This window comes from Oryctolagus cuniculus, chromosome 17 (assembly GCF_051225735.1).
Source record: "Oryctolagus cuniculus isolate XC-2025 breed Fujian yellow rabbit chromosome 17, ASM5122573v1, whole genome shotgun sequence".
In the NCBI taxonomy this organism is placed as follows: Eukaryota; Metazoa; Chordata; class Mammalia; order Lagomorpha; family Leporidae; genus Oryctolagus; species Oryctolagus cuniculus.
In genome coordinates this window covers 58,336,471-58,480,649 of record NC_142883.1, presented here as the reverse complement: position 1 = coordinate 58,480,649, position 144,179 = coordinate 58,336,471, and the positions used below count along the sequence as shown (strand labels likewise).

Genomic DNA, 144,179 nt, shown 5'->3' with positions numbered 1-144,179 from the left:
CCCCACTTCTGGGCGTATATTGGAAAGAAATGAAACCAGCATACGAAAGAGATATTTTCATTCCCAAGTTCACTATAGCACTCTTCATGATAGCTGAGACATACAATCAACCTAGGTATTCACCCATAGGTAGATAAAGAAAACATGGTACACGCAGATAGTATTCATCCCTTAGAAGAATGAAATCTTGACCAAAATGGACGGAATTGGAGGTCTTATGCCAAGTGAAATAAGCCACCTACAGAAAGATAAATGCCATATGTTCTATTTCTTACGTGAAAGTTAAAAAAACCAAAGGAGTTGATCTGAACTTGAATTAGTGATTGCTAGAGGCTAGGAAGGGGGGAGGATGGATTGGGTAGTTGGTAGCAAGGCACAGTCAGTCGGAGGTAATGGGTCCTGGTGTTCCCAGCACAGCAGGATGACTGAGTTCACAAAAATAAATAAAGAACTGGAGGAGTGGAGCTGGCAGGTCCCAAACACAAAAAGATAAAAGAATGGAAGCCCTTCTTGCCTAAAATGATCAGTTTACACCGTGCTCATGTGTTGAACTATTACATGGTACCCCATAAAACATATAAATAGTACATGTTAATTCAAAACTTTAAAAAAATAAAATAAGCTCACAGAATTCACAATACAAAGAGTGAGCCCTGGCTGCAGACTGAGGACTTCCGGTTGATAATAACACATCAATATCAGTTCCTTCGTTTTTAACAACTTCCCACAGTAAAGCACAGGCTCACAATGGAAATACTGGGCCAAGGCAGGGAGTTGCAGGCTTAGGGTCTATGGAACTCTTTGTACTGCGTGTTCTATTTTTCTGTGAAACCACACTAGACAAGAAGGAGAAGCCAATTAGGGAAAAATCTAATACAGAAAAAGAGGGAAGGAGGTCAGAAACCTCACTCCACCTTTCCTTCCTTTTACTGGCATCCTTTAATATGTCCTCAAAGATCTCATTGGTCAGATCTGGGTCAATGCCAGCCACTGCGGAATGTGAGGAAGACAAGTACCTGCAGGATTAAGGATGGCTGGTGGGCCTGCCCCAGAGGGAGAGATGTAGTCTCCATGGTAAGACTCACCTAATAGTAATATTAGTTTGAAAGGTGGATTTGGGACTTCTGCTTTAAGTCAAAATCTGAATAGGAGTTTCCCACTGAGAACCTTTTGTTTTCTGAGCACAAGAACTATGAAAAACTGAATCTTAAAAAAAAAAAGAAAGAAAACTTATATAACATAATAGAATATCCCACAATGAATAAGACACATGGGACCAAGATGGAATTCCAACCTGCCACTGCTGTAGAAATATTTTCCTAGTCAGGGATAAATAAATTCATCCCCAAGGACTGGACTCCTCCACACACACACACACACACACACACACACACACAGTCTACTGCACAGTGCTGGAAGGTCTGTTCCAATCAGAAAAGTGAACCCCTGCCCCTCTCCACAAGAGAAAGGCAACCTGAGGTTCCACGGACTCAAAGTTCTGCTTCCACTTTTCCAGCCCTCTAGCATCTTTCCATTGTCACTTTGGAAGATGCTTCCCCACACGGGGACAGGACAGGGAACAGGGGGTAGGCCCCCATGTCCCCTGTACATTCAGGCCAGAAGGAGCAGAAAAAGGAAGAAGCAACGGAACAGAGAGCTGAGGGGAATCGCGGGTTTTTATTCACTCCATCTGGCAAGGCAAGGGCTACAGGTCCTCACTGGGCTGTTATATTACAATTCCAGAGAACTCTAACAATGAGCTGGAGAGCGAGAGGACCCAGGAGACATCCCCCCGTCTGATACATGGAATAGCAGTCCTGGGTAAGCATCTCTCCATTGGAGGAGGAGTCAGTTAAAGACGGGGAGTGAAAGTCTTCAGTTTTATAATAGGAGAAAGCGTTTGGACCTGTCCATCTTACTGGGTACAGTCAGCCTCCTACGTGGTTTGCTGCAGGACTGAATACATTTTAGAAATCACCTGATTCATGTTCTAAATAAATTAAAACAAAGACAAGTACAAACACTAGCCCAAAAGTTAAGATAATATATAACATAACAGACTTTGAAGAAAAATAAGGGAGAAATGGACAGGATAAGTGACAATTATGAAAAATCAAAATGTGCATTACCATTAGTAAATTATAAAATTAACATCAGCACTAGCACAAAGAACTTTCTCAGGGCAGAGCACAAGACAAAACAAAGAAACCAAAGACCAAAAAGCAAATAGTTTTAAAGATTTATTTATTTATTTGAAAGAGTTACAGAGAGAGAGAGATAGAGCCAGAGAGAGAGAGAGAGAGAGAGAGAGAGAAAGGTCTTCCCTCCACTGGTTCACTCCCCAAATGACGGCAATGGCCAGAGCTGAGCTGATTGGAAGCCAGCAGCCTGTAGCCTCCTCCAGGTCTCCCTTGCAGGTGCAGGGGCCCAAGGACTCGGGCCATCTTCTACTGCTTTCCCAGGCCACCGCAGAGAGCTGGATCGGAAAAGGCGCAGCCAGGACTTGAACCGGCGCCCATATAGGATGCCGGCACTGTAGGCTGGGGCTTTAACCCACTAAGCCACAGCACCAGCCCCCAAATAGTTTATAAAATAAGTTGCATTTCTGAACATGAGGCTGGCACTAAACAGACACCAGAAAAGGCCAAAATCTTCCTCTTCAAAAGTTTCCTTTGTCCCCCACGATGTCCTGTCTCTCAGAATAGACACTTCCCATCGGTGCCACGTTGCTCCATCGGCATCGACCCGTGGGTTCTGCTCCCTGAAGGGCTGGGGAATTTATCGGCTGTTGCCCTCGCTGTGAGCCATCACCCGACATCAGGGTACCCTTTCTCGGCAGATCGCCCCCTCCTCTTTCTCTCTCAGCCCCTCCCACACTTGTCTCCAGTCGGCAGCCCTGCTTACGTTAAACAGGCAAACACACGCAGGAAAGAACAGGAATGCGGTCTTGGAGCTCTCCTGATGAAAGCTCCCAATGAATTGTTACCTGTGGAATCCTTCGCTCTTGGTTCCTTGTGGTTATTACTCTACTGTGAGACCCACGAGCTCAAGGACTGTGTCTTTTACTTTATTCTTATCAACCAATCTCTAGCTCAGAGCATGGCTTGGTGCAGGTGCCCACTATACAGTGTGAAATGCTGAAGTGCTGACACTGGAGTACTGGTACTAGAGCAATAATAGGATGACTCCGAACAGACTACAGAGCCAAGAAACAGATCCCTACTCGTGACATTATTATCTGATGGGAGCGAGCCAAATTAGTCCATAATCCTTTCCAGAAGACAGCTGAGTAATGGGGAGAAAGAGCCGTCTCTGTTTGATGTCATATGTGGAAAAAAAAGTAAATGTTCAATTACATCATAGAATAGCTGGAAGAAAACATAGCTGAATATTTTATCATTATTAACTACAGCAGGCATTTCGAAGCGTAATTCCAAAGAATTTTTTTTTACAAAGAAAAATTTAGAAATGTATAAGAGACGGTTTAAAACTTTCTCATCTTTGCACCCTATTATTCTCGGTTTTAGAAATTTATTCTTAGGAAATTGTGGGAATTTGGTGCTAAAAACGTATACATGAAGATGTCCAATGCACTGGATTCAATGACAGCAAGGAATTAGGAATGATTTTAATGTAATGAATTCAAGACTTGGTTCAATAATTTTGATATACACAGGCAAAGCAGTACTACATAGGCATTTCACATTGAATCTTGAAGAATGTGAAATAAAGAAAAAATGTTCACAGGAAATATTAAATAAAGAAAATTTGCTCCAAACAAAAAACATAATCCTACTTTGTAAACTTCAAAATGTATAAAAAATGGAAAGAGGATACACTAAAACATTTTCCAAACTGTACATATTGAATATGCATTAGTTTTATCATCAGTAAACAGCAAAAGGTCTATTTTTTATTTTTTAAGATTTACTTATTTATTTGAAAGTTAGAGTTACACAGAGAGAAGGAGAGGCAGAGAGAGAGAGAGAGAGAGAGAGAGAGAGAGAGGTCTTCCATCAGCTGATTCACTCCCCAATTGGCTGCAGCAGCCAGGGCTGTGCCAATCAGAAGCCAGGAGCCAGGAGCTTCTTCCAGGTCTCCCATGTGTGTGCAGGGGCCCAAGAACCTGGACCATCTTCTATTGTTTTCCCAGGCCATAGCAGAGAGCAGGATCGGAAGTGGAGCAGCTCAGACTTGAACTGGTGCCCATACGGGATGCCGGCACTGCAGGAGGCAGCTTTACCCACTACGCCACAGCACTGGTCCCCCAAAAGGTTTTTTTTTAAAAGATTTTTATTTATTTATTTATTTGAAAGATAGTTACAAACAGTGAGAGGGAGAGACAGAGAGAAAGGTCTTCCATCCACTGGTTCACTCCCCAGGTGGCCACAACAGCTGGAGCTGCGCCCATCCGAAGCCAGGAGCCAGGTGCTTTTTCCCAGTCTCCCACGTGGGTGCAGGGGCCAAGTACTTGGGCCATCTTCTACTACCCTCCCAGGCCACAGCAGAGAGCTGGATTGGAAGAGGAGCTGCTGGGACTAGAACCGGCATCCATATGGGATGCTGGCGCCGCAGGTGGAGGATTAACCTACTGCGCCACGGTGCTGACCCCCGCATCCCTCCAAAAGGTTTTTTAAAAAAATCTAAATAGTGGGGCTGGCCTTGTGGCAGAATGGATTAAGTCAGCACTTCAGACACTGATGTCCCATGTCGGAGTGCTTGTTTGAGTTCCGGCTGCTCTGCTTCTGATCCAGCTCTTTGCTAACACACCTGAGAAGGAAGTGGAAAATGGCCCAAGTGCTTGGCCCTCTGCCAACCACACAGAGACAGCTGAATAGTTTCTTTCTTTCCTTTTTTTTTTTTTTTTTTTTTTTTTTGACAGGCAGAGTGGACAGTGAGAGAGAGAGACAGAGAGAAAGGTCTTCCTTTGCCGTTGGTTCACCCTCCAATGGCCACCACCGCCGGCGCTCTGCGGCCTGCGCACCGCGCTGATCCGATGGCAGCAGCCAGGTGCTTCTCCTGGTCTCCCATGGGGTGCAGGGCCCAAGCACTTGGGCCATCCTCCACTGCACTCCTGGGCCACAGCAGAGAGCTGGCCTGGAAGAGGGGCAACCGGGACAGAATCCGGCACCCCGACCGGGACTAGAACCCGGTGTGCCGGCACCGCAAGGCGGAGGATTAGCCTAGTGAGCCGCGGCGCCGGCTCTGAATAGTTTCAGTCTGGCTCAGACCTGACCATTGTGGCCACTTGGGGAGTGAACAAACAGATGAAAGAACTCTTTCTCCCTGTCTTTCTCTTTCTCTCTCTCCTATTTGCTCGGCATTTCAAATAAATAAATAAATGTTTTTAAAATATCTGAATATCGACAGAAATAATAGCTGAATATTAAACCATAGGGGCTGGCTCTGTGGCATAGCGGGAAAAGCCACTGCCTCCAGTGCTGGCATCCCATATGGGCACCGGTTTGAGACCCGGCTGCTCCTCTTCTGATCCAGCTCTCTGCTGTGGCCTGGGAAAACAATAGAAGATGGTCCAGGTTCTTGGGCCCCTGCACACACATGGGAGACCTGGAAGAAGCTCCTGGCTCCTGGCTTCTGATTGGCACAGTCCTGGCTGCTGCAGCCAATTGGGGAGTGAACCAGCTGATGGAAGACCTCTCTCTCTCTCTCTCTCTCTGCCTCTCCTTCTCTCTGTGTAACTCTTTCAAATAAATAAATAAATCTTTAAAAAATATTAAACCATAAAAGTAAGTTCTGAAGCATGCTTTTCATATTTTTCAAGTATATATTAGAATGTTTATTAAGAAATGTTTGTGAAAATTGAAAATTTCATAGATCTAAGAATATTCATAAATATGGCCTACCTTCATTGAGAATTCTACTTTAAAAGAAACACAAGTTGATTAGAAAATGATCAGGAGGTAGACATTTGGCCTAGGGGTGAACACCCCAAGTGGGCTTCCAGCCCCAATCCGTTCCCAATTCCAACTTCCTGCTAGTGTGCACCTGAGGGCTCAGGTGATGGCTCAAGTACTTAAGTCCCTCCCAGACTCTCTCTCTCTCTCTCTCTCTCTCTCATTCTGTCTCTGTACCTATCAACTAAATAAATAAAAAGAAAATTTTAAAAAATGAAATAGATACATCTATCAGGAAGCTACATTGAAACAAATATTATCTTTACCTACATCCCATGATGCCTGTGGTTGGCAAAGAAAGTATAACAAATACAGAATCCATGCATTTTCATTCATTTATTAAAAGCACCATTAAACATCTAATAAGTTGAAGATACTGTGCAGATACAGGGAGGTAAAAAATCAAAGCCCTCCAAGAGCTCCCTTGTTGGGATTTTTGAGGGTTGCTTGGAAATCGGCATCTGTTTATTATTTCATGTGAATAACTCCTCCATCCAACAGTCAGTTTTCTCCCTCTTACTTTTCCACTTTGTGCATCATTTCAATGTACTTATTTTCTAGAACAGCCACAAATGTTTGCTGGGCTCACTGGTTAAGAATGGCTGGCGGTTTGCAAAATATAAAGGGAAGAAACTGTAACCAGTTGCAGCCAGTCTGACGCCACTAAAAACCTCATGAATAAATAATGAGAGTGTCCTTGTCCTCTCTCTCTTTGGTGCAGGTCTGGAACCCTCAGGTAGGGGGACACTTGCAACTTTGCCTCTTTACCCGGCACTTTCTCCCAGGGTCAAGTGCAGCTGCTTCAGGCTACCATGACCTTGAGGCTCTGAGGAATTTCGTGTTTCAATAGAGTTCCCAAAAGAAACTCCCAAAAGACAGTGTTCCTCCTCCATGGAGATTGTTCTCCTGAACTTCATGTGGATCAGTTAGTTTCTCTTGCTGGCAGAACTACTCCACTCCCTTTTCTTAATTGCAACGAGTGCTGACAAAGCCTGGGGATTTTTTAATAATTCCAACGGATAGTACTCACTTCTGGGCCAAAGAGATCTGCTTGATTTGATATGAGAGGTGCAAGTCATGAAAATGACTCACCTGGGGCTGGCACTGTGGCATAGTGGGTTTTAAAGCCTGCAGTACGAGCATCCCATATGGGCACCGGTTCGAGACCCAGCTGCTCCACTTCTGATCCAGCTCTCTGCTATGGTCTGAGAGAGCAGTAGAGGATGGCCCAGGTCTTTGGGCCCCTGCATCCACGTGGGAGACTCAAAAGAAGCTCCTGGCTCCTTGCTTCAGATTGGCACAACTGGCCGTATGGCCAATTGGGGAGTGAACCAGTGGATGGAAGACCTCTGTTTCTCTTTCTCTCTGTCTCTGTCTCTCTCTCTGCCTCTCCTTCTCTCTCTGTGTGTGTAACTCTGACTTTCAAATAAATAAATAAATCTTCTAAAAAACTAAAATAAAATGATTCCCCCATTCTAGAACTGATGTTCTACGTTGCTACTTTGCTTTGCAGGGTATTACCATACTCAGGAAGCCAGCAAGGTAAGGAGCTCAAGTCACATCTTCACTGCCATTTTCAATAGGAGTCAGGAACTGAAGACGTTTTCTCCAGGCCACGGAACATCATAAATGCCAGAGATAGTAAGAGAATCCAGGTCTGTGGCTCTCCCAGAGTGTGATACGGTGTAGATTTAGGTTCAGCCCTTGGCTGGGCAGCTCTGCCCTGAGCATCTCCCAGGGATGAGATCTGATCTAGACACTGGGGATCCAACAGTGGCTAACCGGGACACGCCCCTTGCCGTGCGGAGCTCGAATTCCAGTGCAGACCAACAAAAATGAAAGCAAGCAAAAGTGTAAGGCAACTGGCAGAGAAGGCTGCATGAACAGAACATGGAAAGGAAGGCTGGATTGCGCTAGTATCTGTCTTCAGCAGCCGAGAACTCTTCAAGGAGGTGGCATGTGAGGGCTACACCATGTGACCAGGAGCATGAGCCGTGTGTAGAGCTGGAGGAAGAATATTCCAAGCAAAAGGGACAGCACATGAGAAGGTCCTGGGGCAGGAACAAGCTTAGCAAATTCCTGGGACAATGCAAAATGACCAGTGTTAAGTGGGGGTAGGCGAAGGCAAACAAGGACTGTTGATTATTATGTAAAGGAAGCTGGAAATGTAGGTGAGATCTCACAGGTTTTAGCAAAGGATTTGGACTTCATTCTAAGTGCAAATGGAAGCCATAGAAAAATGTGATGCAGGAACTAGATGAACAATTTTTAAAGATCTGTCTGTGTGAAGAATAGAATAAATTCTAGTCAAACAAGAGCGGAGACATAAAGCCCAAGTATGCGGCAACTGCACCTGAGTGATATGTAAGGGATATGGTACTTGGATCAGAGGGGGAGTATGGGGAGGGAAGAAATGAATTGATTTGGGCTGCATTTTGGAAGTAGAGCTAACTAGAATGTCCAAAGAATTAGACAGTAATGGAAAGAGGCAAGGAAGAAAAGAAATAAAGAAAGAAAGCTTAACTCCCGGGCACTTGGCCCCAGTAATCCATGATCTGTTTATCATCTATTAATCTATCTGCTCATTCAAGCATGTATTGAGTGCCTACTATACACCTTACTAAGTACTGTGCAGGATTTAATCCACCCCAAAAAACATGATCCATGCCATCACACAGCTTGTAGACGTGTAAGGAGCCCAGAACAAGGGAGCTGTAATACAATGCGGTGGACTCTATGAGATTTCAGGGGTCTTAGGAGGAAGGAGTGACATAGTCAAGGAGGCAGCTAAGCAAGGAGAAGCTGGGGTTTCCAGCCCCTCCAGCACCACCCACACTACCCCTCTCCACTGTCTGTGCAGCAAAATACTGCAGCTTTTGTGAAACCACCACTTAGAACCAGTGTCAAGTGCCAACGTTTTGATCCAAAGGCTTAAGCTTCCTCCTGCAACCCTAGCAATCCCTATGAGCACTTGATAGGGCTCCAGCTGCTCCACAGCCAATCCAGCACCTTGCTGATGTGCCTGGGAAAGCAGAAGAAGATGGCCCAAGTTGTCACCCATATGTGAGACAAGGATGGAGTTCCAGGCTCCTGGCTTCAGTCTGGCCCAGTTCCTGCCGTAGTGGACATTTGGGGAGTCAGCCAGCAGATAGAAGCTCTCTCTGTGTCTGTATCTTTCTCCCTCTGTCTGTCACTTTGCCTTTTGAATAAATAAATAAATAAATGTGTCTTTTAAAAAAAGATAAATCAATTTTAGTGCAAAAAAATGCATGCACAGCTTTTTCATAGAATGCATTTTCCATGAACTTTTTGAAGCCCCCCTCACAAAATCTTCATGATATGCTAAGTAATTCGCTGTTGAGGGTATGGGGTGGTGTGTTTTCACTAAAATAGAAACTGTCTTGCCAAGAAGAGTTAGCAAGTTTTATGCTAACAAGTGTAGTGTGAGTTGGAAGCTCAGAGAGAGGTGTCTAAGCTGCTGCTATAGGGACTTGGGACATGCTAGTCATTGCAGTTCCATCAGTCACTGCAGGGAGCATGAGACAGCAAGAGAAGAGAGCTCAGGACCCAGGCCTGGGGAATCCCAACATGAAACCCACATGAAGCATCTGGAGAAGAGATCCAGGCCCTCCTCAGGAATAACTGCCAAGGCCCCTGAAATACACACACACAGCTAGTTTTAGTTGTTGCAATGCAGAAATGGATTACTCTATAAAACTTGAATGAAGGAGCTGTGCAGAAGGAGTGAAGAGGGTGTGCACCTCCCACCCCAGGTTACTGGAAATGACAGGTGTGTTGTCTAGGAAAGGGAGACAGCATGGGTGGTGTAGTGACGGGCTGGAAGGCACTGAGAGTCCTGGGAAAAAGAAGGTGGACAAAGAACAGAGAGGATAGGAATAGAGGCAGGGCTTGGGCTTATGGGCAGAGGAGTCCAGAGCTGTTCAGGCTGCAGAGGTGACCCTTGGCAAGCCTCAGAAACCCAGCATCAATCCCCAACCCCAAGAAACTCAACAACAAAACAATGAATCCAGTTAAGAAATGGGCAAAGAGCATGAACAGGCATTTTTCAAAAGCTGAAAACAAGACTCTTGGTCAGCATAGGAGGCAGGATTTTAGGCATCAAAGAGGAGATGCTCAGCACAGGTGCATTTAAAAATCTTACAGGAGAGGCAAGAAGGGGCTGAGGCTTGAGACTCATTAAGAGCTCAAGGCAGATTTCAGGACAATCTTGTTTGCTTTGCTTTAAGTTGACCCTGAAATATTATCTGACTTACACCCTTCAGGGTCCCATGTTCCCTCCCACAGTCCTCCCAGGTGTTCAGAGCACTTCCTACCCCTTTATTCTTCTGAGGGAATTGCAGCTCCCTGGATGACTGTGCTCCCCTAGCATAGGCTGGGAATGGCTACACCCCCTCTCAGGAGCCCTGGACCCCTCCTGATTGGTGAACTAAGATCAGAGCAGCCAGGCTGTCAGCAGACCATGCCTTCCAGAGCCACAAACTATGCCCCAGGGCAGGACACCCAGCCTCTGGGCTTGCTGCTCACAGTCCTAAAAACTCAGTCCTTTATGGAAGAATCAACCCCATTGTTCACAGAACACTTTGAAGATGAGGACAAGACAGAATTCTCATAATAGGGGTGCCAAGTTAAACCAATTAGTAAGGTGCAAATGACCTTTGCAATGGAAAAAACGTCACTTCTTCTTATCTCAGAACTTTCTCAATTTCTAAATTTCCTACAAACTCACTTTGAATGTTTTCCATGGAGTGTCATCGTCAACTTCCAAGTTGTCTGTCATTGCTTTAGTAGGAGGCATTTTCTGATCCAAATAAAGTGTCTCAACAAAGAACAGCAGAAACACACACACACAGACACACACACACACCAGATGGCTTTGTTGTGTGTGTGTTTAAGGCCAATCAAGTAGACACAATTTCTCTACTGGCTTTTGGAAGGGAAATTGAAAGCAAAATGACAATACCATGAATCATATGCTATCAATTTGCTGTTTGTCATTTTCTGATCTTTTCGAGCTCCTAGACCAGGGATTCTGCCCTACATTTGCACGTTGGACACCTGCAAATGTGACTTCTTTCATCGTTGGCCGGTTGAAGTGGGATGGGGATGCTGCTTGCCATGTGGCTGTGAAGTTGCCTAATCAGCAAGTTTCCACCACAAACAGAACTCTGGAATCCTGCCCCAGGTGTGTAGGATGAGACTGTAGCCACCCCTTGGGCCCACAATGGCATCTTTTGTTGAATATTTCAGAAATAATAAAGAGTGCATGCAAAGTTACTGATACATTTTTCTTTCTTGTTGTTGCTTTCACATCATCATGATGGGTCAAAACCCCATATTTGCTATATGGAGACCCCCCCAAAAAATAAGCATCCTTAGAGGAAGCCATCCCCAAATTATAGCTCTATGGTAGAACATTTAAGAAGTTAATAGGGTGGTTTTGGTTATGTGAGAAGAACCCTGAAGATTCATGGAGATTCATGCCACATAGCAATTTTTGATCTCTGAGACAAAAATGTGAATCACACAGGTTCAAAGTCAGATTAACTCCAGGGAAGGATCTGATGGCACCTGGCTCAGGACCCAGCACCTCGTCTCCTTCATCTGGGTTGGGTTCTAGTGGTCAACAAGTACTTAGTGATTTCTGGGATGTTAAAAATAAATTGGGGCCTGGTGTTGTGGTGCAGTGGGTTAAGCCACCACCTGCAACATCAGCATCCCATGTGAGCACCAGTTTGAGTCCTAGCTGCTCCATTTCCAATCCAGCTCCCTGCTAATGCACCTGGGAATGCAGCAGACGATGGCTCAAGTGTTTCAATCCCTGCACCCAAAAGGGAGACCCAGATGGAGTTTCTGGCTCCTGTCTTTGGCCTGGCTCAACTCGGGCTGTTATGGCCATTTGGGGAGTGACCAACAGATGGAAAATCTCTGTCTCTCTCTCTTTCTCTCTCTCTCTTTCTCTCTCTCCTGCTCTCTCTGTAATGTTACCTTTCAAATAAGTAAATATTTCAAAACTAAAGGCAAGCTGGATCTCAAAAAACCTTATAAGGAACCGTACTTCTGGTAACCAATGTGAAGAAAATGAGAATAAAAAGGCATACATCAGCTTTAGTAAAACTCAACTGACAGAATGTATATTCCACAGTGATGTTCAGTCACAGTCATCAAATTTTTGGCATAGATCTTTTTTGAGTATGAAGAGTCTCTTGCAATTCCTACTAGGATAGTTCAAAAGGCTTATGGGAAATGGAATTAGAAGATAAGTTTATTTTAGTGCCAAAAAATGTTGAAATCCAAACAAATGAGTGGTCTTCAAAAAGTTCATGGAAAATTTGTGCTGTGGGGAAAAAAAATGATGTGTGGGTGTCAAAATGTTTTGCTCCATATAAACTTATCTTTTAATTTCCTTCCCCATGAACTTTCTGAAGCACCCTCATATTTGTAAATTTTTTTTGCATTTTGCAAACATTTTTTAACCTTTATTTAGTAAATATAAATCTGCAAAGTACAGCTTATGGATTACAATGGCTTTCCCCCCCCCCCATAACTTCCCTCCCACCCACAACCCTCCCAACTCCCGCTCCCTCTCCCATTCCATTCACATCAAGATTCATTTTCAATTATCTTTATACATATAAGATCAATTTAGTATATATTAAGTAAAGATTTCAACAGTTTGCACCCACACAGAACATAAAGTGTAAAATACTGTTTGAGTACTAGTTATAGCATTAATTCACATTTAACAACACATTAAGGACAGAGACCTTTTTTTAAAGATTTATTTTTTAATCTGCTTTGAAAGGTGGAATGATAGAGAGAGGATGAGACAGACAAGAAAGAGATCTTCCATCTGTTGGTTCACTCACCAAGTGGCCACAATGGCCAAACTAAGCCAGGCCTAAACCAGGAGCCAGGAGTTTCATTCTTGGCACAGGGGTGGCAGGGGTCCAGCTACTTGGAACATCTTCTGCTGCTTTCCCAGGTGCACTAGCAGAGAGCTCAATCCCCTCGGTGGAACAGCCGGAACTGGATCAGGTGCTCTTATGGGACTTGGGCACAGCTTAGCCTTCTGTGTGACAACACCGAAGAGCTGAGGTAGACGGATAGAAAGCAAGCCAGGTGTTGCGTGTTGCCTACACAGGTACGTTCCCTACTCCCTTAGAGTTAACTGGGGCTCTAACTTCAGAAAAGGAGATGTGAGTGGATGTAGACATTTATAAATTTGAAAGGCAGAGTTCCAGAAAGAGAGAGAGAGAGAGAGAGTTTTTCCATCTGCCAGTTCACTCCCCCAAATGGCCACAACGGCTGGAGCTGGGCCAATCCAACACCAGGAGCCAAATGCCTCCTCTGGGTCTCCCATGTGGGTGCAGAGGCCCAAGCACTTGGGCCATCTTCTGTTGCTTTCACAGAGGCATTAGCACGGAGCTGATTCGGAAGTGGAGCAGCCAGGACTCAAACCAGGGCCCATGTGGGATCCCAGCACCGCAGGCGGCAACTTTATCCATTACTCCACAGCATTGACCCCGAGCTGAGACATTTGCAGGTCTGTTTACCTTGGCTTCTCCCAAACATTGTTTTCGGTGAAGACCCTGGTGCAGGGGCAGAGCTGGGAATTGGGAGCAGCTGGAATCATGGGAGCTCTCCAACTCACACTGTGCTGTCTGTGGCTCAGGAATAAACTCTTGCCTGTTAATACCTTGAGCTTTTAAGGCTTACTTATTGATGCAGCAGCAACTGTACCCATCCTTCCTAAAAAAAAAAATGCCTACTACAGATGGAAGCAATCAAAAATAAGCAGCAAAACTACTTTCTTACAAATATGATGTTGGTAGGAAAAATGATATTCAGAGACTCAAATCTAATATGTATAAATATGTCTATGTTTTCAGATGCATTTACATATGGACTTGTATATTTCATTGACTTGTTGAGAGATGACAGGATTGCAATTCTGTGTCAGAGAGGAACCGCTGAAAAATTAAGCCAGCAGAAATGACCTGGACCTTGTCACACCTCTAATAAAATCATTCCTCACCCACAGGGTAAAGCCTAATTCCTTAGCACAATGAATACATTGCATCTGTTCATTTGATCGCCATCTCATTTCTAGAAGGAACTGATAAACACAGCTGCAGTGGGGACTATCAGAGAGAAATGGCAGGCAGACCTCTTTCTGACCCACAAGGAAGACTGCAGCTGCTTTACGGGAGGTTTTTAGATCAGACGAAGGTGATTGGACAGCCGTGCAACGAGGCACAGTGCGAGCTGTAATTGACATCGGTTCTAGAAACGAAGGCAGCACATGGTCGCTGGAGGATGATGAAGCGGAACACTGGCTCTGATGCCACCGTGGCCACTGACAGTTTTCCTCCTCTGTAAAATGGGAATAATAATGGGACCAAGGCCAGCAGAGAGATAAGGCATGGAAAGCATCTAGAAGACAGCGTGCATTCCATGGCACTCAATAAATTGCAGTTATGATTGCTTTATTTACTTTGTTATTTATTGGCCTTTAAAAAGGCAAAACTGAAAGTAAATTGGAAAGATCAACAAAGATGCAGCTGACAAAACAGTGTTTAATTGGGGCCACTGGGGACAGGGAGGGCACACACTGCGGGGGCTGGCAGCAGCAACTGAGCAGACTCTGGGTTGGGATGGGATGATCTTTAGGGCAGAGTAGATTTAAGATAAGATGGCAGGGAGACCAGCTGGCTGCTGCAAAGGCTTTGAGCAATTAGGAGAAGAGGGTGCATGGGTTAGAGGGAGCTTCAAAAACAATGCAGCCACCGGTGGGGCGAGATGCCTGCTCTTATTAATAACACTGGGTGATTTCTTTTGCCAGAGAAGCAGGACTTGTCCTGTACTGAGGAGGCATCCTTGTAGGACTCAGAACAGCAGGTGCAATGAAGAATTTGCTGCAATGGGCAGGCTCTGTGGATGAGAGGAGGGACGAGGCAGAAAGCCTGCAAAACCCAACATGGAAATGCTGAAGACTTTGAAGAGGAGAGAGGCACTGGGCAAGAATGGACGGGTAGGTGGGAGAACAAATGACAATGAAGAGAGGATACAGGGGACAAAGGGAAAAAAGACCCCAAGGTTGCTTTGGGTACCTGGCTTGGTGGTGATCGCAGTCGGTCCCCCTGTGCCTCCCTGCACACAGCAAGTGCATGCAGACAGAACACCAGACACAAGGCTCACCCCTCTCCCCTTGCAGGGCTGGTCCCTGCCCAAGCTCCCACCCTCACTCCAACCTCCAAAACAGCCGGAGACTTTATTTCCTTCCTTGGGACCCATCCCTGAGGCAGTGTGCTGGGCCCCTCCTCTGGGCCTGTCATTCCCAGACAATAAGACAAATCTCAAAACTGACCCTTCCAGGGACCCCTTCCCCCAGGCCTGCTCTCTGCTAGGTAATAGGGAGCCAATCTAATCAAGGTAGTTCTCTAAATGCATTAATGATGCTGGTGGGTTCATGCATTCTCTCTCATGGAGCTTATTTGCATGCTAATTGGTCATTCAGAGATCAGCACTCACCCCAAAGACCCTGGGGCCTCTCGATGCCTCTAATCTCCTTCCCATCTTTATTGTTCTCTCTCTGCTGGAGTCAGTTTCTTCATTTGTTAAAAAAGTACATTATGAGGGCCAGCCCTGTGGTGAAGTAAGTTAATCCTGCAGCGCCTAGGCACCAATTCCAGTCCCCGCTGCTCCTCTTCCAGTCCAGCTCTCTGCTGTGGCCTGGGAAAGCAGTGGAAGGTGGCCCAAGTCCTTGGGCCCTGCACCCGCATGGGAAACCTGGCTCCTGGCTTCAGATCAGCCTAGGTCTGTCCGTTGTGGTCATTTGGGGAGTGAACCAGCGGATGGAAGATTTTTCTCTCTGTTTCTCCCTCTCTCTATAACTCTACTTCTCAAATAAGTAAACGAATAAAATTTAAAGTACAATTATGCCTAAAGATCCATTCACATCTTAAACTGGAGCACTCAGCTCTCCAAGATGAGACGACATCATGGCCAGGCTCTCCTTCCTGTGTGGAATTTGAAGCCCTGACTTACAGAAATGTGTCTGTTGTGTCTGTTCCAGTCCAGGCCACCTGCACAGCCAGCTGCAGGCCCCAAAGTGCAATGACAATGACATGGTGTTTAAACCTGACCTAGGAGCCACCAGCAGACACTGTTGAGCCTGGCCAGACATCTGGAGAACAGAGCCTGCACGATTTTGGTTGTACAACCCCGAAGCCCCAGGGAGAATGTCAAGTAGAAAGTCATAAAATGTTTGAACGTTCGAGGTTGATAATCTTGGGCAATTTTCTAAATACATATTGTTTTATCTTGAGGAGAGCCAGAACTCAAACCAGTGCCCATGTAGGATGCTGGTGTTGCAGGTAGAGGCTTAACCCACTATGCCAGCCCCAAGTATATATTGTTGAGTGAAAAAAAGCAAGAAACAGAGTTGCATATAATATGCATCAATTTTATAAAATTCAAAAATAGGCAAAGCTAAACATAAGTGGTTACAAATATTAAAAGCAGTAGCAGAGGATTAATTAGGTCAAATTGAGGACTATATTTACTTTTTGGTTTGATGCCAATCTTAAAGACAAACTAATCTTTTTTTCCTCACCATTAATGATGCTAGTAGCTTTAAACTTTTCTCAGTTTCCATTATCATGTTAAGTTTCTTTCTAATATAATTTTCAAAGTTTTTTTTAGCATGAGTGGGTTTTACATTTATAAAATGCTTTTTTGCATAGACTGAGTTGATTGCGAGATTTTTTTCCTTATTCTGTTACTGTAGTGAAATACACTGATTTCTTTTTGAATGTTAAATCACTCATGTATTCTTGAAGGATAAAGCCTGCTATGTCCCGAAGCATTGTCATTTTTACTCATTCCAAAATTAAGTTAGCTAATATTTTGTTACAGTTATCAGAGCCAATGTTCAGAAGAGATTTTAGCTGGTGCTGGCACTGTGGCTTAGTGGGTAAAGCTGCCGCCTGCAGTACCACCGTCCCATGTGGGTGCTGGTTCAAGTCCTGGCTGCTCCACTTCTCATCTAGCCCTCTGCTATGGCCTGGGAAAGCAGAAGAAGATGGCCCAAGTGCTTGGGAACCTGCATCTGCATGGGAGACCTGGAAGAAGCTCCTGGCTCCTGGCTTTGGATCAGCGCAGCTCCAGCCGATGCGGCCAATTGGGGAGTGAACCAGCAAATGGAAGACCTCTCTCACTCTCTCTCTCTCTCTCTACCTCTCTGTGTGTAACTCTGACTTTCAAACAAATAAGTACATCTTAAAAAAAAGAGAGAGAGAGAGGGATACTAGCCTGCATTTGTTTAGTTTTTTAATGTCTTCATTTTGGTGGCTTCGTATTGTTAAGCAGTTTATAAAGAATTGCTTTTATTATTCCTTTAACTGTCTGATAAAATTTATTAATGAAGCTACCTTCCACGAAGTCATTTTAGAAGAAAGATTATTAGTAGTAACTTCTTCACATATTTTTAACTGTTTACGTGTTTCTATTTCTTTCATTGTCAGTTCTAGAATTTGGGGCTTCAGGGAATTTTTTCATGGCATCCAAGTTGTAAAACTGAATGACATAAATTTGTTCACATTGTTGTACATTATCTTTGTCATATCTGTAGCATCTACATTGATACTCCTCTCTATTCCTTATTTGTAATTGGTGTTTTCTTGTCATTTATTTTCATCAGTGTACTTGCAGAGTATCAATTTATTGGTTGTATAACTAGAGACTTTTCAATTTATTGACCTTTCAAAGAATCAATATTTGATATCACTGATTTTTTTTGAACATTTTATTTATTTATTTGAGAGGGAGAGACAGAGAGAAAGGTCTTCTTTTCATTGGTTCACTCCCCAAATGGCTGCAACGGCTGGAGCTGAGCCAATCTGAAGCCAGGAGCCAGGAGCTTCTTCTCAGTCTCCCACGTGGGTGCAGGGGCCCAAGGACTGGAGCCATCTTTCACTGCTTTTCCCAGGCCACTAGCAGGGAGCTGGATGGGAAGTGGAGCAGCCGGGACTCAAATAGGCACCTTTATGGGATGCTGGCGCCACAGGCGGAGGATTAACCTACTGAGCCATGGCGCTGGCCTCAACTGATTTTTCTTTATCCTGTGCCCATTCTATATTTTATTGGCTTCTGATCTTGCCTTTATTATTTCCTTCATTTCATTTATTTTGAATTTAGTCCACTCTTTCTTCTAGTGTTTCTTTAAGTCTTATTTGTTTAAACATATTTATTTGTAAATTAGAGCAACAGAAAGAGACAAACAGGCAGATCTTCCCTTCTTGTTCACCCTCCAAATGCCTGTTAGCAGCCAGGACTGAGCCAGGCTAAAGCCAGGAGTGAAGAACTACCTCTAAGTCTCCCACAGGGGGGCAGGCACCCAAATACTTGAGCTGTGATCTGCTACCTCCCAAGGTGAGCATTAGCAGAAAACTGGGTTGGAAGCAGGGGTGGGACTTGATTCCAGACACTGAAGTGGGGTGCAGGTGTCTCAAGATGTAATTTAACCAACTCTTCCACACAGCCACACCCTTTCATGCTTTAAGATGGAATCAAAGACAATTAATGCTAAATCATTCTCCTTTCCTAATGTAAACATTTAGAGCGGTACGTTTCCCTAACAGCTGTACCTCTCAAATTTCACTCTGTTGTATTTTCCTTCATCTTTCAATCTGAAATAGTTCCTGTATGACTTTTTAATTCATGGGTTATTTGGAATCATATATCTTATTTTCTAAATGAGAATTGTCCTATTATCTTTCTGCTTTTGATTTCTTATCCAATTCCATTGTAGTCAGTGAACGTATTTCATATAATCCAACCAACTCTTTTATGTTTATTGAATCTTGCCTTTGGTCCAGTATGTGGTCTATCCCGGGGATTGTTCCATATCCCGTATCCACTGGAAAACATCATGTATTCCACATTGGTTTGGTGTAGCTCTATAAATATCAATTAGGTTAAATCAAATTATAGAACTGTTCAATCTATATTCTTTCTTATTATATATCACCATCTGCTGTTCTGTCAATTTTGAAAAGAGAATTCTTAAAATTTCCAACTATCATTTGCTTATTTTTCACTTAAGTTCTCATTTTAATCACGGATGCTTTCTAAGGTGAATGATTGCATGGATTCTGTTGAAGTATGTCTCTTGAAAGTATGTAAATGAGTCTATAGTTGTACAGTTTTGAAGGAATTTTATCTCCAGGAACATTGACAATGATACATTTTAATTTTGAAAAGCAAAGAATGTTGGCCTTCCTTTCCAAACATTAGTAGCTCTGAGGCAGGAGCTGCCAACAGACTTCATTAGCACAAAGAGGTAATAGACTAAGACTGGGTATACACTTGACCGAAACAACAATCAATGATATACATCTATGTCCAGTATGAACTGTCACGAGCTATGGAATCTACCGTTGGACTGAAAATGACATATCTATAAAATTAAACAAGTACTCCGTCCAGGCTAGATGAATCAAATCAAAATATGTAGCCATGGCATGAAAACCCAGTCAGGAGGCCAGCAAGGGAGTTTGTTCTATTTAATTTGAGACAGCACTTAACTACTTTTGTGAATGAGATGGCCGCTTTGGAGGAATTTCAGACTCTTCATTTTTCAAACTATAAATTTATCTTAAGATGTTGAGCTACATTCAGGGGTGAACAGACCACCAATTGTAAATTCTGTTTTAACTCTCCCGTAGACACCACTGACAGACTCTCACGTAATTATTTCAAAAATATTACTGGGGTGAAGGTCATGTACACTACAGAGAGCAGTAATTTATTCTTCCCCCGTGGCCAGATTAGATTACTGTAGCACTCATCCCCCAGATCCTCCTACAAACCATCCAAGGAGCGTGCACAGATGATGTTCCCACGAGCTATGACCTTGTCCAAATGCCGTCCTATGTTGTGCAAGATACTGATAGCAAAATTGGTGAGATAATTCTGAGCAAAGGAGACCATTACAGTGAACAAACTTCAGAGACTGAACCTAGGAGAATGCCTTTATCAGTCTTAATTGCACAGGAAGCTGAAAAGCCAAGTCATTGGGCGGGGAGAGAAAGGGAGGAATTCATAAAAACCACCCTGAATCTTGAATGGCCCCAAAGAGGGACTATCTTAGAAGGGCACGTGCAGACTCAGCTGAGCAGTCAGAGTAACATCTACACTCTCCATCTATAGTACGTGGAGTCCTGTGCAGATCTACTTACACAATCAAGTGCAGTCTGACTTCTTATTTTATATTATTAAAGATCTACTGGGGCTGGCGCTGTGGAGTGGATGGTAAAGCCTCCACCTACAGTGCCAGCATCCCTATGGACTCTGGTTCGAGTCCCGGCTGTTCCACCTCCGATCCAGCTCTCTGCTATGGCCTGGGAAAGCAGTGGAAGATGGCCCAAGTAGAAGACCTGGAGGAAGCTTCTGGCTCCTAGCTTTGGATCAGTGCAGCTCCAGCCATTATGGCCATCTGGGGAGTGAACCAGCGGATGGAAGATCTCCCTCTCTCTCTCTCTCTCTCTCTCTCTCTCTCTGTCTCTCTGCCATTCTCTCTCTATGTAACTTTGATTTTCAAATAAGTAAAATAAATATTAAAAAAAAGATCTACTGATTTATTTGACAGTCAGAGTTATGGAGGCGGGGGGAGTGGGAGTTGGGGGAAAGACAGAGAGACAGAGAAAATCCCATCTTCTGATTCATTCCCAAATGGCAGCAAGGGCCAGGGCTGGGCCAAGCCAGAGCCAGGAGCCAGGAGCCAGGAACTTCTTCTGGGTCTCCCACACGGGTGGCAGGGGGACAAGCACTTGGGCCATCTTCTGCTGCTTTCCCAGGCACATTAGGAGGGAGCTGGATTGGAAGCGGAGCAGCCAGGACTCGAACCAGCTCCCATATAGGATGCTTGCTCCGCAGGTGACAGCTTTATCTACTGCACCACAATGGCGACTCCCGACTTCTTATTCTGCTGTTCTCTAAAGTAAGCAGAAATCTCCTGGTGGGTGTCTCAGGACACCAAATCTGCCTAAAACTTGATCCAGAATCTTTTGGCTCATAACTCCTGTGTTAGAAAAAGAATGCTATCCATCAGAAATTTTGAAGACACATCAACTAGAAATAGGAGAGGAAGTGACTATGAAAAGCTTTCAGGGGTTGAATAGAAATCTTGGTCCAGGGGTCCTTGGCCCCAGAAATTAAAATCTCAATCTCAAATGAACTTAACTCCACTAACTTAACTCAATCTACTTTTCCCATTTAAGTAATTCAGAGGAAGTTCCAATGTGTGCCAAAGTAAGACTACATGTACATGATATCGCAATAGCCCACTAAAAAAAAGTATCTGCCAATTAACAAGAAGCTTAGATGCTACATCAGCAAATAACAATTTGGCCCTTTTCCTTTTTAACTAATTGATCTGTTGAACAGTCTCCAGAAGGAAGACTATGTAGTGGAAATAGTGCAAAGTTAAAATTCAATCTGAATCAACTTCCACGTGATAGAGAGCTTGAATCTTCTGTTTCATTTCCCAAATACCTGAAACAGCCAGAAACCTGGAATTCAATCCAGGTCTTCCATGTAGGTGGCAGAAACCGCGCACTTGGGCCTTCACCTGCCTCCCAGGGTGTGCATTAGCAAGAACCTGGAATTGGAAGTGGAGCCAGGATTCAAAACCAATCACGGTGCTATGGAATACAAACCTCGTAAGTGTCATGTTAACCACTACACAAAAAGACCCCCTTCAATTTCCCCTTTTAATTCCCTGCAATCCATACTCCATATAGCCATGAGACCGATCACTTTAAATCACAAATTAGATCTATTTACTTATTTGAAAGTCAGAGTTCTAGACAGAGAGAGACAGAGAGAGACAGAGAGAGACAGAGAGAGAGAGAGAGAGAGAGAGACAGAGAGAAGGAAATCTTCCATCTGCTGGTTCACTCCTCAAATGGCCACGATGGCCAGGCCAAAGCCAGGAACTCCTGATGAATCTCCCACATGGGTAGCAGCAGTCCAGGCACTTAGGCCATCTTCTGCTGCTTTCCCAGTCCATTAGCAGAGAGCTCAATCAGAACTGGAACAGCCGAGATATGAATGAGTACCCATATGGGAAGCTGGCATTGCTGGCGGGGGTTGGGAGGCTGCCCTGGCTTAACACCACGTCACCTCCCCCACCCCTGCCCACTGTTCTCAAAATCTTAGCTTTCTTCTTAGGTTCTGTCCATTATTTGAATATGCACCGTGTTCACACCAGCTGGTTTCACTTGTGTGGGAATGCACTTCCTACACTATTTAAACAACTATGTCCTTCTCATCACCAAGTCTCAACTCAAATGTCTCCTTTTTAAAGAGAAAATTCTAGAAGTAACACCCCATGGCATTCTATGACTGTCTTGTCATCTTAATGCTGCCTTTGTCTGACATCTTACTTTATGTACTTGTTTTCTTCTGTGCTGCTGTCACTCACCATAGATCTCAAGTTCATGAGGGCAGAAACCTGGTCCTTCCATCCATCCCCTGAACCTAGAGTAATACCTACCATTCAATAGCCGCTCAATTAGCATGTGTTGATTGCACGAATAAAATGGCATTTTGATTTTATTCTCAACTTTGTCACAAACTATCTGAGTCTGATCACATCTGTTTTTTTTAATCTGTAAATGAGGAGAAAATAACCTGTCCTGGGACCGATAGTCATCTCCCCTTACCGCTTGTGCCTCCCCAAAATAGATCAAGAAGTGAGGGAAAGAAGTTGCTTTAAAAAATCATATTTTAAGAATAGTACGTGATGACTGAGTTGCAGATAGAACTCCTGGAACAAACAGGACTGCTTCTAGTGAGTTGTAATTGATTCAAATGTATTTACATATCTGAATAAATTCTAATCAACAGCATAGTTGGTTAGACTTAAACACAAAGCAAAACAAGAGAGCTGGAGGCATGTGCTGGCATTTCCAATGCCACACACAGCAATCAGATGCCTTTAACCAGCTGATTCACTGACTTCCTCAGTTTGGGCTCCATGTTGGGCAAGAATCCTTCTGATTATAACTTGGTCTGGATAGATTCGGTTTTGCCTAAAGGGAGAGAATGTGCTGATCGCGCACACACTGAGTTTTCCATTGTGACAATGGTCTGTCCTTGCAAATTACTAGATTTGTATTCGGGTGTTTTTCTGGGTCTTGTGTGCTTTGGGGTTCCAATGAGTCAGCCCTCCCGCCCCAGTACCCCATCATCTCCAATCACTCAGAGAATCCAGTGTTTGGAGCTTGCAGAGGAGGATCCTGGGCCTTGGTCACCTAGTTTAAGGATGGCTTGGCCTCCCTGGGGTAAGAACAGCAACTCATTTCTAAGGTGCATGCTAGGTAGCCCAAGCACCTGCTGAGGGCACCAGCTAAGAGAGTATTCACAAAAGAAAAAACAAACACCAAAACGTTGAAGTAATTTGATCTTTCAAAATATGCTCAAAATACGGAAAAACTCACAGCATTGTTGGAATTGCTTCCAACTGTGTGCGCAGAAGAATAGGCCCAAAGACTGGATTCATCCCCAGGAGCAAGGTCTTGGTGGGACCCTCAGGGAGCTCGGCAGCCTTTATGACTACAGAGGAGGAAAGTGACTCTGAGCTGCTTAAGCCCACCCAGAGCCGGGACAAGGACCTACTGAGGGGCAGGGCAGCCCTCAGAGCCCAGAAGAGCCAGCTTCCCAGAGCCCTTTCAGCTTCCACTCTTCAGCCAACTTTCTCCAAGGTTGGAGAACCAGGGCAGCCACCTAGCATTTAGTGAGTTGGGAAAAGCACAAGGGGATGAATCAAAGATTGAACTCCGTGGGGCTCCAGTACAGACTGTAGCAATGGAAAAAATTGCATTTGCCCTCTGCTGCTCCCTAGCCCCAGACCACAATATCAGCCTTGCTTGGGGAGCAATCAGCGTTCGGCATACAATGTCTTGTACATTTTCAGGACACAATGCAACTACACAGAAGGTAATGCAACTACACAGAAGGGGGCCTGATTTCAGTCTCCTGAGCTGCTTTCAGAACAACCTAAATGCCCCCATTATTTAGAGCCCTGCAGGGAACTGCCTGAAGGCAGAGTGATTAGTGATTGATCCAATTAAAGCAGAAATTCAATCAATGAAGCAGTGCTCCAAGTATGCAAAAGTGCTGATGAGAATGATGTGAGCAGGAAAGGCTTGGGAGAAAGGGAATGCAAGAGAAAACACAGCCCCAGTTAAACAAGTGGGAGAAGCACCCCTTTTCCTGCACTGTCCAGGATGCAGGCTGAGGATCTGGGGGCTCAGCCCAGTTCTAGTTGATCTTGGGTAGTGAAAACTGGCCGGCGCCGCGGCTCACTAGGCTAATCCTCCGCCTTGCGGCACCAGCACACGGGGTTCTAGTCCCAGTCGGGGCGCTGGATTCTGTCCCGGTTGCCCCTCTTCCAGGCCAGCTCTCTGCTATGGCCAAGGAGTGCAGTGGAGGATGGCCCAGGTCCTTGGGCCCTGCACCCGCATTGGAGACCAAGATAAGTACCTGGCTCCTGCCTTCGGATCAGCGCGGTGCACCGGCTGCAGTGCACTGGCCACGGTGGCCATTGGAGGGTGAACCAACGGCAAAAGGAAGACCTTTCTCTCTGTCTCTCTCTCACTGTCCACTCTGCTTGTCAAAAAAAAAAAAAAAAGAAAGAAAAGAAAGCTGTTTATTAATTGAGTGAACAGTATCAATGGAATTGAACTAAGAAATGAACGCATTGTTATTTATTCAAGAAAATGCCAATGACCTCTTGAATAAAAGGAAAATTTCATATCTGGATCGGTGGCTGATCTTTTAGGAAGATTTCTCTTAAATGATTTACAGACGTAGAAATCACAAAGAAACGTAACCTAGATCTTTTCTCTTCCACCAATCTTGTGAGGCCCTTGCCTTCAGAGTGGCAAGTCAGGTTGAGTGCAGAAGGCAAGCCCAGTGCAGCTGGCAATGCCCCTTTTTAGTCCCAGGCTCTTAAAAGAGACCATAAACACCACCTGTAGAATCTGTTGTTCCTTAGATCTCCATACTGGGTGATCAAGTCACCAGGACAACCTCCCAAGCTCCCAAGAAAGAGAAGGAGACTCCTTTGAGACACACCCTGGAGGATGAAGCTGATTAATAAACTCCATGAGTGTGTGTGTGTGTGTGTGTGTGTACAATCATCACTGTTTGTAAGTGTATTTCCTTCTCAAGTCAAATGCTAGCTATCTATGAGAAATATAGGCTACAAGTGTAGACCATATCAAAATAAATACTTTATTTGATGGGCAAAAAAACTTTTTTTTGCTTGATGTTGAACCTAAGAGGATTAATCACTTCAGACTCGTATTATTGCAAGTCTCCTTTAGATCCTTTATATCACCGGGGTGCAATGATGGGTTTTTATTTCTGTCTTCCCTTAGTGAATGTCTTGGAAGAAGAGATCCTGTCTGATTTATCTTTGCCTTATCAGGCCCAATAGTGCTGTGTACCTGTAGAGGGCAGCAATGAGTGTAAAACTAAGTGCCCGGAAAATAGGGAGGGAAATGAATGAATGAATGAATGAAGGGTGCATAGCTAATTGTGTGTATGAAGGAATGAGGGATGTAGTGAGCTTGTGCGTGTGATCCTTCTGCACATGGAAAACAGCACTGGGGACAGCGGGCGAGGAGTGGGGAGAGAGGATGTGTTACTGCACTTTGCATCTCATCTCCTCTGCCCACTTAGTTCATCTCATCTCCTCTGCCCACTTAGAAAGAAAGTCCTGTGTGGTGCACTTAACAGGGCTGCTCTCTGCTGAGGCAAGGCAGTGGGAGGGTAGCCAGAAAGGCTCTTACAGCAAGATGGTGAAGCTTGTTGTGCAAATGCAAGCCAGCACTCAGCAAGTTAAACAAACAAATAAGGAATCCTAGGCTCGTGTCCAGGCAGCACAAAGCAAAATACTAATCTGGCAACTGGCCACCTGATAACAATAGAAGTTTGAGAGTCAAGTTCACAGCTCAGAGCAACATTAAAATCCAGGACATTTACATACATCTGCATAAGGCTCATGGAAGCACCTCTACATTCATTTTTTTTAAAGATATCATCAGCTTACAAACTGAAAACTTGGCTTTTTTATTTATTTATTTAAGATCAATGAATTTATTTGAAAGACAGAATAGTGGGGGGGGGGGGATCTTCCATCTATTGGTTCACTCCCCAAATAGTTGCAATGGCTGGAGCTGGGCCAGGCCAAAGTCAGGATTCCAGAACTCTATCCAGATCTCCCGTGGGAATGGAGCCATTCCCATGTGCTGTCTTCCCAGGCACATTAGCAGGAAGTTAGATTGGAAGCTGAGCAAGTAAGACGCCAACAGGCACTCCAAAATGGGCTGCCAGCATCATAAGTAGAGATTTAACCTGCACTACAATGCTGGCCCCTTATTTATTTGTTTGAAAGGCAAATTGGTAGATAAAGGAGGAAGAGAGAGAGAGAGAGAGAGAGTCCCTAAATGCTCCAATAGCCAGGGCAGAGCCAGGCTAAAGCCAGGAGCCTGGAACTCCATCCAGGTCTCTCACGTGTGTGGCAGGAGCCCAAGTACTTAGGCCATTATCCACTGCCTCCCAGGTGGGTTGTGGGAATCTGGATCAGAAGTAGAGGCAGGACCTAATCCCAGGCACTCTGTCACGGAACATGGATGTCCTGAGTGGTGGCTGAGCCCACTGCCCTGCAGTGCTTGTCACTGTGTTTCATGTTGAGCTTTGAGATGCACACTCAGCCTTTTTGAAGTCCTACCCTGTCCCCTACCATATTTTTACAGAAGATGAAGTGGTTGCTCTTTGACTGAGAAGCACCGACTACGAGAACCACCTGCCTATCCGGGCCATGTCCACTCTAGCAGGGGGCTCACAAAAGAACAGCATGTGAGAGTCCACAGTCTGTCCTCGGGCCATACCCAGAACGTAAATCGTTTTGGCTCAGAAAATTTTCAGGCTCTTGCAAGAACAAAATCGGAACATTGCAAGACCATCTGTCTCTGGCACTCCTTTGCTTCCTAGAATTCTTTGCCATTTCTAGGAATGTAGTTACTATCTCTCAATTTGTTGTTGTTTTCTTCTAACTTGCAATGAGAAATCTATTAACATTAATGCATTTTGACAAATTTTTCTTTTGTAAAAGAAAATTATTTTATTGATTTATTTAATATTTTCTTTAAAGGAAAAGATAAACAGAGATTCCCATCTGCTAGTCTACTCCTCAGGTGTCCACAACAGCCCATAGTGGGTCACGGGTTGTCTGTGCTGGGATAATGGATCTCACTCAAGCTCTGACAGGTGAACACTTCCCTACACTGTCTTCCCAGAGCTCATAGGTAACACTGCTTATTCTGCTTAGTTCCTGCCTCTCGCGCCATCTCCAGGTCATCTCTGTCTGTGTGGGTAAGGGGTTAAGTTGCAGACACAACATCCCTTCGCTCACTCAGAGAGCCATTCCGCTTTCCCTCTGTGACTGGTTCACCTCTGGAGTATTCTCATAACAACACAACTCAGCAACAACCCACACAGCCATACATCAAGAAATGACCATACCCGAAACTGAACAGGCAGTTCTATATAACCACACAAAATATGCTGTAGGGATGGGTGTCTCGTGGAGCAGTTAAAACGCTGCTTGGAATGTTCACTTCACATATGGAGCATCCCTGGGTTCCAATCTTGGCTCCGCTCTGATTCCAGCTTCCTGCTAATGCACACCTTGGAAGGCTGTAGGTGTGGAGACCTGGACTGAGTTTCTGGCTCCTGGCTTCCGCTTAGCCCAGATCTGCTGGCTGTAGAAATCATTTGGGGAGTGGATGGAAAAATTTCTCTCTCTTTCTCACTCTCTCTCTCTCTCTCTCTACCTACCAAATAAATTTAGTAGAAAACAAACAATAAAATAAAATATGCTATAAAAACATACCCGATGATGTTGAAGAGTCCTTTTAAAGAAAAAACAGCATTTAATACACAGCCTGGCATCTACCTATAACTCATATATTTAGACAGGTGAGCTTGAGAGGAAGTATATCAAATATAGCATAAAGAAAAAAAAAACGAGGTATAACAGTGACTATCTCTGCTCTCGAGATTCTGGATCACTGGTATTGATTTGTTTATATTTTTCCGATTTTTTTTTTTTTTTTTGACAGGCAGAGTGGACAGTCAGAGAGAGAGACAGAGAGAAAGGTCTTCCTTTTTCCATTGGTTCAACCCCCAATAGCCCCCGTGGCCGGCGCACCGCGCTGATCCGAAGCCAGGAGCCAGGTGCTTCTCCTGGTCTCCCATGTGGGTGTAGGGCCCAAGCACTTGGGCCATCCTCCACTGCACTCCCGGGCCACAGCAGAGAGCTGGCCTGGAAGAGGAGCAACCGGGACAGAATCCAGCGCCCCGACCAGGACTAGAACCCGGTGTGCCAGCGCCGCTAGGCGGAGGATTAGCCTATTGAGCCGCAGCGCAGGCCCCGAATTTTTCTAAATTGTCACAACGGACTCCTCTTCCCGTAGCCATGAGAGGAAGAAGGATCAGCGTTGCACTAAAACAAGAGATCAGAACCCCGGGGCTGTAGCAGCGGCTTCGCGGGGTTTGCTGGAGCCCAGGTGCACTGTCAGCGCGAGGTTCCTCTTCTTAGGAACATCACTGTTATTACGGCGCTAATCACAGTGTGCACGGCTCCTTCCTCTGTGCTAATCACCCCCCGCACCTGGGAGACGGATCTGGGCTGGGGAGACGAGGGATCCCGGGGAGACAGACAGTTTGGACCGAGTTCAGAGACGAGCTCGCCGAATGATCAAGGAGGTGGAGAAGATGGGTGCTGGCGAGGACATGAAAGGATCTCCATTTTTATAGCTGCGCTGAGCAGGGACTGGGGCTGTGGGGACTTGAAAACAGACCCAAAATATATGACTATCATGAAAAGGACGAGTGAGGAGGGGGCCACAGAGAGCCCGCCCCCACCTCCACCCCGCTTCCTCCCCGGGGTTATCGGATGCTCCCCTGGCCGGAAGCACGGAGCGTGAACATCAAGGGGTCTCCCGTGCACCCAGCCCCGAGGAGGCCCAGAGCCACGTTATCGGGAAACCCTCCAGCTTTAGGGAACATGTGAGCCTTCCAGATCACATTCCTCAAGGTGAGGAGAGGCTGTTCTGGGAAGCAGCCCAGACGCAGAAGGCATCCATCAATCAGAGGCAGGCGAAGCACTTGGGCAGCCGAGGGGCGGAGGCTCCAGCAGGCTGGGAGAGTTGCCCAGCTCCGCTGCCTTGACCCAGGGACAGGGCTATTTATTTCTCTTTCTCACACCCACTCATTCACCAGGATTCCCTCAGAGGCTGCTGTGGCCAGGTTTTACGTTAAGCGCAGCCAAGGAAGTGTAGCTAAACAAAAGATTTGCTCTTTGCCCCGAAGGAGCTTACACGAGAAACGTGAGGTCAAAAAGATGACCTTGCTGAGGTGTTGCTGGCAAAACTCTGGCACCTCCTGGAACACTCAGGGGCCCAGAGCTGGACGCGTGTGAGGAAACAGGGCAGCCCCAGCCGGGGACGGGTGGAGTCCGTTCCACAGCGCTCGTGTGGAGCTGACCAAGTTGAAGTGCGCTCTATGTTCCATGCTCACAGCAAGCAGCCGTCACCAGCCCCCAAGGAGGAGGAGCTGAACGCCGGCTCTAGAGGTGGCGAGCCAGTCGATTGCTTTACCAGAATGTTCCCTGAACAGAATTCTGGTGCTGAGGGTTGTGTGCAAAGGGATTGATAGGAAGCAAGGGAGCTCCCCCGAGATCTTGCTACCAGGGATGGACAAACGACACTGAGCGCTCGAATGGAGTGTGGCAAAGAATGCCGAGAGGGGGAGCAGGGAGAGAGCCCAGCATCGAACCCACAAATGGTTCCAGCGCTGGCCTGCTTTAGTTGGTGCCAGGTTCTAGAATTACTAGTCAATAAGGATTGATTCTGGGGGGTGGCGCTGTGGCGTAGCGGGTAAAGCCGCTGCCTGCAGTGCCAGCATCCCATATGGGCGCCGGTTCTAGTCCCTGCTGCTCCACTTCCCATCCAGCTCTCTGCTATGGCCTGGAAAAGCAGTAGAAGATGGCCCAAGTGCTTGGGCCCCTGCACCCGCTTGGGAGACCTGGGAGAAGCTCCTGGCTCCTGGCTTTGGATCAGCACAGTTCCGGCTGTTGCAGCCATCTGGGGAATGAACCAGCGGATGAAAGACCTCTCTCTCTCTCTCTCTCTCTCTCTCTCTCTCTCTCTGCCTCTCCTCTGTCTGTGTAACTCTGCCTTTCAAATAAATAAATATTTTTTCAAAAAAAACAGTCTGTGTCTCGAAAATGCCCATCAGGTGATTCTGTTGTGTGGCGAGCGCTAGGTCTCCAACAACGGGCATTAGAATCACCTGGAAGACTTGTTAAAACACAGATGATAGGTCTCCCAGCCCGAGTGTCTGAGCCGGTAAACCTGGGAATGGACCTGGGAGTGTGAACTTCCAACAAAGACCCAGAGAAACATCTGAATTAAAAATCAGGTAATAAAGAAAGTCAGAAGTCATAATATCGCAAGAGAAGACCCCATAATTGCACCCACGGGTAACCCAAAAGTACCTGTCTTTCTCTTTACCCACTAGGTCATCTTCCTTGTGTCAGTGAACTATGGCTCTGTGACAAATCACTGGGACACTCAGTGACCTGCAGCAACAATGTATGCTCTGAGATCTGTGCACTGGTAGGCACTGGCTGAATGGGAGAGCTCTCAACACCAGTCCACACATCTCTCCACCTCCCCCTCAGACCAGAGTAAACCGGGGTGTTCTCTCCTGTGTCAGGGACAGAAACACAAAAACTCCAGGGGAAGTATGCGAGGTCATCTTGTGCACAAATGTAAACACAGCACATCATGGCTTGTGACTCATTTTGGGGGCTAAATCCAGTCATGTTTTCAAGGGCAGAACCAACTGTCAGGTCAAAAGCAAAGCATATGATAGGAGAGCAGCGGAGAACTTGGCTATGACACAGTCTACCACAGTCCCATAAGATGCCTTGCATTTTAACTTTAATTGGAAGGTTACTCTCCTTTTCCACCACCTCCTGTTAAAATCCTGTTTGTTCATTGGTCATGTTGAGCATCCTAGTCATCTGCAAACCCTATGCACTCGTGTTAAAACCCTGATTCCTGGCCGGCGCCGCGGCTCACTAGGCTAATCCTCCGCCTAGCGGCGCCGGCACACCGGGTTCTAGTCCCGGTCGGGGCGCCGGATTCTGTCCCGGTTGCCCCTCTTCCAGGCCAGCTCTCTGCTGTGGCCAGGGAGTGCGGTGGAGGATGGCCCAGGTGCTTGGGCCCTGCACCCCATGGGAGACCAGGAAAAGCACCTGGCTCCTGGCTCCTGCCATCGGATCAGCGCGGTGCGCCGGCCGCAGCGGCCATTGGAGGGTGAACCAAAGGCAAAGGAAGACCTTTCTCTCTGTCTCTCTCTCTCACTGTCCACTCTGCCTGTCAAAAAAAAAAAAAAAAAAAAAAAAAAAAAAAAAACAACCCTGATTCCTGATAAATCACTCGTTGGAAATCTGCTTAACATTTTTCTTTTTCTTCTCCTTCCAAAGATGTTAAGCAATTTTCTTTTCTAAAAAAGAAATATTTATTTGAAAGTCAGAATTACAGAGAGAGAGAGGGAGAAGCAAAGAGAGAGAGAGAGATGTCTTTCATCCACTGGTTCACTCCCCAAATGATCGCAATGGCCAGGGCTAGGCCAGGTCCAAGCCAGAAGCCAGGAGCTTTATTTAGGTCTCCCACACTGGTGCAGGGGCCCAAAGACTTGGGCCATCTTTCCCTGCTTTCCTAGGTGCATTAACAGGGAGCTGGGTTGGAAGCGGAGTAGCTGGGTCTTGAACCAGTGTCCATATGGGATAACTGTGGAACAAGTAGAGGCTTAACCTGCTAGGCCACAACACCGGCCCCAACAATTTTCTATTTGCCTTGCACACAAATAGATGAGTACATCAACATACATGAAAATAATTATATACTGAAAGTGCTATAGAGGAAAATGTGCCATGTAAAGATAAATGATCCTTTTCTTTTCTGCCATGTCATTTTTTTTCTATTTCTAAATTACACTGCAAGGAGAGTTGACTCTCTGGGAGGCTATGGCAAAGGCCAGAAGAGACTCAGGTTTCTGGGCCCAAGGTCTCTCCTGTCTCATCACCACCTGCTAGCTACGAAGACAACTTTAGGGCTCCAAGAGATGTCTGTGAACTTGGGAAAATGCACAGTTACAATGGGGAAACGAAAGTGATTCTTTTAAGCAGAGCTGCCTCTTCTGCCAGCCAAGACTTCCTGCTTTGAGAGGCCCAACGCTATTTTAGTCATTCATTGATTCACTCACTTATTCACACAGTAGACAAATGTTTTTGTCATAAAAAAAAATTTAGTGAGCACACGCATTCCTCCTCCCATCCCCAGATTTTTATGGAGCACTATTGCAAGGCTGGCTTTCTTCTCAAAACTGGAGGAAAAGCAATGAACAAGACAGAATAACATCTCTGTTCTCAGGCAGCTCACAGGCTGGTAGGGGAGATGGAAATTAAACAAATAAATAGGAAAACTGGAAAGTATATTCAAAATAATTTAGGTGTTAAGAGAGCAAGAAGGGGAAGTAGAGGGAAAAAAAATGGAGGAAGCTTTGGGGATGTACTGATGCTTTAGGTCAAGTGGGTGAGACAAGTTCATTGGCAGGATGACTTCTGAAACCAGAAGGACAAAAGAATGAGCTCCTGGGCCTTGAGGTTGGGCCTGCCAGTGAGCAGGGCCCTGAATGGGGTTCCAGGAAAAGAGGCTCCAACACTTGACCCAAAAAATACTTGAGGGAATAAATGAATCTCAAGGAAAATAGCAAGAAGAAAGTAGTAAGTGTAAAATAATAAATAAGGAAATAATAAATGGAAATTTATTATTAATAAATAATAAGTGGAAACCATTTTCCAAAATCCAAGAGCTGATTCTCCAAGGAGACTAATAAAATAGAAAAGTCTCATAAAAAAAAAAAGCCAAGGGAGTAAATTCCACTCCCTTAATTAAAAAGGGATGTACAACACACAGACACAAAGGAGGCTGGAAATATTGAATGCACCATGTTAAAACCCTCTACTCATTCTTTTGAAGTCTGAATAAAATGGTTTTCTATAGCGAAGTAGGTTTTTGAAACTGGTTACCAAAGAGCAAAACAGAAGAAAAAAATTTAAAATACTATCCCCCCAACTTCTCCAAATACAGACCAGGACAAGGAAACACGCAGGTAGTTTACTCAATGGTATGGCAGTTTAATTAACAGCATTATCTGAAGTGTAAGGATAGCATTATACCAAAATAAATAAGCACCCATCAAAAACCGAGAGGAATATTTTCAGCATATGAGAGAAAAATGAATTGTCTGTTCCATTGTCCCTGACTCCATGTGGTATGACTTAAGATTTTTCAATTTTATAATGGTGTGAGAACATACTCGCTACTCTGTTTTTTTACTTTTACTTTTTTTTTTAAGATTTATTCATTTCTTTGAAAGTCAGAGTTACACAGAGAGAGAAGGAGAGGCAGAGAGAGAGAGAGAGAGAGAGAGGTCTTCCATCTGCTGGTTCACTCCCCAGTTGGCCACAACGACCTGAAGTCAGGAGCCAGGAGCTTCTTCCAGGTCTCCCACGTGGGTACAAGGGCCCAAGGACTTGGGCCATCTTCCACTGCTTTCCCAGGCATAGCAGAGAGAAGATGGATCAGAAGTGGAGCAGCCAGGACTAGAACTGGCGTCCATATGGGATGCCGGCACTGCAGGTGGCAGCTTCACCAGCTATGCCACAGCACTGGCCCCTGTTTTTTCACTTTCAGCACAGGATTTATAAGTTACATGAGATCTTTAACACTTCATTATAAAATAGGTTTCTATTAAATGATTTTGCCCAACCGTAGGCCAAAGTAAGGATTCTGGGCAATTAAAGCACATCCAATATATTGGTCCATTGGCTGGGTTTAGTAAATGAATTTTCAGCTTACATTATTTTCTTTTTTTTTTTTAATTTTATTTATTTGGCAGGCAGAGTTAGACGGTAAGAAAGAGAGAGAGAGAGAGAAAGGTCTTCCTTCCGTTGGTTCACGCCCCAAATGGCTGCTATGGCCCGCACTGTGCCGATCCGAAGCCAGGAGCCAGGTGCTTCCTCCTGGTCTCCCATGCGGGTGCAGGGGCCCAAGCACCTGGGCCATCCTCCACTACCTTCCCGGGCCACAGCAGAGAGCTGGACTGGAAGAGGAGCAACCGGGACTAGAACCCGGCCCATATGGGATGCCTGTGCTACAGTCGGAGCATTAACCAAGTGAGCCACGGCGCCGGCCCCTCAGCTTACATTATTTTAAACTCATGAGGGCCTATTGGGATGCGGCGCCGTTTAAAGTCTGTAATCATCCGTAAGAACACAGACACAAATTAATAACTAGGAAATCCATCTTTTAAAAATGCATCTCACCATTGACAAATAAGTCAAGAGCATGTATAGAAATGACAATATTTTAATATTCAAATATTCAAATTTGTGAATAATCAAGTAAAACAAAGAGCTATTACTTTGGATCTGAGTTAGAACTGCTCATTAAAATATACAGAGTTGAAATAACGAAACGTTGCTATCTTGCTGGTGGACATACAGAATGCCTTCATCTTTCTGATCCACACCCAGACTCGTACGGTTTTATACACCCTGATCCAGTGATTCCACTTTTGCAAGTGCATCAGAAGGGAAAACATCGGCTGGGCACAACGATTTAGGACCAAGGATATTTGCTGGTAAGAACATCGTTTGTGATAGCAAAAAGAAAAAAAAAATACCTTACCGTGATTATGATATAAACATGTAATTCTGCCATCAAATAATATCTTGTTCAAGAATAATACCTGTTACAAAAAAAGGAAGTCACAAACCAGCGTGCCCAGCACACTTTCATTTTGTAATTTTCACAAGGACAAGGGAGAAAATAAAGAGAGAGACTGGAGATAAATATCCAACATTTATAAAACCATTAATCATATTTCTCCATATGGTAAAGTTATGAGAATTTTTTCTCCTTTCTTCTCCTTTCTTCAACATTTCCCCCACAAAGAACACGTGTTACTTTTGTAATTGAAAGAATAACAGTTGAGGGTTTTTTTTTTTCAGACTTTAGACCAGTGTACAATACAGGAAATAGCTGAGTTTCAGCACCTCAAATTAAGAGCTTTCCAGTGTTACATTCTGTTCAGAAGAGTCCAGAAAGTTTTCTTTTCTGTTATTCATCGGGGGTCAGCGATGGGGGAAAAAAAAAAACCTTCCAAGGCCAAGGTCTCGTCCACTTTCAGCTTTCGTTTGATTTAAGAGCTCTCCTCCTTCATTCTTGTACCTCCCCCATGTTTTTAACAAGATCTGGGAATTATAAAATAAAACAAGTGCTAAATACAATACAAGCCTTTCTTTCTTACTTGCCTGGGTTCTATGTAGTCTTTTGGCGAAACCCAAATCCAATCAGCTATCAAATGCTTTCATTAATAAGATTGTCTTACTGGGGCCTACCGAGTATGGCAATTCAAACTAAATTTAATTTAGGATATCTCCCAATCTGTAAGAAAACGGTGGCCTCAAAGATTTACTTTAGTAATTATCCAGAAAGCCTCCTGAAGCTGAAACTCACAGGGAAATAGGGGCCAGTGTCTCTTGCCTCACTGTCCCACAGGCTTTCCCCAGGGAAGCAAAACCAGAAGAAACTGGAAAAAAAAAAAAAAGAAAAAAATGGAAAAAAAAATGGTTACAGTGCTAGAAAATTAAGACTAGAAGGAAATAAATTATAATTATTTAATCCCAAAAAGAGAAGGTGGATCTCAATGCCACGATTCAATACTTACAATGTTATGATGAAGGAAAAAAGCAAAAGAGATTTTTATTTCCACTTTTTTTTTTTTGAAAGGCAGACATGGGGCTCATGCTGTGGAGTAATGGGTAAGGCCACCACCTGCAGTGCTGGCATCCCATATGGGTACCGGTTCAAGTCCTGGCTACTCCACTTCTGATCCAGCTCTCTGCTGTGGCCTGGGAAAGCAGTGGAAGATGGCCCAAGTCCTTGGGCCCCTGTACCCAAGTGGGAGACCTGGAAGAAACTCCTGGCTCCTGGCTTCAGATCCGTCCAGCTCTGGCCATTGAGGCCATTTGGTGAGTGAACCAGCAGATGGAAGACCTCTCTCTGTCTCTCACTGTCTGTAACTCTACCTTTTAAATAAATAAACAAAATCTTAAAATCTAAGAAAGAAAGAAAGAAAAAAAGAAAGAAAGAAAGAAAGAAACCAGCAGAAAGACTGATTTTCCATCCTCTGATTCACTCCCGCAGTAGCAAGGCCTGAGCCAGGCCAAAGGCAGGAGGCTAGAATGCAGTCTAGCTCTCCCATGTGGGTGGCCGGGATCCAAGGACTTGAACCACCACTTGCTCCTCCCAAAGTGCATTCTGGCAGAAAGTTGGAATCAGAAGATGGAACCAGGACTTGAACCCACACACTCATATATGGGAAGCAGACATCCTAAGCAGCATGTTAACTGTGCCAAATGCATACAAACCCATACAAACAGGATTTTAAGAGATAAACCTTTCTGGAAGTGTAAAGTTTATGGGATAATAGAATAGGCTGTTAAAGAATGCATTCCTTTCTTGTTTTTGAAGATTTATTTTATTTGTTTGAAAGGTAGATTTATAAAGAGAGAAGAAGAGATAGAGAGAGAGAGAGAGAGAGAGAGAGAGAGAGCGCTACCCTCTGGTTCACTCCCCAAATGGTTGCAATAGTTAAGGCTGGGCTAGGCTGAAGCCAGGAGCCAGGAGCCAGGAACCAGGAGCTCTAGCTGAGTCTTCCACGTGGGGGACAGGGGCCCAAGGACTAGGGCCATCCTCTGCTGTTTTCGCAAGCCATTAACAGAGAGCTGGGTGGGAAGTGGAGCAGCTGGGATTCAAACCAATGCTCATACAGGGTGCAGGCAGCGACTTAACCTGCTAAGCCACAGTGCCGGCCCCAGCATTTCCTTCTTCTCAGAATTCTAGACATAAGACAGGGGAGAATATGCCGAGGGTCATTTCTGATAGTGGAAAAGAAGTCTCCAAAGACCTGGGCCAGAAATCTTGCTTGTTTGCAACAAATCACCAGCGTTATAGCCATCCAGGATGCGCACCACCCACCACCATGCTCCCTTGATGAGTTTAGTTGTGCTGAGTGGGCTGGGGCTTTTGGGTAGACAGGTGCATATTCAGGGGTCTCAAAAAGCCAGGAGGCCACAAAAATGTTGATCAGTTTTGCAGATGTCGTGGGATCAGTAAGAACCCTTCAACCACTTTTCCAGGGTGTTGAGATCTGTGAGCATCCAACTGTGGCTTACCCCTTAGAATACTTTCCTCTAAATTGTTTATGCTTGTTTATCCTTTAAAAAGAAACACACACACACACACACACACACACACAAGCTTGATGTCTCTGGGTCCATTTACATTTAGCTCATTGGATGGGCCTGGGAGCCTGTTCAGCATCCAAGATGCCTTGTGGGATTCCAAGGAAGCTGCTGGTCTCTGGGGAGATGCTTTTGGTTAGCATGAAACAGAAGCCAAATTGCACAGCCATTGGTTCAGCTCTGTTAGGAAACTCAAGTTGGCTTCCAGCTCCACAAGCCCTCAGTGGGCACCCAGATTGTTAAACTCCATTTGCGTTTGGGTACCCATGCATTCTTCTGTTGTCTGGACTGAAACCAACAGGTGTGTTTGATCGTGGACGTCTGTGTTGGAAGTGATGTCAAGAGTGCCATTGGGCCTGCTGGTTAAGACACTGATTGTGACACCCACATCCTGAATCAGAGTACCTGAGTTCGGTACCTGGCTCCACTCCTGTCTCCTGCTGCTTCCTACCGATGCAGGCTTATGGGGAGCACCAGTGATGGCGGAAGCAGCTGGGTCCCTGCCACCCACATGAGAGACCTGGATTGAGTTCCTGGCACCAGCTTTCCTTGAGCCCTCCCCAGTAACCCCGGCCTGGAGTTGCTGTGGGCATCTGGATGTGAATCTTTCTGTCTTTCAAAGAAATAAATTAATATTTTTTAAAAAGTGAAGGAGGGGCTGGTGCTGTGTGTGGTACATACGGTGGCTTAAGCCTCTGCCTGCGACTCCAGCTCCCCATCTTGCAGCACCAGTTCCAGTCTTACTGCTCTGCTTCTGATCCAGCTCCCTGCTGATAAGGCACCTGGGAAAGCAGCAGAGGATGGCCCGAGTGCTTGGGCCCCTGCACCCATGTGGGAGATCAGGATGCAGTTTGGAGCTCCTGGCTTTGGTCTGGCCCAACCTCAGCTGTTTGTGTCTCTGTACCTCTCAAATAAATAAAGAGAAAGTAGATGTCAGATAAATGGCTTTGCTAAATGAATATGCAAAAGTAATTAGTTCAGAATCTCAGCTTGGATAAGCCCTCATCTCTTGATGATCTTTCTTAATTTGTATCTAAGGTGAAGCTCAATGGCCTAAATGTTTAGCTCTAGAAAATCTCATTCAACACTTTTCAAAAAATGTATTTATTTGAAAGACAGAGTGATGACACAGAGAGAGAAAGTGTGTGTGCAGTGTTGGGGTGGGGAGATTGATCTCCTATCCACTGACTAACTCCCCAAATGGTTGCAACAGCCAGAGCTGAGCCAGGCCAAAGCCAGGATCCAGGAGCTTTATCTGGGTCTCCCACGTAGGTGTCAGGGCCCAAGCACTTGGGCCATCATCTGCTGCTTTCACAAAGAAATTAACAGGGAGCTGGATCAGAAGTGGAACAGCCAAGACTTGAACTGGTGCCCTTATGGGATGTGGGTGCTGCAGGCAGTGGCTTAACACCGGCCCCAGTCATTCAATACTCATGCTTTTGCTCCTGTTTTGCGTACTACACTGTACTGGTCAGAAGGTTCCCGAAACAGATACAATAAACAACCGATGCAGCCTTAAAAAGCAGAGTTTGTAGGTGTGAAGTAATTAGCATGTAATTGAATATGCATTACATGGCACAGATGTTCAATGGTGATGGGGATTCATGGAGAGACAGGGATCTGGTTAAACAGAAGGTGCCGGTGCCGAGGAGGCCTTGTGAGTACGAGGAGGGAGGGAGAGGGAGAGAGGGAGAGAGGGGGTTGCAGGTGCACATGGCGGGTCTATAGTCAGGATGAAGCCTATAGTGGTTTCAGTGGCATGGAGGGGTCTCCTATTTGGAAGCAGTGGGAAGTACGAGAAGAAAAGCTATTGGAGGAAGGCCTAACCAGCCAGGCAAATGCATTTATCCTTGATCCAGGCAGCCCTAGAGCACTCCAGAGTGGGGAAGGCAGCATCGAACAAACTGATTCTGGAGGCAGAGTGTGTGATGAACTGGAGAGGGACTAGATGAAGGTGAGGGGGCCCAGCTATGCAGCAAGTGCAAAAGGAGGGGTTCGCAGGCTCATGGAAGGTTTGCATCTCAAATAACCCCTGGCATGTCCACATTGGTTACACTTTGAGGGAAGCCATAGGAAACTATTGTGCTGCTGCTGAGTCACAGTTGGACATTAGCAATTTCATTTGTGTCAACCTATTCACTGTAAAGTGCAGGTGTAGACAGCCTTCAGGTAGGACTTGATCCAGCGGCTCAATGACGCCACTTAGATCCCAATTTCTCCATCTCTTCCCTCTTTTGCTTTTTACCATGCAATTTTCCCCCAAAGGCTGTCTCTTCTCTCATAAGGAGAGCAACAAATTGCACCTCCTTTGGAAAAACAAAATAGAAACTGTCCAAGAAATAGCAACCCACAGCCCAGGAAGCAAAATGGGAGAAAACCACCTCCCTGGCCAAGACAGAGGTCCCCTCTCACCTGCCTCCTATCCTTGAGGAGGTTGGAGTGCAATGGTGTTTAGAAATGGGCAGAGGCGTTTAGGCATTTTGCACACCAGTTAAGACAATTTGAGATGCCCACATCCTATATCAGAGTGCCTGGATTGATTGAGTCCCCAGCTCTGGCTCTGGTTCCTGACTCACCCTGCTGCTGTTCACCCTAGTAGGTAGTGGGGATGGTCCAATCCGTTTGGTCCCTGTCACCCATGTGGGAGAGTCGGATTGACCTCAGCCTGGCCCAGCTCTGGCTCTTGCAGACATTTGGTGAGTGAAATAGTAGATAAGAGATTCTCTGGCCGGCGCCGCGGCTCACTAGGCTAATCTTCCGCCTTGCGGCGCCGGCACACGGGTTCTAGTCCCGGTCGGGGCGTCGGATTCTGTCCCGGTTGCCCCTCTTCCAGGCCAGCTCTCTGCTGTGGCCAGGGAGTGCAGTGGAGGATGGCCCAAGTACTTGGGCCCTGCACCCCATGGAAGACCAGGATAAGCACCTGGCTCCTGCCATCGGATCAGCGCGGGGCGCCGGCCGCAGCGCGCCGGCCGTGGCGGCCATTGGAGGGTGAACCAACGGCAAAGGAAGACCTTTCTCTCTGTCTCTCTCTCTCACTGTCCACTCTGCCTGTCAAAAAAAAAAAAAAAAAAAAAAAAGGAGAGGTTCTCTGGGGCTGGCTGTTGTGGCGTAGCAGGTAAAGCCATACCCTACAGTGCCAGCATCCCATATGGGCGCTTGTTGGAGTCCTGGCTGCTCCACTTCCGATCCAGCTCCCTGCTAATGATTCTGGAAAGACAACAAAGGATGGTCCAAGTCCTTGGGCCCCTGCACCCATGTCGGAGACCAGGAAGAAGCTCCTGGCTCCTGGCTTCGGATAGGCCAACCTCAGGCCATTGTGGTCAGTTGGGGAGTGAACCAGTGGATGGAAGATCTCTGTCTATCCTTCTCTCTCTCTGTAACTCTGCCTTCAAATAAACAAATAAGTCTTTAAAAAGAGAGAGAGATTCTGTCTCTTCATTCAGTAATAAAATAAAATAAATAAAAATTTTTAAAAATAGAGATATAGACACATACAAGAGTACTTCAATGAGTTCATGGAAAAATAAAATTAAGATTATGTTGGTGTAAAAAAGTTAAAATCCATGCGTAGGCTTTATCATCACACACATTTTCCATGGGGTTTTGAAGACCCCTTGCACATGTATCAATTTTTCACTGACATAAGGAACAAGCTGTTAAGATCACCAGAAAGCTCTGGTAATTGGGTTATCATCAAAAATGGGTCAAACAGCCGGCGCCGCGGCTCACTAGGCTAATCCTCCACCTAGTGGCGCCAGCATACCGGGTTCTAGTCCCGGTCGGGGCACCGGATTCTGTCCCGGTTGCCCCTCTTCCAGGCCTGCTCTCTGCTGTGGCCAGGGAGTGCAGTGGAGGATGGCCCAAGAGCTTGGGCCCTGCACCCCATGGGAGACCAGGAGAAGCACCTGGCTCCTGCCATCGGATCAGCGCGGTGCGCCGGCTGCAGCATGCTGCCCACGGCGGCCACTGGAGGGTGAACCAACGGCGAAGGAAGACCTTTCTCTCTGTCTCTCTCTCTCACTGTCCACTCTGCCTGTCAAAAAAAAAAAAAAAAAAAAAATTGGGCAAACAAAACTGCCCCTAGGATTGCAGCTGTTACTGACAAGGGTAGAAGATACTGTGTCTTTTCACCAATATCCATTTGTGCTGGGTGATATTTGCATAACAGTCTGACAGCACTAAAACCACTCAGTACCATCAGACCACCTTCTCACGTTGTACCCAATCCTTCAGGGTTCATTCTCTGCTCTGAGTTGATTATTTCTGCCTTAATTCATCTCCAGATACTTCATCCCATAGACACTCAGCAGCAGTCTGGCCCTTAAATAAGGCAGCCTCCAAAACGCATCCCCATTGGCGCGGCAAGGCATTTTCTAGATCATTCTGTGCCATCTGCCAACTTAAAGATTTCATGGTGCCTGTGTGCCATTTATTTGGGGGAGGAAAAAATAAAAAACATGGCTAATCAAGACCAGTGCCCATAGCAGTCTCTAGGGGGGCAGCCTTGATTTGTCCACCTGCTGGCCATCAAAGCTGATCTCAGTGACTTATAGCCCGCCCTCTCTGGTGCTGCATTTAGTTCTCCTGCATGCCTTCGCACCTGGATGTGTTGCAAATTCTGCTTTTGTGCAGTCAGTGTAAAAGAAGACAGGTGTTTGCATCATAAAAGAGCCTATGACCTCAGGAGGGAATTGGTAGCCTCCCACCACCCTCCCCCTTCCCCCTCTTTTTTTTTTTTTCTGATTTCTTCAAATGCGTCTGTCCCACCAGGCACCCTATGCTCCACCAGGGGGACAGCTGCCTGAGCAGGACCAAAGAAAGCCGTCAGCCGAATGCTTATTTTATGATGACTCAACAGCTCAGCAATAAATAATAAAAGAAAAAAAGAAGTCAACTTTAGCCATTCTTTCCAAATGTGCTCCAGTTTGTGATTCCTTTGCACTGTTTTCCTGTGAATGTATAGATCCCAAGGCAGGCTTTTCCTCCAAACGCCCCAAGAGCAATTAGAGAGTAAAGAGGGTTGACAGATGCTGGTAATACGCAAACCAGCCGTGCAAATGCTGATCTACCCAGATGTGTGGGTGAGGGGGAGCAGTTAGCATCTGCAAGACTGAGCAGATTAGGATCTAAAATTGGGAGGGGGAGGAGGAAGAAGATGGGGGAGGAACTCTGAGCTTAGCAAATTTCCACCTGGATCACTCAGCATTTGCTAACATCAAGAGAGAGTGTGCCTTGCTCAGAAAAAGAACGCCTTCTTTGTGACGTCATTCCAAACATTATCAGAGGCAGGGCTTTATCCGGGACGGTGCCACTATCATTTCACATAAACGATGGCCTTGAACTTGCATCACCCTAAGACGCAGCCTGGCCCAGATGCAGGTTGAGCATCCTTAATTGGAAAATCCAAAACGTGAACTGCTCCAAATCTTTAAACCTTCTGAGCACCAACATGTTGCCACAGTGGAAAATTCCATACCATGAAACTTTGTTTCAGCCACAAAATTATTTAAAATATGGCATAAAATAACCTTCGGTCTATATACATAAGGCATATAGACTCAAGTCTCATCCCCACCCTATGTCATCATGTTATGCAAATTTTCCAAAATTCCAAATCTGAAACACATCTTGTTCCCAAGCATTTCAGATAAGATACTCAACTTGCATATTAATTAATTTACTTATTATTAATACTGATGGAAACACTGAAAAGGAAAGTATTCATATTCTAGTAACAAAAAGAGGCAAAATAACACAAATATAGCATCTTCCATCTGCTACATAGACTACCTTTTCTTCTTCATGATAGCATTCAATGCCAGGCAGGATATGCTGTAAATTGGTGCAGCTTTTGAGAAATGACTTGGCAATACAAATCAAGAGCTTTAGAAGTAATGCCTTTGGGGGTGGGTGTTTGGCACAATGGTTAAGCCACTGCTTAGGACTCCCATATCCTGCATTGGAGCGCTATGTTAGAGTCCCAGCTCTGTTCTCCATTCCAGCTTCCTGCCAATGCACACGCTGGGAGGCAGCAGATGATGGCTCAAATAGGTTCATCTCTGCCACCCATGTGGGAGACCCAAATTGAGTTCCAGGCTCCTGAATTCAGCCTGGCCCAACCCTAGCTATTCCAGGCTAGGGAATGAACCAATGGTTGGAAGATCTCTCTTTTTCTCTCTATCTTTCAAATAATAAGCATTTTTAAAAACTTAGAGATTGGCATTATGGTGTAATGGGTTAAGCGAACTCTTGCAAGATACAACTGATGGAACTGAAAACCCTTGAGGAGCTAGGAGCTGATACAACACTTCCCCTGCCTAAACAAGCATAGGTTCCCTAAGCCTTGGACCAGAAACTGGTCTGTTGTACTGGTTTCTACTAACTGTGAAGACTCCTGGAGGCATGGCACAGTCCTGACAGAGCCATGCTGTCCCTCCCACTCCTTCTTCCCCTGGGACCAGCACTGTGGTGCAGTAGGTTAAGCCTCTGCCTGCAGCGCTAGGATCCTATATGGGCACTGGTTCAAATCCCAGCTGCTCCACTTCTAATCCAGCTCCATGTTAATGGTCTGGGAAAGCAGTGGAAGATGACCCAATAGAGATACAAGAGAAGATCATTAGGACGAAGCTACTGCTAAATTTAGCCTACAGGGGCTGGCACTGTGGCACAGTAGGCTCCAACTGCTGCAGACATTTGGAGAGTGAACCCGTGGATAGAATACCTCTCTCTCTCTGTATCTCCCTCTCTCTGTCTACAATTTTACTTTTCAAATAAATAAACAAAATCTTAAAAAAAATTTTAGCCTACAAAAAGATGTGTACTGATAGAGGTTATCTCAAAAATGAGGTCAAATATGACAATATGGTATCTTCCCTCTTTTTAACGTTTACCTTAAAAATCGGTAGAGAGGAGTGGATGCTCAATCCAGCAGTTAATATGCCCACATCCCCTATTAGACTACGTGGGTTTGATGCCCAGCTCCAGCCCCTGACCCCAGCTTCACTCGAAAAGCTTTGGGCATTGGAGCATTTCAGTTCCGATGTTCAGATTACCAATGCTCAACTCATCAAAAGCCAAAGAAGGCTGCCTTTTACTCAGTCCCTCCCCGTCCCAGACAGGGTTCGGATGTGATGTGCGCCGCAGGATCTCCCAAGAAAGTGAGACCCGACTCCAGTTCATCCTAAGGGTTAGGATGGCCCATGAGCCACTGCTGCTTATAGCAACAGTCCCATTCCCTCAACAGACAGCTCCTTTCCCAGTGTGAATTCGCTCTGAGTTTCTCCTGTTGCCTCTGCAGCCTGCTCACTGCGGCGCAACCACACCAAGCACAAGTTTATTTGCATCCCAAGTGTCAATCATAGGTGCATTTAAATCCCTTCCCACACCTACCCCACTTTACCCCCAAGTTCCTGGGCTGCAAGAAAAGGCTTTCAACACCCAGACGCAAACCATGAATAACACAAAAATAATCTCCCCTACACCAGCCGGCCCTTTCAGCCCATTGTATGAGGCTGTTTCTTCATTCCTTGAATGGAAATTTGAGCCTTCCTTTGATATACCCAGTCATCTTCAGATGATCAAAAAACCTCCCTGTTCATCTCTGATCACGAAACACAGCCCGCATCTCTGTAATTCAGCATCCCAGGTATGCATAGTCATTGAAAGTCTGAATTCTACTGAAAGGTGCGTTTTTCCCCTCCTCCTCTCTAAGACCGTGCAAGCCCTTAAAGGCAGAAGGTAGTCCCTCTCTCTTAATTCCTTCCATCCACTGGGCCGTGTCTGCTCTTCCAAGCTTGAAGCAAGCAGAGGAATGGGAGACAATTGGTGATGGAGGCTCTTTCTTCCTGGCATGAGTTCATCTGCCATCACTTTCCTCTCACCATAGCAGGTGTCTAATCGAGCCTCTTTGTCCCCTCATGTTGTTCTTTGCCTGTTCATCGGGTACATCCTCAAGCAGCCCAGGTTCGCCTGGTGCAGGTAAATGCACACCATTCAGATGGTCCCTGAATGGATAAGTGAAGACCTGTCCAGCCTCCTTCTAATGAGACTCTCTCCTCTCTGAGTGGGGCCCCTAGTACCCAGGACTCAATCTGGCAGGGACCTTATTCCAAGTTCACAGCGCCTGCAAGGTAGGTGGCGATGTTGCCATCTTACAAACTAGGAAGCCAGAATCCAAGAAAACCCAGAGGAGCTGTTACTGAGCACCCACTGTGTGCAAAGCACTAAGATTTGTATAAGCATTGATTCACTGCTGATTCTTGGGGACAAGGCAATTGTTGGATCCATTTTAAAAGAAGAGTCTTAAAACGGTTTGGCCAGCATCCATCCAAGGCTTCCAACTCTTGAAGCAAGACTGCCAGTGTGGTCTACTTTATTTCCTGGTTTAGTGAAAAGAACAAATCACCCCTGCTGGGGCCTACCTGGTGGTGGTGCCCCAAGTTAAGCTGTTGCTTGTGACACTGGCATCCCATATCAAAGCACCCATTCAAGTCTATCTTGCTCTCTTTTCTTTTTTTTTTTTTTTTATTTATTTGACAGGTAGAGTTATAGACAGTGAGAGAGAGAGAGAGAGAGAGAGAGAGAGAGAGAAAGGTCTTCCTTCTGTTGGTTCACCCCCCAAATAGCCGCTACAGCCGGCACTATGCCGATCCGAAGCCAGGAGCCAGGTGCTTCTTCCTGGTCTCCCATGCGGGTGCAGGGACCCAAGGACTTGGGCCATCCTCCACTGCCTTCCCAGGCAACAGCAGAGAGCTGGACTAGAAGAGGAGCAATCAGGAATAGAACCCAGTGCCCATATGGGATGCTGATGCTGCAGGCAGAAGATAAACCAAGTGAGCCATGGCGCTGGCCCTGCTCTGTTTCCAATCCAGTTTCCTGCTAATGTGCCTGAAGGGAGCAGAAGATGGTGCAGGTGCTTGGGCCTCTGCCACCCATAGACAGGATGCAGGTCCTGGTTCCTGGTATCAGACTGGCCCAGCCCCAGCTGTTGGCAGCCATTTTGGCGAGTGAACCAGAGGTTGGAAAAATCTCTGTTTGTCTCTCTGTCTCTCTGCTTTCAATAAAACCAAACAAAATCTTTTAGAGAAATCACCTCCTCCTTACTAAAGACAAAAAGAGATGTCAGTCAAAGATGATAAAGCCATTAGAAGTATTTTTATATATAATTAGCCAATTTATTGCAGGAGAATCAAGCCAACAAAACTGAAATCCTCAAGAAACTGGAAAATATTTATCCCAACCAAAATTATTGGTCATTAGGATTTCTAGGAGATTTTTCAGTTAATCGTCCTGGTACTTTTTATAATAAATTTGGCCTTCATGCTGACTACACAGTGCAAGTCAAACTTTAATTGTCCTTAAACAGAGGCAGCAGTGATGTGGCCAAAGATGTTCAAACCCAAATCCTCGCCTCCAAGTCACAGGATCTGGGAGCCCCGGTCACTCCAGGCTCCAGGGAGGCAGGAGGTTTGCCTCCTTCACCTGTGTGTTTCCAGGGCCTCGCCAGAGCCTGGCTTATGCAAAGCCACTTCAAAATGTTTTTGGAGGGGTCAGCATTGTGGCACAGGGGGTTAAGCCACTGCTTCCTGTTCTGTTGTCCCCTATCATCGTCCCACTTCCAGTGCTGGCTTCTCTGCTTCCAACCCAGCTCCCTGCTAACGCGCCTAGGAGGACAGCAGATGATGGCCCAAGTACGTGGGTCCCTGCCTCTCGTATGGGAGACCAGGATGGAGTTATGGCCTCCTGGCTTCCACTGGGCCCAGACTCTGCAGCTGTGGCCATTGGAGGAGTGAACTGGCTGATGGAGCCCAGTTGTTTAGTCAAACACCAGTCCATGAAATGAACGTTTGAAGAAAGCTGATAACAACTCCATAGGGTGGTGGGCTGTGTCCAGTCAGTTGCAGGCCCAAAGAGCAAAGACGCAAGAATGCAGCGTCAACTCTTCCCTGGGTCTCCAGTGTCCCCACATGTCCCATACTCAATCACTCTATGTGCACAGGAGTACCCCTTGTTCCAAGGCTTCACTTTCCCTGGTTTCTGTTACCCATAGTCAACTGTGGGTCAACGATAGTAAGTGGGATATTCTAGAAATAAGCAGTTTCAAATGGAATACTTTTCTCCAGAGAGTGATGGGATATCCCTGAGCCCCCCAGAATATGCACCATCCTCTGTCCAGTGCCTCCATGCTGTATTCCCCACCTGACTGTTAGTGCCTCAGTAGATGTCCTGGTTCTCAGACGCACTGTGTTGGTATCACAGTGCCTGTGTTTTCTTAATAATGGCTCCAAAGGGTGAAAGTATTGGTGCTGGCAATTTCACTGTGGCATATTAATACACTTATTCTATGTTGTTAGTAGTTGTTGTAGTTAATGTCTTACTGAGCTTAGTTTGTAAATTCCACTCCATTGTTCTATATGCATATAGGAAAACAGCGTGTGTGTGTGTGTGTGTGTGTGTGTGTGTAGTTCTGTACTTTGTACCAGTTCAGGCATCCAGCAGGGATCTTGGATGAGATAAGAGAGGATAGAAGTATCCAAAGATCACATCAGATCTATTTCTCTAGAGAAGTCTGATTAATGCACGCAGTGACTCCACGTGAGAATCAGTGACCTAGAACAGTGTGTAGGCATGATAGCCAGTCAGTAAATACTCACGGACAGATGAGTGCCTGTTAGGTCAGTTGTCCCTAGATTGTGTCAATTGAAGTGGATTCTGGGAGGCCAGTTCTCTGGGATACCCAGCCCCAAGGAAACCAGGAGACAAGCTAATGTTCAGGGTGGAGTTGGTGACCGGGTTAAGAGGCTTTGTCCAAACACCAAACTCAGCCACTGTTGGTCAGCAAAGCTAAAAAATAGCGAAGGGATTGGCAGGGTCTTTCAGATGGGAAGATGCAAGCATCAATAGGAAATCCAACAGGAGCTCTTTGAAAGACAGAGTAAATGGGATTCTGTTCCCTGCCATTTTCAGAATCAAATGGGACATAGATAGGGTACAGGGAGTGATAGCCATCTATGTGACTTGTGTTTGAAATGCTGGTCTCTAGAGATGAGCATTGAGTTGTAAGAATGGATGACGAGAGACCCTCTCAGAGTCTGCTCATTCAGGGGACCCAACAGCCAACTCCTTTTCCAAATACCCCATGGGCACCACCAAAGGGAAGCCTGGACCAGCTGAGAATAAGAGCAAAGGGTTATCTGTAGGTTTGAGTCCTTAAAGAAGCAGTGGTGGACAGATGACAAGGACACCTCACAAGTGTATAGCCCGATGAGGCTCAGAGCCACTTCCCTGTCTGGGACATCTGAGACAGAGAAGGAAGAAGAAAGTGGTAGCCTGGGGCATCACTGAAGAAGGCACCTGCCACCTGCATCTTTCCAGGGCCAGCTGGAAGGGCACACACCCAGCTCACAGGACACACAAAGAGAGATGCACAGGCAGGTGCGCTGTCACCACACACCGCCCCTTGCTGCCTGGGGCTGCTCAGACAAGGCTGCACCAGTGACTGGCTACAGCAAAAGCCACTCACTCCTCTACAGAATCTAAGCCCAGCATGGCCCACTGTCATTTTACTTGTGCCTGGCCATTCTGAACCAGACCCCAAACACTCTCTGATAAAATCCATCTCAACTGCCAGAAGTAGACAGACATAGATACCGCATGCCATCTCCAACCCCCAAATTACCAGGAGAATGAGAAGACAAAAATCAGTACAGCAGCATCCCCTGATCCGCAAGAGATGCATTCCAAGGTCCATAGTGAATGCTGATGTCACAGGCAGCACAGAACCCTACACACTGCGTTTCCTCCTATCCGTACATTCCTACGGTAAATTAGACACAGTAAGAGATTAACAACTATGACTCACAGTAAAATAAAATGCTTCTAACTGCACACTGTAGTGATAATTATTTAAAACATGAGCTAGTGTTATTTATTTCTGGAATATTCTATTTCAGAGTTTTGGACCTCGATTGCAGAAAGGATGATTGTATTTGGAAAGAAGTCAAAGCAAGCTGAGAGGGTGTGCACATGTCCTTCCAATGATGCGGACTGACTTCTAGGGAAAAAAAAATTCAGTGTCCTTTCTGACTCTCAGATTAGGGGAGTAAGGTGCTGATCACTCAGAATGTACAGGAAAACTCTCACCAGGTCAAAATGCAGAGCCGACACAGAGAAAGGTATCGGATGTCTGCGGCTCCACAGTCTCACATTCCAGTTCCTCCTTGACAGTCTAGAGAAGATGGACCAGTCCCCGCTGGGAGAACAGAACACATGGAAACAAGACAAAGGAGGAAGGAGAAAACGTGCCGCTGGGTTCAGGGCCACGTGGGACTTCCTCCCAGTGTGCATCGGAAAAGCTCATCTTCCAAAATGGGACCAAAATGCCTCCCTGTTTTTGCCATGTCTAATCACCTGTGGGCTGCCTTGCAATGTGAAGGAGAATCTAGAAGATTCTAAAGAATGTTCATTTTTAGAGCGAGAGGATTTTTCAATTTGTTTGGCTTTGGCCCCTTATTTCACCTGTAATTAATATTTTTTTCTTTGAATTGCCAAGAAAAGAGAAACATCACCATTCTCCCAAAGCTCAGAAGTTTGAGATGAATGAAAGCTATTTTGAAATCATGTTATTCGTTGAAATGGATGATTGTGCATAAATCTTTACTTATACAGAGAAACAGGGAGAAGTAGCAAGAGGCAACACATTCCATCCCCAAAATGGGTCCAGGACATTGAGAAAAAAAAAACAACTTAGCGCATTATTAATATTCTATTTAGAACACGATAGGGAACCCACAAAGGCCTCCAGGTACTCCTAGTACCTGATCTGCATTCTGTCTTGTTGAACTAAGGACTCTTTCTTTTTCCCAATGTGTACCCGATTACCAAGAAAGGGAGCCAGCACCAGACCATAATGGTTTAACGCACTGCGTAGAGAGAAAAGGCCTAAAGAAAAAGCAGATGGCAACTCTGTTTGCAGGAGCCGTATAATTTCATGGTGCATTTTCTCTTCATGGCTTCGCTGAAATTCAACCCTGGGGCCAATTCTTCCTGGCAGTCGGGATGGACTCAGCAGTCAGGGAGGAAGAAGCAAGGATGGCGTAAGGCTTCAGAAAGATTAAGCCCCTGGGGTCTCTGATTCCGGATAAGCGTCCACTCTCCTGCCTCAGCCAGACCCCTCCCAAGCTTCTGCCCAACTGAAGTCCTTGGTGATGATCCCAGCTCCAAGTGTGGCTGGTCCACAAGGCAGCTTCCTTCCATGGCACCCCCATTCAGATTCTTCAGCGGCTGGGGCTGGCTCGCCTTTGTAGCGGGGTTGCGCAAGTCAGAGCTGGGGGTCCCACAGACGATGCCCTTTAGGGCAGCACTTGGTTATTAAGAACAGCAGGGACTGAGTGTGAATAGATTCCTGAGAGGAGTCTGCCCACAGGCAGCTACTATCATACACAGCAGATAGAACCCGGAAAATAGGTGAACAAGATCCTTGGAGCAAAAGTCTTCAAAGCGTGGTCCATATCAGCCCCACCTGGCAACTTGTTATCAATGGGAATTCCTAGGCTCCACTGGAACTCATGAGTCAGAAATTCTAGTGGGGGTGAGAGAGGGAAAGTAGGGCACAGCAGTGCATGGTGGGGTGTTTTTAAGATCTTATTTATTTATTTGAAAGTCAGAGTCACAGTGTGAGAAGGAGAAACAGAGAGAGAGAGAGAGAGAGATCTTCCATTCACTGGTTCACTCCCGAAATGGCCACAACTAACAGTACTAGCCAGGCTAAAGCCGGGAGCCAGGAGCTTCTTCCAGGTCTCCCATGTATGCAGCAGGGTCCCAAGCACTTGGGCCATCTTCCACGGCCTTCGCAGGTGCATTAGCAGGTAGCTGGATCAGAAGTGGACAGGAACTGGTGCCCATAGGGAACACACCTTCCTAAGAGGAAACAGGCAGATCCACACTTCAGAACACACTCAATGATTCACAAGGAGGAGAACAATATGAGGCTTCAGGTAACTTGCCCCTCTTTCTCTGAAACCAACGTATTCCACAAAACAGAAACTTTTTTTTTGTAATTTCAATAAGATTTGAGAGAATATTGCATTACTGCAATATTAAGAATAATCTAGTCATCAAAAGAAAGAGGGGTAAAAGGCTAAAGATAGTGTTGGGAAAATTGGATCTCTGCATGCAGAAGTATGAAACAAGATCCCTACCTTATACCCTATACAAAAATCATCTCACAATGGACAGGGTTCTAAACCTAAGACATGAAGCCATCACATTACTAGATGGAAAGATAGGGTAAACCATGCAAGACATTGGCCCAGGCAAAGATTTCTTGGATAAGACCCCAGAGGTGCAGGCAATCAAAGCAAAAATAGACAAATAAGGTTATATCAACTCAGAAGCTTCTGCACAGCCAATAGACAAATGGCAGAATGGAGAAAATATTTGAAAACTATACATCTGATAAAGGATTAATACTTAAAATATATAAGGAGCTCAAAAAACTCAACAACAAAATGAACAATCCAGTTAAGAAATGGGCATATGATATGAACAGGCATTTTTAAAGAAAGAAATGCAAATGACCAACAGCCATGTCAACAGATGCTCAGGATCACTCGCCCGTCAGGGAAATGCAAATAAAAATCTCAATGAGGTTTCACCTCACCTCAGTTAGAATGGCTATGATCCAAAATTCAAAAAATAACAATTGCTGGTGAGGGTGTAAAGAAGGTATCCTAATCCACTGTTGGTGGGTATGTGAACTAGTACAACTGTTATGAAAGAAAGGTTGGAGATTCCTCAAAAATATGAAAATAGATCTACCATATGACCCAGCCATCCCATTCCTGGGAATTTACCCAAAGAAATGAAATCAGCATATGAAAGAGTTACCTGTACCCCCATGTTTATAGTATCTCAATTCACAATAGCTGAGTTATGGAAGCAACCTAGATGTCCATCAACTGATAAGAGGAAAAAGAAAATGTTGTGTACATACCTGATGGAACACTACCCAGCCATTAAAAAAAGAATGAAACCCTGTGTTTTGCAACAAAATGGATATAACTGGAGACCATTATGCATAGTGAGACAAAGTAGACATAAAAAAGACAAATACTATATGTTTTTTCTCATTTGGATTAGCTAATACAGATAGTACCAAAAAGTAATGCATATGTATGAAATAGAAAAAAAGGGAGAAGTTGTGATATTAAAAAAACAAACTTATTAGCATTTCAAGATGAATTTAAAAACCTAAGAGTGGATTGTAAATTTAAACACATACATATATACACACGCACACACACAAGCCTCATGTGCTCAACACCCAACTTAGCAAGTTACCAAAACAGTACAGACAGCCTCTGCATGTCCCTGCCCAAGCACTTCCATCCACTTTTCTCCAGGTTTAACCATCTGGTTACCGTCATACATTGTGATCGTCCAATAACTAAACACTGTGGCAGCAGGAAATAAATCATATACTCTAGAAACTCCAGAAATAAGTGCCAAGAAAACGAACAATGCCTTGTTGCAGTGTTTTCATGTTTTATAGAAACATCGAAGTCATTCCCCAAAACTTTAAAAGATGCTCCTTGGCCAGCTAAAACTTAGGACAGGCATGCTAGGATTTTGCTATCTCCGAAACTTGAGACCATTTCATGATGCTTAGTATATCTAATAAGCCACAATATTCACTGTGAAAAAAAATGTGATCAAACTTCACACTCGTTTCTTTAAAAAAATTTTTTATCTGATTTATTTATTTATTTGAAAGTCAGAATTATACAGAGAGAGGCAGAGAGGTCTTCCATGTGCTGGTTCACTCCCCAGTTGGCCACAAGGGCTGAAGCTGCGCCGATCTGAAGCCAGGAGCCAGGAGCTTCTTCCAGCTATACGGGCGCAGGGGCCCACGCACTTGGGCCATCTTCCACTGCTTTCCCAGGCCATAGCAGAGAGCTGGATCAGAAGTGGAACACCTGGGATTCGAACCAGCGCCTATATGAGATACCGGCACTGCAGGTGATGGCTTAACCTGCTACGCCACAGCACCTTCTCCCCCTCACTCCCCTCACTAGGACTTTAATCCACATCTTTCGTCGGGACTTCTCAGTCACCTGTTTCCAGCTTTCCAAGGTACTGCCTTTTTCCAAAATGACCTCTCTCTGGAATTATAAGGTACTTCTTTGACCTTTGGATTTTCCCTATACTCAAGATCTTCCCACTTCCAACTGCAGGATTTTTGAGACTATCCGCTTTCCAATTTTCCAACTCTTAAAACTTTCCAAGGTAAAAACGTTTAAGGCCCAGACCCAAAGCATTGTGTAACTATTAGGTAATCTGTAATGTTAGGAGCTGGTGTGTACTCTCTCAGATCAGCTATGGAACATATTTGAATGCAGTATCCAAGTAGTTTTTTGTAAATGTTATTGGGAACTACCATACAGCACACGTCCTATCATTTACTCTCTTGAGCCTCTTGAAATTCTCATGGCTCCCACAGGCCTCATTTACCTCCATTATAAACCACAACTCTTGCCTTCTTTGTGATCTTCCAGTTGTCCTAACTTGGCTGGGAGATGGCTGTAGGGAGAGCTCTATGCTGGCTTCTGTGTCTGTCCCACAATATGCCTGACCATCAAGGCCCACCCTGATTACTCTGTTCCAAAACGTGGAGTCACCTACTCCCCCAGGGGCCTTTACTAGGATATCCCAGCACAGGGTCCTCGTTTGTGTACGTGGCTGTTCCACCTGAGCACTGAGAAAGATGCTGCTCCTGGACCTCCGTTAGGATCCAGACAGAAACCGCCATTCTCTTCCACAGGGGCACCACTCCTGTTGATGTCCCGTTATCACCAAGCATCCTACATTCTAATTAAATCTTGCTCTGAATTTGTTTTGACGTTCACGCATGTTCAGCGACCATTTTATATCCAATTGAATACGCCTTGTATTTAAGCTATAGTATCATTTACATTTTAACAACCTTAAGTTCTAAAAAAAATGTGGAGGTGTTTCCATTTGTAAGCCTTCATCTAAACTACAAGTATTCCCTTCTTTTCCATACCATTTTGTGTCTCAGTCATCATCACTCTGAAACTTATATGGTTGGCAGAAAAACAGCAACAAAATTACCCAACAAAAGAGGAAATAATAAAGATAAATGCAGAAATTAATATCATAGAAAACAAAAACATTAATTTAATTAATAATTGATTGTATCAACTAATTATAATTAAAATTAATTTATATAATTATATAACTATAATAATTAATTGTACTCTTATAATTATAATCATGTGGTTAGAATTAAATGATATTAATTAATATAATAGAAAGCAAAGCTGCTTCAATGAAACTAAGGTCTGATTGCTTGAGAAGACCCATAATGCTTTGAGAAGTCCCATCAAGAAGACAATGAGAGAAGACAGACTCAAATAACTTTGGTAATATGGATAAGAACATCTTACAGATGGTGTTTAAAATGATAATTCTAATTCATGGTGAAAGGCACAGACTTTGTGGAGCCCAAATGCTGGTTCATGTCTTGGCTTTGTTTTTTTTGCTGTATCTCCTTAACAAGTCACCTAAACCCTGGTTGCCCCCTACCCTTTATGGGAAAGGGGGCAGGTATTTTAATACCAACTTCATGGAGTTGTAGCAAGGATTAGATGAGTTAGTTTGTGCAAATCCCCCAAACTGCACCTCTCAAAACTACTCTCTTAGGAATTAGCAACTCTGGTTTCCCAGTTTCCAAAGGGTTCTTGACTTCTTTGTTTCTCTCACAACCCACATCCAAGCCGCAAGCAAATCTGATCTTCTCTACTTGCAAAAGTATCCACTGTGTGACTACTGCTCACTGCCTCCATTGCTAGGATTCTACTTCAAGCCACCCCTCAACCTGATCTAGACCATGATAATCAATGTAATTAGTTAATTAGTCAATTAACTGCAGTAATCTATCAAAATCCAAGTTGTCCCCCTTACTTCATCCCTTACTTTGGGACATTCTAGTGTCTGTGGGGCAGTTCAAGGGAACCTTTTGAAATGTGTATCGGGTAATTTCAGTCCCTGGTTCTAATGGCTCTGTATCTGCCTAAAAATACCAACGAGGCGTTGTGTAAACGCAGGCAGAGCTTTATCTGATTTTCCTCTGACTTACTACTCTGCCCTCTGCATCCATTCCATTCCAATCATTCTTATATCCTATCTATTCCCTGACATCCCAGGCTGGAATCTGCCTGGGGCTCATGACATCTGCTCTTCCATCTTCCTGTCCTGCTACTCCCTCCAAATAAATGTTTGGCTACCTCTCTCATTGGCCTCAGCTCTTCTTAAAATGTTGCCTTGGTAAGCCTCTCCTAACAGCCATGATAAAATTTTTCAGCAAACTAGAAACAGGAACTTTCTCAACCTCATCAAGGGCATTGGCAAAAGCTTATAGCTCACATTATATTTGGTGGTGAAAGACTAAACATTTCCCCACAAAACTGAGAACAAAACATAGATGCACACTCACCTCCCATTCAACTCCTGACTGCAAGTCCTAGCCAAGTAAATCAAGAAAAATAAGGCCGGCGCAGTGGCTCACTAGACTAATCCTCCACCTAGCAGCGCCGGCACACCGGGTTCTAGTCCCGGTCAGGGCACCGGATTCTGTCCCGGTTGCCCTTCTTCCAGGCCAGTTCTCTGCTGTGGCCCGGGAGTGCAGTGGAGGATGGCCCAAGTGCTTGGGCCCTGCACCCCATGGGAGACCAGGAGAAGTACCTGGCTCCTGCCATCGGATCAGCGCAGTGCACCGGCTGCGGCGGCCAGTGAACCAGCGGCAAAAGAAGACCTTTCTCTCTGTCTCTCTCTCTCTCACTGTCCACTCTGCCTGTCAAAAAATAAATAATAAATAAATAAGTGAAATGCATACAATTCATAGGGGGAAAATTATACTATATTTATTTGCAGATATGATTATCTGTGTAGAAAATTCAAGGAGCTGCCTTAGGAAGAAATCTCCTAAATCTAGTAAGAGAGTTTATAAAAATGTTACAGGATACAAGGTAGATACACTAATATCAATCATGTTTCTGTGTATTTATAATAAACCATTGGAAACTGAAACTGTAAAATTGTGCCATGTATAATAGCGACTTCTAAAATGAATTACTTATGTTTAAATTTAACAAAACATAGATAAGAGCTATATATCCATGTATATATGTATCATTGCAAAATACTGATGAAAGCAAAAGGAGCTAAAAAAAAAAAAAATAGAAACTCACGTCATATTCATGCTGTAAGTCCCAGCAAGTTCACGTTTGAACTATTCAACCGAGCAATGATATCAGTTCTCCCCCAACTGATTTTTGGATGTGATGCAGTTCACATCAAAATCTCAGCAGATTATTTGTAGCTATAGACACCCTGAATCTAGAATGTATAGGGGAAAGCGAAGCAAATAGAACAGACAATAGAAGTTTGGCCAAGAAAAATAAAAGTGGATGAGTGACAGTTTCTGGATTAAAAATATATTGGAAAGTAATTAAGACGAGGAGGTATTGATAAAGCAACAGACACAATGATCAATGAGACAAAGAGAAACCCAAGAAATAATCTCAGACAAATTTTGCCCACTGATTTTTGCCAGTGATAGAAAGATTATGGAGAAAGGATAGCCTTGGTCAACAAATGATGTTGGGACAGGTGGAAACGCATATTCAAAAATAAAAGAGTTGTGATCTAAACCTTATATCTTACACTAAACCTTAACCTATGTCGCTCCCCGTCTTCGTGGGGGAACGACACAAGACCCTGCGCTGTTCTTCTGTCTGCTCGGCCCTCCCCGGGTTTGCTGCTGGTTCTTCCCGGGTTGGCTACTATCCCTTCCACCTCCGTGGAAGGGCAGTTCCCCCTGGCCGCATTCCCCACTTCCGCAGGGGAGCGGCACACCGCCGGCCGGTTCTCTCGGGGGCTGCACGGGTTCCCTTAGATGTTCCCCATAGATGTTCCTGATGCATGCCGTCTCTCTCCTCCTTTATAGTCCTCCTCCGCGAATCCCAACTCGGCTGCCCACACGCCGAGTACGCTGCTCTCCAATCAGGAGCAAGTCCTACAGTTAATTGGTTGAACTGGAGGCAGCTGTGCGGAAGCTGTTTACTTCTCTCCCAGCGCCATATTGTGGGAGAGCAGATGCATAGAATAAGTCCTAATTCGAGTAACTTAGTCTAGTCCGGATTGCTCCCCACAACCTAAATGATTCAGACCTGTAAATATAAAATATAAAACTTGTAAAAGAAAAATAGGATAAGATCTTTGTTATCTGAGTTGGGCAAAGAGTTCTTAAAATGACACTGAGAGCATGACCCATAAAAGAAAAAGTGGTAAATCAAATGTCATCAAAATTCAAAATTTTTGCTCTGGAGAAGATGTTAAGAAAATGAACTACGGACTAGAAGAAATGTTTTCAAAGCACATATTCCACAAAAGACTTGTATTCAAAATACACCAGTAAGAAGACACTCTAATTTGAAAATGGCCAAAAGACAGTTCATCAAAAAGAATATAGGGAGGAACTGGTGTTATGGCGCAGCAGGTTAAGCCACTGTGGTTCTGGCAGCCCACACTGGAGCGCTGTTTCTATTCCCAGCTGCTCTACTTCTGATCCAGATTCCTGCTACTGATGTGCCTGGGAAGCAGCAGAAGATGGCCCAAGTACTTGAGCTGCTCCCACCCACCTGGGAAAACATGATGGAGTTCCTGGTTCCTGCCCTTGGCATGGTCTAGACCCAACTGTTGTGGCCATTTAGAGAGTGAACCAGTGAATGAAACTCTCTCTCTCTCTCTCTCTCTCTCTCTCTCTTCCCCTCTCTCTGTCTCTCTCAAACAAATAAAATAAGCCTTTCTGGAAAAGGATACACTGAAAGCAATAAGCACATGAAAACTGTTCAACACCTGTAGCTGTTATGGAGTTACAATGTGATGCTACCTCATACCTGCTAGATTGACTAAAACAAAAATCAAGGACGATATCAAGTGTCGGTGAGGAAACAGAACAACTGGAACTCTCACACATTGCTAGAGAAAATATAAAATGGTACAGCCACTGCAGAACATGGTTTGGCAGTTTCTGTAGATGGTAGGCATATACTTATTCTGTGATCCAGAAACTCTACATCCCAAGTATTGACTACAGACTGAGAGAAATAAAACTGTAAGTTCACACAAAACCCTATGTGTGTGTGTTTGCACCAGCTTGATTCACATTTGTCAAACCTGGAGATGATAAATGAGCAGGTGAATGGTGGCACACCTGAATAGAAACTCTATTCCACATAGAGAGGAGCACAAGGTGATTCTTTCAATAATACTGATGCATCTCAAAGGCTCTGTGCTAAGTGAAAGAAGCCAGTCTCCAGTGGTTACATCCTGCACAATTCCATGTGTGTGATGGGTCGATGGTGGCCAGGGTTTAGAGGGAATCGACAGCGTGAGTGAGTATTTGGGAACAGCGTTGTCTGGTCTATTGACTGTGGAGAGGCTCACACAGACTTTATTTCAAAACTCCCAATTTTTGCGTAAATTCATTTAAAAGTGAAATTTTAAAAGGAGGGAGGAGTGGAGACCAGGTGGTCCTGACAAACATCCAGAACTCAGAAAATTCTCAAGTTACACAAACTTTTATATGAAGCAGGTGGGAAACGTAAAAGATTCCCAACCCATTCTGTGACGTGAACCTAGCCTTCATACAAAACTCAAAAAAAGATGGTGGAAAACCCAGAGCCGTGAGCTCATACCATTTTTCAACATAGATACAATTCATAATCAAATGCAAGCTGAATGACCCTAGTAGACTATTTACAACAATATATCAGAAACAATTTGAGTTGACTCTAGAAATTCAGGAATGTTTCATCACAGAAAAGTGCTATTCACAATACATATGAGTAGACTGATGAGTATAGTCAATAGAATTGTTTCCAAAGATGCCAAATCAAGCTTAATAAAATTAGACATTATTTGTCGAAGGGAGCTTGTTAGAAATCTACCATAAACACGAGCTATAATCATCATGGATAATATTCTGCATTGTCCTGCAGGTCCCAGACAGGGCTATCAGGCTGTGAAAAGGCAGAAATATGGAAAACTGTCAGATGAAGCTGCCTTTAACATCAAGCTGGCACAACTAGGATGGCTGAGATTGTAAGAGATGAACTGTGTTGGGAACTGGCTAGATGCCTGTGTAAGGAACTCTTTTGGGGATGCTGGAAATGTCGCCCTGAGCACTGAAGAAAACTCAAGTCCAGGGTGGCTAGGAAGCTTTCCAGACCCTACAGAAGACTTGTTGGTAAGACAAGAACTAAAGCCTAAAACCAGAAGCCACAATCAACACGTCATTTTTCCTCAAACTCAAATGGCATGGAAGTTTCACTTCTAGCTATCTCTTAATCTCATTCTCTTTGTGTGTTATCAAGTGGTTCATCAGAGTTTCCCTGGAGTAAGTAATTCAAATAACTCTTATCTGAACATCAATATAAATGAAATTATACAGCACACCCTGCTTAACATTCCAGGTTTAAAAAAGAGATCCATCTGCCAATAACCCTCTTGTCCTACCTACTCCAAAAGCACCAGATTCATCCTTTCTCTTGCCTTTAAAAGGCTTCCTTCAGTACAACCGACTTCTTCAAGGTCACTTCCAACACATAGCTTGCAGCAAAGACTTGCACCCTAAAATATACTTTATGACTTCAACAAAACCATGCCACAGTTATTTAAATTCCTTAACTGTTATTTATTCTAGAATGTGTTTGGACTTAACTTGGTGATTTTCCTAAGCTCTTGAAACCTAGCAGGAAAGTAGTTTTAATGTGAAATGGAAGGCACATGGATGTGACTGAATAGCACTTTGATGTGGTTCCAAACAGGTGATCTGAGAAAAAAAAATGCATTTCTCTTATGTCAAGTTTTTCTTTTGAGGGACCAAAATATGATTTTAGGAAGTAGGGGAGTGGGACAATAATGATGTCTTTGAGAAGTTATCAAAGAAAGTGCCAGAAAGGAAGAGGAGGAAGAAGAGGAGTGAGAGGTGAAGGAGGAAGAGAAGGAGAAGAAGAGAAGAAGGGGTGAGCAGGAGGGAGGAAACGGGGACAGACAGGGGGAAAGGGGATGGGAAAGGACAGGAGGGGGAGGGGACAGAGGCCAGCATAGCAGAAATCATTCTATTCTTTTCTTTCATTCTGGTTGGTGGCCAGCCAAGAATCAAACAAAAGGCAGTATCTTTTTATCAATCAAATATCAGGATGGACATCCTCATTGTATCCAAGTCCTTTGTACATGGTACTAAAAATAATTATTCAGCTGTTCAATCAGAATTGTTCTCTCTCTCTCTCTGAATCACTAAACTCTCTGGCAAGTGCAATACAGGCTGGGGACAGTGAGAAAGAAGAAACCATAAAGCAAAGCCTCCCAGAAGAGGAAAAGTATGAACTGTCTTGGGAAAAAAAAAAGTTAACAATGAAAGGGAATTCCAAGTGGAAGGAACCAGCAAAGGCATGGAGGTAAGCTGGAGATGGTAGACTCAAGGTCAAGTGCAGGGAGTTGACGTGAACACTAGGTGGAAGGGGCAATGTTTTGAGATTCAGCAATACAAGTAGGCTGTGCATTGCTCTAAGCAAAGTATTCTCTTCCTTCAGGCCAATTATTCAAAATGCATGGATTTTCCTGGAAAAAAAAAATGCTACAAATCACATACTTACATTCAGAAATGGTAAAAATTGTAGAGTCCAGAATCAAAGAGAGAGTACATCCAGCCACTCAGCTCCTGGAGGGACCTAGAATGGACTGATGCCCCAAGGAAAGGAGCTTGGATTCCCTGCAGAGCTGAGGCGCAGTCCAAAGTAGGAGCATGGACAGAATTCCCTCAACCCTGCAAAGCAAAAGAGAGCAATCAACACAGACTCTCCCTGAAGTGAGCCATATCCCATGTCTTGGATGGAAATAAACTAGGAGAAATCAGAACCCTGAACTCTTGAATGTCTGGGCTGAGATCTGAAGTCCCATTAGATGCTGTGGAACCAAGCCCAGCGTGGAAAGTCTTAAAAACAGGTGTGGACCTAGAGAAGTTCTCTTTCACTGTCTCCCTCTTTCTCACTAACTCTGCCTTTCAGATAAATAAAATATTTTAAAAGAAAATTAATGTAAATAGAGTTTATTTATACAATAAAATCAGAGACTCATATTTGATAGGTGGAAAAAACAGGTATTATGTGGTTTATAGGCGACAACTCATTTCTATTTTAAAAACTATCCTGAAGTTCTTTTTTTTGGACAGGCAGAGTGGACAGTGAGAGAGGGAGACAGAGAGAAAGGTCTTCCTTTACCATTGGTTCACCCTCCAATGGCCACTGTGGCCGGCGCGCTGCAGCCGGCGCATCGCGCTGACCCCAAGCCAGGAGCCAGGTGCTTCTCCTGGTCTCCCATGCGGGTGCAGGGCCCAAGCACTTGGGCCATCCTCCACTGCACTCCCAGGCCACAGCAGAGAGCTGGCCTGGAAGAGGGGCAACCGGGACAGAATCCAGTGCCCTGACCAGGACTAGAACCCAGTGTGCCGGTGCCGCAAGGCGGAGGATTAGCCTATTGAGCCACGGCGCCGGCCTATCCTGAAGTTCTAAAATGAAAGAGTGGGAGGATATAACAGGCAAGTAAAAATAAGTGCAACAAAGCAAACTGTACTGCCAGTAGCAAAAGAGGGAAAAAAAAGATGAAAAAGAAAATTAGTATAGCAGTCATAACATCAAAGAGAAAGTAAACTAAAAACACTGAGAAGTATGACAGCACAACAGAAGGCCCATGGAAAATGGAATTAAAATGTTTATTTTGGTGTAAAAAAATTGAAATCCATTCATCGTCCCTTAGAATACTCATTTTCCATGAACTTTTTGAGAAACCCTCCTATAGAAAAGAAAATAAAAGTCATGTTTATAATGATCACTGCTATATTTTAATACTTTTTGCAACATTGGAATTCTATTGAATATTTTATATTTTTTCCTTTTATTTATTAACTACTAGTATTTCGTCATTTCTAGACACTCTTCAATACCATGATGTCTATTGCTTTCCATCTCCTGGAGGGTCTATTATTTGCTTGTTGTTGCTGGGTGTTCAGCTCCTTTCTAATTGTGTGCTAATAAAAATAACACTGTAATTCACACTGTCTTGGAAAAAACCTCTGTGTCGTGTTCTGCATGGTTTCACATCAGTCTTGAGCAGACACAGGTATAGGGAGTTAAATACCCAGAAGTGGAAAATGACTTCTTGGGCATCTTCAGGTTAATCAGGGTGATGAATGGCACAAAGGGATGAGACATGTTTAGAGAGGGGACAAATTTAATTGAACAAGTGCTCCTCTTAATGAGGGTAATACCCCGGAGGAATAGGAAGGGGTCATCTCCGCCCTTCTTCCCCAACAGCGCATGACTGATTGCTCTGGCTCAGCTGGCCAGCCATGAACTCAGCAGACAGGGAGAGCGAGAGACTCAAGCCCTATCCTCATACTGCCCAGGCAGTTCTAAAGGCAGCACTAAACCGAAAGAACAATGCAGAACACCAGGCTACCCAGTGGGGCTCCGGTCAAGTTCACTAAGGCTTTTCAGACCTCTGTGTGTTTTTCACTTCTCAAAATCAATCAAGGGTAGATATTGTTTAAATCACTGGATTGTCAGTAGTATCGACTAACAAGTATTGAATACTAACCATCTGAAATAGTTATTATGTATTTGTATTCTCTTGAAGCACTCTTTCTGTTTAAATGTCTCTGGGATTATTACTGATTCTCAAATGGCTGATCTCTACCTAGTCTTTGGCCCTACCAAGTCTAGTTGATCAATCTAAATTCTTCCAAATGTGTCCTTACTCCTTTGCCTTTCCTGAAAATAGTAACTCCCATGGCCCACTTGATATCTTGAGCTACTCCAGGAAACATGGAGCACTACCAGGATTTAAAGATATAGATTTTTACTACAGCTAATTCTGATGGCAATGACATTTACTGCGAATCAAGCCCTGTCCACAACAGCTTCCCCATAAAACGCCCTCTAAAATGCATTCCATGCACTCACAAAGCTTCCTGCCAGAAACGGGCAGCTCTGGGCACAATGTGGAGGAGACATTCACACACGATGAAGAAAAATGAACCCACTGAAACTTGATCCCATCATCCCCCGCCTTGACTCATTGGGCACTGATCAAAATTGGCAAGCAGATGTTGGGAAACCTCAAGGAAGTGGTAATATGCCAATAAAGTTCAGTAAGCTAAAGCAGATCAGTGACCAGCCAGACATAACTAGGAGAAGTCTAAGGCTTGATCTCAAACCTTGGCAACATAGAGGTAAAGCCAAAGATAAGAAACAATGGGGCTGGCTCTGTGGCGTAGCTGGTAAAAGCCTCCATCTGCAGTGCTGGCATCCCATATTGGTACCGATTTGAGTCCCAGCCACTCCATTTCTGATCCAGCTCTCTGCTGTGGCCTGGGAAAGCAGTGGAAGATGGCCCAAGTCCTTGGGCCCCTGTACCCACTTAGGATACCTGGAAGAAGCTCCTGGCTCCTGGCTTCAGATCAGCCCAACTCTGGTTGTCACAGCCATTTGGGGAGTGAACCGGCTGAAGGAAGACCTCTCTCTCTCTCTCTCTCTCTCTCTCTCTCTGCCTCTGCCTCTCTAACTTTCCCTCTCAAATAAATAAATAAATCTTTTAAAAAAAGAAGAAGAAGAAAGAAAGAAACAATGAAAGGAACAGGTATTGTTGCACAGTGGGTTAAGCTACCACTGTATTCCTGCATCTGGTTCAAGTCGTGCGTGCTTCGCTTCGGATCCTGTTCACTGCTAATGCACCCGGGAAAGCAGAAAATGATGGCTCAAGTGTTTGGGTCCCTGCCACCCACATGGAAACTCAGATGGAGTTCCTGGCTCCTGGCTTCAGCACCTGGCCCAGGCCCGGCTGTTGTGGCCACTTGGTGAGTGAACCAGTGAATGGAAGATCTCTCTCTCTCTCTCTCTCTCTCTCTCTCTCTTACTTTCTGTCACACTACCTTTCAAATAAATAAAAAAGCAAGTCTTTGTTTAAAAAATAAAGAGATAGCAAATTCAGAATTATGTGCTAATTCTTACGATGTAAACAGATTAAGGAATCAGACGGGGAGTGGAATCACTACTATGGTTTAGATACAACTTGAATGTGTTCTGCAAAAGTTCATGTGCTGGGAGCTTTGTGTCCACATCAAGAGATGACGGAACATGAAGAAGTGAGGCCCAGGGCATGGCGGAGCTGCCTTCAGAAGGGATTAAGGGAGTTCTTGACAGAGTGGGTTGTTATCAAGTGAGTCCACCCCACACACTTGGCCTCATCTGTCTACACTTGTTTCCCTCCCTCCTCCTCTGCCCTGCTGTGGTGCAGCCAAAGGGCTTGGACAGATGGGGCTGCCCAGTCTTGGACTCTTCAGCCTCCAAACCTGAATTAAATAAACTTCTTCTTTATAAAATACCCCCGGGTCAGGTATTTCATGATGGCAACACAAAGTGGACTCATAGGAGAAGTTTGAGGAGCTCAGGATGTGTGCACGGAGAACAGAGGGGAGAAAAGCGATGGAGAGAATTCGGCCCCTCGTTGGGCACCAAATCACAGAAATCACAGTGAGCTGGCGGAGTTGTGCACCAGGGCCTCTGGGGAGCCCCCCAACTGTAGCTGCCGTGTGGTGGGACTGTCACTGCGTATTTGCAAGTCTGTCTAAGGACAGGAGCCCTTAGATCAGGACCTCTGGCGCCCCCACTTCTGTAGCAGGAGGACCTCGCACAGAGGATGAGCCAAGAGGAACGCAAGGAAAAAGTCAGCAAGAGACTCTGGGCATTCAGATGAATCAGACAAGCTACTGGTTGGAGGATTTGGAAAACCAGTAAAGCCAAAGAAAGGAAGATTCTAGTGCTGAGTTTATTTGCTTGCCAGTCAAGAGGCTGCAGTGCCCCAGGGACGAGTTTAGCAACTCCCCTTGAATGTGCCTGTGAGGGCTGATCCAGGCATGGTGGGACGTGGGGAAGTCCTCCTTGATTGATGACCTAGGAAATCGACATCTCCCTTGGGAGCGATCATTTCTGCCAATGACAGGTCCTGGGGGCAGTTCACCCAAAGTCCAGGGTGCACTGAGGAATGCTCAAGCAGTCTGAGGGTCGCACTGAACTCAAGTCCTCATAAGCAAAATCGAGATTTGTTTGAACACCAACAAGCAATGTAGACGACAGCAAATTGTTGGGAAAGGGAGTGAATGATGAAGGTTGCATTCTGGAAACATGACGAGCCTGATTACTGCTGTTGCCCAATGCATCCCTTCCGTTGTAATTCAGATCATCCTTTGAGTGCTGTGACAAAATACCATAAGCTGGGTGGCTTCTAAACAATAGAACTCGATTACTCAGAGTTCTTCTAAAGGGTAAAATCTGAGATGAAGGTGTGGCAGAGGAGGTGAGAGTGCTCTTCTTGGCTCATAGGTGGCGTCCTCGAGCCCTGTCCTCCTGTGTTGGGGTCTCTTTTATAAGGACACTAATTCCAGCTGTGAGGGCTCCATCCTCATGACCTGATCACCTCCCAGAGATAGACCTCATAGGACAGGTGTTTGGCTGAGTAAATTAGACACTCGGGGTCCAGAACCAAGTGTCTGGATTCTATGCCTGGCTCTGGCTCCCCATTCCAGCTTCCTGATCATGCAAACTGTGGGAGGCAGCAGGTGATGTTTAAGCAGTTGGACCCCTGCCACCCGTGTGGGACACCTGGATGGAGTTCCAAGGTCCTAGCTCCATCCTGTCAAGTCCTAGCCATTATAGGCATTTGGGGAGTGAACCAGAGAATGGGATCTCTCTCTCTCTCTCTGTCTCTCTCTCTTTCCCAGTGTGTGTGTGTATCTGACCCTCTCATATTATATTAAAAATTGGTTTAAAATATCCACTTCCTAATACTATCACTTTGGGATTAGAATTTCAATATATGAATGTGGGAAGGGGGGCATAAACATCCAGTCCATTGTACCTCTTATGATGCTGTTGTCAACTTCAGGAATAACTTTTTAAGATTTATTTATTTATTTATAATTTATTTCCAAAGCAAACTAAGAGAGAGAGAGAGAGAGAGAGAGAGAGAGAGAGAGAAATGCAGAAAAAGAGACATCTTCCATCTACTGCTTCACTCCCCAAATGGTTACAACAGTCAGGGCTAGGCCAGGCCAAAGCCAGGAGCCTGAAATTCCATCCTGGCCCTCCATTTGTACAGGGGCCCAAGGATTTGGGCCATCTTCCTACTGCCTTGCCAGGAGCACCGGCAGGGAGTTGAATCAGAAGCAGAGTAGCAAGGACTCTGTCTCAGTAGGTGCAATACAACACCAACCCCTCAAGCATGGGCATTGGTTTCCTTTACCCAATCTCCATCCCTTGGTGAAACTCATTATTCCTGGATCCAGGACTAGAAGTAAAATGAACTCCATTCGGCATCTGCAGTGTTCCAGAATTCCACCGTGGAAGCTGGAGACATCACCCCACATCTAGCATCCACCCACTGCTCTCGTGCATGCAGGACAAGTGAGGCTGGGGGCCTGGTTAGTCTGGTAGGGGGTCCCGGGAGCTGAGGCAAGTCCAGATGAGGGCCGAGAGGAGCGGGTGTGGCTGCATCATCTGGGGGAGGTGGGCTGAGACACATCTCATGTTGCAGCATTGTAGAGCAGAAGGGACACACAGAGTAGCTGTGCAGAGGCACCGGCCACACCTAGGCACTCAAGGGCAAGCTTGGTGAGACCCTGCTGGCGTGTGCAAAGGCATCAGTGGCAAGCGCCTGGGCTCCACAATGCCCTGGTGGGCTCCAATTTCACACACACACACACACACACACACACAAAACCCTGATGTAGGTGCCTCTGTGTCTTTAGCCCAAACACTTCTTCAAAGAAACCTTTCTAGTTCTTCTTGCAGCTTCCTAAGATTCTGGTGCATGGGTTCACAAATCTGGATCCTTGCTGCCTATCAGTTATGTTTTATTAGAAAGCTTCTTTCTCCCACAGTCGGAAACCAAAGGAGGTTTGAGGTCAAGGCCATGTTGCACAACATCAAAACCTGCAGCTAACGCCTTCTCCCAAACCTTCCCTCAAATCTCAGGAGAATGGGAACTTCCTGTCCTGAGCCTGGATCTGTGGCTTCCTTCAGAGCTGGTCCCTGTGTTTGCATGCAATGCGTGCTCTCCTGGAGCAGCCCTGGCGCACGTCGTTGAGCCTCTGCTGGGGACATTTGCTCTCGGAAGAGCCTGCCTTCTTTCAAAGGACTCATGTGCCCTTCCTAGTGTTGGATCCAAACCAGGAACACAGACTTATAAACAGATCTCCAGCAAGCCAGACAAGGGCTTTCTTTGCATAGGAGATAAAAACGGCAAGATGGTTTTTTTTCTACATCAGTCCTGACTTGGAGTCAGCTCTGCTACAGTGGGCATGGGAGAAGCTTGGCTGCACCCAGATCTGGAGGGATGTGCCTGCCTCCATGAGCACGTAAGGGACCAGCCCTGTCACCTGCTACCCCAAACAGAACTGAACAGAACTGTGAAAGTTGTACACACCATGCTTGCCTACCGTGTGTGGCCATTTGGAGCCCAATCACTGTTTTCTTTACCAACTTGATCAAAGTTTAAAATACATGCAATGAAATACACCCATTTAAAAATTTTACCTATGTGACTAGCGCTGTGGCGTAGTGGGCTAAGCCTCCAGCTGCAGTGCCGGCATCCCATATCGACACTGATTCTAGTCCCAGCTGCTCCTCTTCCGATCCAGCTCTCTGCTGTGGCCTGGGAAAACAGTAGAAGATGGCCCAAGTCCTTGGGCCCCTGTACCTGTGTGGGAGACCCGGAAGAAGCTCCTGGCTCCTGACTTCGGATCAGCACAGCTCCAGCTATTGTGGCCAACTGGGGAGTGAACCAGCAGATGGAAGACTCTCTCTCTCTCTCTGCCTTTCTTTCTGTGTGTATGTGTGTGTGTGTTTGTGTGTGTAACTCTGAATTTCAAATAAATATTTTAATAATATAAATAAAAATAAAATAAAATTTTATTTCTTCATTTATTTTATTTGAGAGCAAAGAGAGAGAGAGAGAGAGAGAGAGAACAGAGATCTTCTGTTGGTTCACTCCCCAAATGCCCACAATGGCCAAGGCTGGGCCAGGCTACCATCAGGAGCCAAAACTCCAAGTCTCCCACTTGGGTGGCAGTGACCTGAGTACTTGAGGGATCACCAGCTACCTTCCTGTGTGTGCGTGAACAGGAGGTGGGAACCAGGACCAGAGTCAGGACTCGCACCAGGCACTGTGTCCAGCGTGAGACGTGACACCCCAACCAGCTTCCTAACTGCTGGACCAAACGTCCCCTCAGAAATATTCCTATGTCTGGTGTCCAGTTGGATGCACCTGTCTTACCACCACCATAATCAAGATACAGAACAGTCCCATGATCCCAGGTAGCTTCTCATTTGTGCCCCTTGGCAGCCTGCCTCCAACCCTGGTTCTAGTCTTTTCTAGAATTCCATGCAATGTCACCGTAACAATGTGGACTCTTGCAATTGGCTTCCTTGAGGGCCTAAGGACCAGAGTCCAAATCTTTGCCCCATAAGTAGCTGTGTGGTTTAGGGAAGCGACTCAGGGATGCTAGGTATCAGTAGCTGACCTTGATAGTAAGGAAAAATGTCTGGAGTATCTTGCAGATTTTTTTTCTGTCCTAGAGACAGTGAGTATAATCTCCGTGTCCTCATTTAGAAGACAGACAGATCCCTGGGGCTTAAAGAAACGCGCTCTCATAGGACGTCAAGACAGAAAGGGCATCTCATCTGCCCTCCTGCATAGATTCAGAGGCCAAAGGTTTGCATCACACGAGCGTTCCGTGGCATGGATGCAGCTAAGTCCCAGGGTTCCTGACTTCCGCATAACCATTCAAATAAGAATTTGATAAATCTGCTTGTATTCTGTTGTAGCCTTCAGAGGAACAAGAGCTGGGGTCACACGATTTGTCATTTCACCCACATTCATTTGCACCCCAGGTATTCGTGTAGTCAACCCAGGGAGGGTTATAAATAAGAAGCAACTGGAGGGGTGCTGAGCCCAGGCGTCTGTCTGGCAGCTGCCCCGCCTCCATGTTGCAGGTGCCTTTCCATTAAGAGAGAAACCCAGCAGCCTGGGCCCAGGCAGCCTGTTGACAGAGCTGTGCCTGCTATAAACATTGCCACACAAATTACATTTGCACTCTAGTCTCTAGAATGAGTTCTGTAAACTGACAAGTACTTTAGGGGCCAGGGTATATTCCTCCGTAATTACAGCATGCTGTTCCCATGGGCGTTAATGTTTATAGAAGGCTAGTTAACCTTGCACAGGCTCTGGGACCACAGGGCTGTGTGTGCCATTCAGCTGCACAGCCGAAGAACGCATTTCCATGCTTGCAACATGTGCACTAAGGCAGCGGGGACAATCGTGGCTTGTTCTCTGGGGCCAGGGCAAGGCTCCCGGACCCGGCTCGCATGGCCTGGGGTCCCCTTGATTGCTCGACCAAGTCCTAGAGCTGCACATTTCCCCAACAACTCTGATTTAATGGGCTGTGATTATGAGTCTTACACTGCGCCTCTGTGGTGTTACTTGAGCAAACCGTGTAGCTACACATGCGTTTGTGACTTTTCAAGACCCCCTAGGAAAGAAGGGGGCCATTGTAAACCTTTGAAACACAACCCAGACACGCTGAGAGCCTTGGCGATTGTTTCAAGTCATCTGAAACTGCTTTCCATCATGCACTCCAGGGGCTGCAGAGACGGGAAAGACATGGTGTCTTTGTTCCTGAAGTTTACAATCTGTACTCTTTCGATAGGCAAGGCAGGCATGCATGAAAAATCCGGTAAAATGCAAGAGGGCGTGTGCTAAATCGCGGCTGGAGGGGTGCAGAGGTGGCTCTGTTAGAGACCCAGAAGTGGGCGAGATTGCTGTGTCCCGGCCCAAGAGAGGAGAATGAGGAAGGAGAGGGGAATTGAAACAGCCCTCAGTGGATGTTGGGGTTTGGACAGAGAGCCGATCGGAAGGTGGGAATGTGTAAGGTTCACTCAGATCAGAGTGAAGCAGACTGGAGCTTGGAAGCCCAGCGTGGAAAGCCTGGGTTATCCCCAAATCATGAAGCTCCCTGAAAGACACAGAGCCTCCTCCCCCAGGGGAGAAGTGTGCAGGAAACCATAGGAGGAGCAATGAAAGACCCCAGTGCCATTCAGTGTCCTCCTCACTGGGAATAAAACCCCGCATCCTAACAATGGCCGCACGAGACTCTCCCCCTACTCTGTACTAGGGGGAGAGTACTTGTTCATGTTCCTTCGCTAATGGCTCAATTCAGAGTTGCAACAGCCTCTCGCTTGGTCTCTAATCTTTCCCAGGTTCATCATTCTCAAGAGGCTCTTGCCCTCTGTGCATGAGTCTTTACCTACATGCATGTCTCTGTGGGTGTGCATATATATCCATCTAGTTATTTGGATTGTTAAGCTGGAGAGTTAAACTCTGAGATTTGATTATAGGGATCATTTAACAAATTCTTATAATGAAAATGACTTTCTCTCTCTTTTTTTTTTTTAAAGATTTATATTATTTATTTGAAAGACAGAGTTACAGAGAGAGGTAGAGAGAGAGAGAGAGGTCTTCTACCCGCTGGTGCACTCCTCAATTGGCCGCAATGGTCGGAGCTGCGTCGATCCAAAGTTGGGAGCCAGGAGCTTCTTCCGGGTCTCCCACATGGGTACAGGGGCCCAAGGACTTGAGCCATCTTCTACTGTTTTCCCAGGCCATAGCAGAGAGCTGGATTGAAAGAGGAGCAGCTGGGACTAAAACCGGTGCCCATATGGGATGCCGGTGCTTTAGGCCAGGGTTTTAACCTACTGTGCCCAGCGCTGGCCCCCAAAAATGACTTTTTTTTTTTTTTGACAGGCAGAGTGGACAGTGAAAGAGAGAGAGAGAGAGAGAGAGAGAAAGGTCTTCCTTTTCCGTTGGTTCACCCTCCAATGGCCACTGTGGCCGGCGCGCTGCAGCCGGCGCACTGCGCTGACCCAAAGCCAGGATCCAGGTGCTTCTCCTGGTCTCCCATGAGGGGGCAGGGTCCAAGGACTTGGGCCATCCTCCACTGCACTCCCAGGCCACAGGCAGAGAGCTGGACTGGAAGAGGGGCAACCGGGACAGAATCTGGCGCCCATATGGGATGCCTGCACCGCAGGCAGAGGATTACCAAGTGAGCCACAGCGCCAGCCCCGGCCACATCTGTCAGTAATGCAAAAGATGGACTCCTGTTTCCAAGTCTGTCCCTTAACACCATGATGTTCTGCCTTTCATCTCATTAAATGAGCTATTGTATTGATGAATAAACAGTATTCTACAAACACGCTCGCCCCTGTGGTTCAAATTCAAAGATTCCACAGGTCCACAAAGTCTTTTGCATAGTGGCCACTCAATAACAGACGTTGAATGATAAATGCACACAAAAAATGAAATGTCTTTTTGCAAAAAGAGGCTCTGTGTTTCAAGCAACACTACCAAGATTCTGGTACCTGAGAACATTTATCATGAGAGTTGGTCCATTTGATTTTCTACTTTGTGCTGTACATTGGGCACAAAAGAGAGACACATCCCTTCCACTGTTTCTCTTCACTCTCCTAACATCAGAGGTGCCACGTGCTTGGGAAAGAATATCTTGGTTCTCTGATAGTATGCATCTGGTCTTATCCCAAGTTATTAACTCTTTTCAAGTAAAGAAAAGTTTTCTGTCTTGGAGAACAATCCTTGTAGCACACTCTTCATCTATACCACTGGATACTTCAACACACCACCTCTGACAGCTCACACCCATGAGTTGTCCCACCTGTGGGTGCTCTTACTTGTGAATTCTGAGGTGAGGAAGATATAGAGGGTTGACATGGGATGTTCACTGATTGCTTGCACCAGGCACTGGGTTAGACTCTGAGAATGCACAGATGCCTAAGGCATGACCTGTATCCTCTAAGCTTGCTGCTGCCGCCTCTGTTTTGAAAGGCTCCAATTGGTAAACGGCTAAACCATCCTTTTAGGGGGAGTTTCATTTAGGGAAAGGTTCCCAAAGTAAACCTGATCAGAACTGCCTAATCTGGAAGTTGGAAAGCTAATCAGAAAGCTACAGTACACATCCAAGAGAAGACGAGAGTCTGGGCAAATGGTGCTTGTGGAAGTGAGAAGTGAGTATAAGTGACAGACATGAGACAATGGCTAGTGATTCTCCTGTAACCCAAAATCCTTAAATGAGTATTTAATATCACGTTGTCCTGTGAAAGAGCTGCACCAAGAACCAAGCGTTACCAGGCACAAACCTGACTGGTGCGTTGCAGATGATCAAAGGAACACTTCAAGTATGAGGTTCTATTAAAGGAATATCTGGACTTACATGACTTGACTATATTAACAGTTGTGTCTTTTAAAAGTTCTGGCTCCAATAACAGTTATGTTTCAAATAGAGATAACTGCTCACGGCTAGACCAAGGAGGCAATTCAAAATGTGGGAAGTCATCAATCCTGTCCTGCCCTAATCATTGGAAAACACTTCCTAAATAATGGCTACTTCATCAGCTGCTCGAAGGACAAGGTCACACCAGCTCGCTCTACTAGGATGCAATACCAAACACCACTTCACAAATGTGCATCCACGCCTTTAGTGGGGTCTCCAGCTTAGATCAACTTTCCTTACTCTTCCTTGGATATAAATCAGCTTCAGTAGATATTTCCTTTGTGCTGAAAGAATGGGATGAAGCACTTACAAAAAGAAATGAGGGCCGGCGCCGCGGCTCAATAGGCTAATCCTCCGCCTAGCGGCGCCGGCACACCGGGTTCTAGTCCCGGTCGGGGCGCCGGATTCTGTCCTGGTTGCCCCTCTTCCAGGCCAGCCCTCTGCTGTGGCCAGGGAGTGCAGTGGAGGATGGCCCAGGTGCTTGGGCCCTGCACCCCATGGGAGACCAGGAAAAGCACCTGGCTCTTGGCTCCTGCCATCGGATCAGCGCGGTGCGCCGGCCGCAGCGCGCCGGCCGCGGCGGCCATTGGAGGGTGAACCAACGGCAAAGGAAGACCTTTCTCTCTGTCTCTCTCTCTCACTGTCCACTCTGCCTGTCAAAAAAAAAAAAAAAAAAAAAAAAAAAATGAAACAATTCTGGGGAGATGAGCTCTGCCCTCGAAGAGGTCAGGGAACAAGAACTCTTATTCAAGATGTCCAGGAATTGCTCAGTGGTATTTTCCATGGGTAAAACTTAGGTGGGTAAATGTAAGTCATGGACATTTTCATATGCAAATGAGTACCCTGAAAATGTCTGATAGGTACTTCTGCATTGCCATATTGATACAAAATAGTGATAATCAGGAGTGGGTATTTAGCCTAATGGTTAAGATGCCCGTGACCCACCTCTGAGTGCTTGGGTACAGTATATGGCTCCAGCTCCTGACTCCAGGTTCCTGCTAATACAGACCCTGGCAGGGCTACAGTGATGGCTCAAGTAGTTGGTTTCCTGCCACCCAGATGGGAGATCTGGGTTGAGTTTCCCAGTCCTGGGTCTGCCCCCAGCTATTGTGGGCATTTGTGAGCCAGTGGCTAGGAATGCACTCTGTCTGCCTCTCAGATACATACATATATACATACATACATAAGACCACTGGTGAGATCACAGGATTTTCATCCTAATGCTCAAGAATAGTTTTACTCCAAGTACAGCATTGGATTTATTCTTGGAAAAACACATGAATCTACCTTGAAGAAAGCATTGCCAATAAGATCCCCAGATTTTATGAGCAAACCATTCCATTCCTCAGCCCTACAGTTTCACACCTTCACGGGCTCACTAAACAGCAACAAAAACACCAAGGATTTGATGGGAAAATGGTGCTAAGTCTCATGTTGTTTCAGGAATTTCCCAATATGCACTAAATTAACTTTTGGGCCATATGAGGCCGAGTGGTAGGAAATCGTTCCATTGGACACAGATGGCAGTCCTAATGTTCCCAACAGCTGCTGCACACACACGAAATCAGATTGGGATTAACACTTACCTTCGGCGTGGTCACACCCGGATGGGATGGCTTCTCTGTAATATACACCGAGCTCAGCTTTTGTCTCCCAAACCACATGACCTTACAGGGTCTTGGGAACATTTGATCCAGGAAATCTGAACTTGGGCAGAAATCATAAAGCATCAGGTACATGTTAAGCAGGAATTTATCTGCTTTTTGTCTGAAGCGGCCTTGCAGCCTTCATGCTTTTGTGCGACTCTGAGTGAAATATTTATAGGCAAGCTGCTTTCTAGGGCAGAGTTACAGACCTATGCAGGTTTGGTGTGAAATGCCTCTGCCCATTGACCACCTGCTGAAGCCTAAATTCCAAGTGCAACCAGACCCGAGATCCTTTGTGTCTCCGTGAGCTTCAGCACTGATATCAGGGTGGTTAGCAAAGTAGAAACAAAGACCCTCCAAAGACCCCTTTTCTTTTGCCTTCCTTGGGGGAGGCTGCCATTTTTCAAATTCAGAAATTCTCTTTAATATTCTTTTCAGAGCCGTGAAAATAGTTCACATAGAACTACCACTGAATCCTCAGGTTTTCAGAAATAACCAAAGGTCATTCAGAGCTAAACCTGATGATTTAGGAAAGGGATCAAGCTGGGTGTTATCAATAAATGTCAAAATGAGGTGTGACTTTTAATTAGTAAGGGGAATTTTCTTTTATGGCTTATACATATGGTCTTAAGGCAATTCCAAAACCTTTTTTTTTTTTTTTTTTTTTTGTAGAATGTCAACATTGTAGCCATTGGAATACTTAAATTCTAGAATGTTTGTCTAAAAATAATCTTTTATTACCTAGTCTTGTGCTTTATATGTGCCCCTAAGAAAGGCAAAGTTATAGGAAGATAGCAAGAAACCCTTCACTTTGGTGTTAACCAGAAAGAACGGAGCAAATCAGAATTCCTGATGTCTGAATCTGATACCCTTGGATTCTCAAGATTACTAGTCAGCGACCTGTGTTTCCTCATGCTTTTCTGTCTTACCAAGGATCTACTAACCAGCTGTACATACCGTCTATCGTTCATTTTCACGTTCTCAAAGTTCATGGTTCATCTGTTGCAGAAAGACCGGAAGTTCAGTTACTTAAACCCAACAGAAGTTTCTCTCTCTCTCATTCCTCTCAAGTGTAAGCAGTGCAAGGCTGGAATGGTGATTGCAGACTTTTGGAGACCTGAGACTCCTCAGTCACTTTGTCTTCTTTCTTACGTGGCTTCCGTCTTGTCTGCCAAGATGGCTTCCCCAGCACCAGCCAACATGTCAACACGTAAACAAGAAACTCAGTTTTCTTTCAAGGATAGACTTCGCCTACATGACTTCATCACTTCTCTCTGGATTCCTCTGGCCAGAGGGTAGCTGCAAGCAAGGTTGGGAACCATAGTTTAACTCCTATGCATGGGTCCAGCTAGCACATGCAGCCCTGTTTCCTGTGAGAAGGAAAGAACGGACATTGGGGAAAAGAAGCAGACTCTGACGCAAAACATCCTCGAACAAAAATTCATTGACCATGTTCCACGATTTCAGTGATGCCTTGATGAATGAGAGGGAGGAGCAGTGTTTACCTGAGGCATAGGAGGGGCAGTCAAAGACACCAGTGACGAGGTGACAAAGAAGAGGTGACTGGGGCACGTGGCTAAGGCAAGAAGTGAAGGGGGCAGTCAGGATGAGTTAGTGGAATCTAAGCATTCCTCCAGAAATCCCAAAACTAGTTGGATGAAACTTGGGATTATTTGTTAAAATGGGTGGTCTGTTGCTCTTTAAATATTAAAGGAGAAAATACCGCCCCCCCCCCAAAAAAAAACTGCAAAACACAAAGACATTGAGGTTTAAGCTAGTTATGCTCTTACTCCCAGTTCTGAAACACCAGCCTCTTATTCATCAGGCAGAAGCCTATCCTGACATGTCTGTTTTCTAACAAATGGCAACAGACCAGGGAGGGATCATGGTTAAGGGAGAGAATAATTTAAGAGCATGTGGGATTACCAGGAAACAAGTTGGAGGGAACCATTAAACTCCCTGTTAGTACGTACTTGGCAAATGCTATCCAGTTAGCACTCTAATTACTCCACAAAGAGAGAGCATTTAATAAGCTTAAGATCAAGAAATTCCACATCTGGCCCCATCACCACATTATGTGGATTGATGTCTCTGGCCCAGGAAATACCACATGGCCATGAGGCAAAATTTCTCTCCTCTGGCATCAGTATCTTAATACTTTTGAGACTATTACCCTCATTGTTAAGATTCTCCACGTACAATTGTACCCAGATGCTCATAAAATTAGGCTGACATTCATCTTCTGTGGGTATGAGGGCTCTTCAAAATGTTTGTGGAAAAATGGAATTAAAAGATAAGCTTATTTTGGTGCAAAAAATGTTTGAAATGTATGCATACCTTTTTCATAATACATAATTTCCATGAATATTGTGAAGATCCCTCTTAGGCAAGAATTTTTAAAATTGTGGTACCAGAGTAAACATTTTAATTCTATTTTCCATGAATTTTTGAAGTCCCCTCATATGTGCCCGTAATCAATATAATATATGTTTCAGAGCATAAAAAAGAATGGTGGATGTCATATTATTTGGCATACAAATAGTTATAAACATTGCCTTCACTGAATTATAACATCTACTTGCTGATTGACCCTTATCTATCACTTTATGTTCATTATCATATGACACTGAACCTGGTATTATGTGATATTAATAGCACTGTTTTAAAAAGATCGTATATATGTGTATGTATTTTAAATCAGCAAATGAAGTAGATAATGCAAAGCGTTAAACATTGTTAAAACTCAAATGTAAAACTACTTCTAGGAGCACACACACAAAAAGAAGAAATGTCTCACTGTGCCCCCCACATGTGTATAGCTATTCCTAATAAAATGCTTTTCATAAAAAAAAACCCTCTGAGAAAAAGACAGTAATATAAAAATAGAAATCATGAGAGCTAGTCTTTGTTTATACTCTTGAACAAACAAAGTAAAAGATGTCACAGAATCATAAATCAAAATTGGTGAGAAAATATGTAAAATCTTTTTTTTTTTCAAAAACTGTTGAAAAGTCAACTCCTGCATGGATCTTCCAGAGAATCATGATTAAAAACTGAATTTTGTGAAACACCTATCAGTAGCCAAATGGTGGAAGAACATGAAATACAGTTCATGGTATCCCAGGTGCTGGAGAAACAAAAACAATAGAAAAAAGAGGAGGAAGAAAAGGAGAGAAAACGCTACCACTGTTGGGGAAGACAGAGTGCCATCAGACAATCGGTGGAGCAGAAATGTTTGGAAATTCTTAAATGATACAAAGCAGATGAGTTAGATTTATCACACATAAACAAATAACAACCAAAAGAGGAGACCGCAGCTCGGATTACACGAGGGAGCCTTCTTCAGGGGGAGAAGCTGTTCCAAGGGTGAGGAGAGTCCGGGGCCAATGATCACAAAAAGCGAGAGAAGAATTGAGCTATTAGAGGGGGTTTGCTTTCACAGCTGCATTTGGGGCAAATTTCCTCCTTCCTGCTCTGTACTGATCACAAGGCAGCAATGGTTAAGTGTGACAGGGACAGGAAAACAGCAAAGAGCCCCCAAATGCAGTAGACCAAGAAGACAAGGAGAATCCCCATACCCTGAAGACAAGTCACCAGGACCCCTCCTGGAAATACAAAGGAAAACCCACCCCTCTCCCACCCACAGAAGTAGCCCCCAGCAAGCAGGAATATGCAAATGAAGAGTCTTAGAAAAGTTCATGAAAACTGTGCAAAGATTACAAAACATTTCATGCCAAAATAAACCATTTTCCCGTTACTTTTTGAAATACCCTGATATAACGGATTGAATCAATAATCAAAAGGAGCTACTCCTACTAAAGACGTCCAGGCCCAGACCACTTCAATGGTGAATACTACCAAACATTTAAAGGAGAATTAATCCATTTGTTCACAAAATCATCCAATAAATAGAAGTTGAAAGAGTATTTTCAACTCATTCCAGGAGGCTAGTATTATTACCTTGATACCAAAACTCAATAAAAATATCACATGAAAATAGAATCACAAATCAATAACCTTTATGAATATAAATATAAAAATCGTCAACAAAATCTTAGCAAACCAAAACCAGCAACATATAAAAATGATTATATACCATGACCATGTGGGATTTATCCTAGGAATGCAAAGTTAGTCTACCATCTAAAAATCATATTGATGTAACATACCATATCATAATAATAAAAAACAAAAACCACATCTCAATAGATACAGAAAGGAATATTTCACACAATCCAAAATCCTTTCATAATAAAAATAGAGGAAAAATATTCCTAGCAATGGATGGGACCATTCTCAATCAGATAAAATGTGTCTATGAGAAACCAGCAGCTAATATTATACTCAATCACAAAATACTGGATGTTTCCCTCTAAAATCAGAATACTGTGAGAAATTTTCCTCTGTCCAGATCTATTGAACACTGTCCTGGCGATTCTAATTAGGGCAAGTTTACAGGAAAATTAAACTTAAAGGCACCCAGTTGGAAAGGAGGAAGTAAACTATTTTTTTGCAGACAACATGATCATGCAATAGAAAACCCAAGAAATCCATTTAAAAAGGTATAAGAACTAATAACTTCAGAAAAATTTCAGGATATAAGATCATTATATAAAAATCAACTACATTTCTACATATTTGCTATTCGCATACCAAAAGTGAAATGAAGAAAAAAAGTTCCACTGAAAATTGCATTAGGAAGAATGAAATGCTTAAGAGTGAGTTTACTCAAATAAATCTAAAATCTATGCTTTAACACCACACTGCACTGTTGTGAGAAATTAAACATCCAAAAAAAATAATAGAAAGACATTTGTGTTCACGGAATGGAGAATGAATATTGTTAGGATGACCATATGCCCCAAATTGATCTCAGATTCAATACAACCCCTTTCATTTCAGCTTTCTAGATGATTATCTTTGTAGAAATTGACAAGCTGATCCAAAGTTTCATATAGGAATCCAAGGGATCAAGAGGAGTCAAAACAATCTTTAAAAAGAAGGGCAAAGTTGGACGGCTCACACTTCCAATTTCAAAACAAAGCAACAGTGTAGATTAGCATAAAGATAGACACGGAGATCAATGGAGACCTCAAGAATCAACACAAGTGTGTCTGGTCGATTGATTTTCAACAAGGGTTCCAAGGCCGTTCAATGGTGAAAGAATAATCTTTTCAACAAAAGGTTACGGTAGGACAAATCAGATGCAAAATAAATCAAGCTGAACCCTTCCTTACACCCCACACACAACAACAACAAGACGGATCAGTGATGTGCAGGTAACTGGGTAATAACACTGTGCACATTTCAGCAGGAAGCTGCTATTGTCCAGATGTTTCCCCCCAGGTCACGTTGGAAGTTTAATATCCAATGCAACAATCTGGGGAGGTGTTTTGAATGGGTTAATGCTGCCTTTAAAAGGACTTGTGGGGTGGAGTCACTCTTTCATTCTGCTGTCCAGTAGGGATGCAATGTCACCCAACCAGCCGCCAAGTCCCTTCTGCCTTCTACCACGGGAGGACACAGCACAAACGTCCTCACCAGAGGCTGGCACGTCTCAGCCTGGAACATCACATGAAAACTTAATTTAGAAAGATAAGTTATAGTCTATGGTGTTCTACTGTAGCCGCACAGAACGGACAAGGATACAGACTTGGGGATAAACCCTTGCGATCTTGAGTTTGACAATGGTTTCTTCCACATGACAAAAGCCCAAACAATAAAAGAAACTTGGATTAGAAATAAAAAGTTGTAATGCTTTAAGAACAAGATCAAGAGAGTGAAAAGACAATCTACAGAACGGGGGATATTTGAAAATTCTGTTTCTGAAAACAACGTGTATCTAGAATGTAAAAAGAACTCTTTCAGCCTGATAATAAAGACAATATAATTCACAAGTGAGCAAAAATCTTACGGCCAGCACCGTGGCAGGTAAAGCCGCTGCTTGCAGTGCCAGCATCCCATATGGACGCTGGTTCGAGACCTGGCTACTCCACTTCCAATCCAGCTCTCTGCTATGGCCTGGGAAAGCAGCAGAAGACAGTCCAAGTCCTTGGGCTTCTGTATGGGAGACCCGGAAGAAGCTCCTGGATCCTGGCTTTGGATCAGCCCAGCTTTGGCCGTTGAGACCATTTGGGGAGTAGTGGATGGAAGACCTTTGTCTCTCTCTCTGTCTGCCTCTGCCTCTCTGTAACTCTGCCTTTCAAATAAAATAATCTTAAAAAATTTAAAAAGATCTTGACTAGTTATCTTTCCAAAGAAGTTATACAAACAGCCAATAAGCACACAAAAAGGTGTTCAACTTCCTTAGTCTTTAGGGAGATAAAAATCAGAACCACAACTAAATACCACTTCATACCCATCAGGATGGCTATCAACAAAAATTCGGGTAACAACAGGGGATGGTGACATTGTGGAAAACTGGAACCCTCACACACTGCTGACGATTGGTGGTATAAAATGATGTAACCACTTTGGCAAACTTTCTAGTAGTCCCTCAGAACGTTAAATATATATTATCATTTGCCCAGGCAATTCTGCTTCTAGGCATCTACTCAAGAGAAATGAAATCACGTACACACCCAAAACATCTTCATGAATATGCATAGCAACATTATTCATATAGCCAACGTAGAAACAACTCAAATGTACATTAAGGGGTGAATGGATATACAAAATACGGTATATTAATGCAATAGAATAATATCCACCCATGGAGAGTAATGGAGTACTTATCCATCCTAGTATCAAAACGCATAAAAGAAGAGTTAATTAGATGGAGCAATAACTCCATATTTTGGACAAGAAAACTTTATCTTGTAAAGTATTTAAATTCCACCCAAATTAACATACAAATTCAAATAATCCTTGTCTAAGTCACTGTGGAAGTTTATGGAGTGTAGCAAGCTAATTCTAGTTCATGAGGAAGAAAAGAGGTGCAAAAATATCCCAGAAAAATGTTGATGAAACAGAAGAGGCTGCATACCTCATCCTATATGAGCCTTGTCATATGCTGACTTGCTGTTTTGTTTGGATGCTTACAACCAAGTTTGGATCCTTGAGAAAGAGAATGCATTCATGTATTGCTTGCAACATGAAGGTACTTCAAAAAGTTGATGGGCTAATGGGATTAAACGAGAAGTTTATTCGGTGCAAAAAAATTGAATCTATGCATAGTTTTTTCATAATATGCCTTTTCCACCAGTCTTTTGAAGAACCCTCACATGCATGGATCTCAGAAGCTTTTGCACCTAAATAAACTGCACCTTTCATTCTGTTGTCTGAAAAATTTTACATTTGTTTATTTGAGAAAAAGAGAGACAGAAAGCTCCCCTCCACTTATTCACTCCACAGATGCAGTCAACAGACAAGACCAGGCCAGGACCAGGCAGGACCAAAGCTGGGAGCCAGAAACTCAATCCAAGTCTTCCACATGATTGGCGGAGGGGGGTGGGAGGGACCAATTACTTGAGCCATCACCACTGCCTCCTAGGGACTGCATTAGCAGGAAACTGGAGTTAGGAGCTGGAACCAGATATTGAATCCAATCACTCCCATGTAGGATACAAACATGTTAACCCCTAGGCCAAACACCTCCTTCTTCGTGCACTTTATGAAGTTCCCTTGTATATATTGCTACTTCTCTTTCTCCCCAAAATATTCCTCCAGAATTATTGGATACCAGCATTGTAAGGCATTTTTTTTTTTTTTACATCATACATTGTGAATGATGGGGAGGGGGTGGGGAACGAAAGACAGAAAGAGCAACCTACCTAATCTTTATGAACATGGGATGTGCACCAAAGTCAAAATGAACTAAGGGACCCTTCATGAAAGGCAGTGTGGCCAGCGCCGTGGCTCAATAGGCTAATCTTCCACCTTGCGGTGCCGGCACACCAGGTTCTAGTCCCGGTCGGGGCGCCGGATTCTGTCCCGGTTGCCCCTCTTCCAGGCCAGCTCTCTGCTGTGGCCCGGGAGTGCAGTGGAGGATGGCCCAAGTCCTTGGGCCCTGCACCTGCATGGGAGACCAGGATAAGCACCTGGCTCCTGCCTTTGGATCGGCGCAGGGCGCTGGCCGCAGCGCACCGGCCGCGGCGGCCATTGGAGGGTGAACCAACGGCAAAAGGAAGACCTTTCTCTCTGTCGCTCTCTCTCTCTCACTGTCCACTCTGCCTGTCAAAAATAAAAAAAGAAAGAAAGAAAGAAAGGCAGTGTGAATTTGTCTATAACATTACCTTCACTGAAATCCAATGACGTCATCCTCAAGGTGTGAGGAACTGTGTCTCATTACCTCACCTGATGGTCAATGTCGTTGGTTTCCATGTCCACAAAGCGTTGAGGAAATGCCTTTGCAATATGGAATATCTCTGGCCAAGACTCTGACCCTATTTCCCTGCCTCCCTACCCCCGGTGCCGTCAGGTACGGCATGTTTAGGGGACCCTCACTAACTCCCCTCATCTTTGAAACAGACGCACCAAAGCAACGTAAGAGGAAAATGGTGTTCACGCTTCCCGCAAAGATGACAGTCTGCATACACTCTCACAAGAAGCTAAACACAGATAAGTGCAAACGCTCCCCGGAGCTTCTGTGTAGACCTCTGTTACAACCACAATCATCTGCAATTATTTTTGTCATTTGTTTACACACACCAGCTCAGTGTTTGTCTTGTGGTAGACGCCCGATAGACATTTGTCAAAGAGATGAAGAAGAAAATGAGAGAGAGAAGGAAGTTCCCCCCAACACAGCTGAACTGTTATCTAATCTCTGCAATGTCACTTATTTTCCATCTATTACTTGGAGATGTGTTTCTGTTTAAAATCACGTGCGGTCGGTCAGTGTCCCCAATCCAGGTCACGCTTCCACGACTGACAAAACCCAGAGGGCCCAGGACCTCTGAAATGTGCAGTTCCATCAGCCTCCACTGTCACTTCCTCCCACAGACGTGCAAGCACCATGACACGAAGCTGTGTACACCCGGCCCAACGCGGAAGCCGCTGTCCTCACTGATGCGCCCCTTCGGCGACCTCAGTGAAAACATGCGTGGAAACTCTCTGGTTTCTCCTTAACCTAGTTACAATTTCATTTCTTTAACCAAGCTCCAAACACCCCATCACTGTTGAAAACCGGCCTTCAGCGCCCAGTGGTCCCGACTCTGAAAGAATGGCCATTTTTCTCCCAGACTTAATTAGACTGACCCCTGCCCGGCCACCCCAGTAGCTTCATTCACACTTTAACTACCAGTTGCACTCACGGATCCTAAGCGGGCTTCTTCAGTTAATGTTCCATGGACAAATTTCATTACAAGTAAACTTGCCTTCCAGTCTAAAATTGCTTCCAGTTTCCCATGAAAGGATCTTTGAAAACAGGGGAAGGCAGGGAACTCAAAGCACCATAAACCAAAATCGACAAGCGACAGCACAGAAGGTTCAGGGAGGAATCCCTACTGACTAATGAGGTGAGCCACTTTGCATCTGGAAAGCTCCCCCTGCAGGACGCTCCATCAAGGTCTCCCTCCTCCCTGGCTTCCTGGCGTCTCACCAGAAAACCCTGCCACCACATTCCACACAAGGGCACAGAACTGGTTCTTTATATGTCCTACCAACAGCACAAATAACACAATCAGTACTGCTTTGTGTAGTGAAATATCCACGGAGGAGTCCTCCTAGTTTACAAAAAACTCATTTTAAGCTGCTGATGGACATGTGAGTTATCATTTCCAAATAGGAGCACTTCCATGTGCAGACATTTCTTAAGTCTTAGGAATTCTCGGGGCTGGCGCTGTGGCATAGTGGCTAAAGCCACTGCCTGCAGCACTGGCATCCCACATGGGCTCAGATTCGAGTTCCAGTTACTCCATTTCTGATCCAGCTCTCTGCTATGGCCTGGGAAAGCAGTGGAAGATGGCCCAAGTGCTTGGGCCCCTGCACCCACGTGGGAGACCTGGAAGAAGCTCCTGGCTCCTGGCTTTGGATCTGCGCAGCTCCGGCTGTTGCAGCCATTTGGGGAGTGAACCATCGGTTGGAAAACCTTTCTCTCTATAGATATAGATATAGATATAGATATAGATATAGATATAGATATAGATATATATAGAGAGAGAGGTAGATAGAGAGAGAGATAGATGTAATCTGCCTCTCTGTAAGTTTGCCTTTCAAATAAATAAATTAATTTTTAAAAATTCTCTGGCCAGCGCCACAGCTCACTAGACTAATCCTCTGCCTGCGGCACCAGCACTCTGGGTTCTAGTCCCAGTTGGGGCACCAGATTCTGTCCTGATTGTTCCTCTTCCAGTCCAGCTCTCTGCTGTGGCCCAGGAAGGCAGTGGAGGATGGCCCAAGTGCTTGGGCCCTGCACCCACATGGGAGACCAGGAGGAAGCATGTGGCTCATGGCTTCGGATCAGCTTAGCGTGCTGGCCGTAGTGGCCATTTGGGGGGGTGAACCAATGGAAGGAAGACCTTTCTCTCTGTCTCTCTCTCACTATCTAACTCTGCCTGTCAAAAAAAAAAAAATTCTCAAAGGGACAAGATAATTCCTGGCCAACCCAAGGCACAAACAGAGAAGAAAAAGAGAGAGAGAGAGAAAGAGAGAGAGAAAGAGAGAGAGAGAAAGAAAGAAAGAAAGAAAGAAAGAAAGAAAGAAAGAAAGAAAGAAAGAAAGAGAGAGAAAAAGAGAGAGAAAGAAAGAGAGAGAGAAAAGAACAAAGAAAGGGGAAAGTGGGAAGAATAGGAAAGGAACCTCATTTCTCTACTCAGATCCCTCCAGTGGATCCTGGCTCATTTAACAGTGACTCCAAAACCACTGCTTGGGTAACAGGGATGCCACAGGCTGGACTCTGCCCCTCCCCAACAGCCCTCCTCTCTAGAACCTTCTGTCCTGCTGTTCTCTCTATTGATCCCTGCCACAGCCACACAGGTGCCCCGACTGTTCCCCCACCAGGCCAGCCTTGCTCTTGCCTCAGGCCCTTTGCACTTCGTGCCACCTTTGCCAGGAACACTTTCCACCCCAGCTGACATGACTGACTCCATGCAGGCCCATGATTGCTCCATCAGCCCCGCTCCCTACTCGTTTACTCGGCTTCACATCCTCTTCCTTGCCTTCATTAACTTTTATTCACATCAGCTTCTCAGCCCATGAGTCCTTACATATGAGGGAACTTCAAATAGTTCATGAAAAACAGAAATAAAGTTTATTTTCATGCCAGAAAAAAAAACTTTAATCCATGCAGACTTTTTAGAGCATGCATTTTCTTGTCGCTCCCCCTCTTCATGGAGGAACGACACTAAACCCTGCCTAGGCTTCATATCCGAGTCACGGCACCATTATGTCGCTCCCCGTCTTTGTGGAGGAACGACACAGGACCCTGCGCTGTTCTTTTGTCTGCTCGGCCCTCCCCGGGTTTGCTGCTGGTTCTTCCCGGGTTGGCTGCCGTCCCTTCCACCTCCGTGGAAGGGCGGTTCCCCCTGCCACATTCCCCACTTCCGCGGGGGAGCGGCACACCGCCGGCCGGCTCTCTCGGGGGCTGCACAGGTGTTCCCTCAGGTGTTCCTCTTAGATGTTCCTGGTGCATGCCGTCTCTCTCCTCCTTTATAGTCCTCCTCCGCCAATCCTAACTCGGCTGCCCACACGCCGAGTACGCTGCTCTCCTCCAATCAGGAGCAGGATCAGCTCCTGGAGGTCATCACTCAAGTTGGCAAGAGGCAGCTGTGTAGAAGCTGTTTTCTCCTCTCCCAGCGCCATATTGTGGGAGAGCAGATGCATAGAATAAGTCTTAATTCCAGTAACTTAGTCCAGTCCGGGTTGCTCCCCACATTTTCTGTACACTTTTTGAGGGGCCCTTGAATACATGAATTTCAAAACTCTTGGCACCAAATAAACTTACCTTTTTTATTTTATTTTTCCATAAACTTTTTGTGATTATTATTTATTTATGAGAGAGAGAGAGAGAGAAAGAGGCTCGAATCTGCTGGTCCAGTCCCCAAAGGCCCAAAATCCCAGGAGATCTCACCCACAAGCATGGCAGGAACCCAGTAAACATTGCCTCCCAGGGTCTGCATTGGGAGGGAGCAGGAGGCAGTAGCATCCATGAACAGGAACCAGACTCAAATATTCTGCTGTAGAATGTGGGTGTCTTAAATGCTCGGCTCAATACCTGATTCCACAAAGGTTTTGGATGTGTGTCCTTTCTGTCTGCCCTCACTGGACAGGCAAGGACTTTGAATAATTCACAGTTGCATTCCTGTGCTTGGAACAGTGGAACAGTGCCTACCACTCAAGAAATATTTGTTAAATTGATGAATTACATCAGTAACGGGAAAGGCAAAAGAATTCCCCCCCCCCAATATTTATTTATTTAAGAGGCAGAGCTACAGATAGAAGGAGAAACAGAGAGAGAGGTCTTCCAGCTGCTGGTTCACTCCCTGAATGGCTGCAATGTTGAGCCAATCAGAGGCCAAAACTTAGGAGCTTCTTCCAGGTCTTCCACATGAGTGCAGGGGTCCAAGGACCTGGGCCATCTTCCACTGCTTTCCCAGGCCATAGCAGAGAGCTGGATCGGAAGAGGAACAGCTGGGACTTGAACTGGCACCCATATGGGATACCGGCACTGCAGGCGGAGGATTAAACTGCTACACCACCAGCCCCAAGGCAGAAGAATTCTAAGAGCACAGAGAAAATGGGGCACCTTAAGTACCAACCGATCTAAACCACAGGGCCATGAAATTGAGAGCGCCTTGCCAATACAGCTTCTACTCTCTTTCTGCATGTGTCATTGAATAATGTATTTTACAAATATGAAATCCACATGGAAAATTACTCAACATAAAGCAGAACAATACTATCAAATGGGCCATAGGTAGGCAAAACAGCTGAACTTGTAGCCTTGGAAGAAATGAGAAAAGAAAACCTCACAGTGTAAATGAGGGATTTGGTTCACAGAAGCAGCGCAAGATGATTTTCTGAAAGCAATTTGGACAACTCCAGATAAGGGATAATGAGTTCATGGGGACCAAGCAGGGAACACACATGAGTGAAACAGCTTGAGATGAAGGCATAGGGTGTTGGGGCGCTGGGCAGAACTGAACAGTGCCTGCCAAGGATCCCTAAAATATTTGTGTTTGGCCTCGCAGTTAAGATGTCAGTTAAGACACCATGTCTCATATCAGAATACCTAGGTTCAAGTCCCAGCTCTGGCTCTGACTCCAACTTCCTGCTAACAGACCCTGGGAGGTAGCAGTGAATGGTTCAAGTAGTTGAGTTCTACCATCTACATGGAAGACTTGGACTGAGTTTCCAGCCTCTGGCTTTGGCCCCTGACCATTGTGAGCATTTGGGGAGTGAACCAATGATTGGAAGCTCTTTTTGCCTGTCTCTCCGCCTCTTAAATAATTTTTTAAAGATTTTTCTGGAGCCAGTGCTGTGGAGTAGTGGGTAAAGCTGCCGTTTGTGGTGCTGGCATCCCATATGGGAGCCAGTTCAAGTCCTGGCTGCTCCACTTCCAGTCCTGCTCTCTGTTATGGCCTGGGAAAGTAGTAGAAGATGGCCCAAATTATTGGTCCTCTGCACCTGCGTGGGAAGATCTGGAGGAAGCTCCTGGCTTCAGATTGGAACAGCTCCGGCCATTGTGGCCAACAAGGGAGTGAACCAGCAGATGGAAGAACTCTCTCTCTCTCTCTCTCTCTCTCTCTCTGCCTCTCCTGCTCTCTCTGTGTAACTCTGACTTTCAAATAAATAAATAAATCTTTATAAAAAGATTTTTCTGTTCATTTGAACAAATTACAGAGAGGGGGGAGAGACTAAAACAGAAAGATCATCCATCGCTGGTTCAGCCCCTGGATGACCACAAAGCCTGGTGTTGGGCCAGGCCAAAGCCAGGAGCCAGGAGCTTCATCCAGTCGCACATATGGGTACAGGGGCCCAAGCACTTGGGCCATCTTCCACTGCTTTCCCCAAACCTTTAGCGGGGAGCTGGATTGGAAGCAGAGCAGCCGGAACACAAACTGGCACCCCTATGGGATGCTGGCACTGTAGGCAGCTGCTTTATCCACTATGCCCCAACTCCAACCCCAATAAAAAAAATTTAAACATTTGTATAAAGTGCATATTAAAAGAAAACTGCATATATTTTAGTTTTTAGCATCAAAATAAACTTAGCTTTTAATTCCCTTTTCCACAAGCTTTTTCAAGTACCCTCATAAAACAGGAAGCCAGTGGCTACCACTCAGCTCCAGGGATCTACTGTGAGGTTGGATCAAGGTCAGCATTGCCCAGTCTTCTAACAGTTATAGGGAAAATGGACATTCAGTTGTCCTGTGAGACCACCTGGCACCTGATTCTTAGAAATTGAAGCTCTAAATCAGGATAAATCTGAAGAAACAAAATATACATCCTAAAATATTGGATCCACATGGGACCAGTTTGTAGTTTCTGTTGTCTAAGAACCATAGTGATGAAATACAACCACACCCAAGGATATGTCACATGGGTTCCAGTGTAACAAGAAGTCAGTTCAAGTCAGTGTGCTCCACTATTGTACAGAATAATATCAGCCTCTTGGGGTTGTTTGTAAGGCACTGCTGAGACGATTCCTCCTAACCCACACAAGAACATAACAAAATCGGCCTTTGTATCCCATGGCACATTTGCTTAACAGCTGTAGCTTCAGAAGTATGGTGTGCCTACAGACTGTGCCCATGTCATAACTTTCTTTCAAGTCGTGTTCACAAGCTGCACAAACCCACGGAATCAGTACCGAGACGGCAAAGCAGAAAGGACTCCAGCCTCAGCTTCCTCCCTGGAGAAACCTCTCTCCCCTCTGAACGTTCCACCTCCATCCTGGCTTCTTTCCCATAGATTAGTTTGACCTGTGTGAAGGGTCTTCAAAAAGTCCATGGAAACTCTGTACTATGAAAAAACCATGCACAGATTTTGCACCTGAGTAGGTTTACCTTTTATGCCACTTTCCCACGAGCTCTGAAATACCCGTATGTTGTAGTTTAGATAAATGAAATCGCATGGTGGATATGCTGTGTCTGGTTGGTTTTACTAACATTATATCTGCAAGACTTGTATGCCCTTGTAGATGGTCCACTCCCATTGCTCTACGGCATCCTGCTGTGTGAATGTTCCCCAATTTCTGTATGCATTCCACAGCAGGTGTGCATTTGAGTTTTCTAGATTTTGACTGTTGCTAATAGTGTTGCCACAAACAGTTCTATATATCTTCTGATGAACATACCATGTCTGCCTGTTAGGTATGCTCCTAGAAATTGAATTGCTGAATCAGAGGACATGAGAGAGGAAGCAAAACTTGACCTCTACCCTCTCAGGGTCTCTGGCTGGGTCTAAGAATGAAATTGACCTAAAACAGATCAACAAGAGAAAAGCATACAGATTCTTTACCCATGCATAGAACCCCAAAGGAAAATGAAAACCCAAAGAAGTGGCAACACCCAAGTGCTTGTATGCTAGGTTGAACCAGGGGAGGCAATTGTGGGAAGTTAACTAAAATATGTGGGCTATCAAAGGGAGATAAGAGTTACTGTAACAAGATCTGTTTGTACAGAGCTCTGTCAGTTTTGATTCCTGGTCTCTGCTGTTTCTTTCCTTCTAGTATAGGGTGGACATGTTTCAAATGGAAATTTAATTTCCTGCTTTCAGGGAGAAGAGGGAGGTCAGAGTGTCCTAATTACACCTGCTGCCTGCCAGTGCCTTTAGCTCAAAATAATCCTTATGCCAAAATAACCTAGTGTAGGAGGGCATCATTTGCTACCCTTTGGTACGCACATTGACTGGCTTCAGCTGACATCATGAAACATTTTACAAAGAGCTGGACCAAGTTACACTTCCGCTAAAACCACAGCATGACACATTCTCAAAAACACTTGATATTGTCAGTTCTTTGAACTTGAACAATATTAGCAGAAGTAACACGTGATAGTTTCAATCTGCGTTTCCCCCATGACTAATGAAGTTGAGCATCTTTGTATATAATTAGTGGCCACTTGGACCTTCCCTTTCACGTGGCTCTGGTTAAGTGTTGGGCTTTTTTCTGTTGGGTTTTCTGTGCACGTCTTAATGACTTGTACAACTTCTTTAATTTTTCTGGCTAAGCACCTTTTTGAGTAGAGGTGCTTCCATCAAATGCCATTTCAACATTTTTATGGTCTTTTTAAAAATTTTTTTAATTTTTAAAACAGTTCCATCTACTTTTTTTGGCTATAGACTTAGCACTTTTTGTAGAAAAAAAAAATTCTTTCCCTACCCCCAGGGTCATGAAGGTGTTCTCTTGAGTTGTTGTTTCTTAAAAGCTTTATTGATTTACCTTTCACATTTCAATCTGTGAGCCATCTGGAACTGATTTTATGTATGGTGTGAGTCAGGGGTCAAGATAGTTTTCTTTTCCATATGGCTACCCAATTGACTCGGCGCCGTACTTGGAAAGACCACCTTTTCCTCACCATTATTTTTTAATTTTCATTCTGCTGACTCGTGTTGAATTTGTAGTCAACTAAATAGTACAGGTGCTTTTCATATGGAATGCATTAAACTGGGTCTCCCCATTCTGCACGATTGCAAAAGTTTTACTTCTGGGTTATCTGCTTGTTTGTTTGTTTGTTTGTTTTACCAAAACATGGGATTTCGTATTATTCCTGATAAATTGCCTCTTATTCTTTTCAATCTATTATTTTCACTGGCCGTCAAATTTATAGAATTCCATGTTATAGAGTCTGGTGCTGTGATGTAGTGGGAAAAGCCACCTCCTACGACACTGGCATCCCATAGAGGAGCCGGTTGGTGTCCTGGATGCTCCACTTCCAATCTAGCTCCCTGCAAATAGCCTGAGAAAAGCAGCAGAAGATGGCCCAAGTACTTGGGCTCCTGCTTTTCACATAGGAGACCCTGGCTCCTGGCTTCAGCCTGACCCAGCACCGGCTGTTGCAGCTATCTGGGGAGTGAACTAGAAGATGGAAGATCTCTTTCTCTCTCTCTCTCTCTCTCTCTCTCTCTCTCCCTGGCCCCATAACTCTAATTTTTGAAAGAAAAAAAATTCCATGTTATGGTCCAATGTTTGCATCAAGTAACTTTCATAAGCAAGTATTTTCATTTTTCACCCCAAATACCTAAACTTGTAAAGTCCCTGTGTCAAGACCCTAAGGAGTGTCCTCTGAATAAGGACCGGTCAGCTCCTGTATCACAGATGATCAGTCAGTTAGCTACGGATCCCACAGTCATGTCCATCTTGATCTGTCGTCTATACCCACTCTGTGGCCCCCTCTTTTTAGATGTACTTCCTGTTACCAACGCACTTCCCCCAAATCAGTGCCTCCCATTCAAGACAATGCACAAATAGTAATCCAAAAAGCACAAAATTGCTTTCTCACAATCCAGAAAGCAAATCTTCCTAGATGTCTGCTGTGTCCCAGTAGACATCTCAGTGGATTTCAAGTTTCCCATCTTCTCCAGAAATAGAGTCCAAACTCCCAGCCAACCACAGCACACAAGGTCCCTGTCCCTAAGCCATCACATGATAGCCACACTTGTCAGAAGGGTGCCCAACATCCTCATCTTCCTCTTGGGCCAGGCCCGGGGTCTTACCAGTCTTAGCCCGTGAGCTGTAGGAGAAAAGATGGCTTTTTGCCTTTCCCAGAGTATGTGACCTAGTTCAAAGCCAGTTGGCAAACTCTTCTCTATAAAGAGTCATGTAGTAAATATGTTAGGCTTTGCAAGCCTTGCAACTACTTCATGTTTACTATTGTAGCATGAAACAGCCATAGATCACTCATAAACAAATGAGCATGGATATGTTCCAATAAAACATTCATTTGCAAAAAAAAAAAAAAAAAAAGGCTTAGTTTGCCAACTCTGGACGTACACTAAGCTAGTCAGCACATCTCGTACTGTTTGGCCATTGTGATTGCTTCAATTAGGGCAAAGGAGCCTCCAGCTTGAGTCTCTGAGGCATGGTGGAAGCAGACTCTCTCTTCTCCCTAGACTGGACCTGGGGACAAAGCAAGACTGGAACTGCTGGGGACACAGTAGCCATCTAGGATGGAACCTTCTCAGAGGAAATAAAGGGACAAGATAGATGTTGACGCTACCCTTAAAGTACAGACCTAGACAGTCAATAGTTACCGGGGAACGCACACCACTACACAATCCTTTTGCTTTTCTCAAACAGATTTGGTCTGTGTTTTCTCATCCTTGCAATCAAGAGACTTATAGATACACATCGACTCCCAGTCCAGATGTCCAACTCTTCAATACAGACCCTAGTTTCTGTAGGAGTTCCCATGTCATGTCCATCCCCATCCGATCCCCACCGAACTTGCTCTAACTTTTCTTGGCTGGGCTCAGCCTCACTTACCCGGTAAGGTCCAGGTGAACAAACTGAACAAGAGCTAGCTCATTGATCACCTATATTTTTTTAAACTTTTATTTAATGAATATAAATTTCCAAAGTACAGAATATTACAATGGCTTCCCCCCCATAACGTCCCTCCAACCTGCAACCCTCCCCTTATCCACTCCCTCTCCCCTTCCATTCACATCAAGATTCATTTTCTATTCTCTTTATATACAGAATATCAGTTTAGCGCGTATAAAGTAAAGATTTCAACAGTTTGCTCCCACACAGAAACATAAAGTGAAAAATACTGTTTGAGTACTAGTTATAGCATTAAATCTCAATGTACAGCACACTAAGGACAAAGATCCTACATGAGGAGTAAGTGCACAGTGACTCCTGTTGTTGACTTAACAAATTGACACTCTTGTTTATGGCATCAGTAATCACCCTAGGCTCTTGTCATGAGCTGCCAAGGCTATGGAAGCCCCCTGAGTTCACTGACTCTGATCATATTTAGACAAGGCCATGGTCAAAGTGGAAGTTCTCTCCTCCCCTCAGAGAAACGTACCTCCTTCTTTGATGACCCATTCTTTCCACTGGGATCTCACTCGTGGAGATCTTTCATTTAGGTTTTCTTTTTTTTTTTTTTCCCCAGAGTGTCTTGGCTTTCCATGCCTGAAATACTCTCATGGGCATTTCAGCTGGATCCGCATGCCTTAAGGGCTGATTATGAGGCCAGAGTGCTGTTATGATCACCTATATTTTATATGTTCATAAGGTTATGGGAATTTTATATGTTTATATGTTTTATATGTTTATATGTTTATATGTTCATAAGGTTAAGGGAATTTTAGTGAAAAATATCAACATGACTTCTTTGTGTGCTGGCTGAAAATTTTATGCAAAACGGGTGTGATTTCAGTGACCTTGGGGAAGGCAGAGTGGCCGTATAAGAAAAGCTCTCTCCTCTCCCTGTAACCACTGTGGAACACAATGCTCGCGACCGTCTCTCGCCACCACACTGTCAGTCTACCCTCCTTCCCTGTTGTCATGCCATGATTTTGTTCAGGCTGTGAGCACAGAGAGCCGCTCTCAGGGAAGGCACCTCCCATGCCAGGCCTGGAAGAAGCACTCATGGCGATTCCTCTCCCCTTCAGACTCTGACTCTTAGAGCTTGCCCTGCAGCCAGGGCTCGTAAAACACAGTTCTGAGCAATGGCACCTGGAAGGAAGTCCATGGTAGGAAGTCCATGGAAGGAAGCCCCTGAGAAGGATTTCCTACCTAGATTAAGAAGACAGAGCCTCGGGGCTGGCACTGTGGTGCAGTGGGTTAAAGCCCTAGCCTGAAGCACTGGCATCCCATATGGGCACTGGTTCTAGTCCTGGCTGCTCCTCTTCTGATCCAGCTCTCTGCTGTGGCCTGGGAAAGCAGTAGAAGATGGCCCAAGTCCTTTGGACCCTACACCCATGTGGGAGACCTGGAAGAAGCTCCTGGCTTTGGATCGGCACAGCTCCAGCCGTTGCGGCCATCTGGGGAGTGAACCAGTGGATGGAAGACCTCTCTGTCTCTAACTCTCTCTGTAACTCTTTCAAATAAATAAAATAAATCTTTTAAAAAGAAGAAGAAGAAGACAGAGCCTCGAGAAGAAAGCTTTTTGCCTCTGCCCCTTCCTGCCTGTTTAGGCTGCCAGTCTAAGGACCAGTGATGAGTGCTGCTGCAGCCCTCCTGTAACCATGAGGAGAAGACTACAAGTATTACCGAGAAGCTACCTCAGCAGGCTGCCATGATTGTTATGCTATCTCAACCTCGGTTGCAGCCTCCACTGGTTGTTCTATGAGATGATTAAACACGCCCACTGGCAAAGCAAGCCACTGAAAGTAGCCCTGACATACCAGACATTCAAAAGTATGCGTCACACATTGCTGCATGAGGACTAACAGAACTTTGGGGGTCTTGAAATAGGTGCAGAAAGATTATTAGGAAGTGAGGCCATCAGCCAGAGGCCCGTGAATCCAACCAAAATGGTCATTCGGTCACGCCTTTCACGAGTCATGCCAGCATTTGGTGCCACCTGCAGACTTTCTCTGCTCCTGCCAGCTAGGCACACACTCCGCCCACTCCTGTCATCAAGGAAAGAGCCATACAGCTGATCCCTGAAGGCCCGTGGTCGCACATGCAGAGGACAACAGAAGTGGGCTGAGCATGGTTGCAGCAGTTAAGATGCTGGCTGGGACTATGAAGTTCCTGGTTTTGAGTTCCAGATCTGCTTCCAATGCCAGCTTTCTGCTAATGTGCACCCTGGGAGGCAGCAGGTAATGGCTCAAGTGTTTTGGTCCCTGCTGCCTACATGGAGGACCTGGGTTGAGTTCTAGGTTCCTGGCTTCAGCCTGGTAGAGCCCCAGCTGTTGCAGGCATTGGGTGAGTGAACCAGCAAATAGAAGATCTCTCTCTATCTCTCATCTCTCTATCTCTCTTTCTGTGTGTGTGTGTGTGTCTTTCTGCTCTGCTCTCTGCTTTCAAATAAATAAGTAATAAAGTAAAGTAAATTTTGAAAAGACAACAGACTGTCAGGCAACACGCCTGTAGAGAAAATAAGACATTAGGGAATGGTGAGAACTGTGGTAAAAGAGAGGAAACATTTCTAAGGTTTGTTTATTTTTATTTTTTTAAAGATTTATTTATTTATTTGAAAGAGTTACACAGAGAGGGAAGGAGAGGCAGAGGGAGAGAGAGAGAGAGCACTCCCAAATGCGGGTTCATTTGCCAAATGGCTGCAATGGCTGGGGCTGGTCCAGGAGAAATTCAGGAGCCAGAACGCCTTCCTAGGCTCCCTGGTGGTTAGCAGAGACCCAGTGCCTGAGCCCTCAACCACTGCCTTTCCAGGTGCATTAGCAGGAAGCTGGCTCAGAAGCTGAGCAGCTGGGGCTCCAATCAGTGCTCCAAAATGGGATGCTGGCGTCACAGGTGACCGCTTAGCCTGCTGTGCCACAATGCCAGCAGCAGGAAAATGCTGTCTTTCCTACTAACACACAAGTCCACTTTAAGCCAACCAAAAAAAAAAAAAAAAATTGCACACAAGTCGGACTCTGCCCATAGGCACCTGTTCTAGGTCACTGCTAAAGCAACCGCTTCATTGAGGACCCAAAGAAGAGCACTGTGGAGAGTGAGCGTTTGCACAATCATTCTCCAGGAGACCAGCGTGGATCTCTAGGGCAAGGAAAGCTGTGGCTGGCTTTGCTCCTCCTTCATAGTCAAGGTACACTCTTCACCCCAGGGGACCACGGAACCCACTTTGACAACTACCTGGACCGCCCAAGGCCTGGAGCACTCATTCAGCTGGCACAGTGACAGAGGCTTCCCTAACACCACACCGGCTCTGTGTACCTCTGACTCCAGCCCTCTATCTTCCGGACGGTAGAGCAGCCGTTCCTGAGTATTTTAGGGGTCTTTAAAGAATGTGGCAGCAACATGCCAGGCAAACAAGTGGCCTGGGATGAGTTTCAAAGCCAGCCATGTGCAGAGCAGCCCCTGGCCCCCACGTCAGCAGGGCTGCCTTCCAAGGACAGGGGCTTCCAGCCACAGCAGATGTCAGAAGGAGCCTCGGGGTCCAAGCCAGACAAGTGCATGTGTGGGGAGTGCTGGTCGACCCCAGACATCCTGAAACTGCCTCTCGTCCAGGGAGGTACACAGCCCCCTGCATCATCACCTCCTGCCCATATGTGAGGTCCCTCTGGGTCCTTGGAGCTGGAAGGGCCAACCCATCTGTGCAAACCCCCATTGGCTGTGTCCCTTCCCCCAGAATTCTCAGTTGAGGATCCCATGAAGGGAAATAAAAGTGTGCATTGAAACTAGAGTCTCGGGAAGGCTGGGTCTCTCTCTCTCTCTCTCTCTTTTTTTTTTTTTTTTTATTTGACAGAGTTAGACAGTGAGAGAGAGAGACAGAGAGAAAGGTCTTCCTTCCATTGGTTCACTCCCAAAATGGCCACCACGGCCAGAGCTGCGCTGATCCGAAGCCAGGAGCCAGGAGCTTCCTCCTGGTCTCCCATGCGGGTGCAGGGCCCAAGCACTTGGGCCATCCTCCACTGCACTCCCAGGCCACAGCAGAGAGCTGGCCTGGAAGAGGAGCAACCGGAATTAGAACCCAGTGCCCACATGGGATGCCGGCGCCGCAGGTGGAGGATTAACCAAGTGAGCCATGGCGCCGGCCCCGGCTGGGTCTTTTTATTATCAAAGAGCAAAGATGATCATTTTAACTCCTGGCTTTCACAGCTGTCAGAGCTGGAAACCATTGCATGTCGGGGGGACAAGGGAAAAAGTTAAGCTCCTTGAGAGCAGAAAAGGCGCTTTGTCCGTGCTTCATGCGGCTCCAACATCTATTGCAGAAGCCGATATAAACTAAGTGCACAGTAAATGTTTATTGGATAATCTTGGGGGGAAAATCTCACAAGTAAAATTTTAAAGTGTGAGCAACACACATTCCATCTTCCCCTCCCTTCTGCCTCCGCATAGAGGGATCGAGGGTTTTACACTCTAAATGTTCACATCTTCAGCTTTGGCTTTTTAAGATTGACTCGGCAAAGCTGCAGTTCAGCCCAGCGCCAGGGAAGGCTGCAGAAAGCTGGAGAGAAGCAGAGCTTCCCAGAAACACATTGTCCCAAGTCTCCTAGTGAAGGGGTCCGCAGTGTGCCTATTTGGGTTTCGATGGAGCAGAAAGTGTCTGTGTTTTCCCCGGCTCTCAGGAGCTGCTTGCCCTGGTAGGCTGATTAATCATTGCAAGCTTGGCATTGTTTTAAAATGCCACCTTGCACTGGCGGGAAGGAGGTGACGGAAGGGGGAGACGGAGGAAGAACACGGTACAGTAACAGCACAGCCGCACCTCGGCCAGGGCTGGGGTTGGGTTTCCTGCCGTGGTGGCGGCTGCCGGGAAGTGCCAGGGTGTGACTGCAGGGCGGCTGGTGGGAAACCCTCGCTGGTGCAGAGCCCGCCACAAAGTTGTGCCCCACCTGCTCGTCCTTAGACTGTCTTCTCATCATTTCTCTTTGAAAGAGAATTTCCACGTTTACAACAAATTGTATTGGGGTGGGGGAAAGAGGCGTGCTGATGTAAATGCTAATATTGAGCAGCCAAAAGACTATAGACCGTTTCTCTCTCTCTCTCTCTCTCTCTCTCTCTCTCTCTCTCTCTCCCAGTAGTGCGGAACTGAACTGACATGGAGATCAGAGCAGGGCCCAAGTGTCTCCTGTTCTAGGCCCGCTGTCATCTTGCCCTCCACCCCCATGGGACAACAGGCTTGGGCTCCTCCCTTTCTGTTTTTATTGAAGCAAAATTAACTGACCGTAAAATGAACCGTTTCAGAATGTACAATTCTGTGAGACTTAGGACATTCACAACATCATTCCAACAGCACCTCTATCCAGCTCTTTCATCATCCCAAGAGAAAGCCCTGTGCCCATCAAGTGGTCCCTTGCTCTTCCCACCCCCTCACTCCACTCCCCAACCCCTGGCAACCACTCACCTGTCTTCTGTATCTACAGAGGCACCTATTGGAGTGGCATGGATGGAAGCAAACTTTGTGTCTGGTTTCTCTCATTAACATAAGGAATTTCAAGGTTCATCTGTATGGTCTCATGGATCAGAATTTCATTGCTTTTTATGGCTGAATGATATCCAATCATACAAATGCACCACATTTTAAAAAAGATTTATTTGTTTATTTGAAAGAGAGAGAGAGAGATCTTCCATCCTCTAGTTCACTCCTCAGATGGTTACAATGGGCTTGGCCTGAGCCAGGCCAAAGCCAGGAGCCTGGAACTTCATCCAGGTCTCCCACATGGGTGGCAAGTGCCCAAGCACTTGGGCCATCTTCTGCTGCTTTCCCAGGTGCATTAGCAGGGAGTTGGGTCAGAGGTAGAGCAGCCAGGACTCCAACCAGTGCATATATGGGATACCAATGTCACAGACTTCTCTCACTGTACCACAAAATCAGCCCCAAAGTACCATATTTTAACCATTATGGATGACCTTTGATTTATAATGAGGCCACATCCCATTATTAAGTCAAAAATTTCCTAAGTCAAAAACTCATTGACTGCACTGCACCTGCTGCACATCCCCAAGGAAGCACAGCTCGCGGCTCACCGTGGAGCATCAGTCGGCCTCCTCCCTGGCCCCTTGACAGTGCGGATGTACTCACTGCTCCTGCCCAGCACCGCCAGAGACGGACGGATGGCACAGCGCTAGCCCAGGGAAAGGTTCAAGTTCAAATTTCCCAGCACGGTTTCTACTGAAAGCGTTTGACTTTCACATCATTGTAAACTTGAAAAGTTTGAAATGGAACCAGAAGTCAGGGAGGACAGAAAGTCAGCAAGTGCGTGAGTGCAGGAAATGAGGGGCCACAGGAGGTTTTTCAACAAAGACGAGGAGCCAAGGAGAAAAATCCTCTGTTTGGTGGAATTTCAGGAGAAGTGAATAAAACAAAGAAGGTGACTGAATTGGTGAAATAAGCCTGGTACGAAGTCATGAAGTCTTCCCAGAAGATGTACTGTGTGAATAGAAAGGAGATAGGGTTGGGTGGTGTTCTGCTGTCTATAACACCAGCGTCCCCCATTGGAGTGCTGGTTCCAGGCCTAGCTGCTCTGATTCCCATCCAGCTCCCTGCTAACTGTGTCTAGGAAGGCAGTGGATGATGGCCTGAGTACTTGGGTCCCTGCCACACATGTGGAAGACCTGGCCCCAGGCTCCTGGCTTCATCCTGGCCCAGACCTGGCTGTTGAGGCCATTTGGACAGTAAACCAGCAGATGGAGGATATGTCTCCTCTCTCTCTCTCTCTCTCTCTCATCTCTCTCTCCCCCTACTCCAATCTCTCTACCTTTCAAATAAATAAATCTTTTTGGAAGGAGATAAGAAGCATAAGAAAAAAAGCAGAGTTGAGTAAAGACTCCCCAGGAGAGGCAGCGGCTTTGCACATCAGGTTAAGCTGCTACATGCTACACCTGCATCCCGTATCACAGGCCCAAACTGAGACCCAGCTCCTCTGCTTCCAATCCATTTCCTGCTAATGCACCTGGAAAAGCAACAGATGACGATACAAGTACCTGGACACCTACCACGCACTCGGGAGAACTGGATAAATTTCCAGGTTCCTGGCTTCGACAAGACTCAGCCCTCTCTCTCTCTCTTTCAAATAAATGAATAAATAAATCTTTAAAAAAAATCCACAGGATTTGGCACTGAACCCGAGATCAGAGAGATGGAAGAGCATCACTCCTCAAACACAGGCTCATAGTAACAAGATTAAGGGAAACCACGAAACACCAATGTTACTTTGTTATTATAAAGGTCGTGATTTTTCCCCAAGTGACTTGCTCCTTCCACCTAACTACTGAAGTATTGACTGCTCTCCCTTTATCATTAAAGGCTTCAGCTGCATCTCTGAGAGCAAAGGATACCAAATCGAACCTTCTGGATGACAAAGGAGCTTCCTTCCTGCCTTTCCGTCTTGTGAGGCCTCTGGTACTACAGCCCATGAATCTGAGCACCATCAAAGTGTCCCAGCCCTTCTGCAGCTAAGAAAACTTCAGAGGGAACAACCGTGGGAACGTTGACCTTAGAAGTATCTGACACGAGCAATTCTAACTAAAGGCAAACAAGCAAAACTAAAAGCAAACACCTGCCGAGCATCCAGTAAAGGAGCACACGTGTCCCTTTGCCCTCGGAGAGAAACAGGCACAGCTAAGATCTTGCTCTAAACCCCAACTCTCAACAAAGGCATTCAAGTTCCCAGGGATGGCAATCCGCCCCAGCATCCGTGCCTCTTACGCCTCAGAAGCCTACAGCAGACAAAGGCCTCCTAATAGACGGGCAGATTGCCCCACAAACCTCTGTGTTGCACCATTTGTTACATTAGGCAAGAGGCAATGACCTGGGAAGAAGACTTGCAACATGGGGCCAGCGCTGTGGCTAAGTAGGTTAATCCTCCACCTGCAGTGCCACCGGCATTCCATATGGGCACCGGTTCTAGTCCCGGCCGCTCCACTTCCAAACCAGCTCTCTGCTATGGCCTGGGAAGGCAGTAGAAGATGGCCCAAGTCCTTGGGCCCCTGCACCCGCGTGGGAGACCCCAAAGAAGCTCCTGGCTCCTGGCTTCGGTTCGGTGCAACTCTGGCCGTTGAGGCCATTTTGGGAGTGAACCAGCGGACGGATCTCTCTCTCTCTCTCTCTCTCTCTCTCTCTCTCCCCCTTTCACTGTCTGTAACTCTACCTCTCAAAATAAATAAATAAAATTTAAAAAAATAATTGCAACATGGATAATGGGCAAGACTTAATAACACCCTTATATATCAACAAGAAAGACAAAGTACTTGCAATAGCCTGGATGTGTCGTCCTAACATGTGTAAGTGAAATCCTCATCCCCAAGGTGCTGGACTTGGGAGGCGGGTCTTTCAGGAGGACTCGATGGTGATGAGGGTGGAGCCCCCTTGCGTGGGATTAGTGCCCTTAGACAGGGGACCCTCAGAGAGCTCTCTTGCTTTTTCTGTCATGTGAAATTACAGAGAAGCTATCTGCCTGCAACCTGGAAGAAGGCCCTCACCAAAACCTGGCCATGCCGGCACCTGATCTCAGAGTCCCAGCTTCTAGAACAGTGAGAAAGAAGTCACGCAGGCCATGGGAAGTTGCTAGAACAACCCCAAATGACTAAGACAGGACGGCCAGACTGGGAAAAGAAGTGAAGCCCGTTAAGACCCAACAATCATACCCCTTTGCTTTTGCCTGGGTGAGCTGCCAACTTAGGTCCACAACAAGACCACAAATCGGCTGCTTTTACAGCAGTTTTATTCATAATTGCCAAAACTTGGAAGCAACCATGATGCCCTTCAGTGTGTGAATGGATAAACTGTGTGCATCCAGACAACAGAGCATCATTCAGTGCCGAAAAGAAATGAGCTTTTGGGCCATAAAACAATGTGGAGAAAACTTAAGCACCTATGACTAAGTGAAAGATGCCAATCTGAAGTGGCTGCATACCATCTGATTCCAACTGTATGTCATCCCAGAAGAAGACAAAGCAATGGAGACAGTGAAAATGACACCAGTGATGGGCGGGGTAAGCCCTGGCTGGGCTGGATGGCCAGAAGCAGCACAAAGGATGTTCAGGGGAGTGAAACTACTCTGAAGGATGGTATAGTGTGAGCGCAGCAGTGGACAAAACTCACAGCACATATACCGCAAACAGGCCCCCCGTGCAAACTACGGGCTTGGGGGGACAATGGTGCATCCATGCTGGTCCATCAGTTACAACAGGGTACTATCCAGTGAGGGTGTTGGTAGCAGGGGATGTTCCCTGGAAAAGATGAAATATGGGAATTCTGTATTTTCTATTCTACTTTTCTCAGAATCTAAAACTGCTCTATAAAATGAAATCTATGGTTTTTAGAACTGAGTGAAAGATATGAACAGGCAATTTAGAAAGACAAAAACTGCAAATGGTCAATGTGTATTGAGATGTGTTCAACTTTATTTGTAACCAAAGAAGATCCAATTAAATGATGCCATTTTAGGGGGTCAGGGCTGTGGCTTGCCTGGTTAAACCACCTTCTGCGACTCTGGCATCCCATATGGGTGTGGGTTGAGTCCCGGCTGCTCCACTTCTGACCCAGCTCCCTCTTAATGCACCTGGGAAAGCAGCAGAGGATGACCAAGTGCTTGAGCCCCTGCCACCCATGTGGGAGACCCAGATGGAGTTCCAGACTCTGGCTCTGACCCAGCCCTGGCTGTTACAGATATTTGGGGAATGACCCAGCAGATGGAAGATTGTGTGTGTGTTTGTGTGTGTGTATGTGTGTGTGTAGCTCTGACTTTCAAATAGATAAATAAATCTTTTTTAAGAGAAAGATAGCACTTTTCTCCATGGAACTGACAACAGTTCAAAGAAGTCTGAGTCAGGATCCCTGCTGGCCAGGATTCAGATAAGCAGTTGTGTTTATGTGCTGCCAGTGGGGGAGTAAATGGTTATGACTTTTCTCGTTTCACTTTGGCAAGATCTTCCAAACAAGTTGAGCAGTGTGCTCCCCCTTCACCCTCCGTCTACAGGGAGAAATTTATGCCAAGGGAAGAATTGTGGCTGTTCATCAAACTCAGCTGACAACAGCAGAAAACTGCAAATTGCCTAAATGTTTAAAAAAAAAAATACAGAGGACTAAGGCTAAAATCTATAGTACACACATGTAACAGGACACTATGCAGCTCTTAGAAGCTAATGCTGAGGAGCCCGTGTTGCAGGACGGAAGATTTCTCTCTCTCTCTCTGTGTCTCTCTCTCTCTGTCTCTGTCTCTTTCTCTCTCTCTCTGTATCTCTGCCTTTCAAATAAATAAATTTTTAAAAAGCTGCAACACTGAAATTTATAAATTGACATGCTAAGATGCACGGAATGTAACAATGTTATAAAAGAAGTTGTAGGAAAGTAAGCGCATTGTATTAAAAATGTGAATATATTCAGATATATTGGATTTATGGGAAGGTCAAATGCCTAGTGGCTATATACTTAAATTTTAATAGTGGTTTTCTGTAGATGGAGAAATTGTGGGTTGTTTTTTTTTCAGTTTTTTTTTTTTTTCAAGAAATACAAACTTGTGCAATAAAAATAGTAGTGAAACCAAAAAAGAAAAAAAAATCTAAATAGAATAAAAAAAAAAAAAGATTTGGGGTCGGTGCTGTAGTGTAGTGCATGAAGCAGCCGCCTGCCATGTCTGCATCCCATATGTGTGCTGGTTTGAGTCCTGGCTACTCCACTTCTGATCCAGCTCTCTGCTATGTCCTGGGAAAGCAGTGGAAGATGGCGCAAGTCCTTGGGCCCCTGCACCAGCATGGGAGACCTGGAAGAAGCTCCTGGCTCCTGGCTTTGGATAAGTCCAGCTCTGTTCATTGTGGCCATTTGGGGAGTGAACCAGCAAATGGAAGATATCTCTCTCTCTCTTTCTCTCTCTCTCTTTCTCTATCTCTCTCTGCCTCTGCCTCTCTGTAACTCTGCCTTCCAAATAAATAAATAAATATTAAAAAAAGATTTATATATTTGAAAGGCAGAGTTACAGAGGGAGGTGGGGAGAGACAGAGAGAGAAAGAAATCTTCCATCTGCTAACCACTCCCCAAATGACTGCCACAGCCAGGGCTGGGCCGGGCTGAAGCCAGGAACCTGGAACTCCATCCGGGTCTCCCACAAGAGTGGCAGGGGCCCAAGCACTCGGCACACCTTCTGCTGCTTTCCCAGGGACATTAGCAGGGAGCTGGATCAGAAGTGGAGCAGCCAGGACTTGAACTTGGTGCTCATGTGGAGCACCAGCGTCGTGGGCAGTCTTAGCTCAATGCACCACAATGCCGGGCCCTAACTAGAATCTTAATTCTGGTCTGCAATGTATCTACAACCACTGTTTTGGGATGAACTCGGCCAAATTACGTCTCATACAGTGAGTGGGCCATGCACTGTGGAGACAGCCCTTGAGCTGGAAGGCGTCCATTATCGTTTCTTTTTCAGACCACGTCTCTGCAGGCCATTTGTCTCTCACTCCCTGCCTTCTCCTCTAAACAAATGTTGACAGCGGGGCAGGATGGAGTTAGCTAGCGTTCTGGCCCAGGGAGCTGTGTTATGGCGAGCACAGCTGTGGATCAGACAGCAGCCTCAACATCTGTGCTACTTGGAAACTGCTTCCCAGGACGTGAGAAAGACTACATGGTGGCCCCAACTCCTCTGGGGAGAAGAATTAAGACAAAAAAAAATGCAGAGTTTAGCTTTGTGGGTTTGGAAGGTTTATAACAACCATCCCACTAGCATGCACACCTGGGAATCTGATGCATTACCCCCAAGAGCTTTGCAAAAAGGGCTGGAAATAAAGTTGACCTGGGGGCAAGGAGGGGAAAGGAAACCCCAAAACTTCCAGGTGCCAGGAGCTGGTGAGGAATGGGAAAGGGTCCCCCCTTCCTGCACGTGGACCAGGTCTGAGATCACAGATTCTCCACCCCAGACCTCAGCCCACACTCCTGAAGAGCCCCTGAGGACCACCATCCTGCCACTCAGGAATCTGACATTTCCATGTTCCAGGGGTTTGTCAACAAAGTCTTACCCAACCTGGCTGCAGGCACAATGGGGGAAGTGGATACAGACGTCATGAACGTGGGCTTCCCAGCCTGTCCCTGTGCTGGCCTCTCAGCCGTCCACTTAGCAGATGGCCCCTGCTGGCTCTCAGACAAGCCTGCGCATCTTCTGGGTCCTACCTGGTGGAGTTGCTACTGACCAGGAGTCCCAAGCATGACTGAGAATCCCAGGTACCGCATGTCCTACAATAATTCATGAAATCAGAACTATGTAATACCAGAACTGGGAGGTCCCTATTTGCAGAGCTGAGGCTAAGATGTGAAGGGGGAGTGAGCTGGCTGCAGACCTCCATGGAGTGGGTGGCAGATCCGCCCTAGACCCCATGTCTTTTAGGCTGAGCTATTTCCTCCACCGGAGTCACCCAGGGGCTGGTTGCATCCTCACCCCAGTTGGAATTTGAGTTTTAATAAAGCCTGGAGTGCCCATTTTCAAGTCTGAAAAGTGCTTCTGTGAGGCGGTGGTCCTTGACTTCAGAATTCCCAGGGCCATGTGTTAAAAGGCAGAAAGCTGGGTCCCACCCGAACAGCTTCTGCATTTTTTTTTTTTGACAGGCAGAGTGGACAGTGAGAGAGAGAGACAGAGAGAAAGGTCTTCCTTTGCCATTGGTTCACCCTCCAATGGCCACTGTGGCTGGCCCGCTGCGGCTGGCGTACCGCGCTGATCCGAAGCCAGGAGCCAGGTACTTCTCCTACTCTCCCATGCAAGTGCAGGGCCCAAGCACTTGGGCCATCCTCCACTGCACACCCTGGCCACAGCAGAGAGCTGGACTGGAAGAGGAGCAACTGGGACAGAATCCAGCGCCCCGACCGGGACTAGAACCCGGTGTGCCGGCACCGCAGGCAAAGGATTAGCCTATTGAGCAGCGGCGCCAGCCAGCTTCTGTGTTTTCAATGGCTCCCAGCTACAAGGATCTGAATGTGTATTCCCCCCACCTAGTTTGTATGTTGAACCCTAATTGCCAAGGTGGTAATGTGAAGAGGTGGGACCTATAGGAGGTGGGACCTATAGGAGGTGGGACCTAGTGAGGACTCCACTCTCCTGAATAGGGTTAGTGTCCTTGGCAAAGAGTTTCAGGAGCCCCGGCCCCTTCCTTTCCATCCATATGAGAACATAGACTGCACCATCTACAAGGCACAGAACCTCACCAGACACCAAATCTTCTGCTACCTTGGTCTTGGACTTGCCAGCATCCAGAACCGTGAGCATCACTTTTCTGTTGTTTATAAATCTGTCTGCCTAAGATATTCTGTTATAGCAGCCTGAAGGGACCAAGATACCAAACGACGCTGACTCAGGAGACGCAGGGACCATGCTCTGGGCATCTCTAGGTTCTTCCCAGAACGCTATGGGCCACCCGGAGGAGAATGGTGCAGCACTCATCTTGTCGTCATCATAACCACCCAGTTGGAAGAAGCTACTTGAGAAGGAAAGAGGCTTATCTCAGCTCACGGTTTTGAAGGTTCACAGTCCAAGGCTGGGCGGCCCCATTGGTGTGGCCTCTACTGAGAGTGGCAGATGGCAGAGCACATGCAGAGAGGGTCCCCAAGAAGTAGAGAGAATGGTTGGGCCCAATCTGGGCTTTTGTAACCATGAGAACCTGCTGAGGGCACACCCCCAGTGCCCTAAGCACCCCTACAAGGCCCAACTCCTGGATACCATAGTTAGATTAAGTTGCCACCTTAGTACCATTAACTTATGACCTCTGCATTGAGTTCAGGAGCCAAATCCTGTTCAAATCATCGCAAGTAGCCAGTCAAATAGGCACACGGGCCTCTCTGAGGCAGGCCATGGGATGGCCTTCCACTAAGGGCCTTATTCTCCAGATAAGCCTGGGGTAGGAGGGTAAAATCAGAGCTGAATGGAACCGTCTCATCAACCTGGAATCTACGCTAAGCCTACTTTGGTGGCCCGATTCTGCTGTCCTCGTGGCATCCAGGGATATGGACACTTCGCTGCAGAATCTCCCCTACTTAAGGGGGTGATGGCCAGAAGTAGGTCTCGAACTCAAGTCAAGCCTTCCACTCTTGTCTCCTTTGACCCCCCGTGAATGGGGCAGTGAACAGGTCACAGATGACCGACCTCCCTTACAAATGAGAAAAAAAAAATGGCAGAGGAGAAAGTGAAAAGGGTGCTGACCTCCTTGCTGACAAAGCTAGAATGAGAAACTATTTCTCAACTCTGACTTCATTAATTGTTCCCCTGCAGTAATTCACTGCCCTTTTGGGTTCTGTAGGAGAGAGTATAACGAAGGTGTTTCTGATCAGAGTCCAGATGTGGCAGGGGCATTGCTATTCCAGATGAGCAGCAAAATACCATTCCCCTCTCTTTGCACATAAAACGGAGACACGCACACACACACAAATATACCTACACCCACAGCCATAGCGCTAAAACATATTGAACTCAGCACCAGCGCTGGAAGGATCAAAGGCTTTCCAGGAAGAAATCATCCCCAACAAGGGGAAACCTGGTACTAATTTAACCCTGCATTTTGCCATTCATGCAAGTATAGGCAGTGCCAAAACTTGAAAGTGCTATGCTCTGAAAGTACAGGTTTAAGTCAATTTCTTCAAGTGCAAAATGCCTATGGAGCACTTAGTACTTTGTGGGCATTTGCAAATGACTGCATTGCTTTGAAAATTACAATGATAGATGGTTGGGAGTTTTCCCAGGCTAGCCCACAAACTCCTAGTTCAGCCACAAGCTGCCTGAAGTGCCACTTACCTCTAGAACAGAATCTTGGGAGAAAGACTGCACTTGAACTTCTAATTCCAAGCAAGGAACACAGGCCGCTCCCTATAATTGTCACACACTCTCTTTGAATGGCTTGCTTGCTTGCCAGTCTTTCCCTCTTGTGGGTAAGACAATAGGAAACACATCTGTCTTTGCAGCCCTTGTGCAATACCTGATACATAAAGACAATTAATAGATAAACAAATAAATGCTATCCCCAGGATCCGGAATGTTCTTCCTGCCCCCCACCTGCTGAGCAAAAAAAAAAAAAAAAGACTTGGGGAATTAAAAATGAAACCATAAACTCTAGAAATTATAAACTCCATTGAAAGATTGGGAGATAAGCTTGTAAATACATTTCCCCTTCTCGCCCCCCCCAAAAAAAAAGAAACAAAGAAAAGAAAAAATAGGAAAGAAAAGACAAGAAAATTAGCAAGCGCCACCCCTTGCGACACCAGCATCCCATATCAGACTGCTGGTTTGAGTCCTGGCTGCTCAACTTCAGACCCAGCCTACTGTTCGTGCACCTGGGAAAGAAGCTGATGATGGCTGAAGTGCTTGGGTCCCTGCGTGAGAGACCTGGATGGAGTTCCTGCCTCATGGCTTCAGCCTGACCCAACTCTGACAGTTGGGTGAACCAGCAGGTGGAAGATCTCTGTCTCTCTCTCTGTCACTCTTTTGAATAAATAAATAAATAAATAGAAAAGAGGGAAGGGAGGGAGGGAGGGAAGAGAAGGAAACAGAAGGGAGAGAGGGAGGGAAGAAGGGAGGAGAGAGAAAATCAGCAGTGGTTCATGGAGCTCAGTAGCTAATAGGAGTTTCAGACAAAGAAAAGTAGAAAATCAGCAGCAACAATCATAGTAGCATCAATAAAATCTTGCAGCAGACACCCACGAAATGTAAGTGTCCAAACAGAAAAGGGACACTCAAATATATGAAATGCCCAGGCAAGCTACAGTGATATTTCAGAACATAAATGACAAAGGGAACTTACAAAAGCTGCAGAGGGTACAAGTAGACCACATCCCAAGGGCCAGGGTTGAGAATGGCTTTGAACTTCTCAACAGCAACACTGAAAGACAGAAGACCATGGAGAAACAACCTCATCATTCTGAAGCTTAGAATTCCATATACAACCAAGAAATCACCAAGGAAGCAGTAAGATACAGGAGATAGGAGACAGGAGAGACATGGGAGGAGAAGATGTGGGAAGAGACGCAGAGTAACGACCGTGCATCACATCCAGGTGATGACTGGTGCACGATGGAGCACAGAGGAGGTCACTATGGCTGGGACTCTGCTGTCAACATCTAACCTGGGGGCCGGCACTGTGGCAAAGTGGGTAAAGCCGCTGCCTGAGGCGCCGGCATCCCATATGGACGCCGGTTCCAGTCCAGCTGCTCCACTTCCAATCCAGCTCTCTGCTATGGCCTGGAAAAGCAGTAGAAGATGGCCCACTGCACCCACATGGGAGACCCAGAAGAAGCTCCTGGCTCCTGGCTCCTGGCTTCAGATTGGCACAGCTCCAGCCACTGCGACCAATTGGGGAGTGAGCCAGCGGATGGAAGATCCTGCCCCACCCCACCCCCTCTCTCTGTGTAACTTTGACTTTCAAATAAATAAATAAGCATTTTTTAAAAATCTGACTTGGACAACTGCTGGGGATCACGCTTCAGTATAACAGGGAACTAAAAAGGGAATTCAACCTAGAAGAAAGAAAGACGAAGAGAATTCCAATGATGGGAACAAAGAATTCAAAGGAAGAGCTGCATTGTACTGACAGGGAAAAGGAGAAGAACACAGAATTGAGATAGGTAAATTCCTGATGTAGTTGATCTGGTAGAAAACTTTGCTGAGAAGTTTCTGGAAGATTTGGGACAACAAGCAGTAAATACCAAGGGAACCAAGCCAGTAGAGCTTTGAGTATGAGTGAGTGGGGCTCACCTGTAATCCGGAAGTTACAGCCTGCATGGAGATCCACTTGGCCTGAACTTGGACACCTAATATCTAAAAGGCAATCTCAGTCTCACATCTCAAGACCCCACGTGGTGAAATATTCATAAGACAAATGTTAAGTTCAACAAAATAACTATGAAGGATGTTTAGCCGAGGATAAACTACACACCGAAGTCATTTCACCAACTGGGATAAGCTGAGAGTCTGCAATGCCTCTTTGTGTTCCCGGAAGAAGCTCACACCAGGACAAAGCTGCCTCTGGTTTTGGTCGAATGATGCACTGCTTCAGGGAGGCCAGCACAGAGGGCCCTGGGGACAGGAACCAAGGCGCCAATGGGCATGTGGCATAGTGGTGAAGACACAGCTCGGGACACACATATCTGAGGTCACAGTGCCTAGAGTTCCAGTCCTGGCTCTTCTCCCAATTCCAGCTCTCCGTTAATGCACACCATGGGAGGCAGCAGGCCATGGCCCAAGTACTTGGGTCCCTTCCATCCACATGGGAGACCTGGATGGAGTTCTGGTTCCTGGCTTTGGCTTGGTCCAGCTCCAGCTGTTGCAGGCATTAGATGAGAGAACCAGTGATAAAAGATGTCTCTGCCACTCTTCTTTTTCTCTGCCTTTCAAATAAAGTTAAAAGACCTGAGATGGTCTCTAGGTCATAAGTACAAATCCCATCTTCAGAGGGAAGATGTTGCCTTCAGAGCAGAGGGGTTGTGGCTGTTAGCCTGGGATGTTTCCACCCTCTCTGTTCTTCACTGAGAGCCACCTTGGGCAGCCACCGTCACTCAGGACCGGCGCTGGCCAAGCGGCTGTGTCCTCTGCACTTCTGGGTTTATAGGGCTACAAGGTGATGATGTCTCCCTGTCCACGGTTCTGTGTGCGTCATCTCCACAGCTTTTGTGAGAACTGGGGGTCTCCTGTGTTAAAGTCTACTCAGCACTTTCATTCAAACCCGATGAGCTTTTTAGCACTCAAGTATATTCGTCTAGAAGATAAACGTGAGACACGGCCATCAAGACAAAGCCACTGTCATGTTCTGTTGTAGCCGAGGCTCTGACACAGCTCTTGTTGCTGCTTGCTGTCTGATGCTCACACCCTGTGCAGGCTCCCTCCACGCTGCAGGGAGCGGACCTCTGTAACCGTGGTGGGGGTAAATATTATCTGACCCCCGAACCTACCTGGGAATCTCAGCCCATGGTGCCAAGACAATGAAGAGGTTTTTTTTTTTTTTTTTTTAAGATTTGTTTATTTACTTGAAAGGCAGAGTTACAGAAAAGCGGCAGGGGAGGGGTGGTGTCTTCCATCTGCTGGTTCACTCCCCAAATGGCCACGACAGCGGAGCTGTGCCAATCCGAAGCGCCAGGAGCCAGGAGCTTCTTCTGGGCCTCCCACACGGGTGCAGGGGCCCAAGGACTTGGGCCATCTTCTACTGCTTTCCCAGGCCATCGCAGAGAGCTGGATCAGAAGTGGAGCAGCCGGGACTCGAACTGGTGCCTATATGGGATACCAGCACTGCAGGTGGTATCTTTACCCACTATGCCACAACGTCAGCCTAGACAGTGAAGAGTTAATCCAGTTATGGTATTTAGAGGCTGAGCCATTGGGAAGTGATTGGATTGGTTAGGTCATTATCATGTAGCCACAGGACTGAATCTGGTGGCTTTTTCTGGAGAAAGTCAGAGACAGCAGGCACAGTCACACACACTCCCCGTCTCTTACCAAGTGACCCTTTTGCACCTGCTCAGGACTCTGCGAGCAAGAATGCCATCACTGATAGGGGCCCCTAATCTTGGGTGGAGAATCTCCAACAGCAGGAGCTGAAAGAACGCCCTTTTGTTTATAAGCTTAGCCTGCCTCGGGCATTAGATCATAGTGATGAGGAGTTGACAGTGATACAACCATTGTGACCTTGGTCCTGCTGTCTCCCCAGCACTGGGAGAAGCTGCTCATGTGCCAAAAAGCCCCTCAGGCACTCTACAGAGAGGTCCACACAGCAAGGAATGGGCCTTTTCTGCCCCCACAGTCACGTATGCGCAGATCCCCCAGGCCTGGCCAAGCCTTCAGACAGGTGCAGCTCTCACTGACAGCATGACCACACCCTCATGAGAAACCTGGGGCCAGAAACATCCAGCCAAAGTGCTCTTGAGTTCTCGAGCCACACAAAAGTCTGTGAGAAGCAGCTCTGAGCAACCAACACCCTTGCTGTAAATAGAAAATGAAAAGAGGCTTGTACTATCAAATCCTACTTGTGACCTCTTCCCTACAAGAAGGCTCTGAGCCTAAGATATACTATTTGGTAGTTAAAGGCAGAGATTAGCAAGAACCAGGGTTAAATACTAAATCCAAACATGTTTTTTTTTTTTCCTTAAAGGTAAACAGGAAGAGAAAAGGAATTGGAAAGTGATGCCTCCCTCTGTGGTGCAGTTCTTTATTCCAGTATCTTTCAACAGCTAAAATGATTTTAGGTACCAGCAACAAGTGGTACATGCCCCCATACTTGTGAGAAGCCAATGGAGAAAACATCTGGGAAATGAAGTCATGCAACCCCCAAAGTTTCAAGGCCCTGCTTTGAGAATCCCTAACGGGAGACCTTAGCTGTAACCCCTGTCTCGCCTCTGTCCAATGCAGGGTGATCCAGATGATGCCTTATGACTGACAATTCCAGGTGGGAGCCCAGACAGACCCAGATTCAGAGCCCCAGCAGGAAAACAGAGCAGCTCACAGAAAGCAGTCGGCAGAGGGGCTCCCTGCGCACCCGCAGCTTAAATATTTTCATGTGTTCTCCGAAGTGTCAGATGTGTTTCTTCAGGATTTGAAAAATACCTTTAGTCACATGCTCTAATCAAGAAATGAACCAGCATCCCCAAGGTGCACACCCAGCGCAACTCTGATCTTTGCAAAAAAAAAAAAAATCAAGGCTTCAGCCTGAGTCATATCCAAGCCACAATAATTAAATACCCAGGAGCAGAGGCTTGAAAAGGGTGCAGTGTGGGCTCATTCCAGCTGTGCATTCTTCACTGAGTATCAAAGTCACCGAGTTCCTTCGTGCCTGCCAAGGAGGCTCCGTGCCCGCCTGGGCACTTGGTCTGACCTACAGAAGACTAACCTGCTGGACCTGAAATTCGGAGAGAGCTGAGCTAATAATTTTCCCTGGCTGCCTCATGTTTGAATGGCCATTAACCAAGTCTCTGTGAACACATGTATAACCCCAGCAACATTTCAGCCCAGTGTCATTTCCACCACACGTCCGCTGAAACCAGCGAGGTGTTTCCCGCAGAGTGCCCTTGAACTCCACAGCCTAACACACACTCCAGAGGTCAACCATGGGACACGGTCATTTCCTCATTGGTTGATTTTGGTGGGAAGAGGGGAACATTTTTCCTCACTGAGAAAATGATATTTGGGATGATGAGCTTCCAATCTTGGCTTGACTTTTTTTTTTTTCTGTATGTAGGGAGAAACAGAAACCACCCAATGAGGCTAAAGTTAAGGGCAGCATTTGTAAGATTTAATTTGGTAAATACAAATAGCAATCATCAAGGGAATGTCAAAGGAACAGAGCTGACAAACAACCGCAAAACCAACGGGAAGAAGGGGAGTGGGTGAAATCAAGAAGAATAAAGGGGGAAGAGATGGTAGAAGAAAACCTTCCCTTTTTAATGTCTCTCAATCTTTTCATTAGGTCACACTCAATTTCTCATAACAGCATATTCTTTTTTGGACAGCCATGGTGAAATGGGCAGATAAATCACCCAACTCTGGCCCCACCTGCTGTTCAGAGAGGAATTCACCCAAGGCCAAATGGGCCCACAGAAGAGGTGCACATTGTCCATGCCCTCCCTCTGTCCACAAGACCCAGAAGGAGTTCAGATCTTGTTGAACTCTGAAGGGGATCTAAGTGGGTCTTCAATCACATGTTGTCCTGATCGGTCCTAAAAGGTTAAGAGAAAAAGCCCACCAGCTTGCTGAAGGCCAGGTGAAGGCTGTGTCTGTCACCTGTATGAGGAGCCACAGACTTCCTGTAAATGTCCTCCCTGCTTGGTGCAAGAAGGGACCGGCGCCTTGACGCAGTAGGTTAATCCTCCGCCTGCAGCGCCAGCATCCCATATGGACGCTGGTTCTAGTCCCGGCTTCTCTTCTTCCCATCCAGCTCTCTGCGATGGCCTGGGAAAGCCATAGAAGATGGCCCAAGTCCTTGGACCCCTGAAGCCATTTTCTGCTTGGTCCATCTTCTACTGCTTTCCCAGGCCATCGCAGAGAGCTGGATGGGATGTGGAGCAGCCAGGACTAGAACCGGCGCCCATATGGGATGCTGGCACTGCAAGCTGCGGCTTTACCCGCTACACCACAGCACCGGCCCCACAGTGAGTATTTCAATGGGACCAATCATAGGTGAGTCTAGAGGTTTCTCTACAGTCTAATTAACTTCCAGTCTGATAGCCAGGGCTATTATGCACAACTGCATGGACTGTGCCCACAGGGGCAAGCAGTAGCTGAAATCCAGCCTGCACCCCGCTTTCCAACCTATACACGATGGTGCAGGTGTGTACCCATCAGGTGGAAGGGGTGATTTTTCCAATGCACATCTTGGTAAGGTGATGCATGGGCTGGCAGTGGCCTTGCTGGCATTTTCTTCCGTCCTGGAGATGGAGAGCATCTCCAATGACAAATAAGTGAATTTTCTATCATTAAGTAGGATGGGGGTGGCAGAAAGAGAAAACCTTAAGAGAACATCTGTTGCAGAGGCCATATATATGCCCGATAGACACGCAGCAGAAGGGGAGAGAGCCACGTCCATACCTCACAGTCCTGGAGAAGGAGAGCAGTGGGGCATATCAGCCATGAATTCACCTGTGCAAACCCGAGACCATCGAGTCTCGGCTGAGAGCCGGCAGTTGGGACAAGGACAGAAAGCAACTCCTGTGAAAGCTGTTCTTTGTTAGGGAAGCACCACTTTCCATTGTCCTGAGACACACCCGGGGCCACTGTTCACCAGGGATGTCACCATGCTTCAACGGCAGCAAGACCTCTGGGCTTTGACCCATGCAAATCTCAATTAGCCAAAATTGTTCAGCTGTGGCCGGGCTCCGTCTTCCTTCAAACACCTAATTGTGTGAAAGCCACATTCCTTTAAGCCTCAGCCCCCACCTCGTGGTCTGACCCTCCCATCCCCCAGCCTCTCCCCGAGGATGTCTCTAGCTTTGCTTCTTCCCTTAATGAACTGTGCCAATCATTAAGAAAATTCCACCGCCGCGTTATTACTCTTGGCGATCCTTCACTCATTAGCCAGTGAGCCAAGAAAATGTCCCCATTTATGGGCGCTTCTAGCTCCCGCGTCCAGCCAGGCACTTCAAGATCCCATCAGCCTTTCCATCCACCCCGCTGAGAAAACAGTCAGGCGAATGCTGGAGAAACATAAAGGGATGTTAATATTGTACTGAATAACCGTAAGCAAACCTGAGAGCCAATTATTATGCATCCGTTCCCTCACTTTGGGTCTCTTTCCCCCTAACCTCTGGGGAATAAGTAATTGCAGAGAGAGTCCCACAGTCTAGGGACTCACTTGGATTCCCCAGCGGTGAACTCTTCAAAACATACACACGCTGTTTCTGTTGATGGGATTACATATCCCTGTTTAGCTATGACTGCTGGAGTTCTGGCAGGAGGATGTGCTGATAAAAAACCCAACTAAGATCTCATTACTGTGAGTCATTTGTGGTCATCAGACATCACCCCCGAAGTTGTAGGCAGTGACCCCATTGATGACATCAAGGCAAAGATCCAGGATGTCACAAGGAAGTAGAAGCTAAATACACCCTCACTGACTACACCATCCAGAAAGAATCCACTCTGAGCTGACCCAGGCTGCAGAAAATCTAAGTTCCCATCCTTTGTCTCAGGCTTTGGGGGAGGGAGAATTTCCTTTAAGAACCCTAATTATCTTTGATACAAACAGATCGAAATAAGATATTAAGAACATGCTGGCCTTGCCTTTTGCTCCGAAAACCACGTCTCCTGCTTCTTACAAAACCACATCAGACAAATGAACTCCCCACTGCATAAGCAGAACTGGAATTACATTAGGCAAAGAAAACAGCGCATGCTAATGTTGCCTATTCGCACTGGGCCACTTTGGTTTCATTCTCTGTCCCTTTATGCAAAGCAAACAAGCAGCTTCTTCCGTTTGCTCCATTCCCTGATTAAATTCTGCCAGTTGACCGTGTCAAAAGAAACCTAGAGGCTGTCCACATCAGGTTTGCAGGTTGGCATTTAAGCTATTGGTCCTGGTGAGCCAATCACTTCCTCCCAGCCATTTGCCCAGTTGACCCCGTGCTAGGAATGGGGCTGCAGCAAGACTCACAAAAAAAGTGAGAAAACAATGTGGCAGGTGAGAGACCTGATGCAGGGGCTGCAAAGTCTTCCACAGGCTCTGCGTGCTACTGGGGTACCCAGAGCTACCTGCTGATTCCCAGAGGCTTGTGTCATTGGAGTGCGGCTATGTGGAGCCCCTCTCCCCCATGCCAACACTTCACATGAAGCATCCAGGAAATCACGTACCCCAGAGAAGCCAAACCTGCGTCAGCCGAAGCCTGCAGAAAAGCAGAGGAGTGAGAGAGAAGCTGGGAGAAGTGCTCAGGCTAGAAGGTGCCTATGGGTAGAACTGTCATGATGTGCTGGCTTCTCCATGCCTTCACCCCCCCTTCCAGAACCGCCTGGGCCAGCAGCGTCAGCTTCCCCAGGAGATTGTTGGAAATGCGGACTCTCTTGGGCCCCAACACAAGCCAGTTCATCCAAATCTGCATTTTAAGAATGTGACACTGGTGGCGGGCTTTTGGCTTAGTAGGTAAGACATGGCTGAGACGCCCACACCCCATATAGGAGTGCCCTAACTCTAGTCCTGGCTCTGCTCCCTAATCCAGCTTCCCTAATGTGCACCCTGTAAGACAGGAGGTGATGGCTCAAGTACTTGGGTCCCTTGCCACCCATGTGGCTGTCTTGGATTGAGTTTTTAGCTCCTGTCCATGGACTGGCACAGCCCTGGCTGTTGTAGGCATTTGGAGAGTGAATCAGCAGATGGGAGGGCGCTCTCCCTCTCTCTCTCTGTCCTCTATCCCTCTAAAATAACTACATTAAAAAAAAAGTGATTCCTATGCACATCAGAGGTTGAGAAACACTGATCTAGACCACAGTCAAATTAAAAACAAACATTAGCTCCAGGCCTCTAGGAAACTAAAGGTATAGAAAGGAAGACTAGCACTGTGGTGCAGTGGGTTAATGCCCTGGCCTGATGCGCTGCCGGTGCAAGTCCTGGCTGCTCCACTTCTGATCCAGCTCTCTGCTATGGCCTGGGAAAGCAGTGGAAAATGGTCCAAGTCCTTGGGCCCCTGCACCCGCATGGGAGACCCAGAGGAAGCTCCTGGCTCCTGGCTTTGGATCTGCGCAGCTCCGGCTATTGCAGCCATTTGGGGAGTGAACCATCAGATGGAAGACCTCTCTCTATCTATCTCTCTGCATCTCCTCTCTCTGTGTAACTCTAACTTTCAAATAAATATTTAAAAAAAAGGAAGGAAGAAATGAGAGGCAAAATATGCCAACAGCATGGACATTAAGAAACATGTTGTGAGCTATAAGCAGAAAGAAAAGATCTGAAGGCAGAATTCATCCACCAAGTGGGATATAGGCTGGCTTCCTTTTTAAACCTGGTATTGCCTTTGGCCGGCGCCGCGGCTCACTAGGCTAATCCTCCGCCTTGCGGCGCTGGCACACCAGGTTCTAGTCCCGGTCGGGGCGCCGGATTCTGTCCCGGTTGCCCTTCTTCCAGGCCAGCTTTCTGCTGTGGCCAGGGAGTGCAGTGGAGGATGGACCAAGTGCTTGGGCCCTGCACCCCATGGGAGACCAGGAAAAGCACCTGGCTCCTGCCTTCGGATCAGCGCGGTGCGCCGGCCGCAGCGTGCCAGCCGCGGCAGCCATTGGAGGGTGAACCAACGGCAAGGGAAGACCTTTCTCTCTGTCTCTCTCTCTCACTGTCCACTCTGCCTGTCAAAAAATAAAAAAAAAAAATAAAATAAAATAAAATAAAATAAACCTGGTATTGCCTTTTGTTCTTCAGGCTACAGATAGGACACACACCTACTCAAATTCAGACAACTTTCTCTAATCATTCCTCATCAGAATTTCCCAGAAACTTCGGGGCTGGCCTCTCTCACTCACGTTGCTAATGTCCACCTGCAGGTCAGTCTTCCTAAGACATTTCTGACCTTCATCATCCCACATTCTGCTCACCGCTCTACAAGGGCTACCTGCAAGCACAGCAGATTGAGCTCACATGCTTCCCCCATACTCTCTGGAAATCTCATCTAACAGACAAAAAAGATTGGGGAAAAAAATATATAGAGGAGGCCAGCATTTTGGCTCAGTGAGCTAACCTGCAGCCTGCTATGCTGGGCATCCCATATCTAGGACTGCCTGTCCAAGTCCCAGCAGCTCAGCTTCTGATCAGTTCTCTACTAATGCACTTGGGAAAGCACAGGAAGATGGCTCACGTGCCTGGACCCTTGACACCCACGTGGGAGACCCAGATGGAGCTCCGGGATCCTGACTTTGGCCTGACCTCTGTCCCAGCCATTGCAACCATTTGGGAAGTGAACCAATGTATGGAAGACTCTATCTACCTACCTACCTACCTACCTACCTACCTATATCTATCTTTCTCTCTGCCTCTATCTCTCTGTAACTCTGCCTTTCAAATAAATAAATAAATCTTTCAAATAAATAAATAAATCTTTTAAAAAATGTTTTTAAAAGAATGGGAAAGCCCTCATTCTAGAACAAAATCTCAGCACCGGTGGATGACTGTGAACCACTCTGAAAGAGGAAAGAATTTCCGAGGGGTGGAGAGCCAAGCGGGAGGCCAATGAGGGGCCAAGAAGAGAGAGGCAAGAGAAACCGCGTGCCTGAGGCATTGTGAAAAAATGGACACAAACACAAAAGACTCCAGCCTTTCAACACTTCCCGCTCCGGCAGGAAGAGGCTCCATCAGCCAAGGACGATGCTAGAGCCATAATCAAGGTGCTTTTACCTCACATGTTACCATTGCAAATCACCCCTCCCTTCCCATTCATTCCTGGCAAATACTCGGAGAAGCAATTTGGGCAGGTGCGATAGATCCATTTCACAGATGAAAAACTGAGGTTCAGAAGCCCCAGATGACTTGCTTTAGGCCCAGAGCCCGGTAAAGGGCAGAGCACAGCCTGAAATCTTACAGCACAGCCCAGGGCCCCTGCATGCGGATCCCCCAGCAAAGGCGGTGAACGCAGTCCGGGTGCAGAGCCCCTGAAAGCAATGCTGGGAACTCAGCTCCCGGATTCTACTCAGTTTCACAGCTGATTGAGAAAGGAATGTTCCTTTCTGCCCGGCTGGGACAGCTACTCCACACGACAAGGGATATTGGCAGGAAGAACACGCCACAGACGGCACCTGGGCAGCCATCCCTGGAGGGCACTTAGGGGTCAAAAGACTCCTTACCCAACGTGCAGTGGCATAAGCTTGAACTCTCTCAAAACATCAGGGTGGATTCCAGCGCCCTCTTACCATTTGGAACTCATTATCCCAGGAGCGCGTAGGAGCGGAGCATGAAAAGTTAAAGATGGCTTTGAATGATGATATGGCCAATTGATCCAAATTGGATTATTAAGAAGGGAGCTGCAATCTGAGGCTAGTCCCCGCTGTGCTTGGGGAAGATGCTGGGCGGAGGAACTTGAGAGACTAAGCCTCAGATGCCTCCGCAGGAGCCGCCCCAGGGCGGGGTTTTCTATGCTCTTGCGCGGACGGACGCTTGTGGTTTGGATAAGCCAATCCCCTGGAGAACCGTGGAAAGCTCCCTGGCATGGTGACAGGGCTGATGTCCACGAGGTAATCCAGCTAATGGGCCTTCTTTTCTTCCATCCCTGAGTTTGAGTCTTGCCTCTTGGGGGATTGGTTCATTTATGGCTATCTAGGTAGGGCAGGGGGGCAGGGGGAGGCAAATAGGAAAATACGTGTGGTCTTTTCCAGAGATGCGTGCCGACCCCTGCAGCCTTCTGGTTTGGGTCCTAGTAAAGATTCTCACGTTTGGCAAGGACAATCTCGGGCTTTGAGAGATAATCAAGTCTTAATTTCCTTGCACTGGAGAGACTCTTCGGCACTTTTTTTTTTTTTCTTTCTTTCTTTCTTTAATCAAAGGGAAATGAGGAAAAAGAGATTAAATAGTTTATGGGAACTGAGCCAACAGAAAAGGTAGCAGAAAATATTAAGAAATAAAATGAGGTTGATAAAACTGGTGGCAGTTCCAGAAAAGCCTCACTCACTGTGGACTTTGGCAGCTGGAGGGGACCATGAGCTGAAAATTCCAGAAAAGCGAGATGGGCATTGAGCTTCATGATTAAGGCACCATGTCAGGGCCAGCACTGTGGCCCAGTGGGCTGAGCCACCGTCTGCAGCGCCAGCAACCCCTAAGAGTGTTGGTTTGAGTCCCAGCTACTCCACTTCCGATCCAGATCCCTACGAATACACCTGAGGAACATCGGAAAATGGCTCAAGTACTTGGGCTTCTGTACCCACCTGGGAGACCTGGATGAAGCTCCTTGTTCCTGGCTTTGGCCTGGCCCAGCCTTGGCAGGTGTAGCCATTTGGGGAGTGAATGAAAAGATAGAAGGTCTCTCTCTCTTTCTCTCTCTCTCCCTCTCCCCCACCCACCACTCAAATAAATAAGTAAATTCCAAAGAGCAGGAAGCTGATCAGAGAACTAGAAAAACAAGGAAAATAGGCAAAGGAAAGGCAGTAAATACAGTGGAGCAGCAAGGACTCCAAACCTGAAGTCTAAAATAAATCACTCAAGGAAGCAACTGAGACGCAAAGAGACAAAGCCAGAGCATCCCTCAAGACAGGGGAGACCTGGGAGTGGAGGAGTCTCCCAGAAGCATCCAGAAGCCCTTCGCTGGATAACACAAAGTATGCGGTGGTCAAGCCCTGGGATGTTTCCGCCCCGCCATAGCCATCAGTGCATTCTCCTTGCTCAATTATCTCTCTATTAAGTCCGCCTGACACACAGCACACAGGCTCCCTGGCTGGCCACAATCTAAAATAAACACAGGGGAGGAAGTGCTTGTGATTGTACTGGGTTCTAATCACCCAAGCCTCTCGTGGTCCAGGGGCCTCGCTATCAGTAGCCGCGGAGCTGAGAGGCAGACCCGGCCCAGTTAATCCCTCCCTTCACATCAAGTGGGGGTCTCCCAGTAGAAGCTATAAATCTTTACTGCTCCTCCTCCAGACCCCAGCTCATTAGAATCGCTAGAGACACACTGAGGGTTTAAGAACAGGTCATTAGGCACACAAAGGACAGCAGGAGCCACTTGCTATCTAGCCCCACACTGCCAAGGGCCGGGGTTGGGCGGGGGCACTTCCTGGGATTCCAAGACCCAGAGACCCTCAAGCCCAAGCTCAAGGTCATGGGACTGGGACAAGATGAGGGATGGATAGAGCTATGCGGAGTACAGAGACATTCCTGAGGGTTCCTAGGCTCCCCCTACACACATACACACACACACACACACACACACAGCCTCCTTCCCACTGGAGAGGGGGCTGAGAATGAGACATCTTCCCCAAGGAGGAGGAGAGACAAGACCCCAGGGATGGATTCTGAATTCCTGAAGCGAGAGAAGATGCATTCTCTTAATGGAAGTTCTTCACCACTGCCTGCTTCACTCTATAGTAGCCTCCAAGCCACCTGAGATGGAAAACGTAGGGTCCCTTCTGACAGCCCCCAAACCTCCTGCTCCCTTTGCAAAGCCTGTCAACCCTTATCCGGGAACATTTGCTATGCCCTCTATCCGCAGTGTCCCAAGCCTCAGTTTGGCTTCCTGTGTCTCCCCGATGGAACTATTGTGTGATGCTTTCTTGGTTCATGCTGGCAATTTCCAAAGGCAGAGATTTCAGATCACCTGGGCTGTCTCCTCCATATGTATGATTGAAATCTACACCCTTTTTTCTGGCATCAAAGTCTCCCCATTATCCGGCTGTTTTGCTTACAATTCTCCCTCAAACACAGCCTTCCCTGGGCTGGCCATTACACACACACACACACACACACACACACATACACACCAGGCCTTCCTGCCTCCCTGGCTCTGCCCTGCCAGTCTCTCCACCTGAGCTGTCTTGTCCAATATGGTAGCCATGGGTTACGTGGGGTCCTTGGACATTTGCAGTGACCAGTCCAAACCGAAAAATGCTGTTAAAAGAAAACACACACTAGCTTTCAGAGATCTAGAAGAAAAAAAAAAAAGAATGAAAAATATTTCATTGATTTTTTTTTATACCAGTTACATGCCGAATTGACATGTACTAAAAAAATCAAAGATTTGATGCAAAAAGAATGTGAAATAGCTCATTGTTGTTTGTAAGTGGGTTCCTGGTTGAAATGTTCAAGCTTCAGATAAAATGGGCCAAACAAAGCATTTCATTAAGTTTGATTTTACCTGTTTTCTTTTACTTCCTGATTCAGCTGTTAGACATTTTAGATTCTGTAAGTGGCTCCGGTGTGTGGTTCACAGGCATTTCTGTTCAACAAGGTTGATCTACAATGACCATTGTCCCTAAGCGTTCAAGACCTGTCTGTTCTTCAAAACCCAGGCTGAACTCATTATCCATGAAGGCTTGCAGCACCAACATGAGCCAGAGTTGATTTTTCTCTCCTCTAAAATTCCCTAAGACTTAACTTTCATCATATATATAATTATTCTGTAATATGCCATGAGCCCCTCAAGGGCAAGAAGCATTTCTGATTGATGTCCCAGCTCCAGTGTTACATGGTGATTAGAAGCGTATAAGCTTTGTGGCAGGTGTTTGGCCAACCAGTTAAGACACCTGTGTCTCCCATCAGGGTACCTGGGTTCAATTCCAGGGTCTGACTCCTGACTTCAGTTTACTGCTAATCCAGATTTTAAGCGGCAAGCAGCAGTAAAGGCTCATGTAATTGGGCTCCTGCCCACCATGTAACAGACCTGGATTAAGTTTCTGGCTCCTGGCTTTGGTCTCAGCCCAACTCCAACTGTTGCAGGCATTGAGGGAACAAACTGGTGGGTAGGACTGCTCTCTCTCTCTCTCTCTCTCTTTCTCTTTCTCTTTCCCGCTCAAAAATTTTTAAAGAGCATACACTTCTACATTAAGATACAGCTAGGTGATACTGGCTAAGTTACCTAACTCTCTAGACCTTGGTTTGCACAACATAACTAAGGATAATAATACCTGTTTTATAGGATTGCAGCCAGAATGAAATTAAATGAATATAGACAGAGCATTTAGCACAGTTCCCTGAGTGGAGCAACATTAAGCGTATTCGTAAGAAGTCATGATTATGATCTATGATATTAACCCTGGTTCAGGTTAGGCTCTCCAGAGAGACAAAATCAACAGGAGACATGCGTACGTGTGTGTGTGTGTGTGTGTGGAGATTTAAAATGAGATTGTAAGGAGTCGGTTCACAATATCATAGGGACTGACATCTACCTATAGTGCAGACCAAAAGGTTGGAAATCCGGGAAAGAGTGGATGCTGCAGTCTTGAATCTGAACTCTTTAGGACAACAGGCTGAAAACCCAGGCAAGGGCATTTCTAGGCTGAAAGCTTGGGAAGAACCCCCTCTTCTTTGGGACACCCCTGCCCTTGCTCTTCAGGTTTCAGCTGAGTGGGTGAGGCCCACTCACTTAGCAGAGGGCATCTGCTGATTGATATGCAAATCACATCCAAATCCCACCTTCACAGCAACTGGGATTTGACCAACTAGCTGGGCGCCATGGCCTCACCAGGCTGATACCCGCACTGCAGGGTGTCCTGCCAACCTGAGATGCGTCCCAGGGCTAAATGCTGATGCTGCAAGTGCTCCCAGAGCCGTAGACAAACTTGACCTTGACCTCTCCTTCTACACACACACAAAGGCACAGTCTCCTCCTCTCTGCCTGTCCTCCCATATTGTCTTGTGAACTAAGACGATTCCTTCAGGGAGAATGAGTCAAAAGTGAACACGGTGACACCACCCAGGGAGGGGCAGGCTGTCTTCCTGAGATGAAACCGAAGCCCTACCAGTTTGTTAGTCCTGGGTCACAAGCCTTATCCTTTGCACGCCAGGAGGGAGACCACAGAAAAGACCTTGAGTTACCACCTTCCCCTACCCCAGCCACATCCTCTGCCCCAGGCTGCTTCCCAGGGAGGCAGGGACAGCAGGCTGTGTCACTGATTGGTTGGCTACAAACATCTCCAGTCTGAAAGATGGAAGCCATACCTGGGTGTGTGTGTGAACATTGTGTGTGAGTGAGACACACGTCTGTGGGTAGTCATGCATGTGCATGAGTGTGTGTGTATGTGTGGGTGTGCACACGTGCTGGGCTGGAGGAAGCAGTGAAGAAAAGACCCTTAATTGTTCTAATATGTAGCAAGGCCAACCTAATCTACCACCTAATCCATTTTTCTCCTAATCTTGAATCCTCAACAAGGAAAAACCGACGTTGTTCACCGATCCAGAAAGAGAACTGTTAACTCAGGCAGAGAAATACCAGTGATTGCAACAGGATGTCTGGAAAAGCAGCCGCTGCTTACGCCCATGCAAGACTTTTGACTTCCTTAACAAGGAGCTTCTATCAAAATACGCTAGTTGAGTTGGTGCACCTGAAAGTCCATATGCAAGGCAAGAACAGGTCAGGGACAGATGCACAGAGATGTGCGGCCAGGGTACATCTCCAAGTCCTGTTCTGTCTGTCTCCACCAGAGGCTCTGCTTCTGCTGGCACACCTCAGAGAGCTTGTGGAATTCCTGAATGCTTGCTTTTTCTCTCAAACTGTTGTACACATGCAGATTCACCCCCTGGAACTGGGCTCCCATCTCCAACACCCTGACACGCACTTACCTACTTATCTCAACATCAAGTTCTCATCCCAGTGTCCATTGTATGGAGTCCAGGAATTTAGGTCCCCTGCATTTCTCACCTTTAGCTTTCATTTAAGGAAACAAAGATGTATTCTATTTATTTGAAAGGCAGGGCGACAGACAGGGACAAGTAGAGAAAGAAAGAGATCCCCCGTCCACTGGTTCACTCCCAAAATGGCCACAATGGCCAGGGCCAAAGCCAGAAGCCTGGAACTCAATCTGGGTCTCCCATATGGGTGGCAGGGGCCCACATACTTGGGGTCATCTGCCGCTGCTCTCCCAGGTGCAGTAGCAGAGAGCTGGATGGGACTTGAACTGGTGCTCTAATACAGAATTGCCAGTGTCGCAGGCCCTGGCTTAGCCCACTGTACTGCAATGCCAGCTCCACTGGTCGTCTTTTTTTTTTTTTTTTTTTTTTTTTTTTTTTATAGAGGCAGAGTGGACAGTGAGAGAGAGAGACAGAGAGAAAGGTCTTCCTTTTGCCTTTGGTTCACCCTCCAATGGCTGCCGCGGCCGGCGCACTGCGGCTGGTGCACTGCGCTGATCCGAAGGCAGGAGCCAGGTGCTTCTCCTGGTCTCCCATGCGGGTGCAGGGCCCAAGCACTTGGGCCATCCTCCACTGCACTCCCTGGCCACAGCAGAGAGCTGGCCTGGAAGAGGGGCAACCAGGACAGAATCCGGCGCCCCAACCGGGACTAGAACCCGGTGTGCCGGCGCCGCAAGGCGGAGGATTAGCCTAGTGAGCCGCGGCGCCGGCCTGGTCTTCTTCTTAATGGGTCTCAGTAGGCTTCCCTGTTTCAGGATGCTTTCATTCCTGGTGGGGCGGAGGAAGGACATGTGCATGCATCAGCATTAGCAATGACTTCTGCCTATGGAGAAGACACTTCTCTCTGCATTCTGACTTCCTCCTTACAGCTCTGAAGCGAAGAGAGGCAAAGGAACTCCAGGAGTCTGAATGCTTCTGGTGCTAAGTGATAGGGACCCGAGTACATTGGCTGAAATCTGCAAATGAAAGCGAAGCCTCCGTAACTGCAAGAAGCTGGGACCGACAGAGCAGGCCAGACTGATCCGGTCTTCCAAAGGAAGACTCCAGACATCCGTACACTTGTGTCTCGGCTCTGCTTCCCTCTGTCTTGGCTTCGTTTTCAGGCCATGTCTCTGAAAGAGATGGCAGAGAAGGCTACCGGAAGTCCTAAGCCTGCATTGTTCAAATACTTGGCAATTCAAGCACAAATTAAAAAGATAAACTAGCATTTCTCTTCTCAAAAGTTCTTACCAAATTTCTATAGCTGACTCCCATCAGCCAGGATGAGTCACGTGACCATTCTGGAGCCAGGGAAGGGATCCACCTTCCTAGGGCTACAAGGATCAAGAGTGGCAAAGGTATTTCTCCCACAAAGGATTTGGACAGGTTTACCTTTTTTTAAGATTTTTATCATTTATTTATTTGACAGGTAGAGTTATAGACAGTGAGAGAGAGAGAGACAGAGAGAAAGGTCTTCCTTCCGTTGGTTCACCCCCAAAATGGCCGCCACGGCTGGAGCTGCACCGATCCGAAGCCAGGAGCCAAGAGCTTCCTCCTGGTCTCCCATGGGGTGCAGGGCCCAAGCACTTGGGCCATCCTCCACTGCTATCCCAGGCCACAGCAGAGAACTGGATCAGTAGCCAGGACCAGAACCGGTGCCCATATGGGATGCCAGTGTCACAGGTGGAGGATTAACCTAGCGCACCACAGTGCCGGCCCCAAGGACATATTATTTCTAAGGACTACGCCTAATATTTTAAGACATTGCACCTTACTTATTTTTTTAATCCTACACTTTTCTTGTCTGTCTGTTGGACACACTCTCTGAATTAGCTATTCCCCGTCTACCTGAACGTGTCTCCATGGGAAAATGACTACAGGTAGCAGGCAAAGGATTTTGAAGGCTGGCTTCTGAGGTGTGTGTGGGGTCAGAGCAATGAGACAAGGGGAATGGGCCTCTTTACTGCACCTGAACTAGAGCTCCGAAGTCCAACATTCCTTTTAGACCCCTTTTCCAAATGTTAGTTCTGCAAAACATTACTCGCTTGTGATGAAACACGGAGAAAAGTTTCCACGATTAAATAAAGCTTGAAATGTTGCACAATTTGTCTTCTTTCCTGAAGAGTCGCAATACGTATTAGCACACTAAAAGCTCCAAGACAGTCTCAGGAGAGAACTCAGTCTAACTCCTTCTGATCCGAGGTTGATGAAGCTGGCTGTTCCGATCTGCTGTTGCTACAAAAAAAAAAAAAAAAAAAAAAAAACACCAGCTGAAGTCAAGTACTTATAAAGTAGAGGAAGTACAGGCATGCATTTGGTGCATGATTCTAGGGCTGGAAGCTCCAAACATCTTCCTGCTAATGTGGGCTCTAGAAAGCAGCAGGGATGATTCAAATACTAGGCTTCCTGCCACCAACATGGGAGACTCAGACTGAGTTCTAGGCTCCTGGCTTCCCTCTGGCCCAGCTCTGGCTGCTGCAGCCACTTGGGAAATGAATCAACAAATGGAAGATTTCTATTTATTTTTTTCTCTCTCTCTTTCTCTTTCAAATAAATAAAAATATATGTAAATAACAAATAAATAGAATACAGACTGAGTATCCCTAGTATGAACATTTGGAATCCAAATGCTCCAAAATCCAAAATTCTTGGAGCAACACCACTATGCCTCGAGTGGAAAATTCCACACAGTGGAACTTGCTCCCTGTGCAAAATTTATTAAAAGCATTGTATAGAATTGCCTTCAGGAGGCCAGCATCATGGTGCAACAGTTGAAGCTGCTGCCTGTTTTGCAAGCCTCTCATATCCAAGCATGGGTTCAGATCCAGCTGCTCTGCCTCCAATCCAGCTCCTTGCTAATGTTTCTAGGATGGCAGTGGAAGATGGCCCAACTACTAAGACCCCTGCCACCCACGTTGGACACTCAGGTGGAGTTCCAGCCTCCTGGCTTTGGTCTGCCCCAGACCAGTTTTTGTTGCAGCCATCTGGGGAAAGAACCAGCAGGTGGAAGGCATCTCTCTCTCTCCCTCTCTCCCTCTCTTTCTCTCTGCCTTTTAAATAAATAAATCTTTTTTATAAAAAAAATTCAATTTTAAAAATCACACTTACCTCCCTCTCTCTTTCTACTAGAGACACTCCTTAACTTACAATAGGCTTACATCCCAATAAACCTACTACAAGTTGAGACCCTTTGTAAATTGAAAATGCATTTAATCCACCTTACCCACAGAGCACTCTGCCTGAGCAACACAGCGCCCGGTGGTATATCAGTTGTTCCCCTCGGAGTGATATGGCTGACTAGGAACAGCCACTCACTTCTACTGCCCATTGTGAGAGAGGATTGTACCGCACATTGCCAGCCCAGGAAAAGATCAAAATTCAAAATTCAAGTTTAGTTTTTTTTTGTTTTTTTTGTTTGTTTGTTTGTTTGTTTGTTTTTGTTTTTTTTGACAGGCAGAGTGGATAGTGAGAGAGAGAGACAGAGAGAGAGAGAGAGAGAAAGGTCTTCCTTTTGCCGTTGGTTCACCCTCCAATGGCCGCCACGGCTGGCGCACTGCAGCCAGCGCACTGCGCTGATCCAAAGGCAGGAGCCAGGTGCTTCTCCTGGTCTCCCATGGGGTGCAGGGCCCAAGCACTTGGGCCATCCTCCACTGCCTTCCCAGGGGAATTCAAGGTATAGTTTTGACTGTGGCTTGGTTTTGCACTGTTGTGAAGTCAAAAATCGTAAATAGAAACATCGTAAGTCAGAAACCCCATACTTAGGTCTACTCAAAGCTCAGCCTACCATTCTGGAATTGGGCAAGGGGGTGTCTTTGTGTCAACTCCTGATTCCCTCCACCTCCCAACCCCAGCTGACGTCTGACTAGGATCCTGGAGGCAGCCAAGAGAAAACCAGCAGATGTGATACCTACTGACGCTTTGAGTTACAGGTAAGCCAAGAGGGTTTAAATGAAGAAGGAAAGACTAGCGGGCGATCAAAGCCCCTGGCAAATGAAAGATACTAAACCCCCTCACCCCGGGACCTGCAGGTAACAAAAGGATTCTCAAAGGCAAAGACTTTGAGCAGCATGAAGGCCTATTTTATGTTGCCCCTACTGCGTCTTGTGCTCGTATCTCTAAAAATACACCATAAAGTCTGTAACTCACATCAAAACTGGCCTGCCATATGAATTTTTTATAATGTAGTTTGCTTTAAAAATCCATTTTTAATTTTTCAGTGTGCCATGTGACCTAAAATGAATATGCCATCAGTAGTTGTGTGGCGTCATTTCCTATATGTGTCAGTTTGGCCAACCTGCTGATTCATACTTTTCAAGTCTTTTGTGTCACGACTGGGCCATGGAGATGACTTGAGACTGAGGACTGGGCCACCTCCAGTTCACTGGGACTCCTGCAGTGCAACCATTCAAGGTCCCAACCCAACCGCAGGTGACTGATCAATGCTCCCGCCTTCAACAAGTGCTGGACTCCAGCTTTCATCCCCCTAGCCCAGCAATGCCGTCCAAAATGTTCGTTTGCTCTCTTCTACCAGCAACGCTTCCAGAGGAAACAGCACCCCAGGGCAATTGCACCCTGAATTTCTGTCTCACCCTGGGAGCCTGGTCTAGGAATTCCTCGTTGCCTTGGCAAATTCCCCGTTATCTTTGGGAAGGTTGGGTGCCATTGTTCATTGTTTCTTTTGTAGAAGTCACAGATGAAGGCTTGACCCAAGCGACTTCATCCTCCACCATGTGAAGTGGACATACGGGATGAGAGAAGATTGCTACTTTCCTTTTTTACCATGCTTCATGTTGTTTGAATTTTTTTTATCATGGGACATTGTGACTTTCTTTATTTCTTGGTAGTCAGGAAAAAAAAAAAAAAAAGCCCAATCTCATTTACCTGAGCAAATGAGAATCCACAAAACTCCCTAGATTATAGGACTCATTTCCATACCTATTACGTGATATTTTTAGTCTATAAACATCCAGTCCAATTTCAGTGCAATTATCAGGTTCACGTGAGGTACAAGGGAACTTGCTGAAAAATATAACCTTTGCATTTTTTTTCAGTTAAAAAAGATTTTTTGGATTGGAAAAAGCAGAAAAGTTGATTTAAGTTCAAATAATGTTCCATAAGTCATCTTGAAAGTCCGCTTTCTCTTGAAAACTCTATGCAAAGAAAGGATATTCATTTTGAAGCAAGAACAGGACAAGGAGGTGAGAACACCCTCTCATTCTCCCCACTACCTGGACCCTACACGCAGCGAATTCCAGCCACCTCCTGTCTCATCACGAACTCCCTCCCCTGCCTGTAACCAACACCCGTTTCTTTTCTTTCTAAACTGGGACTCCTAGAACAAGGTCCACACACGTCCTCACTGGCTTCGCTCTGTCAGAGAGCAAATCAAAGCCTCTGGAAGGCAATTAGCAAAGTCTGAAACATCACTCAAGATGTAAATTTCATCTTTGCTGTCTGCCTCTTCACTGTGCTTCCTTATCTCTTGGCCGCCTTCTTGTTTTTGGTTTGTTGCTCACTCTGTATCTCCCCCCAAGTTCTTTTGTTTTTATGCTAAGCACATGGTAGAAACTTAGCATAAAGGGTTGAATGGCTTCCAGCAGGAGCAACACTTCAGTATTTATAGTAGAGCACTGTTTACAGGAGCACTCCCGTTATCCTTAGCGGATGCGTTCGGTGGATGCCGAAAATCTCACCCAGGCAGTACCAAACCCTGTCATCCAATGCCTCCGCCTTCTTAACCAACCACGTATTGTGGCCATGGCTTATGCAGTTTGAAGTGGCGAAAGCCGCACGTGTTTCTTTTCCCTTCCTCACAATTTCACAGCTAGACCATCCGTTCTTGCCCAAGATCTTTACGACCTCTTTCTTTCCTTAAGTGGAGAAATGTTCACCTTTTCACCCAAAGGAAGTACCTGCTGGCATCTCTGGGCCACATCCAAAGTGCCAGCATTGCTGCTCTTGGGCTGTGGGCCCCATTGCGTAATCGATTTGGTCACATGAGAGTTCCTTGAACTCAAGCACTGTTGATCTGATAACTGAGGCTTCCGCTGAGTGACTCAGGGTGGCAGGGTACAGCCATGGCTCCAGATTTCTATCATGCTACTCAGAATTACACGCAACTTACCAGTGAGGCACTGTTCACTTCTACAATTTTCCATTTTGCATTTTTACACCTCTACTGCTCGCCAGTAACCGAAGCCACGGAAAGTGAAACCATGGGTAAGAGAGGACCACTGAACTTTGCACTCCACCAAGTCCACCTTAGAAATGAGTTGTTGGGGCTGGCGTTGTGGTGCAGTGGGTTAAGACGCTGCCTAGGGGGCCGGCGCTGTGGCACAGTGGGTTAAAACCCTGGCCTGAAGTGCCAGCATCCCATATGGGCGTTGGTTCTAGTCCCGGCTGCTCCTCTTCCGACCCAGCTCTCTGCTATGGCCTAGGAAAGCAGTGGAAGATGGTCCAAGTTCTTGGGCCCCTCCCTGCACCCGCTTGGGAGACTCGGAAGAAGCTCCTGGCTCCTGGCTTCCGATTCGGCGCAGCCCTGGCAATTGTGGCCAATTGGAGAGTGAACCAGTGGATGGAAGGCCTTTCTCTCTGTCTCTACCTCTCTCTCTAACTCTGTCTTTCAAATAAATAAAATAAATCTTAAAAAAAAAAAAAAAGACACTGCCTGGAATACTAGCATCCCCTATGAGCACTGGTTCAAGTCCTAGCTGCTCCACTTCAGATCCAGCTCCCTGCAAATGCATCTGGAAAGCAGTGGAAGATGGCCCAAGTACTTGGACCTTTCCCACCCATGTAGGGGGCCCAGATGGAGTTCCAGGCTCTTGGTTTCAGCCTGGCCCAGCCCTGGCCATTGTGATCATTTGGGAGTGAACCAGTGAATGGAAGATCTCTCTCTCTATCTCTCTCTCTCTTTGTAATTCTGCTTTTCAAATAAATAAATAAATAAATCTTTTTTTAAAAAATTAGTTGCTAAGTATCATTCTATATCAAGGTATTTTAAGTTATTTCAATAACAATCTGACTAGACTTGCAGTTCAAGATGATAAAGTAAGTACATAGTATTGCTTCTCCTCCCTCTTCTAACCCAACACTAGTAGCAATGGGGTCCCAAGTGGCCGAGAAGGAAACGGAACAGGGACATCAGTAGGTGAAAGGTTGGAACCAAGTTCTAATCAATGGAAACTAGATAGACTCCAAAGAGCACATGGCAAAATGTTAACAAGTGTTAGATCTGGGTGGTATGGGTACCAGAGTGTCCTAATAATTTTTGTATATTTAAAACATTTTCTAACTGTAAAAAAGTGAAGTTGAATTAAGAGCAGGTGGAGGTGTATTGATGGATGAAACCAAGCAGATGATGTTACAGGCAGCAAGGCAAACAGAGGGCATAGAGCTGAGGAGTCAACCAGAGTGGGTGGTGGAACCCCACAAGGCTCAGAAAGCCCCAAGAAGGAAGAGACAAGAGATGGGGCTGACACAGGGGCATTGTTAAGGCTCTCTATACCAGGGCACCTCAAAAAGTGCCTGGAAAACAGAATTTAAAGATCACCTAACTTGGGTGCAAAAAAAAAGTTGAAATCCATGCACATGAAGGATCTTCAAAAACTCATGAAAATAGATATTATCAAAAAAGAAACTACGCATGGATTTCAAAATGTGCTTGTGCCAAAATAAATGGATCTTCGAATTCCATTTTTTTCCCCAGATGTTTTGAGCACCTTTCCCAGGTCTCTAAAGAATAGCAAGTATTCAAGCTTTTTCTCCCAGGCTAAAAATTTCAAGGTTTTTCTCTATAAATTAAACTGGTCCCTAGGGAGAATGAAGACAGTTATGGGTGAGTATTGACCCTGCAGAGTACAACTTTTTCTCTGGGCTTTGCAGAATCCCAAACCCTTGCACATAATAAATAGAAGGCCCCTATACACATAAGAGGTACATTGTGGTCATAGAATTCCTAGGCAGACTTCTTGGCCCCTAGTTTTTTAATGCATTCCTTTTATTAAGAATTTTCATTCATTTATTTAAGAGGTAGAGAGGGAGTGACAGAAAGAAAGCTCCTCCATTTGCTGGTTCACTCCCCAAATGGCCACAATGGCTAGAGCTGCACCGATCCAAAGCTAGGAGCCAAGAGCTTCTGCTGGGCCTCCCACACAGGTGCAGGCGCCCAAGCACTTGAGCCCTCTCCACTGCTTTCCCAGGCCATAGCAGAGAGCTGGGTTGGAAGAGGAACAGCCGGGACTAGAACCGATGCCCATATGGGATGCCGGCATTGTGGGCAGAGGCTTGGGCTACTGTGCCACAGCATCGGCCCCTTGGCCCCTAATTCTAAAGCAAGAACAAGCATAAGAATCTCCTGGGCAGTGAGAGAACACACAGTCGATGGAGAATGATACACAAACAGAAAATTCACTCCAAAGCAAATAAAAGTAACTTTTAAAAAATCGAAGAGCATTGAAAGTGAAACAAAACCTTGTAGGGAGAAACTGAGACCAGGTCTTAGAAGGAGAGTAGAATGCTGTAGTTGTACTGCCAAGTACAACTTCTTAGTTGGAAAGGGGAAATCTAAAACTCAATAGTGGACGGGGGGGGCACTATGGCATAGTGGGTAAAGCCACCCCCTGCAGCACCAGCGTCCCATATGGCTGCCAGTTCAAGTCCTGGCTGCCCCACTTCCAATCCAGCTCTCTGCTATGGCCTGGGAAAGCAGAAGATGGCCCAAGTGCTTGGCCCCTGTACCCATGTAGGAGACCCAGGGGAGGCTCCTGGTTCCTGGCTTCAGATCAGTGCAGCTCTGGCCTTTGTGGTCATCTGGGGAGTGAACCAGCAGATGGAAGACCTCTCTGTCTTTCTGTCTGTCTGTCTGTCTCTCTCTCTGCCTCTGCCTTTCTGTAACTCTGCCTTTCAAATAAATAAATAAATCTTAAAAAACAAAAACTCAATAGGGGTTGTGGGCATGTGTGGGGAGCAACTCGGACTAGACTAAGTTACTGGAATTAAGACTTATTCTATGCATCTGCTCTCCCACAATATGGCGCTGGGAGAGGAGTAAACAGCTTCTACGCAGCTGCCTTTCACCAACTTGAGTGATGACCTGCAGGAGCTGATCCTGCTCCTGATTGCAGGAGAGCAGCGTACTCGGCGTGTGGGTAGCAGAGTTGGGATTGGTGGAAGAGGACTATAAAGGAGGAGAGAGACAACACGCACCAGGAACATCTAAGAGGAACACATGAGGAACACCTGTGCAGCCCCCGAGAGAGCCGGCCGGCGGTGTGCCACTCCCCCGCGGAAGTGGGGAAAGTGGCAGGGGGAACCGCCCTTCCACGGAGGTGGAAGGGTCGGTAGCCAACCGGAGAAGAACTAGCAGCAAACCCGGGGAGGGCCGAGCAGACAAAAGAACAGCACAGGGTCCTGTGTCGTTCCTCCGTGAAGAGGGGGAGCGACATAATGGTGCCGTGACTCGGATATGAAGCCTAGGCAGGGTTTAGTGTCGTTCCTCCACGAAGACGGGGAGCGACAGGCATGTGTTTGACAAGGACTCAAAAAAATCTTTGAGAAAAAAGAAAGAGAGGAAACAGAGGGAAAAAATAGAAAAGAAACAAAAAGGATTAATTCAGGAAGTCCACCACCTGGAAGAAAGATTATGGAAAATCGAAATGAAGAAGTCACCAAAGAACTAGTAGAAGAAAATTTCACAAAACTGAAAAAGAGAACCAGGTCATCCAAGAGGAAGAGCTGACAAGGACTGAGATGCACCTGTCTGGTTGGAAAGGCCAGCCTGACTTTGTGTTTGAATCAGATAAATTTAACCCTGTGGGCATGACATGGAGCCCTGGGCCATTTCTCCGCCGGCTTCTGATCGGAGAGGTTTTTTTCCTTTCCTCTAAGTCCCAGCACCCACAGTTTGGCTTCATGTGGGCAGCAAAGAGGGAAGACAAGCCTGCATGCACTAAATCAAGCTCTCATCAAAACCTGATGATGAGAAGTTTTGTCTGGACCCAAGCCCCAAAGTCCTAAGCGAGGGTTCAAGGCATAGCTCTTTCCATGGAGTCCCGGGGTGTGGAATCTGTTTGCAGGTGATGCTGGAGGGAGGATGCAGCAGGAGGGGATGAGTTCGACCAAATGCCCAGCAGTGCTCACCCCCCAGGCCTCCTGCCGGCTTCCAGTGCAGCAGAAGGCAACCCAGCTGCACGGGCACGAGCCAATGGAACTCCTCCTCTTCTCCCACAGGAGAGGAAAGAACAACCATCCGTCAGTCCACATCTTGACTTTACCACCAACATCACGAAGGTTTACATTTTTGCTCATGAAGTGTCCTTCTCATCTCCATATGCATGAAGCCCGTAATTAAAACCAGGACTCGTACTGCATCTAAGCCCTGATGAAAATGTTTCCCGCTCTCCAGGATTCCTGGGAAGCAAGACTATTTCAGGAAACCAAATATGTGTGTAAAGATGAATGGACAAGGATAGCATTGCCTCGTGGCTTAGAAGAGTGGCATCCTGGATGGTCCTTGGTGTGGAAATGGTTAAATAAATTATGTTATATTTAGACCATGGAATTACTGAGCCTAAGGAATGTGCAAAGGCATGGGAAAATGTTCATAGAACAATATTAAAGGAGGGACCCCATATGAAAACATACACAGTATAATTCCAATTCTTAAAAAAATGGAACAAATGTATTCATATAAACACGTGTGTAAAAGTTCCTGGGAAAATAAAAGCATTTTGTTGGCTTTTATTCGTTGAATTCTCGTGTACTGGAGCCATTAAGCCTTTGACTGTAATGTAAATTAAAATATACTATCTCAAAAAATAAATAAATAAATTGGAGCTGCCACTGTGGTATAGCAGATTAAGCCACCACCTATAGTGTCAGAATCCCATATGGACACCAGTTCAAGTCCCAGCTGCTCCACTTCCCATCCAACTCCCTGCTAATGGCCTGGAAAAAGTGGTGAACGATGATCCAAGTGGTTGGGCCCTGGCTACCCATATGGGAGACCCGGAAGAAGCTCCTGGCTCCTGGCTCCTGGCTTTGGCCTAGCCAAATACTGGCTATTGTGAGAATTTGGAGAGTGAATCAGAGGATGGAAGATCGATCTCTCTCTCTCTCTCTCTCTGTGTGTATATACATATATTTATTTATTTATTTATTTCTGACTTTCAAATACATAAATAAAAATAATACATAAAATATTACATTGAAAAAGTTTATTTTGGTTCAAAAACTGTTGAAATTTTTCATAATGTGCATTTTGCATGAACTTTCTGAAAATCCCTCATAACTATCCATTTCATTTGTTTACACCAAAATAGAATTATCTTTTAATTCCATTTCCCATACACTTCTTAAAGTATCCTCCTATAGTAATGAGTGCATTTGACTATTAGGAACTAGTCTATAAACAGTTTGCAATCATCTATAAATCTTATTATGTTTCTGTGGTGGAATTGTACATCCTTTTTGTTTATTTACTTATCTACGTACTTCCTAATGTTTCTGCAGCAAATTATTTTTTTGGTTGGGGGGAAACACTATAGGTTACATAAAAAGACCGCTCTGTGGACACTCATGTTTTCTTAACATGCAGCGCTGAAAAGAACCGGTCTCAACTTGAAGGTCAAGTTCCTCTAGAAGACTTCCCTCACTCTGTCTCCCTCCCGGCTCCTCACCCGTAGAAAACCTAACTGCAGAAACTGGAGAAAAGGGGAGTAGGGCTGCGCAAGCCAGGTGCTGCGCCTGCTCCCACTCCAGCTGAACACACATCTTAACAAGGAGCTCCCCACCAGGTTCCTTGGGCTTTCTGCAACACGGGCCCCTGTCCGCCCACTTCGCTGGGTTGGCCAAGAAGCTGCATCCATGTCTTTCTGTGGACTCCCCCTGGCCCGAGCTAGCTGGCTAACCTTACCTGTAGACAGCAAGTGATCTGGAGAGAGGATCCCAGTATTGAAGACACTTGACAGGGCAGCAAGTTTTGCCTGTATCCTTGGGAAGCAAGGAGCTTGCCCCACATTCACAGAGCTCTGCAAGTCTTTTAGGAGTGACGATTTAGATTCTGCTTGTTTCGAAGCTTTTTATGAACTACCCCTCCCCCCACCCCGTCTCCACCGCAGAATCACTTGCTGCGGTCTGGCAAGACACCTGTGTATCCTGGAATGGTCTAGGGGCCGCTCGCATGGGCTTGGCTTGTCACGTGAATGGATTCTCACTGGCTATTTGGCAAGGACGAAAGAAGCTATCCCATAGCTGGGGCCCTGCTGTCTACACCATCGCTTGTTTTAATGGTTATGAAGAGTTTGATACGGCAGGGTGCCAAGTGTGCTCACGGCAGGGGAGATTCCAGGTCTGATTCCTCTAGAACTGCTGTGTTACCTCGGATGAACCGGAAGCCGTCGGCAGCATGACAAGACAAAGTCGCAGAGCATGCTGGGACATGAGCACCCTGCTTCACTTCCCCTTGGATGCACTTGTCTAATCTAGTGGACTTCTTTAAGGTCAAAAGAAAAACAAACAAACAACAACAACAACAACAACAAAAAAAACAAAACAGAAATCCAGGAAGAAGAAAAGATCAATTTGCTAGAAAGGGGAGTGATGGGCAACTTGGGGTTGGAAATAGGTTTTGTCTCGAGGGCTTAGGTAGAGAAGTAGTTCTAGAAAACATGACAATGACAATTCCTGTGGTTCCTCTTCTAAGAGGAGAAGGCAGCTGTGGGGAACAGAGGCTAAGGGGGTGAGAGTGGGCAAAAGTGAAGGACCCAGTGCCTGAAGCACCTGCCCTCGACAGGAAGTAAGAAGTGAGGGGGCCGGCACTGTGGCGAAGCGGGTAAAGCCACCACCTGCAGTGCCGGCATCCCGTATGGGCACCAGTTCAAGACCCGGCTGCTCCACTTCTAATCCAGCTCTCTGCTGTGGCCTGGGAAAGCAGTGGAAGATGGCCCAAGTCCTTGGGCCCCTGTACCCACGTGGGAGACCCAGAGGAAGCTCCTGGCTCCTGGCTTCAGATCAGCTCAGCTCTGGCCGTTGCAGCCAATTTGGGAGTGAACCAGCAGATGGAAGACCTCTCTCTCTCTTTCTCTCTCTCTCTCTTTCTCTCTCTCTCTCTTTCTCTCTTTGCCTCTCCTTCTCTCTGTGTGTAACTCTGACTTTCAAGTAAATAAATAAATCTTTAAAAGAGAGAGAGAGAGAGAGAGAGAGAATGGTTTAACAGGAAAGAGGAAGTACGATGGAGGGAAAGAGTTCCTCTAGGCCCCCTGCAGGCCAGTTTGGGCATAGACAGATGGAGGTGACAAGGTGACGATTTAATGGTAAATCCTCTGGACTCGAGAACACTAGCCAAATTAAATGTCAAATCATTTTGAAATTGTAAAGTACACTCTTTTCTTCCTTGACGATTAATTAAAAAATTTAAGCTACGTATTTATTCAGTACTTTGATATAGGTATGTACACATGTATGTAAAGTGCAATGACCAAATCAGGGTGATTAATATATCAAAGAAGTGGAAAATAGAGCAATGGTTACCAGAGACAGGGAAGACATGGAGAAGAGGCAGATTCACAGAATGAGTATCATTTTATAGGCTATTCATTTATTATTTAGAGAGGCAGACGGAAATAAACAGAGAGAGTGTTACAAACCACTGCTTTTACTCCCCAAATGCCCACAATGGTTGTGACTGGGCCAGGTCAAAGCCAAGAGCCAGGAACTCAGTCCAGGTCTCCCATGTGGGTGGCAGGAACCTAATTACTTGAGCCATCATCACTGTCAGCATTAGCAGGAAGCTAGAGCCAGGAGCCAGAGCGCTCTGATACGGGACAAGGACATTTCAACCATGAGGATAAACACCTACCCCAGGTTCACCTTCTAAATTTTAACAGAAACTCAATTCACTCTTGCAAGCAAATGTGCATCCCCCAGCCTCTGTGTGGAGACAGGTGTGAAGAGCCGTGCGTTCAGCATCACTCTTCAGGGAGCAAGACATGTTCAGAGTGTGGCTGAGGAGTTCTGTCTGCCCACGGGGGCAGCCTTCCATTCCTCTGATCAGTCACTGCTTTCCCCGCCCGCAAGTCAGCCTGAAGTTCGCCTCTGTGACCAGCACTCTCCCCTCCCCCAACAAACCTGACCACACAGGAAACACCCAAAAGCTAACACAGGAAGCCAAGCTGAGAACACACAGAAGGTGTGGGCTGCTCCAGTGCTCTCCTGGCACAAACTCTAACCTCGATGTGGCTTATCAATAAGATCTTACTGCTGAGCACACACCACGAGCCCTCTGAACACAGATCTCTTTCAAAGAGAAGCTTGATGCAAAGAGGATGAGTGTCGGTAAATTCGGCTAAGAGGGTTCACGCATTAGCACAGCTAGCAAATTCCCTTCTGCAGAGAACCAGCAATTGAGCATGGCCGGGTTGTCCTGTCCCAGGAAGCCTCTCACAGAGGGACCAATGGAAACCTTGCATTTCTAGAAAGATCCGGTTCAAGCCAAAACCCTTTGTTAACAAAAGGCTAGGAAACCAAAAATAGCTAAGCTCAGATCATCGCAGGTTCTGATCCCTTGAAATTTAAATCCTTTCCAAGGGCAAGCGAGGATATTTGCCAAACGAAAGCAGAACTGTCCAAAGACTTAAACTGCAGCACAGTCCAGTGTGTGAAGAGTTTACGTGAACTAACAGCAACGCATGAGTCGGGCAGCTTTGCAGCTTTGCAGCTCCACTGAGAGTACCCGGTGGGGGCATTTACAGGATAGCCACGGAAGTAAAGCCAAGGAAAGATTTGATTGGCTGCAGTTAGGGAGCTGCCTTATCAGATCCATCCCATTGGACAGGGCCTCCTTTGACGGGTACTTCTGAATGCCGGATGTGCAGTTCTGTGTTACTTTCAGGTAAGGACGAGCGTAGACAAGAAATAGCTTTGAGTTCAGTTTTGCTTACGTTGCACTGATTTGCAAGGTCCCATTCCCTAGGAGGTCCCCCTGATCTTGTCTGCTCAGAGATTCTTCAGACCTGCCTCCCTTTTAATTGCCTTCTACAGAATCAAGACCTGAATCTGGAAGACACAAGAGGAGAGATTTTAGGAAGATCCTTCAACAATGAAAACCGACCCCAAATGGAAGATGAAGCTTCAGCCCCTGGTGATGATGGAAGTTGTGGGTCACAGGACAGAGCAAGGCAGGGGTGCAGAGAGTGTGGGGCTGGAGTGCCTGATCCTTTCCACTCTTCACTGTGAGTCTGGGGCAGTGTGATGTCCTAGCAGGAGCCTCAAGGTCAAGCAAATCTGACTCTGATTCCCAATTCTGTCCTTTACTGATTGTGCGCAATTAGCTCAAGTTACTTCATTCTCTTTGTCTCTGGAATCCCCTACCTGTGCGTGTCAGTGTAAAATGTGATGCTCCTCCTGACACTGTGATGAACAGACAGGGGAGGTGTGGAGTGGACACGCTACAAAGACTATAGTGGCCACTGTCATTAGGCAAATGAAGAGTAGCTAGAAGGGGGTCCCACTGGAAGAGACCCGACAAATTATCTGTCTTCCCCACTTCACAGCTGAGAAAACCAAAAGCCTGGGAGGGATAAATAATCAGCCCTAAAGGTCATGGTGGAGTAGGGGTGTCCACCAGGTCGGTCTTCTCTGTTCTCTTCCTACAACTTAGCCGTTTCTGTCGGGAACCCCCCTTCTAACCAATACCCCTGCTCAAGCTCCAGCTGGGGCATTTATGAAGTGTCACTCCACATCCAAATCACTGTGCCAGACACAGGGAGGCAATGTTGAAAAGATTAGGTCCCTCCCAGGGCCAGTGTGGTGACACTAGCTTCCCATATGAGCACAGGTTCGAATCCCAGCGGCTCTACTTCCAAGGCAGCTCCCTGCTAATGCACCTGAGAAAGCAGAAGATGATGGCCCAAGAAGTCGGGCCCCTTCCACTCATGTAGGAGACCAGGATGGGGGGGTCTCAGCTCTTGGATTTGGCCTGGACCAGCCCTGGCAGTTGCAGTCATTTGAGGAGTGAACCAGTGAATGGGAGACCCCACCATCTCCCCTTCTCTCTCTTTCTCTCTCTCTCTCTCTCTGTGTGTGTGTGTGTGATTCTGCATTTCAAATAAATAAATAAGTCTTTTATAAAAAGATGCCTTCCATTGGGAATCCACAGCCCATTCACCTGGGAGCCACGGCTGATTGTTTTAGTTCCCAGAGACCAAGTGAAACATGGGAAAGCTAACCTCTACTCCACAGTCTCCAAGATGATGCTAAAGGAGGCAGGTGTCTGGGACTTAAATAAATTTTTATTTATGTATTTGCAGCCTGGATATTGCTTTTACTTTTAGCCTAGGTTTCATGGGAAATGCTTCTAATATAGGCCACAGCCCAGGGACAGGGCAGAGGAAGGCACACACCTTACAGGTGTTTCTAGGAGGACAGCATCACTTGTGAAATCTGACACAGCACCAGCCCGTGTACACCTGTTTTCTTTCAACCCTTCCTTGCCTGCTCTCTTTGGGATTCAGCATCAGGTATCAAAACTAGATACCTTCATGTAAATTACTTGAATTATTTCCAAGATCCTATCTTGACCCTTCCAATAATCCTCCAACAACCTCCCATTCCCCAATAGGGTCCTATTTGACCAACTAAATGTTAAGTAGGTGTCATAATCTGAGTCCTAGGAGAGTGTGCTTACCCATTGTACCCACCCATGTACCCATTTCTAGGAGTGTCACATCATTAACTCTCTATCCACACGATGGCACTTGGACAAGTCATCTTTTATTATTATTATTATTATTATTATTATTTTTACTTTTTGACAGGTAGAGTTAGACAGTGAGAGAGAGAGACAGAGAGAGACAGAGAGAAAGGTCTTCCTTCTGTTGGTTCACCCCCCAAGTGGCCACTATAGCCAGAGTTGTGCCAATCTGAAGCCAGGAGTCAGGTGCTTCTCCTGGTCTCCCATGCGGATGCAGGGCCCAAGGACTTGGGCCATCCTCCACTGCACTCCCGGGCCACAGCAGAGAGCTGGACTGGAAGAGGAGCAACCAGGACAGAATCTGGCGCCCCAACCGGGACTAGAACCCGGGGTGCTGGCGCTGCAGGTGGAGGATTAGCCAAGTGAGCCGCGGTGCCGGTCTGGACAAGTCATCTTAACTGTCTAGGCCTCCATGTGCTCATCTGTAAGCAGAGAGAATAAGACTATGTCAGTAGCTGTACAATAGCACTCCAAAAACTCCAGCACACCACCTGGAGCTTTAGATACCGACAACTGAAGGTTGGAAGGCAAAGGACGGGGCTCTGTGCCATCCATCTCCCTCTCTCTTCAACCACCAAATTTCACTTTTGCACTCTTTTTCTTTAAAAGTGTTTGTTTATTTCAGAGGCAGAGAGACAGACACAGTAAGATCTCCCATCTGCTGGTTCACTCCCCAAATGTCTACAACACTTGGGGCAGGTCCAGGACTGAGGCCAGGACCTGGGAATTCCATTCAGGCCTCCCACATGGGTGGGAGGGACCCAGCAACTGATCCATCAACTGCTCTTTCCCAGGGTGCACAGTAGCAGGAAGCTGGACTTGAAAGTGGAGCTGAGAATCAAATCCAGACATTGATATGAGATGTGGGTGTCCTAACTAGTATCTTAACCACTAGGCCAAGTGCCAATCTCCTCTCATCTTAGAATATTGCTTTCCCACGTAGGATTTCTTTTTTTTTTTTTTTTTTTTTTTTTTTCAGGCAGAGTGGACAGTGAGAGAGAGAGACAGAGAGAAAGGTCTTCCTTTTGCCGTTGGTTCACCCTCCAATGGCTGCCACTGGCGCACTGCGCTGATCTGAAGGCAGGAGCCAGGTGCTTCTCCTGGTCTCCCATGGGGTGCAGGGCCCAAGCACTTGGGCCATCCTCCTCTGCACTCCCGGGCCACAGCAGAGAGCTGGCCTGGAAGAGGGGCAACCGGGACAGAATCTGGCTCCCCGACCGGGACTAGAACCCTGTGTGCTGGCGCCGCAAGGCGGAGGATTAGCCTAGTGAGCCGCGGCGCCAACCCACATAGGATTTCAATTCAAGAAAAAGAAGGTTTCCCCTGCTTCACAAAATCTAAAAACTCCAAACTCGGTGCTCCCCAAGCACTCTTCCAAGCTGAACTCTGACTTTCTGAGAGCCCATGCTGCACAGATAACATGAACGCACACTGGGAGCCACCGTGATCCAAGCCCAGTGCAAGAAGACTTTTAATTGGTGAACTCACATTTGAAAGGCAGAGTTTTGTTTTTTGTAACAAGATGAAGTGACGCAAAGCTTTCAAATCTGCCATTCTTGGACCCAGTTGTCCAGGTTGCCTCCCCTGCCAAACAGAAGACTCCTATTTATCCAACAGTAACAATGCCACCTTTCTTTCCTAGAGTTCCCAGAACACCTTTGAGGAAATCCTTTTATCTGATTCTACCACCTAAGGGCACTTTCTTTGACCTTTCAAGGTCCTCCTGTTTTCTTGTCCTGGCCCATGTTTGCAAGGCTATAAGCTTGGAATGCTTCCTAGTTTCCATTCAGAGATGGATTTCAGATGGAAATTCTTGCATCTGACTTCAAGTAGCATGTCTTCTCGTTCCTGATTTTTAAAAGGGTTAAAATTTTTGCTAAAACTCTCGTGAAATCTTCCTTTGTCCTTATTTGGACAACGTCTGGAAGTTTTTAAATGCTCCCTTAGCTTAGGGCAAGTGACAACACAGCTCATGTAAAATTGTTGGTGGGGGAAAAGAGGAATAATGATGTATTGTGAGGTGGAAAGAGTGGGGGAAGATAAGTGAATGACAGAACAGGAAATCTTGAATAGATCCTTGAGAAGGGGACAATGTCCTATTTACCCATCTGTTGTGTCACCCAAGACACTTAGGAGACAGCCCCAGAACTACTACAGGTCATATTATACAAAAAAGGTTGTACAAACTGTCTCCTCCCTAACCCTCTACTTATCCACTTCATCCCAATAACTAAAGGAGGTGTAGGCATCTACAGAGGATGGTCAACCAGCAGAAATTTAACTGCACACATTTGAAGGAAGCTCTTGGTGGCTTTTTGTGTGCTATGCAAACCTGCTCTTCCATCTATGATCCTCTCCCTTTTCTCTCCTGAAAGCTCAATATTCTCACTCATTTAGAGTTAATACTCACTCAAGTACTCAAAATTGTCTTTTTATAGAGTTAGAGTTGAGTTTGAATCCTAGCTATCATATTTCTTGGCTTTCCAAATATAAGGATATTGCACGGGTTACACCTGTATAGGCATAAATGGGTTATTTAGTTTATATGTTGGAGGAAGAGAATAAGGGCTTTGTAAGATTTATATTCTGTAAAGTACACTAGCTACAGTGTGG

At 46.0% G+C, this 144,179-nt stretch overlaps 1 long non-coding RNA gene across 7 annotated transcripts; it reads right to left on the bottom strand.

The window, feature by feature from the left end:
• Positions 1–51,122: 51,122 nt before the first annotated feature.
• LOC149121254 (uncharacterized) lies at positions 51,123–120,434 on the bottom strand. 7 transcript variants are annotated; one of them, XR_016223611.1, is made up of 5 exons: positions 120,177–120,434; positions 108,866–108,943; positions 75,601–76,013; positions 74,584–74,699; positions 51,123–51,375 (listed from the first exon to the last, which is right to left on the bottom strand). It is a non-coding gene; the product is annotated as an uncharacterized LOC149121254 (long non-coding RNA). The 7 variants fall into 7 exon arrangements; XR_016223610.1 differs by lacking the exon at positions 120,177–120,434 and adding an exon at positions 119,356–119,817; XR_016223609.1 differs by lacking the exon at positions 120,177–120,434 and adding an exon at positions 119,422–119,817 and having other exon boundaries at positions 74,584–74,704.
• Between the last annotated feature and the right edge of the window lie 23,745 nt (positions 120,435–144,179).